At 33.5% G+C, this 135,060-nt stretch overlaps 11 protein-coding genes, 1 long non-coding RNA gene and 3 other non-coding genes across 18 annotated transcripts; 6 read left to right on the top strand and 9 right to left on the bottom strand.

Annotated features, from left to right (window-relative positions):
* The first annotated feature begins 8,334 nt into the window (after positions 1 to 8,334).
* TRNAV-CAC lies at positions 8,335 to 8,408 on the top strand. The gene has a single exon. It is a non-coding gene; the product is annotated as a tRNA-Val (tRNA).
* Positions 8,409 to 8,469: 61 nt separating this feature from the next.
* On the top strand, positions 8,470 to 13,926 carry LOC122588596. Of its 2 annotated transcripts, XM_043760744.1 has the most exons (9): positions 8,470 to 8,907; positions 9,115 to 9,399; positions 11,191 to 11,246; positions 11,346 to 11,428; positions 11,720 to 11,909; positions 12,482 to 12,591; positions 12,898 to 12,981; positions 13,064 to 13,101; positions 13,600 to 13,926. In XM_043760744.1, exons 1-9 carry the CDS (start codon positions 8,541 to 8,543, stop codon positions 13,668 to 13,670), a joined length of 1,284 nt encoding a protein of 427 aa, XP_043616679.1. In that variant the 5' UTR covers positions 8,470 to 8,540; the 3' UTR covers positions 13,671 to 13,926. The 2 variants fall into 2 exon arrangements, with proteins under 2 accessions (XP_043616679.1, XP_043616678.1); XM_043760743.1 differs by having other exon boundaries at positions 8,470 to 9,399.
* A 3,494-nt stretch (positions 13,927 to 17,420) lies between these two features.
* On the top strand, positions 17,421 to 20,851 carry LOC122589124 (serine/threonine-protein kinase STY13-like). The gene is made up of 6 exons (XM_043761369.1): positions 17,421 to 17,687; positions 18,148 to 18,280; positions 18,371 to 18,566; positions 18,815 to 18,939; positions 19,381 to 19,539; positions 20,343 to 20,851. The coding sequence occupies exons 1-6, from the start codon at positions 17,557 to 17,559 to the stop codon at positions 20,643 to 20,645; spliced, it is 1,047 nt and encodes a 348-aa protein (XP_043617304.1). The 5' UTR covers positions 17,421 to 17,556; the 3' UTR covers positions 20,646 to 20,851.
* A 6,679-nt stretch (positions 20,852 to 27,530) lies between these two features.
* Positions 27,531 to 29,304, top strand: LOC122587006 (chalcone isomerase-like protein 1). Its single transcript, XM_043759062.1, has 4 exons — positions 27,531 to 27,780; positions 27,924 to 28,161; positions 28,473 to 28,564; positions 29,098 to 29,304. The coding sequence occupies exons 1-4, from the start codon at positions 27,540 to 27,542 to the stop codon at positions 29,232 to 29,234; spliced, it is 708 nt and encodes a 235-aa protein (XP_043614997.1). The 5' UTR covers positions 27,531 to 27,539; the 3' UTR covers positions 29,235 to 29,304.
* LOC122587005 (putative glucose-6-phosphate 1-epimerase) lies at positions 29,295 to 32,993 on the bottom strand. Its single transcript, XM_043759061.1, has 8 exons — positions 32,804 to 32,993; positions 31,906 to 31,980; positions 30,935 to 30,991; positions 30,702 to 30,859; positions 30,460 to 30,591; positions 30,123 to 30,225; positions 29,922 to 30,021; positions 29,295 to 29,838 (listed from the first exon to the last, which is right to left on the bottom strand). Exons 1-8 carry the CDS (start codon positions 32,888 to 32,890, stop codon positions 29,621 to 29,623), a joined length of 930 nt encoding a protein of 309 aa, XP_043614996.1. The 5' UTR covers positions 32,891 to 32,993; the 3' UTR covers positions 29,295 to 29,620.
* Positions 32,994 to 53,445: 20,452 nt separating this feature from the next.
* On the top strand, positions 53,446 to 54,685 carry LOC122590103 (U-box domain-containing protein 3-like). Its single transcript, XM_043762438.1, has 2 exons — positions 53,446 to 53,682; positions 53,829 to 54,685. The coding sequence occupies exons 1-2, from the start codon at positions 53,462 to 53,464 to the stop codon at positions 54,580 to 54,582; spliced, it is 975 nt and encodes a 324-aa protein (XP_043618373.1). The 5' UTR covers positions 53,446 to 53,461; the 3' UTR covers positions 54,583 to 54,685.
* Positions 54,686 to 56,561: 1,876 nt separating this feature from the next.
* On the bottom strand, positions 56,562 to 61,131 carry LOC122587047 (altered inheritance of mitochondria protein 32-like). The gene is made up of 5 exons (XM_043759117.1): positions 60,768 to 61,131; positions 60,560 to 60,645; positions 58,629 to 58,934; positions 58,444 to 58,527; positions 56,562 to 57,318 (listed from the first exon to the last, which is right to left on the bottom strand). The coding sequence occupies exons 1-5, from the start codon at positions 61,032 to 61,034 to the stop codon at positions 56,985 to 56,987; spliced, it is 1,077 nt and encodes a 358-aa protein (XP_043615052.1). The 5' UTR covers positions 61,035 to 61,131; the 3' UTR covers positions 56,562 to 56,984.
* Positions 61,132 to 69,596: 8,465 nt separating this feature from the next.
* On the top strand, positions 69,597 to 74,757 carry LOC122588828 (alpha-1,3/1,6-mannosyltransferase ALG2-like). Its single transcript, XM_043761039.1, has 7 exons — positions 69,597 to 69,763; positions 71,067 to 71,183; positions 71,280 to 71,473; positions 71,555 to 71,808; positions 71,923 to 72,029; positions 73,266 to 73,432; positions 74,302 to 74,757. Exons 1-7 carry the CDS (start codon positions 69,697 to 69,699, stop codon positions 74,614 to 74,616), a joined length of 1,221 nt encoding a protein of 406 aa, XP_043616974.1. The 5' UTR covers positions 69,597 to 69,696; the 3' UTR covers positions 74,617 to 74,757.
* Positions 74,758 to 75,412: 655 nt separating this feature from the next.
* Positions 75,413 to 78,351, bottom strand: LOC122589037. Its single transcript, XM_043761274.1, has 3 exons — positions 78,185 to 78,351; positions 77,486 to 77,617; positions 75,413 to 75,743 (listed from the first exon to the last, which is right to left on the bottom strand). Exons 1-3 carry the CDS (start codon positions 78,248 to 78,250, stop codon positions 75,564 to 75,566), a joined length of 378 nt encoding a protein of 125 aa, XP_043617209.1. The 5' UTR covers positions 78,251 to 78,351; the 3' UTR covers positions 75,413 to 75,563.
* A 391-nt stretch (positions 78,352 to 78,742) lies between these two features.
* LOC122590342 lies at positions 78,743 to 78,845 on the bottom strand. The gene has a single exon (XR_006322481.1). It is a non-coding gene; the product is annotated as a U6 spliceosomal RNA (small nuclear RNA).
* Positions 78,846 to 79,894: 1,049 nt separating this feature from the next.
* LOC122586825 (NADH dehydrogenase [ubiquinone] flavoprotein 1, mitochondrial) lies at positions 79,895 to 84,110 on the bottom strand. The gene is made up of 3 exons (XM_043758818.1): positions 83,938 to 84,110; positions 81,675 to 83,137; positions 79,895 to 80,191 (listed from the first exon to the last, which is right to left on the bottom strand). The coding sequence occupies exons 1-2, from the start codon at positions 83,938 to 83,940 to the stop codon at positions 81,680 to 81,682; spliced, it is 1,461 nt and encodes a 486-aa protein (XP_043614753.1). The 5' UTR covers positions 83,941 to 84,110; the 3' UTR covers positions 79,895 to 80,191; positions 81,675 to 81,679.
* A 1,785-nt stretch (positions 84,111 to 85,895) lies between these two features.
* LOC122586826 lies at positions 85,896 to 87,451 on the bottom strand. 2 transcript variants are annotated; one of them, XR_006322080.1, is made up of 6 exons: positions 87,360 to 87,451; positions 87,189 to 87,253; positions 86,976 to 87,092; positions 86,822 to 86,871; positions 86,649 to 86,723; positions 85,896 to 86,544 (listed from the first exon to the last, which is right to left on the bottom strand). It is a non-coding gene; the product is annotated as an uncharacterized LOC122586826 (long non-coding RNA). The 2 variants fall into 2 exon arrangements; XR_006322079.1 differs by lacking the exon at positions 87,360 to 87,451 and having other exon boundaries at positions 87,189 to 87,304.
* Positions 87,452 to 89,476: 2,025 nt separating this feature from the next.
* LOC122587360 (signal recognition particle receptor subunit beta-like) lies at positions 89,477 to 93,799 on the bottom strand. The gene is made up of 7 exons (XM_043759507.1): positions 93,688 to 93,799; positions 93,373 to 93,580; positions 92,345 to 92,427; positions 92,160 to 92,246; positions 91,421 to 91,569; positions 91,179 to 91,310; positions 89,477 to 89,988 (listed from the first exon to the last, which is right to left on the bottom strand). Exons 2-7 carry the CDS (start codon positions 93,536 to 93,538, stop codon positions 89,799 to 89,801), a joined length of 807 nt encoding a protein of 268 aa, XP_043615442.1. The 5' UTR covers positions 93,539 to 93,580; positions 93,688 to 93,799; the 3' UTR covers positions 89,477 to 89,798.
* A 4,803-nt stretch (positions 93,800 to 98,602) lies between these two features.
* LOC122588916 (ABC transporter B family member 26, chloroplastic-like) lies at positions 98,603 to 106,979 on the bottom strand. 2 transcript variants are annotated; one of them, XR_006322200.1, is made up of 19 exons: positions 106,581 to 106,979; positions 106,272 to 106,399; positions 105,681 to 105,723; positions 105,522 to 105,566; positions 105,286 to 105,408; positions 105,101 to 105,204; positions 104,578 to 104,632; positions 104,400 to 104,470; positions 104,140 to 104,242; positions 103,814 to 104,024; positions 103,142 to 103,215; positions 102,390 to 102,446; positions 102,241 to 102,315; positions 101,782 to 101,856; positions 101,329 to 101,610; positions 100,761 to 100,825; positions 100,634 to 100,694; positions 99,283 to 99,623; positions 98,603 to 98,807 (listed from the first exon to the last, which is right to left on the bottom strand). XR_006322200.1 is itself a non-coding variant. In XM_043761134.1 (18 exons), the coding sequence occupies exons 1-18, from the start codon at positions 106,950 to 106,952 to the stop codon at positions 99,546 to 99,548; spliced, it is 2,022 nt and encodes a 673-aa protein (XP_043617069.1). In that variant the 5' UTR covers positions 106,953 to 106,979; the 3' UTR covers positions 98,603 to 99,545. The 2 variants fall into 2 exon arrangements, 1 of the variants encoding a protein (XP_043617069.1); XM_043761134.1 differs by having other exon boundaries at positions 98,603 to 99,623.
* A 55-nt stretch (positions 106,980 to 107,034) lies between these two features.
* TRNAQ-CUG lies at positions 107,035 to 107,106 on the bottom strand. The gene has a single exon. It is a non-coding gene; the product is annotated as a tRNA-Gln (tRNA).
* Between the last annotated feature and the right edge of the window lie 27,954 nt (positions 107,107 to 135,060).

The following is a 135,060-nucleotide window of genomic DNA, read 5'->3' as shown; positions in this document are numbered from 1 at the left end:
GTTTTCATAGCCCCATTTTGCTTATTTATTTTTGGGTGAAATGCATGCTCTTTACTTTTACGATGAATGCAAGTACTTTTAAAACCTTATACATAGATTGTACTAAGTTGCACTGTTCACTTAAGGCCTCACTATCATGAAACGATTAGTTATGGACTTAAACGTAGATATATTGAATAGTACTATTTGGGATTGACACTCCCCATCTGGGTTGGTAGCTCCAACTTGACCTGCATGGTCGAACGGATGTTATATATTTGGAAAACTTGAGTACTCTGAACAAGTACTTACTTGAGGCATACTACTCTTGAGTTCGTTTCGTGAGCTTAGTTCAATGTATATGTATTTTCCTTTAGCATTGTATTTAGACAATGGCTACGAAAATCCTTGTGGTTCATAATACTTATTTTTACATAAATACCTATGAAACTCACCAACTTTATGTTGACACTCTTTAGCATGTATTTGAGGTAATTAGACGATTTGCTATGACTTGGAAAGCTTTCTATTGCATGCACTATGGGAAGCTTGCCCCATATCTCAGACCTTAGGAATTGACTTATCAATATGCTAAAGTCTCTATCTCTATTATATTGTTTAATAATAATATGATGTTTTCAATAACGAATTTCGTTTCAAGTATTGTATTATCAACTCTGTCAAAACAATGATATTTCTAAATGTACTTCAAAAACGACATGTTTTGTGGCCGTTCACTATATCTTGTGTTGTGATCTCATGGACGTTGCGCCCCCGGATTTAGGGGTGTGACATAATACACATATCGTTTCATATCATCAATCATCTCATGTTGTATATTGTTGCATATCATCTATTAGGAATACATAGCATCTCATAGCAATACATATCATTGGGGTAGCATTATAGGCTTCTATATGCATTTACATAGCCCATATCACCTCCCGTGTAATCCCGAATACCCACAAGCAAACAAGATATTATTTGGGGAAGTTATTATATGAAAACTATGTTTTGTTGAACCCTCAGCATGTTAAAGTTGTGTATCTTACCTCAACGGAGTACTCAACAATCACAAATGTGTTTACCGTGCATGACAAGTGTTCCCAACAACCTATGGTACAAGAAAGATGGATATATAACTTAAACGCGCTTAGAACCTTTCTGCTGGCTGTTCTCGCCAAGCCCAGGGATGGTCTCGTCGATCTCAAGCTCCTAAATGCATCAAAAGTGAGACCTAACCACGATCTCGTCGAGCCCACTAGTGGTCTCGTCGAGATCAACTTCTAAACTCGCACCCTTCACTTTCAGGTGACTTTTCAGCCTCAAGAAGACCAAATGAGTCAAAACTTAGTTCTTAAGAAATGTAGGGAATTTAGAGACCTTTCTAGAAATATAAAGTTTAATTCTTGAAGTTATCTAATGAATGATTTATGATGTTTACAAGTTAGGCCTACAAAAATCGTCCAAAATTCGACCACTTTTGGAAATTGACATTTTTCGCCTATCTATGGGCAAAATCACCAGAAACTTTATTCATATTGATTCAAGAGGACATATATACCGTTTCAAAAATGTAAGATTCATCTCCTAACTGAAAGAGATATGATTTTTCCAATATTACGATTACTAAATTTTCAGATCTAGCAAACCCCTAGTTTTGTAAGCAATTTCCCCATCACACATCTTCCATGACCTCTACAGTTCATATACATCAAATTATTACTCAAATAACATTATGAAATCATCAATAGGTTCATGGATTCATTACACACATTATACAATTGATTTAACACTCGTAATGACCTAAATCGATTATAGACATAATGGAATCCAACCCAAACCCTAAGACCAGAAAATCAATGGGTTGAAAGGACTCATAAAACATGAAATCAATGTGTTAATCATCAATTACCTGGAGATAGAAAAAAGGGATGCAAAACTTGATCAAAACACTCTCGAATTACCCAGACAACGATCGAATAAGGAATTGATTGTAACAATGGGAGCGATTAGGGTTCAGAAAGAACTGACTATTTTTTTGATTTGAGGCTAATGACTGCTACCAAATCCTTAATCCCATTTTTAAAGTTTCACAATTGACAAGATTAGTCCATGGACTTCCAAATTACTCATATTAGGTTAAAATCACCTATTGGGAACACTTACAACACATTAAATACTTCAAGCACCTCTAAAGGCATTTAAAATATACCTTAAACACATTAGCACATCTATCATTAAGGCATTACAACCTTACACATATAACACATTAAACACATATAGTCATTAAATCATCTAAAGACTTAACGGACACGTGATGTTGACTTAACAACTCAAGTCAACCGTTAAATTAAAGTTCGGGATGTTACATCTAAGGTAGCTTGTTAAATCTCCCATGATAGTAAATTTATGTTAAGTTTTGAAACATCAACGGACATGGTACCCGAGCAATGCGGTGGTGGTGGTAGGGAAGATGGTCTAGTGGTGTCGGTGATAGTACTATTGGTGGTGGTGTCGGTGATAGTACTATTGGTGGTGGTGGAGGTGTCAAGTGGTGTAGGTTAATGTAATTGTGATAGTGAAAATTTTATAGAAGATAAATGCTTAAAGTGTTAATTATTAAAATAAAGGTTTAGAGTGTAAATTAATTTATTAAGGGCAAATTTGGTATTTTTAAAAACTATTTCCATAGTGGGTGTCTATTAAAGGTAATTTAATAATTTCGTATGTAACTATTTTTAAAAATTGGGGTTGAGTATTGTAAAACAAATATTAAAGTAAAACAAATAGGACATTGAAAGTCCCGTAGCCGCCGGATCTACGAGATTAGATAACTAACTATTGAGTGCGGAAATTCTCAATAGCTAGCAATTAACTATACAATAAACACGAACAATATATGATGAACAATATATGGATGGGATAATCAGAGCCTTGTATTACTTCAATAATAACGATTACAAATAAGACAAGAACTCTCCTAACTAGAGAAAACAAAAACAAAAGACTAGAGAGATTCACACGTTGCAACTAAAACCTCTACCCAAACCTATAACATATAATCTCTATATATAGGCATTGGACATGGTCAAACTCGACCACCCATGGTCGAACTAGACCACCTTTACCACATAAGGTCGAACTAGACCATCTTTGGTTGAACTAAACCACATAAGGTCGAACTAGACCACCTTTAGTCGAACTAGACCACATCTGGTCGAACTAGACCACATCTGGTCGAACTTGACCACACATGGTCGAACTCGACATGGTTGAGTTATACATGGTCCACCCTATAGTTGACTTGGTCGTGTTTGACCTTATTTCGTGCAAAAACAAATCGTATAATAAATTACATATACAAACGACTCAATACGAACTTCTATAATGATGTTGTCACCCGGAAATGCACCAACAAACTCCCCTTTGACACCAGCATTTAGAAGTTTTCTTCGATCTTCAAAGTCTTCACTTGTAATGCATAGTAATAGTAACGGAAATGCACAATCAAACACTTCTTAACAATTGCTGTCAATTCTGACAATCATTAGTTAAAAAAATCTGCATCAACAGACCTCCATTTAACCAATGATATCAGGTCTTCTTTCGGTAAGACTTTATCTTCATGCGTTGCACACTAAACTTTAAACTGTAAAATCTCTGTATCCTTCTGACAGCTAAGAGATCCAATACACAGATTGTAATTCTCCCCATCAACAGTATCCTCCTCCAAAGTAATATTATCATGCCAAACATCATAACTTCAAAGTAATCCATAAATCATTGCTTCCAAGCAATCCAGATATTATCGATTCTCCAGGTATAAAAGATATCATGCAAGACAACATAGCTAAATGCATTTGATTTTCATGCTTAACTGGCATATGATAATGAAGTTGAATCTCCAACAACCAGCATTGAATTTTATCAGCTTCCACAAAGATAAGAAATTATGTAATTTGAATTTCAGATCTGCAACACTCACAAGATCCATGTCTTCAACCACTAGCGTTTGACTTTGTCTTGAAACTTAACGAATTCACCAATCACCTGACGTCTTTTGTATCAAATCTCCCCCTTAAGGTAAGCATCTCCGAAATACATAAAGAACCACTTAATTTGCAACCCATTCACTAGGATTAATCATCTTTAAATCATTAGCATATAATAAAGGTTTGATCATCAACTACTTGGCTACAAATGATTAATTTCATCACAAAGGCTCTAATTCAAAATCCCAAACACATGCTTAGCAAAGATCATCTATAGTTTAATTGACTTTCAATCCTAGTCTTCAATCTTCATCTGATTCATTTGAATCATCTAACTTATAATTAGGCGCCTTTGACCCAAAAATTAGGTCAGGCACATGTCACACGGATTCAAAACCAGAAGGATACCATGATTGAACTCTGTCAAAATATCACGATCTACTTTATTCCAAGTAACAAGAATTTTGTATAGAAAACAAAGAAGGTTTTAAATTTTTATCCCCCCTTTTCTCTACAAAATTCTCAAAACAACCTATATGTTTGTTTTTGGTTACAACACATCTCTCATTCTCATCTTCATCTCACGACTCTTCACATATGCAATCAAGAGATAACCCGGTAGCTCCTTGCCAGAACAACATCATGACATAGTTGTTCATATATACAATGAAGAGATAACCTAGTCGCTCATTGTTAAAACAATATTTTTGGCCTGATCTTGAAACTCTAAAATTTCTCGGAATCTCATTGAATTATAATCATCTAAATTAAGAACCTAAACTCAAAGAGATTACATTCTCCAAATCTGAATGATATTTAGAACCCAAAATTGTTCAAGTCTACAAGTTCAAAAACTTGATTAACAGAGATCAGACTCAAAACCAAATTGAGTTACACGTTCAATCTCAAACAAGTTCAAACCAAAAGTTAAACAAATATAAGTTCTTTAGAGTGTATAAAAAGTTGTAAGAACTTTTGATTGTTCAAGTTAACAAGTTTAAAAACTCGAAATTCGCATCTCAAACCTTAACTCAAAAGAGTTTTTCGAGTTCAAAATCAAATTCGAAAGATTCAAAACTTAACTCAATAATGCAAAGAAAATTTTCTTTTTTAAAGAAAGTAAAAGCAGACGTATTTATAGCCAAGAGTCGAAAGTAAACTTGACCAGAGAGGTCGAACTAGACCAAAGTGGTTGAACTTGACCCGTTGAACTCGACCTCTTTGAAGCTATTAACTGCCAAAATGAATTGAAAACGACCTCTTTCAAGCAAGAAACTGTCGAGACGACTTGAAGATTGTTGAAATCTCTAACCCCGAACACGATCAATAGCTCTGATACCAATTGAAATCCCTTAGCCACCGGATCTACGAGATTACATAGCTAACTATTGAGTGCGGAAATTCTCAATAGCTAGCAGTCAACTATGCAATAAACACGAACAATATATGATGAACAATATATGGATGGGATAATCGGAGCCTTGTATTACTTCAATAATAACGATTACAAGTAAGACACGAGCTCTCCCAACTAGAGAAAACGAAAACAAAAGACTAGAGAGATTCACACGTTGCAACTAAAACCTCTACCCAAACCTATAACATATAATCTCTATATATAGGCATTGGACATGGTCAAACTCGACCACCCATGGTTGAACTATACCACCTTTGGTCGAACTAGACCACATAATGTCGAACTAGACCACCTTTGGTCAAACTAGACCACATAAGGTCGAACTAGACCACCTTTGGTCGAACTAGACCACATCTGGTCGAACTTGACCACACATGGTCGAACTCGACCTGGTTGAGTTATACCTGGTCCACCCTATAGTTGACTTGGTCGTGTTTGACCTTATTTCGTGTAAAACAAATCGTATAATAAATTACATATACAAACGACTCAGTACGAACTTCTATAATGGTGTTGTCACCTGGAAATGCACCAACAAACATGATCTTGACTCTTAAATCATGGTCAAATTGATGCACAAAGATTCACCAGGCAATTGATGCACTATGATTTTCCTGATGCTTGGTGATCTTTAGTGAAAAAAACTATTGTTTTATTTGTTTTACTTTAATACTTATTTTATTTTACCTAAACTTTTAAAAATGTGGGGTGTGATAATTTTCATAAAAGAGTATAGATAAATCTCGTATTTATTTGTATGATTAGTTATTTGTTTATAGAATTGGAAGGTACCATAAGTGACATAAACAAATGGTGACATTTTAAAGTTTAGTGTCTAATATAAGACCTTTTCAATTTTTAAAAATCCTTAAGAAGAATACAAATAATAAAATAGAGTAGTCTTTTAAGGTCGACTGATAATATATATGGAAGTTTTCTCTTTGATGTCTTATTTTGTGTTTTTGGAAAAACTTGTAACAAATGAAAACTTAGGCATAAATGTTTTCCTGTACTTGTACATTTTCTTTATATGGTGATTGGTGATCATATATGTATTGTTAGTTTCTAATATAGACATTTTCTTACATTGTGGAAGCTTATGCGTGTACAACTAGACCTTTATGGCTTTATAAAACAACATAGCTTCTTTTTTTTTTACTGTAAATTTGGTATGTTGTACTCGTACATGATATCTATAATAAGACAACATAAAAGGAAAATACTATAATCGAAAATGAAAAAAATGAGGGCAACTTATAAAATAGAAAGATAAAACTGGAAAAGTTGTTTCAAGTTTTATAAACAAATGTAAAAACTAATAAAATATCAAAAAGCTAAATTCAAATAAAAAATAACAAACATAAACTATAGTTTTGGGGCATCTTGCATCAAAACGAGGCATCTTGCACCAAAACGATACGAAACGGTATCAGTCTCATATCCATTCCTAATTACACAATCATAGCGGGTATCATTTTAGTAATAATAATAAAAATAATAAGGGAATAATCAATATGTTTAGGGAAGGAGTTTTTTCCCCCAAAATAATGTAGTGGAATAACTTATTTATCAAATTAGTATAGTTTTAAAAAAATTTACTAACTTAATACGGAGTATAACTTTTAAAATCATTAACTGTTGAATTGCCTCTTTATGTTTCTTTTCTTTCGATCGGAAGTTTGCAACAAATTATTTCAAAAATCATCATAAATAACTAGGGGCTAAAGTGAGGAGCATTGATTGGTTTGCACATACTAGGGGTGTTTGATATTGCGATTACAAAACAAAATCTGCGTTTTTTAAAATAAATTATGCGTTTTGAAAAAGCATGTAAGTACATGCTTATCAAAATCTGTGTTTTCATAGCCGATAATAACTTTTTCATACAAACACCTTTTTAGATTATTTGCGTTTTATAAACGTAATAATCAAGATAATCACTTTAAATGAGGTAACAATGTTGAAACTTGTTCACGGCTTTTATTGAAGAAGTTTTATAAGGTCTGTGTGGTTTTTTGTTTTTATATTAGGCTGGCCTCTTTGTTTTGGCTCGCCTGTTTTGTAGATAAATCACATTTTATTATTTTAAAGTCACTCATAAATTAAGATGTTAACTTGATATATTGAATTTTTAGGTTGGCAATGCATATGGTGCTGCATGAATCTATGAAACTTTTGTTATCTACGAAGACGTTTTTGCTTTATCATCGATATTTATGTTACTAGTAAACTATGGATAAAAATACACATTGCCCTGTACTACACTTTACGATGTGAACTCGATATCTATGTTACTAGCTAGCATAGGTTTATAGTTCATCTCTGCAAAGGAAATTCATAAGATGTACTTGCGAGATAGCGTAGATTTATAGGTTATCTCAGCAAAGAAAATTCATAAGGTGTACTTGTGAGAATGGAAAAAATCCCAGTATGTTAACTTGTCGCACTTTGCTTCCAAAGTAAATTTGTAAAACAAATTTATATTTCCGGACCTTCAGTTTTTCTGAAAACATACATATAACTCATTTTTTTACCTTTAGAAACACCTAAGTTAAGTGCTTCCAGGAACATATTAATTATCTATATTCTATACTACTATATAAAAATTATAACCATATGTTGAAACTTTAGAAAAAATAAGACATGCGAATTGACCAAAATACTTTTAATAAATTAAATCACCATCAACCCTTAATATTACTCGTAAATTACACCATTAGTTCATTATATTATAAAATATCTCTACTAACCCCATTTAAATCAAATACCTTTACCTACACCAATTGATGTCAACACTACTGTCACCATTAGTCACTGTCATCACACCACCATTATTGCCAGCTAGTCGTTGCATTGCGCGAGCATCATGTTTGTTCTAATACAGAGTAATAAAAACTCGATGGGTTTAATGTGTTTGTTAAGTGGATTTTGACGTTCAAACAAGTCTGGGTGGTGTAGTTGGTTATCACGCTAGTCTCACACACTAGTGGTCCCCGGTTCGAACCCGGGCTCAGACAAATTTTTAGTATTTTTTTTAAGCCCTCATTAATTTTTTTTGTTGACAGCGCCGTTCTTAAACCCCTCTTCATTCCATCTTCTTCTGCTTCTCCCCTGCAATCACTTCGACACAAAAAAATAAAAATAAAAAAATGGCGAAATTGAATTGCATAAGCCGTGCAACATCTCTAATCTTTTCAATTCACACAAAACCACTTTCAAATCCCTTCAAATCACACTCTTTTCTTTCATATTCCACCACCAAAACCCCATTCCCACTTCAATACGACATGATTATCACACGCCCACCACCACAACAACCGCATCACCACCGTAAACCACCGCCAAATGCCAAACCCCAGAACGATTCCCATCTGGGTTTTGAAGACTGGGTCGATATGAAGCTGCAAAATCAAGATCAAGAAAAACCCATGTCGGAAATTATGGATAAAAGTAAACGAAAGTATTACAATAAGCGCGAAAAGAGAATGTATGGTTCGGACTCCGAATTCGATAATGGTAAGAAAGTAGATGATGGTAATAAGTTTGTTGAATTGAAACAAGAAGTTGTAAAGTTAAAAACTTTGCATAAAAGAGAAGAAGAGTTGTATTTTTATGATGCATTTGCTTATCCATGGGAAAAAGATAAACATTATAAGATGGTTTATCAATTGGAGAAGAAGTTTTTTCCTGATCATTGTTTTGATAAGGCGTTTCTTGAACCAGGTCAAACGAATGTGAACGAGAACCAGAGTGCGGAAAAGGGCGGTGGAAAGAAGAAAGATGAGAAAAGTTTGGTGTTTTTTGAGGAAAAGGAGAGTGATGAAGAAGAAAAAGATGTGAAATTGGATGTGACTGAGAAGAAAGTTGAGGAATTTTTTAAGTGTTTGAAGAAAGTTCCGGGGAGTGAAGTTGATGAGACGTTGCCGTTCGTTTCAGGGAGGAGTTCCGGGCTTCCTCTTAAATGGGATGGTCCAACTGGTGCTGTTCTTTTGGTTAACAAACCTAAAGGTTAGTGCCAATTGTGTTTGATAGTAGGATTTTGAAATGTTTATTGGATTAGTATATGTCTAGTGGTAGTTGGAATGAACGATTTTTTAAACTGCAATAGTTCGTAGTGTGGATCGATTCTCTTATATGAATTCAAATACAATGTTAGTAAAGTAGATTCCGGGCTAGCAGTTGATCATGACACTTTGAATTGATAAATTATGACTCTGCACATTCCACTTAAATATTTAAAAGCTTGCTCTAGGTCCTTGAGCTTTAGCTCAATGGTTGAATGACCATCCCCACTTGCATGAGGTCTTGAGTTCAAGCCTTGGGGGACATAGGAATTAAGTCCCTTTATGAAGGCTTGGCTTGGGTATACTCAGGTTCAAGTCTGAGGGGGCAGGGTTTACCCCTATTAATTGTCGTGCCTTTGGGCGGATTAGTAAGGGGTTTTCCCCCATCGGGTTTATGAAATAGGCATTTCTACTTCGAGGGAGCTCTCTAGCGCGGACCCGGTTAAGACAATGTATGCTAGACCTCTCGCTTTCGAATCGCGACACGAAGTTTTCAGTGAAATTCACCTTTCAAAAAAAGATATCATACATCATCTGTCAATTTGGTTTTGTGTCTGCCAATTGTGCCCAAAAACTTGCAAGATGATGAAAATGTGTTCAAAGATTTAAAAAGGCATAAATGCATAATACCCTTGACAATGTTTCAACATTTTCGTGCCATATTGGTTTATAGTATATTTTAGTATTTATTTTAAAGTTCAGAGCAGTTTTATTGTTTTGCATTTTTCTGTTAGTTTTTGACTGGAATTGTCATAATACTTGGGTGGCCTGAAATATTGTTTTAAACTTGTGTGGCTTTTGTGTGACCATTTGTATACTTAATTTTTGATAGGCTAAAGAGGGTTGGAATGAACGATTTTCCAAATTGCAATAGTTAATAGTGTGGATTGATCTTTTATATGCATTCACATATAATGTTAACTAGTCATATGCCCGCGCGATGCAATGCTATAGTGGCGGCTGTGATGGTGGTGACGGTGACGGCGGAGGTAGCGGTGTGGTTATTAATGTAAAAGTAATTGATGTAAAAGGAGCAATAGAGTTATGTAAGAGTTAATGGTAGATGTTGTAAATTAAGTTTATTAAGGGTATTATAGGTATTTTTTAATAGACATTATAGATATTTTAAGTGAAGATCTTTAAAATAGTGAATAAAAAGGGAGGCACATTTTGGGTTTATAACAACTTAGTTGAAAAAATGGAAGGAATTTCTAATGTAGTATAGATAACATAGATTCCGGGTTAGGAGTTGATCATGACACTTGGAAAAATGTATGTACGTTCCACTTATATATTGGAAAGGTTTAAGGGCAGTTAATCATAGATCATCACAGACCCCCCTTGGTTATGTGTCTGCCAATTCTGTCAATCTGCCCAAAAAGTTGCCAGATGACAAATTTGTGCTGAAATATTCAAAAATACATAATACCCTTGACGAGGTTTCAACATTTTTGAGCCATATAGGTTAATAAAATATTTTAGTATTTATTTTAAAGTTAAGAGCAGTTTTATTGTTTTGCATTTTTTCTGTTGGTTTTTGACTGGAATTGTCATTATACTTGGGTAACCTGAAATATTTTTTTGAAATTTGGGTGTCTTTGACCACTTGTCCACTTCAATACTTGGCATATGCATAGTTGCATACATTGTTCCCTGGTTCAGTGATTTTTATTTTCTCTATCACTTGTTTACTGCCACATTATCTCAAATATGATGCTACAATGTCGTTCTACAGGATGGACTTCATTTACGGTTTGTGGAAAGTTGCGTCGCCTGGTCAATGTAAAAAAGGTACAGTACTAAATGTTTCGGCAGTTTCTTACTTGTAGCAAATAGCAACATATTGCAAGTGATATGGTTTGATCTTTGTGTAGTATGCTGTTGTTACAGGTAGGGCATGCAGGGACACTAGATCCAATGGCAACTGGTTTGCTTATCGTATGTATTGGCAAAGCAACAAAGTTGGTTGATCGGTAAGAGTTTTGTTATTTCTAATGAGCTTAATGTTTCAATACGTGTCTTGAGAGTGACTGTGTGATATTTAAAACTCAGCATTACATAATCAACTGTCAAGTAACAAGTTGTAGGAAATAATAGAAAAAATGATGATACATAAGTAGCATATCATACTAGCTTTTGATGATTAGCTTATCTGACTCACAAGTAAGCTGATGATCATAAGCAGAATCAGGGTAACAGAATACTATAAATTGATTATAGATAATCACTTATAAGATGCACATCAAAGGTTGTTTTTATGGCAGATTTCAGGGTATGGTTAAAGGCTATAGTGGAGTCCTTCGTTTAGGGGAAGCTACCTCAACCCTTGATGCTGACTCACCGGTAATACAACGTGAACAATGGGAGCACATCAAAGATGATGTAATAAAGAAAACCGCTGCATCATTTTGTGGGGAAATATGGCAAGTCCCCCCAATGTTCTCTGCCATAAAAGTGAGTCTTACTGCTATTTCTATTAGAAGCTTGTATATTAAACATGTAATTCTTGTTTGAGTTTCAGTCCATGTCAATATATCAAACTTTGTACATTCTGAGCTACATATTTTCCAAAGTGAACTGCTTGGACTGACATATATACCAATAATCAATAGCCTGAGTTCATTTGATTGCATGAATGATATTACTAGAGGTTGCAGTTTAGAACCAACCGTTCATAGAAAACAATGGGTTATGCTTTGCTTCTAATGAGTCACTGGGTAAGTTCAATGAATTCTCTCAAATGAAAACAGATTGAACAGTTCAATTAGGTCAAAAGGTTACTCAGAGTGATTCACAATGCACAAACCTTCTAAATCATTTTATTTTGTGATTTCATTATCTTTGTAATATAGTTTCATTAATCATAATTAATAGATTGACCATTTAAAACTCAATAAAAAAAAAAAACAAATAAAGTGTTTATGGATCTGTCCGACTCAGCCTATTCGACTCCTTACCCAAGCCTCCTGTCCTGTTCGTTTTGCCACATCTAATATTAATCCACTGATAAGTAGCGTTCACTATAGGTTGGTGGCGAAAGGCTATATGAGAAGGCAAGAAGAGGAGAAAGTATTGAACTTTCACCAAGACGGATATCAATCTTCCAATTTGATGTTGAGCGAAGTCTTGAAGACAGGTTAGTTGAAATGCTGGATATCCAGTTTTCTATCCAATGTCCTGTAACGTGCAACATCGATCTTAAATGATCAGTATTATCAGGTGTTTAGATTTTCATATTTTGAGTGGCAAATCAAATAAATATATCAAAATCAGATTAATCACCGTTGATTTTAATTAACATTGATTTCAACGATTTTTTTTTTTTTTTGGTAACCACTTAAGATTGATTTGAAGTTGCAAGTATCACTTCAAATGCACATTTAAACACCCCCTTGGTTACTTTACTACCATTATCTTATGACCTTCCTCTTTGTGGTTGCAGACAAAATGTGATTTTCAGAGTGACATGCTCAAAAGGGACATATATCCGATCCCTTTGTGCTGATTTTGCCAAGGCTCTCAACAGGTAGTCTAATGATACTTATACCACCTGGTTTTGGTAACTAAGATATTAGTCCTGAATCCTGATTATGTTATTTTTCTCGCAGTTGTGCTCATATGACAGCTCTTCGAAGAGATTCCATTGGTAATGCATAATTTAAGTTTAGTGATTCATTTATTTTTCCTAGATACAAGCGGCAATTAGAATTCATTTGTCATGTGGGTTATATTTCTTCTCTAATGACTCACGTTGGTAGATTAAACATATTTAGCAATACTGCAAATGGGTTGAGTGGGTAAAGGGGATCAAACTTCAACTAATGTGTATCGAAAATGCATAAAGCCATACTTAACCCGTACTAGCAAGCTGGGGCATTTAGACCTGGCCCAACTTAACCCGTACTAGAAAGCTGTGCATTTAGACCTGAACCCATGAAGGCATATCACCTAACCTGCCAAGCTGCCCGTTTTGCCACCTCTAAACTTCTGTGTACTGCTACCGCATACCCTTTATTTTGTGCCTTGTAGTTCATACTCGTTTGATGAAGTAACTCAAATTGCAATGTTCATATTTTCAAAGCGGATCATTTGTATCCATACTTTGTGCATTGAGATTTGAGGTGATATTGCAATGTCCTTACAGGTGAATACTCGGTGGATGATGCTTGGGATTTCAAGGAGTTGGAAGAAGAAATTCCCAAAAGCTATTTGTAGAATTGTAGATTCACATATCGAGATACATTTAGGCTATAGATTTACGTAGTGATTGAATCCCGGCCTAGCTATGCCATGTCTATGTTCATGTCTCTAGTGGCGCTCGGTAAATGTTGGGAAGGATATAGGCAAATGAAGTTGAGAGGACATTCATTCAGATTCAGGTAATGTAAAATCAGGGTTTCTCTGTAATATTGTTTTTGTAAGTTACCAGTATAATCGATGAGTTTATGGATGTCCGAGTGTATTTGTATAATCAAGGTTCATTTGTAGTATTAGTTTTCCCAGTTACTATGCACTAACATCATGGTAAATCAAGGACCACCAGCATTGTGTGGGTTTTATTTCAGTAATTAGTAAATCATTTTGTGGGAATTATTCGTGTGTATACATACATATGCCTATGATATCTTGTAGATGCTTATGCATCCTTAAATTTTAAACCTTCCATTTTCAATTGATATTTGATGGTAAAAAAATTGTTTGTATTAATATTCAAACTTTCATATAAATAGCAACAAAATATCATATTTGCTTAATAAAATCACCTTGAATCTTAAGACGCGTTTGGTTCATAAAATTTAAAGAAATTTGTTAAAATTGGAATCTAATTTCATTTCATGTTTGGTTACAATATTGAAAGGAATTCGATTCAAATGGAATATTGAAATTACCCCATTCATATTATAATATATATTAAAAATAAAGTTTCGTAATCCGTGTAAAGAATACTAACTTTTTTATTTTTTATTTATTTTCACCACATAAGTTTCAATCTTTACATTTTTAACACTAAACTATAATACTTTTTAGTAAACTTTTTGTTCTATTTATTTTCACCACAAAACTTTCAATCTTTACACTTTTAGCACTAAACTATAATATTTTTTAGTAATGGTATACTTTTTATTCTTTTTACTTTCATCACAGAAGTTTCAATCTTTACACTTTTAACACTAAATTATAATACTTTTATTAACCTTTTTAGCGTGTAAAGAATAGTATATTTTTTATTTTTTATTTTCACCAAATAAGTTTCAATATTTACATTTTTAGCACCAAATTATAATACTTTTTAGTAAACTTTTTGTTCTATTTATTTTAACCACAAAACTTTCTATCTTTACACTTTTAGCACTAAATTATAATATTTTTTAGTGATAGTATACTTTTTATTCTTTTTACTTTCACCACAGAAGTTTCAATCTTTACACTTTTAGCACTAAACTATAATACTTTTTAGCGTGTAAAGAATAGTATATTTTTTATTTTTTATTTTCACCAAATAAGTTTCAATCTTTACATTTTTAGCACCAAATTATAATACTTTTTAGTAAACTTTTTGTTTTATTTATTTTAACCACAAAACTTTCTATCTTTACACTTTTAGCACTAAATTATAATATTTTTTAGTGATAGTATACTTTTTATTCTTTTTACTTTCACCACAGAAGTTTCAATCTTTACACTTTTAGCACTAAACTATAATACTTTTTAACGTGTAAAGAATAGTATATTTTTTATTTCTTTTATTTTCACCACATAAGTTTCAATCTTTACATTTTTAACACTAAACTATAATTTTTAGTAAAATTTTTGTTCTATTTATTTTCACCACAAAACTTTTAATCTTTACACATTTAGCACTAAACTATAATATTTTTTAATAATAGTATATTTTTTATTCTTTTTACTTTCACCACAGAAGTTTCAATCTTTACACTTTTAGCACCAAACTATAATACTTTTTAGTAAACTTTTTATTCTTTTTATTTTCAACACAAAACTTTCAATCTTTACAATTTTAGCACTAAACTATAATATTTTTTAGTAAACTTTGTATTCTTTTTATTTTCACTACAATATTTTAACTTTTTACACTTTTAGCATTAAACTTTTATAGTTTTTTATTTTTTTTATTTTAAGGTACGTGAAAACGTGTATAGAATAACATACTTTTTATTTTATTTTTTATTTTTATCACAATAGTTTCACTCTTTACACTTTTAGAACAAAACTTTGATAATTCTTAGTAAACTTTTTAATCTTTTTATTTTCACCATAATATCTTAACCCCTTACACTTTTAACACTAAGTTTTTCTACTTTTTGATAATCTTTTATTTTAACTACAACATTTTAACCTCTTACACTTTACCAACAAACTTTTAACACATATATTAAAAAGAAATGTACGGGAAAACTTGTAAAGAATAATAAACTTTCTATTCATTTTATTTTCACCACAACATTTTAACCCCTTATACTTTTAGCACCAAATTTTTATACTTTTTGATTTTCTTTTATTTTCACCACAACATTTAAATCTATTACACTTTTAGCACTAAACTTTTATGTGAACGACTTTCACTTTCACACAAAACTTTTACAGTTCATTTTTTAATTGACAAATGTCAGTTTTAAATAATTTGAATAATACGTGTTTTTTTCAAAAAGTTTATGACACATTATCTCTTGAATAATATTTTTTATTAAATCATTAACAAATGTAATATGTCCCGGAGCAACGCCCGGGTGACATATCTCGTTATATAACTAAAATAAAACTTTAAAGTTGATGAGTGAGATTCAAGATGTAAACCGTAAAAAGCAAAGACAAAATGAGTTAATAAGATAAAATACAACGCCGTTGCTTTAATTGTTTTACCCGTGAGTCACTAAGAGGGGTGTTTGGTATTGCGTTATAAAGTGATTATTATTACGTTTGTAAAATGCAGATAATCTGAAAAAGTGTTTGTATGAAAAAGTGATTATCGGCTATGAAAACACAGTTTTATAGAAGCATGTACCTGCATGCTTTTTCAAAAACGCATAATTTATTTTAAAAAAGCACATTTTGTTTTATGATCACAATAACAAACACCCGTATTTAGTATGTTGTTACAACCATAACATTTTCTTTTTAAGTTTTCATTAATTACATTCATATTCATAAGTAGTTAATATGACAAGTAGCTTTAAAATAATAAAAGTTTTAATTTTAGTATAGACTAATTAAGATCTTTTTGACACTTAGATATATATATATATTTTTCTTTTCAAATCTTAACTTATTAACGTGCTTGATCCATTTTTTTTCTTTACAACTTTATAAATTTGACCTATATTCAATAAAATATGCTTAAATTTTATATAGTCAATTCAATTCCAATATTATCTCAATTAAATAAATGACAATATGTTAACACGTATCAAATTTGTAACATGTAACAATATTTAAATAGACTCCCACAATATTATAATCTTCAACTATAATATATGATTTTCCATCCACAATTACACAAATCAAATCTATATCACAATTTTTTAAATAAAAGTAAATAATAATCACCATCAGGACAAAATTGATATCTCTTAATTGTGACCAAGTGACAAGTCCATAAGAATCTATATATTGTCGTTATATACGAAAAAACTAATCAAAAATTTTTAGAATATATTATTTCTATTTTTAAAAGAATAATATAATTTCCTTATTTTCTCACCTAAATATATAATGACTTAAATAATACATTCACAGTTTTTTGTCAGAAAGACTTGCACTTGCTTTCCCTTATCTTTGCCGATCAAGAACACGCAACACAAACTCTCCAAAATAAAAAAAGCTTCAAACTTTTTAATATTTATCATTTCATATTTAATGGGGTTTATTTATTTAATTTAAATTTACTGTTTTTAGGGAAGTTTGGACTTTTTTGTGACTTTGTGTTGATGATCTTGAATTCTTTTTCTTTCTTATTTTAAGTTAAAAAATGTGGTTCTGAAATAGTGCATTTAAGGTGTTTTTTTTTTTTTTTATAAATATTTTTTTAACAAGCATTTAAGGTGTTTGTGAAAAGCCCTGAGTGAAGATTTGGAGGTAGAAAATGGGATCAGAAAATGGGTTTTACTCAGAAGGAGATTTTAGTTTGGAAGCAAGATGGCTGATTGATCCAAAACAACTTTTTGTTGGTCCAAAGATTGGTGAAGGTGGACATGCAAAAGTTTATGAGGGAAAGTAAGTTACAAAAGAAATCATGATTTTTTTTTAATTGTTGTTGATTATAATGTGATGTGATGTTATTTTTGTTGTTTGTGATAATTGCTAAGATGTGATCTCATTGATTGTTGATATTTGAAATATTATGTTGGCTATAATGTTGGACTTTATGGTAAATATATGGAGAGGGATCCGAATTTAGGCTAGTTGGACTTTGATGTATGCAGCCTAACCGGTATTTTTGTGGCCGTTTTTTAGACCTTTTTGGCTTTTCCCTAGAATTTTTCCATGGTGGTCCCAAGATGTTTACTTGGTGAGGTTCAAACTGGGGTATCATCTTAGACCCTCTGGGCTTGCCTTTAGGCCAAGTTATGGTTGTTTGTGGTTAATAGATCCTTTTGATAGTTAGTCTATAGTCATATTTAAACTCCCCTCAGGTTATGATTTTTTTCTTTTTCAACTGTACGTATTTCGCCAGGTATAAAAATCAGCATGTTGCTATTAAGATCATAAACAGAGGTGACACACCAGAAGAAATTGAAAAAATTGAAGGTCGTTTTGGGCGAGAAATTGCAATGTTGTCTAAAGTTCAACACAAGAATTTAGTAAAGGTAATGTTTTGATAATATGAAATACAAAATATAGAATTTTGATGGTACTTAAATAGCAGACACTAAAACACGAGTTACTTGTGATCACAGTTTATTGGAGCTTGCAAGGCACCAATCATGGTTATTGTAACCGAACTACTTACTGGTGGGACATTACGGAAGTACTTGGTGAATATGCGGCCAAGGGGGTTGGATACCCGTGTAGCTTTGGGATTTGCACTTGATATAGCTCGTGCAATAGAATGCTTACATGCACATGGGATCATTCATCGTGATTTAAAGCCTGGTAAGCTGCATTATTCTTTGTTTCATATTGCAATTATATATTATTGGATTGTTTAAAATTGGATACATGGATTCTATTCACAATTTAGAGTACAACTATCTAGTGAACTGGCTGAACTATATGTTTAATCTTTCCAATGGATCTTATTGATCAAAAACACCCCGTTCCAAAAAAAAAAACCAAATTCATGAGTCTTGTAGAAAATGGATCTATGATTTTCGTTCACATTAAAATTTGTTGTGTTTCAGAAAACTTGCTGCTGACAGCAGATCACAAATGTGTGAAACTTGCTGATTTTGGCTTGGCAAGAGAAGAATCATTAACAGAGATGATGACTGCAGAAACTGGAACTTATCGTTGGATGGCTCCAGAGGTAATCTATTTTGTTCGATAATTATTCACTTTGCTTTTTTGCTTATCCTTACCTGGGTTTTGCTCATCCTTATTTGGCTTTTTTGCTTATGATTTTGGCTCTCATAAAGAGAGCCTGTGTTTTTATACCCCACCAGTCAAACTGGTGAAAGTCAGAACTTAGTTTAAATAGAAACGGGTCAAACGGCTCGAAAGTGACTAGAAGTGTTTTTAAAAGTTTAAAACCTTCTGAACTGCTTTATTATATAAATTAGGTTTCTTCTTTCAACTATGCACTTTTTAACTTACAAAGTTCAAATAAATGGACTGAATTTTGTTGACAGACAAACCCAGCTGTGTATTAGAATTGCCCTTTCCCACCCCAGCCTGTATGTTCTGCCACTTCTACCTGTTGGTGACTGGTTCACGCATTTGATATTAATAACCCTTTATTTTTTACCAGCTCTACAGTACGGTAACACTGAGGCAGGGAGAGAAGAAACATTATAACCACAAGGTAGATGCCTATAGCTTTGCAATCGTCTTGTGGGAGCTCATACACAATAAGATGCCGTTTGAGGGCATGTCGAATCTCCAGGCTGCCTACGCAGCGGCTTTTAAGGTATATAAGCTTTCTACAGTGTGTATTTAATACAAAACTACTTTTTCAAAAAGAGTTTTGTTTAGATAGTTTGGAACTTAAGATCACATGCTTAAATCATGCCCATAAGCTTAGTAATTGCAGCAAATAAAATCAAGCATGATTTATTAACTTATTATGTAACATGGATAACAACCAACATCCAAATTCTTTTGGGGGATATCTGCATGTTTAATGGGTTCGGCAATTGATTCAGATTGAAATGGGCATTAAACTTTTTTGTCCAGTGTTTTTAATGTTATATAAAAAGTCATCTAAACATGAAACCAAAACTATAATAGTGAACAGTCATCTAAAATGTATTACGATGTTAAAAGTAGTTGGCAAATTTTGATATGTTCAACCCATTTACCTGTATCAACCATAACCATGCTTTTACTTTTATCTCTTTGACCCATTGGAGATAAAGTTAACCAAAGCCAACCCATTACTAGGAAAATGGAACAATTTTCACATTTAAACTGCAAGTAACACGGACATCAAGAGAACAGAACTATTTCATGATGATGATAAGATGAAAAAGACTTGAAAAGTTAGCATTTTTACTTTCCTATTCCTAACTGTTAACCACAAAGTCATGGTTTGATTTATATATTCAAGTTGGTGTATTATCCAAAACCGTGCAACAACGTCTTGACACCTTCTGTGAAGGCAATGCTTTTTGATGCCTTCAATTTAAAACATTTGACATGATCGAACGAATCTAAGCTATTGATTGTTGTACACCTTGTTTGTATGTGACATAACATCATCTTGTTTTGCAGAATGTGAGGCCGAGTGCTGACGACCTCCCTGAGGATTTGGCCTTAATTGTGACATCTTGTTGGAAAGAAGATCCGAATGCACGCCCAAATTTTAGTCAGATAATACAAATGCTTCTCCATTATCTATCAAACACCAACTCACCACCATCTGAAACCGCAACCATCCCGCCTCGGATGTTCAATGTCTTCATACCCGATTCTCCTGGTACAAGCACGTTAATCTCAAAAGAGGAGACGCCAAAAACACCCATGCAAAATAGCTCCGGAGGTCCATTCTCGTGTTTCTATCAGTGTTGCTGGTGACAACATAGAATATAACAGTAAATTAGGAATGCTGGCATTGCGAGTTATGGGTTTAATAGTTCTGATGTATTAGATATATAATGTAAATTATTATAAGGTGGCTTAGAGGAAAAAGGGTTGGTTTTGGTTGTAAAGTATAAGAACCATTGCAAAGTCCTTTTAGCAGTTTAGCCCACATAACCCAATAAAATTCCCATTTGTTGACATAGTGTCCGGAAGTCTCTTTTTTGGTTTTTTGAAATGAAGTTGGACTGTTTTGAAAAGATTGCCCACAAGTTTTTTATGCATTTGATGTGAAAAAGGTGTGAAAGGCTAGTTTTACCATTTGAGAACCTTATGTGACAACATGCCATATTAAGGTTATATATAGTTGTTTCGTATTCTGGACAAGTTACGGGTCCAGATCAAGGTGGAGAACTCTATAAGCCTCGATTTGAATGTAATGTCGGCTCGTAAGCATTGGTTTAAAAAGATTTTAGTCGCTTTTGTTGAAATAATGGAGTAAATAATCAGGTAGCCTCATTTAAGCCAATGCATATCAAATCTTTTATTAGCTTTCTCTCATGTCCTTTTGTGCAAGTTTTACTGGTGTTGTACACTAAAAAAAGTACTCGTAATTTGTTATGGATTTTAACTTGGAAGATTCCTACTTTAGGATATGGTCCGATGAGAATGGTCAAGTAACTGACGTTGTGATGCTTGTAAAACAAAATCTATTTGTCCATTTGAGGTTCATTAAGGATTGGTTCCTAGCTAGATGGCCAATATGTCAATACCACCCTAGTAAAGATAGGAATATTAATAAGCATGAGTATATTGTGGTAAAATTTATGATAGCTTATTGGTATCCATTATCTAAGCAAACCAAAATAACTAAATGTAAATATCTGTATTAATTTGAAAAAAAATATATAATAAAAAACAAGTAGCAAATAATTATTATATTGTGTTCTATGGTCTGTATGGCATGGTACAAATTGTTAATGAACACCTACTAAATGAATTACATGAACTAAAATAAATCATTTAGACTACTTAAATGAATGAATATGACTTAAAAAAAAAAAAGTAGAAAATTCATTTTTACTGCTTACGATTTTTTTTTCCATATATTTTCGTGAATGTTCGATAATTTGTTCATTAAAGTTCAAAAATTTGTTCAGAAGTATTTGTCCGTTTATGTTCATTTGTTTATATACATAAACAACCAAATACTTCGGATTAAATTTTTAACATAAACAGACAAATACTTCCCATATAAATTTTGAACATAAACGGAATATTTTATATATGTTATTTGTAAGTTACAAAATATTATATTTGCCCAATTAAATTTTAAAATATTATATATGTCACTTTCAATTTATCAATATATCATATTAGACTAATGTTTGCTTGGTTCAAAGTGAGAAATGAGAATGAGGATCCAATGAAATACCAAAGAATACTAACATTACATTGGTATTGCTTGGTTGACATAAAAGAATGCTAACAAGTATGAGAAAAATAGATTCATAATATACATAAAGCATATTAACAAGTAGTTTAATATTTTAATCTGGAATATACTATAAGTAGAGTCTATGATTTAGCCTTTAATTGGAATTAGGGATGACAAACATACCCGTACCCGATAGGGAATTTGAAGCCTGACATTTTTGGGTCGGGTTCGGGTCCGGGTAAGCAGGTTTAAGGCCGGGTATGGGGATTATTTTAATTTCTTTAGCGGGTTCGAGTCCAGGGATGGTTTTAAATGAAAACCCGTATACCCGAAACCCGTTCTAAATAAATATACCCGTCCCGAACCTGTATACCCAACACCGTATATATTATATCACATAAAAAATAATACTAATATGCATACATCTAAAGCATCTTCGAGTCCACCACTTTCACTGTGAATAAGTGCAGTTCATAAATGAATATATAGCTAATATATTTGTGTGTCTAAATTATATGAAATATGTTACCTTGCTATATGTGGAGTTTATAAATATGGCTATCTGTTTCTTTTTCTATCAGAATGCACAAATTCATAATATATATCATACTTATGGAGTGGTAAGATGTAAGGTTAATTTATTATGTTATGGTGAACAATCCAGATTTCAAAAAAATATTCTTCTAATGGATCCTCGATTACCCGTGGGAAAATAAACCCATTATCCAACGATTAGCAAGTAAACAAGTACCCGTCAGGTCCAAGTCCAGGTCCAGGTCCGGGTTTGCGATGGTGATTTTTATTCCAGTCCAGGATTAACTAAACTCGACCCATACTCGGCCCGTTGTCATCCCTAATTGGAATATATCCACATCCAATTATACTCTATATATAAATATATAAAATATACATATATGTGTGTGTATGTATTAAGAATCAAGAAAGATGAGACACCAATAACCTCAATCGTTGATATGTTGTTTTATATGTATATATATCATTGTAGTCATTACAATTCGTACCTTTCAAAGATGTATATTTTTTTTTCGTTCACTCAAGTCAAAAAGAAAAACTTGAAATTCGCATCAAAATTAGTTGCCGACATGGACCAAAAAAGCCTACTCGTCCCGAGCTATTCTTTTTCTTCTTTTCGTTTTTGTTGTCGTCCCACTTTTCAGATTTCAGAGTATGCTAAACCCTAATGTCATCGTACGACATGTTGTTGTTACCGCAGATAGCCGCCGCTCTCACCCCCATCGAAGCAGACAAAGCTTCTAGAGGCCACTACCATAAGTTGCTCTACAATAGTAGTGTCACCGTTGCTAGCAATAGTGGTATTATAGACCGTTCTGGCGACTTGCATACAGAATCCTAGTTATCGTCACAATGTACCACCATAGAAGAATAAGTATTAAAATCGATGAAGCACACAACTACTTCTATTAAACCAATTCAACAAATTCCCGCCATACAAAAGCGGCACCGCTCACACTAGCGGTTTACTTATCCTTTTCTGGCACAAATACAAGTCGGGGCGGCGGAAATGGGGAGAAAAGGTGTTCAACTACCAGACGCGACATCTGCCTTAAATCATAAAGGGATTGAATGTTTATAGAATATAAATTGTAGTGAAGTAGAAGATGAAGACATTACTTATAAATTTGAGTTTTTTAATGTTTATTGTTCTTATCTTTTTATATTCCAAGATAGAATTGCTCACACGCTTAGCATGCGGGTCTATATAAAAGGACTATTGATAACAGTGATAATAAAAGGACTAGATTGAAACATTGTGGGCTATATAAACCACTTCTACTATTACCCTAATCACATCACAAATATTATCACTATCTGTATTGATAATATTTTGTGATGTAATTAAGGTTACAGTAGGTGTGGTTTACCATAATGTTTCAATCTAGTCTCTGTATTATGAATAATATCAACGTAGTCTAATACTTCGCGTAAGCTAAGCGCTTGAGCGATGCTAGCTTGAAACATAAAAAGATAAGAATAATAAACAAAAACAAACATAAAAAACTCAAATCTACAAATAATGTCTTCATCTTCTACTTCACTTCAACTTTTGCTTTTTAAACATTCAATCCTTTTGTCCTAAGGCAGATGTCTTGTCCTGCTGGAAAAAGAGAAGTAAACCGTCGTTGTGAGCGGTGCCACTTCTGTATGGCGGCGCATTGTGGCAATGACTAGGTTTGATATGAAGATTCTTTGTACGAAGTGGATTAGAATGCCAGAACGGTCAATAATACAGCTATTGTATAGAGACATTGACACAACTATGGTATAGTGGCATTTGGTGGCAGCAACTAGAGTCTTTGTCTGCTTTGATGCTGATGACAACGGCGGTTTCTTGTAGACTTGTAGAAACAGCAGCATGCAGTACAATGGCGCCAAGATTTAGAATACTCTGAAATATGAAAAGTGGGACAACAAAGAAAATGAAAAGAAGAAAAAGAATACATTGGGACGACTAAGCTTTTTTTTCCTTGTCAAAAACTAACTTTGATGCGAATTTCAACTTTGTTTGTTGACTTGAGTTAAGAAAAACAACAAAAATAAACAATTCTAAAAACTGCAAATTGTTACAAATTTACTATTAAGGCTATTAATAAAACTCAAACTCAAACAAATATAATTATTTGAATATGATTTAGTTTTTTTAAACAAATTTACTATTAACAAGGATGTAAACCACGAAAATTTGAATAGATCCAAAAAAATTTGTACGAAAATCGTGCATCACAGGGATGGAACATGCAATAAATTTGCGTACTTAGGATCTATTCCACAAAATTTCTTGAGTAGGGATGTAAACCACTAAAATGGACAAACCATAGAGACGAATCGTGCAATTACAAAGTTGTTTGTGGGTGACAGATTACAAAACTGCACTCACATGAATCGACTTAATGGCCAAATAATAACGTCGTTAGCCACAAGGACGTAACTTGCCATGAATATGACAAGCTTGGACGATTTTGTTTAAAAAACTTAACAGAGATATAAACCACGAAAATAGGTAAACCACATACGAATCCTACAATTAACTCAAAAAATAATGTGAAAGTCATGCCAGACCAAAGATGTGAAATTCTAAAAACGAAGTTTATTTTGAGTTAGGTAAGAGAAGACTAAAAATGTATGGCTTTTTGAAGTACAATCATGCCAAACCCCCTTCAATAAATGAATTTGTGACAATATAATTATCACAAACTTTCTTTTAATTTTTTCTATAACTGAGACATTAGGAAAGGTTAGGGTTTTTTGTTCTTTTAGCTTAAAATCAGAATTGGTTTCATTTCTTATTTGCATTTTAGCGTTATATTTGTGTTGCTGATAATTATGGTAGCCACTGCTTTGCTTCATAAAGTGTGGATGATAAATTAATTTATGTCAGCTACTTATAATTTAATTGATACCTTACCTTAATATTTTTACTTTGTAAATTGTAGTGTTATAATTCATTTAATTCCTTTCAAGTATCCATAAAAATAAACAATACATTTACACTATGCTAACTAAACCAAATTTTATTTATTAATTTATTTTTTTAACTGCTAAACCAAATTTTATTTGATTATTATTGTTATTGTTAAAAGATTTGAAAAATCAATTCAACAGTACGCGGATAAAAAAAACTACTCATACGTTTAGTGTCTGTTTGGTAGAGGGCTTTTAGGGGCTTTTAGGAGCTTAAAAGCCCCGAGCTTTTAAAAAAAACTCCATAACCCTGTTTGGATATATATTTTAAATTAAAAGCGTCAGCCCAAAAAAACTCCTAAAAGCCTCGTAAGGTTTTTAAAATAAAAGCTTGTGAAAGAAGGGTTGAAATAGAAGCCCCAGCTCCTAGCCCCATGGCCGGCTCAATAGGTGTACTAAGCTAAGCAATGGCTTGAGGCCTCTATATTCTCATAGGCCCCCAAAATTTTTATTTTTTGGGCTTATGTAGTTTTAACTTATGTTTAGAGTTTTGGTTTATAAACCTTAAAATAAAGAGGTTTGTTACGATAATGATTTATAAAAGTGTCGATGTTGGTTTTAAAGTTATGAGACTTTTATATATAGTATGATGTGATTTATAAGCTATTTTTTTAGTATATCCCTTAAATTTCTAATTAATTTTTATTATTATTGCTTTCGTTTTTTTATTTTGTTGAAAAGTTTTTGATAAACATTTGTTTAATCTTGAAAAACTAGTTTGTAGAAGATTTAAGATATATAAAAAAAATTTGTTTGATTGTTAACGTTGAATTGAATCCGTAACTTTAAATCTAATCATTCAAAAAGGGTTAAAATTTAAGGCTTTTGGTTTAAATATAAGACAATCATGTTCTTTTTATAAACTAAAAAGGCCCCCAAAAAAATTTCATTTTAAGGTCACTAAAAACGTTAAGCCGGCACTGCCTAGTCCCATTTCTAAGCTCCAGCTCCAAGTCCCTGACCACAACCCCAGCTCCAAGCTTTTGTGCCAAACATACCCTTACATATGATAAAAATGATATCAGATTAGATTTATATATATATACCCAATTTATTTTGAAATATAATTGTACGTAGCCAGTAGCCACTCGATGTGTAACATATAAAATGACTGAATAGATGCAATTCTGAATACGTTTTTTACAAAATTCTGACATATCTATTCATTTTTTTCCTTTTAATTGGAACATTTTAGACAATCTAAATTAGTTAGAGGTTGTACACTTTAGATGTACCAAGTTGAGCGACTTTTACATCATCAGTTTGTTGTGATATAACGGTTCACATACGTACACGAAAGTGATCTGATTTCACTTGTTAAATTAAGTTGCTTCCTTGATATATTAAAAGTTTTTTAAAGTTCATTGGTTTAAGAAGGTAAAACAACACAAATGAACCATAACATATACGGACATGAATCATTAGATTGTCTAAAGCATAACAAATCTCCCCTTACGTTTATGTTTGTGTTTATTCACTCCAGTACTGTATTACATTACAATTACAATCAATATACTTATAATATTTAATATACACTCATGTGTATGTGTTTGTGAACGAACATAGATCGATGAGATTAGTATACACAAATCGAATGAGATGCATGTTTATATTCGTTACCAAAGCAGCTTGTGAATGTTTGATTAGTTCAACTACGAACATAATCGCAATAGTTCACGAATAATTATTACTGTATTATTATTTTTGGGCAAATGTTCGGCTAAAGTAGGGGTGTAGAAGAAATCGTATGCTAAAAAAATAAATGAATAAAATACAAGTCGCTAAAGTGTTATTTACATTCCCGTCTCATCACGTTAACTAAAGCCGGCCACTTTAACGGCTTCTAATATCCATCTTATTTCAAACTCCTAACTTACTCTTTTATATAACAATATAAACCAATAATAACAACATTTCACAATTCACTTTAACCTACTATCCCCAAATTAAACATGAATTCACACACATTGATGACACCCGGAGAGCAAGAGATCAAAGAAAACATAATAGTAGATGGTGAAGCTGAAATTCATGAAAATAACCTACACGAAAAGGATGAGGAGATGCCGGTTGAAGTCGAGACAATGATGGGCTATTCCTTTCCGGTTAAGCTAAGTGACGGGAAGGAGTTGAAAGCTATCGGTTTAAGGAAAAAAAGTGTGCTTGGGTTGTCATTCAGAATCTATAGTTTCGGTACTTATATATTATAGTGTACATAGAGATTCAAAATTTTAAAGTGATAGTAAGATGCGTTGGTGGGTTGTTTGATGCAACCAACAGATGCATTCAAGTACAAATCCTCTTTGAACCATTTCTAAGCAATCATTTTGTTGCAGGGATATACGTGGATAACCGGAAACTGATGGATGTTGTAAATTCAAAGACTCTGGAAAACCCAGCAAAGGCTACAAAAGAAATGTATAAAATGGTGATTGATGATCCAGCAGGAATCTCGGTCAAAATGATTATACTAATTTCAAATCTTACTATGAACATGGTAAGAAAGAACTTTAATGACGGTATAGGAGCAGCTATATGGAAACTTGGTGGGAAAAACAACGAGCTCACAAAAAGGTAAATTTGCTTATTGTCCATAAATCAAACCTTTACAAGCCGCCTGGTGTGATCTATAGTTCCTGGTAGATTCTAATTTTTACTGTATGCTAAATATTGTTTTGTTTGAAGAACGGTTCGCGTATAACTTTGTGTAAACTTTATGACTACAAATAACCCGAGAAAGATATGAACATACAAATACTCAAATGAATTGCACCTATATGAACCAGACCAGGGCTTGAGCTTTTGAATAAGCTGCTAGAGAAGTATGTGCTTGATTCAAATACACTTCTATTATTGAGGTTAATCCGTTATTTCTTTTCATGAAGGATTATGGGGGAAGCTACGAATGACGTCAAGTTGACTCCTGGTTCTGAAATTGAGGTTACATGCCTTCCTGGAAATGTCCTAGAGACAAAAGGTATGTATGAATATGTTTTTTGTTAACTAAAGGGATGGGTTTATTTAAGACCACTACAGAGCTCGAGACCGTTTAAATCACTTATGATTACATTGTTGATCGCATGTGATAAAAATATGTGAAATTTCAAAAACATGTGACTGAAGTATGTGAAATTTCATTATCGTGATTAAAATATATGGGATTCCATTTAAATGTCACATGAAGTGATTTTAACTATGCTTGAGGTCCTTGACCATATTTTTATTCGTTTTTTTTTATCCAAAAGACAGATTGTGACTTGAGTCTCAACTTTTGTAAGGGTCTCAAATGAACTCACTCCATCAAATGAAGGCATTATTTAAAGTTCTAAAACTAAAAAATGAACAAAAAACCGTTAGTGGGGCAAACGCATCCTTCTACAACAAGCAATCCGCATGACCCATTAGTCCATTACCCAATCCCATCTTCCCAACTTTCAGCACATTCACAACGGCCCAAGCTATTATATGCGGGGTAAACCTTTAACAAAAATGTGTTTTTGATGAGTGCAGTGCATGGCAAGGTGGTAAGCAAACTTGAAAGTGAAATTCTTTGCAGGGCTTTTGTTTATCTGTATTTGGGAGATGATCCTTTCGACAAGGTAGCCAAAGAAAAATTTGGGACGTGTCTTCTTCATTCCTCCAAGTGATAGATGCTAAGAAGCTTCAGATTTGTTGTAAGATACAAATACATCATAATTACAGTATTATCAAATTCAAACGAGTAACACAATTTGATTTCAAACCTCTGAATAGATACATATAGTTTATGTTGCTCGTGAATCCCATAATAAAAATTGAGAACAATTACACAATTATAAGAGTGGCAATTTGTTGACCTAATTGTACCAGGTATATTTGGTGGATCAGATCATAGCTAAATGCAACAGTCTCACTGATCAACTGGAATATTATGGTATATATAATCTAACGAACCCTACACACCAAATCAATGTAGAAGGTAGAAGCAACATTAATATTGCAGATTGTTAAAAAAAACCTGGAAATTAATGGAAGATCTGCATTTTGCTCGGCATCAGCGTAAGCCATTTATAACCTTCTGTGGATCTAACTGCCCACTGAAATAACTTGAGGACACTATAGATAGCTCTTGACGACCTTTCCATTCTTCACATGGTTTTAGGTTTATTGGGTTTTCGACAGCTGCAGCATCAAGACATAACATGGTTTTATAGTCCTCATCAGCCAAATCGGGAATTGCTTTTGCCTTTTTGTCCCAAGGATTCCACAAAACTGTAAATTGCACCAACAATGGCATAAATGTAGGATAAAATTAACAATACAGCTTGAAAAGTGAAATTCTATAGCAACAATACCTGCATCCACCATGCCTTCTTTACGTAGAACAATTGTTCTCTTCTTCTCATGGTCTATTATGGCAATTTTAGTAGGTGTACTCAAATACACACGATCAATCTAAAAAGTATAAACTATCAGACCCCAATATACGTAAAAACTTCAGATGTAATGTATTTGGAGTCTTGGAGCTAAATTAAAAGTAGACAACCATATCTTACCTCGCCGTCAAAAGTAATGGCATCTGCCTGCTCAGTGTACCGTTCTCTTTTTAACATATTATCGAAATAATCAAGTGTCTCTAAGCCCTCTACACGTACTTCACTGCATTTGAGTTATGCATGTTCAGTCCCATGCATTTCAGTCCTATATCTCATTACTCTAAAAGAATTACGGAAAGCATATTTCATGCTTAGCTATCGAAAATTAAGCTAATGTCTCATAGAGTGCAGTAGTGGGTTTTCAGTGAGTCTAATAATGACTAGCAGCTACAAATAATGCTGTACATTTGGATAAGCAGAGTGGCCCACTAACAATTACAAGATGGAGTAGGCAAACCTGACGTCAGATACAGAAAAATAATTACGCAGAGCAAGGGTAAACGAGAAGGCCTTGGTATCTACATTTCTCACGCGAGGGATCAATGTTAGCTTGCCAGCACTGACACAAATGCGAAGCCGCAACTCAAATCTGTTACATGCAAACAAGTAATTAGGTGAGATCTCGATTAAGCACCAAAACCCAATTGAACAATTAACAAAAACTAATCCAATCTTTGAAGACTAATATGTACGAAGTACCTATACGGCCATGTTTTCAGATCCTCTTCTGTTGATTTTAATAAAAGATCTGCACTGGATTGATTGTTAGCTGGAGATAATGGAGAAGGATCATCGTCTAACAACCATAATCTGTTCCTGGCAAATCCATGTTGCTCCAGTGTACCAAAATTTGCAAACTGCATATATACATTACATCTAACAATTATTATCAAGACAAAGAAAAGAAAAGAAAATGCCTGTTAGAATGAAACCTGTGGAAAGCAAATGGGTATGCCACCTCTGACGGGTTTAGGTGGTTTCCAAACTGCCTGCAGAGGAAATTCAGATGTTAGTTTATAGTAATGAATAAGTAGTATAAATCAAAACTGAATTAAAACATGACATGCTAAAGAGCAAGAAGTACAGATAGCTCTTTAACATAGATATAAGAACATGTCCTCCTACGTATGATCCTTCAACAAAAATAAGGACGAACAAATTTTAGATTAAGACAATGTGAAAAGGAGAGTTAATTGATATAATAGAATGCGGTAAGAACATTGGTTCCCACATAAGCACCCCGAAAGGCTGAAAAATTAAGAAGTACACAGTAAGTCAGTAACATTAGATAAAAGTACAAAATCCTTTCAGGCTTTCTACTATAAAGTCAAGCATGATGATGAAACCAAGTTGGAAAGGCATTATTATGTCGATGGTTCCACATGTAGATATCTTATCAAGCAACTGTATAAGTATACTCGACTAATTTAATCTAATTTGATATAATGCATTAAGGATAGTTATAAAATCAATGATTCAACTCCACTTTTTCAGCTTTTATGCCAATATGTTCACTAATTCACAAGCTACAATTGAATAGACATCATACATAAGTTTCATTGAAGCTAATTGGAACTATTTCTCTGAGCATATGCGATAATGAGAGTTAAATCAATAATGTACGATTTTAAATACATCTCTGAAATAATAGAGCATAGAACTATTGTCTTCCTTTTAATCATTATATCATTAATCCGGATACCATACCTTAAGTAGTTCAATGTTTTGGTCACAGTAAACGTTCAATAGATACACACAAAAGCTTAATATATCATACCAAGGTAAAGTAGTTGGACACTCATCAAATACATGTCAGCCATACATACATAAATCACCATTTATATGAATGGCCTATCAATTATTACAATATAAGCTTTCAGGATCCATAAACATCTAGATATACCTTGTTGCTCATGAAAAGTAGTTCTTCTCTCCGTTCATTCTTCCAAGAAATAACCTGAGCCCCATACAACATCACCTACATGTACAGTAGTATATACAAATCAGATTTTCCATAAAAACGCACCAATAGAATGTAAAAGATTGCCACATCAAAAGTTATACTTGGTATCCTAGAATGAATATATTACAAGCTCCTGAAGTAAAATTCAAAGCTTAAGACAATCATACCGTTAAAACATAAAGCATACAGCATATTGCTATAGAGTTTAGACAAAGTCTTAGAGCACCATGTCACGAACCACACCGTGGTTCCACATCATGGCCAGCGTGGTGCTGTCATGGTGGTCGTCAATTCGTCATACTAGTTTGTGTGTGTTAAATCGGTTTTTTATCATTACCGAAGTCCAAAGTAACAGTATCGTCCGCTACAGGCAAAAAGGGGGGTTTTAGTGTCATTGTCTGACATGACAAGCTTTTAGTGTGGCCGGTCTCTTACAATCGTTCAATTGATAATCTAAGAAATGCACTAACGAATTCGCTGTTTCTCAAGACAAAACAATATAATCTATATATATATATATATATATATCATCCACTCACATGTATATAACATAATCATAAATCATAATCATAAATAATTAATTCACGATATTCCTAATGATTCTCGATATTGACGGAATTATGGAAATTGAAAATGTGCCCTAAATAACGATCAAAATTACGTAATTATATTATACTAGAAGAAATATAAACACAAGCACACAGATTAGGTTCAAAATTGGATCAAAAAAATGTCGTATAATAACAATTATGGAATATCAAATAAACGAAATTAATTATAAATCATAAATATTATCAAAATTCTAAAAAAAATAAATTAAAAGAAGACAGAAATGGACCTCAACGGTTGATCCGGTAGGTTCATGTAATATAATACGAGGCGATCGATCGCCTTCTTTTATGATATTATTATTATTATTTGCCATGAATTAATTGATATATAGATAGATGTATAATAATTAGAGTAAGAAATTTTGCAGGAGGAATGGAAATGAGGAAGAAAGGGAATTTGAAAATCGAAGAGGAGGAAAGAGAGAAAATGACAAAAATAAGAATAAATAAAAAGCGTAAAAGTAGAATCAGGCTACCAACTCTTTCTTTCATCCATTCATCCCACCAATCAATATATAACACACTCACATACAAGTCATCAATTTATTTATTAAAATAAAAAAAAAAGTTTATTATAAAAGTTTATTATTGTTATACAGATATTTAACTCGATTTATACTGGCTAGTGGAGTTTTTTTCTAAATTAGTGTAGTGGGAAAAATTAATTACTAAATTAGTATAGTTTTAAAAATATTTAGGGTTAAAACATATTTTAACATGATTTTTATTAAAAACATTTACAATAAATAGATAGAAATTCATATAAGGATTAAATTATTAGCTTATTTTATTATACCATCATCTCAAGATTAAATATTACATGTTGATGCAAGCTTTTATAAACCTTGAAATAGTGATCAGATTTTTAGAAGTGGAAGCAAATCTTTTTTAAGCATGAAAAATTCAACTTAACTGGAATAAAGATAATATAGGTGAAACTTAGATAGGTTCAAAAATTGAATGACTGAATCTATTGATATCATAAAAGTTCGTCTTTTTATAAAAATTATTACTTGTTATCTCTCGTAAATATTGACATCAAAATAACAAAAATTATTATAAAAGAAGCCGATAATATCAAATAGCTTCATTGACTGATGATATAATTAACAGACCACAATCTGTTAAATGTTAAAAGCGGATGATATAATTAGAAAGCTTGAATTTACTTCCAACTTTTTGACCAAATGTTATAGATTTGTTAAAAGCTTAAGGTTATGCCCATATCGGAATAAATTTGTTTAGTTGAAGGTTTTGGTTAAGGATATAAAATTCAAATTTAACGGGATGAATATAATTTAGGTGAAATCAAATAGGTAGATATACATAAGACAGGTGTTGTATTGTAATTTAGATGGAAGATAATTTGGGTAGAATAAGTTCGTTTTTTTTTAAATCATATACTAATTTGGTAAATATTTTTGAAATTATACTAATTTGGTAAATAATTTTTCTCACTACACTAATTTGGAAAAAAAACTCCTGGCTAGTGGCTAATCAGAAAATCATATTTTCATTTCGGAGATTTTTTTTTGCCACCTAACATAAAACACGAATTGTCGCAGTTCCTGACACTAACAATCGTTAGTTTAAGACCGTTAGTAAAGGTATAATCATCCACTTAGATAAAAACACTCTTCTTCCTCCTTCCTTTTCCGACCACCACCATCACAAAGATGTGACCAAACATAAATTTGTTTCTAAATCTTTTAATCCTTATATTCTACTCCCTCCGTCCCATTTTAATTGTCCAATTTTGATTGGTCAAGTCTTTTTCTTCCGACTTTGACCTTAAATATCTTTGTTTGTTTTATACATTAGTTGATAAAAGTTATATCAATGAAAAGTACATGTAAAACTCAATCAATTCATATATGTTATATCAACTGTTATATAATACAAACAAAAATATTTACGGTCAAAGTTGAAAGAAAAAACCCAAAAAGTCAAAATAGGATACTTAATATGTGACGGAGAGAGTATTCATTCCTAATTTCACAAATCTTAAACAAAATATTCCCAAAATTTCTATTCTTTCCATTTCAATTTTATACCTATATTGTAACAACCACGATCCTTGACTCTTTGACTTGTGAACAGTTTAACTAACTATTGAGTTAACCAATATAGTTCATGTGCAATTTGAGGTTCAATTGGATGCAATGCGTTCATATGGGTCAATTTATTATTGAATTGGTGGTTTATGTGTTAGTCGAGGTCATTAGTGGTGCTAATCGATTTTCATTTGGATGACATTTAAATTAACTAGTAAAATGAATGTGGATCCTACCCATGGGTCTAACCCTAACCCGTGACCCAACTCTTATCCCCCCATTCCACCACCACCCACTCATTCTTCATCTCTTCTCTCTCTCTAAACTCTCAAGAACACAAACACTTACACTCATATCTCTCTCTAGAAATTCATCACCATTATTTTCTTGTAACATCCCAAACTTTTTAATTAACGGTTAACTTGAGTTGTTAAGTCAACACTGTGTGTCCGTTAAGTCTCTGGGAGATTTAATGCTTAAAAGTGTTTAATGTGCTATATGTCTAAGGCTTTAATGCCTTAGTGATTGATGTACTAATGTGTTTAAGGTGTATTTATATGCCTTTAGAGGTGCTTGAAGTGTTTAACGAATTGTAACTATTTCCCTATAAGTGTTTTGAGCTAAATATGAGTCGTTTGGAAGCTTAGGGACTAGTTTTGACATAGGGTTAAACTAAATAACGGGATTAGGGTGTAGGAGATGGTCATTAGCCTCTAACTACTGATATTATCACCTTCTCTTTGAACCCTAACCGCCCTCTTGTGCCACAATAAATTCCTTGTTCAATTCCATCGATTTCGGGTCGATTCGGAGAGATCTAGGGCTTATATTTCGACCTTCTAATCATCTTCAAGGTATAGATTGCAATCATTACTGATTTTTGATCATTTCCATCTATTCAATTTGTTCATACCTGGTCTTGATCGATTATATGCTTTTCGTTGCTAGAATCGTTGATTTCGGGTTACCCGGTAATCGTTATTGCAATCTATTGGTGTGTTGGAGATTCCGGAAGGTATAATCTTGTTGTTACTGATATTTTTATGATATAATGGAGTTATTATGGGTGTCATATCAGATCTGGACCATAGGGTGTGTTAATCTATTGAAAATCGTCCGTTTTGTCGATTCGGTAACCTAAAACGTTTGTTATTGTGATGTAAATCAAGTAGGAGTTAATCAATGATTTCGTTGCATCATTAGGCCTTAAAAGAGTCTTCTTTTTGGTGTAAAACCCGCTTTTGGGAAAAATGACAGAAAGAGACTAACTACCTGGGGTAATAGTCTAGAAATAGACAAAAGTTGAGAATAGACAAAAAGAGACTCACTACCTGGGGTAATAGTCTAGAAATAGACAAAAAGAGACTAACTACCTGGGATAATAGTCTCGAAGTAGACAAAAAGAGACAACTTACCAGGGGTAATAGTCAAAAAGGGACTATTATCTGGAGTGATGGTAATTACAGGGTATGTGACACGTATTTAGACTGTAGGTCAGTTTAGTCTCGTTATACTCATAAAACGGTCCTATGTTGATTATAGGTAGTCGAGAATACTTGCAAAGCTCAGTAACTTACGTTATCATTTGTTGTACGCTTCTACGAGGTAAGATACACTACTTTGACACGCTGAGGTTTCAACAAAAACATAGTTTTCATATAATAACTTCCCCTAATGATATCTTGTTTGCTTATGGGTACTCGGGATTATATGAGAGGTGATATGGGCTATGTAAATGTATATTGATGGCTGAAATGCTACCCTAATGATATGAGATAATATGTTCTTAGATGAGAGGCCATGAACTGCTATGCAATGCTTGAGGTGTTATGAAATACAATATGTGATTAAATATGTTATGCAATGATATGATATGTAATGATATGCTATGAAATGTTATGCAATGATATAAGATGTGATGATATGAAATGAAATGCTATGAAATGTGATGTATGATGATGATATGTGAAATGTGCATGATTACATGGCTTGTTCATCTAGTTCACTAGACTTATTAAGTTGCCATGACACGTGCACGTTTAAGGGCCCAAACGTAAAAGATGTATATGTGATGATTGTTTAGGTTGTGTAAACACCTAAACTATATGTGATGTGAAATCGAGCTCGTAAATTTGATGTGAAAGTGTTAAGCTTAACCCGTACTTGCCCTAGCCCGGTTAAGTTCGTTGATGTGGTTGCTCGGGTGGCTCCTTGCAACAAGGTACAACGTGAAGAGTAATATGGGAGGTCTTACCAGCCCCATTGTCCTTGAACATACGGATTACTCCTGGAATTGGCTTGCCATTCCTTAACGACATTGATGTACAACTGTAAGGTTGTTCATCTAGTCGGGTGTGACTTATGTCTCACTTATAATGATGTATATGTTATACGAGGTGCGTGACTTATGTCACAATTATAAAGATGTTCAGATGTGATATGTGATGATGCAAAAGATGACTAGGCACATTAGGATGACCCATCCTAATATGAATGATGTTGGTGTTATGATATGTATATGAGATGATATGTTCAATGATATGTGCCTTACCGACTTAATATGACTTTTATGTAATGTTTTAAATGGACAAACGTTTTATAAATTATGTGTTATCTTACTTAGCTAATTCGTTAGCTAACACTTGTTCTTTTAAAATGTGTTGTGCCCTCAGGTCCAACAATAGTGAGCAGGTAGATGTGAGAAGATGTAAGGCATGGGTAGATGATCTTGAAGCTGGCTATAGTTTATCCATAGTGGCTGCTCGCTTTAGACATTTGCTTATTGTTTAGATAATAATGACTTGTATTGATGATGTGCTCGGTTGTTATTATTGGGCAACCGATGGATTTCTATTTAGACTTATTTTGATGATATGGCTAGTAACACCATTTAATGAATAAACCAAACAGATTTTGCTGGTTTGGACTTTTAAAGTTTAATTCCGCTTTCTTTGACGCCATTAGGCAAAAGTTTTTGGAAATCCTTATTTTTAAACGACGGGTGTTACATTTCTTTTAAAGCAAGATTTATACAAAAAACATTAACATCTTCATTTTTATCTATAACATATCAAAAGTTTGGGTTTCAAAGTGTAAGAAAACACCACTTTCGGGTCAAATTCGGGTTTGAGCATTTGTGGAAGATTTGGTAAGTGAAACTCAACCTTTAATCATCATTTGATACTTATAAACATGTTTCTAGTTGTATCCAAGTCATTTCGGTTCAAAAATCGAGCAAAAAGTCAAATTAGGGTTTTGAAATGGGTTAAAATGGATTTGAGCAAAGATTTGATGTTATTGATTGGATTTATGAAGTGGGTTGTGTTTACTTATGTTCAAAGTACACCTAATTATGTTTAAAATGAGTTACAAACCTTGCTTGGTCGATTTGGGATGTCAAAAGTCGATTTGGATCATGTTTGGCTGCAGACCTGCAGCACCTCGTTCCGCTAGGAACCAGACTCGCGCCGCGAGTTTTGTGTATCGTCAATCAGAACTTTTTCTCATGCCATACCTCGCGCCGCGAGGAGTTGTACAGCTCGTGCCGCGAGTTTATGCAGTTTTCTTGACAGATTTTCAAACGTACATAACTTTTGATCCGTAAGTCCAATTGAGTCATATGACCTATCATTGGAATCGTGAGAGAGTCTACTTTCTCATGGTATAGTCATTTAGGTCTGAAACTTTGTACATTTCTAAAAATGTCAGGTCAAAGTGTCTCGTTCTAGGTTTTGAGTTGTCTTTGATGACCATATGTTATATATTGATAGGTTGTGGACGCGTGGCGATTGTTGGACATTTATAACTCGATATAAACTTGTTGTTTTTCTTGGAAGCTAAGGTGAGTTCGTAGCTCCCTACTCGTTTGAGATTCGAGCTGAAAAGTGTACAACCTTTGTGTGTTAACTTGTTTGATTGTGCAATTATGTGTTTGTCTTGATTGATGACATAGTTCAATTGTGCATACGTTTGATTTCCTTAATTGATGACATGACTTGATTGTGCATATGTTTGAGTGTCTTGAGTGATGACATTGTTTGATTGATGGATTGTTGACGTGCAAATACGTGGTTGTTATATGATTATTGTATGTGTATGTTTGGTTGATTATTAGGTTAGTTGTGTATATATGGAAGACGGTAATACCTTCGAAAGGTTGGAGATGTGGTGGGAAGGCTACGGGTGACCCTATATATAAGCATCAAAGGCCTTTCAAAAGTAGTATCGTACGAAGTATATACACATGGTGTTTTGTTTCTGGGTGGACATTGATGGTCATGGATGAAAAACTTACGTGCAATTGAGTACAATGAGGTACATTACGTGTAATTGGGTACAATGAGGTACATTACGTGCAATTGAGTACAATGAAGTACATTACGTACAATTGAGGGACATTGATAGACATGTTTGGCATTATAAAACTTGTTAGATACTTATTGATATCATTATTACTTGTTCTTGTTTACTATGTGTATTCTAAATACCTTGCGTAGTTCATTATGTGAGTACATGTGTGAGGGTCATTGATGGACATTGATTGATTATGGATTAATTTAGTATGATTGACTTATTTATGATTAGGATAGTTGTATTTACATGAAAGAAGATGATACATTTAATGAGTTGCAGATGTGGTGGGAAGGCTACGGGTGACCCTGTATACAAAAATCTAAGATTCCTTAAATGTAAAGTCGTATGAAATGTGTGTGCATTGTGTATGGTTGAGATGATGGACATGATGACATTAAACGGGTACTATATGTACTTGATGACATTAAATGGGTACTTATGTACTTGATGACATTATACGGGTACTTATGTACTTGATGACAATATGGATGACAATTGAGGGACAATGTGTGCAAGTGCAAATAAACGGGTACTATACGTACTTGATGACAATGAACGGGTACTATATGTACTTGATGACAATTGGATGACATGAGAACAATTGAGGGACATTGCATGAATATGTTTGATATTTTAGAACTTGATGTATACTTGTTGACATCGACATTCTATGCTCTTGTGCATTATATGTGTTCTAGCTATGGTATAGTTGTGTAATGGATACATGTGGGTCTAAGTTGCGCTACGAGCCAACCTAAATTGAATACTTGTGCCTTTTAAGGACTTACTGTAAGTGTGTTCCTTGTTCTTTCTCCTTGTTCATTTTGTGAATGGTTTTGGCATTAGATCTTTGTCATTCGCTCCTACGAACTCACCAACCTAGTGTTGACTTTGTTTAGTACACTTTTCAGGTATTCAAGAGAATCCAAGATGTGTCGGTTGATTGATGTTTGTGCTAAAGCTTGGGCTTGGACTTACATGGATCTAGGATTCATTTTCCCGTACTTTGCATTATGCATTATGTGCTTGTTTATTGATGTTGGATTCACCGAATCCCCTTTATTTCATATAGTTCATGTTCTACGATAATTTCATGCATACACTATATCTTTTTGATAGTATTTCGAGCCTAGCTCGGGGTGTTACATATATACTCATGGGCAAATTCACTATGGGGGCAGCGGGGTCAGCTGCCCCCACTCCAATTTTAGTATAGTGTAATTTTTTAGTATATAAATGGTATTTTGTAATTTTTTTCAAGTAAGAAAAAATAAATAAGAAATATATACAAATATCATATTTGTTGTCATAAACTTATTCTTTACAAATAATTGGTCATATAATTTTGAGATAGATCTCTCAATTGGGAGAATAAAAAACTTGAATTGTTTTAATTATTAATAGAAAGAATGAAGAAAGATTAAAGAAAAAATTTTATTTGTTTGGGTATGTAAATGATGTGATACATTAATAGTGTAGGTGTTTGTGACAAAATTATTTTATTTCAAATTATTATAGTTATGTAGGAAAGATATATATACAAGCTAATTATTTCATAAAAGATATATTTTTCGGGTTTTTTGCATTATGATTATATATGTTTTCATTTAAAAAGATCTTGCCCGACATGTGTGATTTTTATTTATAAAAAATGTAGGATTAAATATGAGTGTTACACCCGGTGTGGAGACAGAAATTCTTTTGAGGGTTCATTTTCTATTTCCGAGTTAGGGCCCAAATTTTTTTTACATTCTCGGATACTATAAGTATGACAAATATTCTTTAAATTTTGCCCCCTCACTAAATATTTTCTGGCTCCGTCTCTATATATACTCCATTTTTTTTCTTTTACTTTTATCTTCATCTTTATACAAACTTGATACTACATAATTTGATTACTTTAGCACTAATGTGTGTCACTATTTTTACAATATGTGTATAGTATTTGTATTTAGCGGTATTTAAGAGGAGACAAAATTCTAAATGTGCATGTATGGCGGATCAAGTTAAATTCTTTTTCAAGTAAAACCTTTCAAACTAACAAGCCTTGCTTAAAGAAAGAGGAACTCGATTCAAAAGACACTAGTTGATACATAACGAGTTTTCCCAAAATCATTGAATTATTACGTGTAGTCACTACTCATAGTAAACTTATAATAGGGTATAATTACTTTCAAGCTATAATCTGACTAAATACTTTCTATTTAAAAAAAATAGAATAAAAATTTTTAAAAATACAAACGCGTATAGAGTTTATCGAGTTCAAAGCCTTGAAATATAGTTGAATATTGAAAAATTATAAACGAGTATTTAGCTAGAGCTCAAACAATGACGAGTCGAGTCGAGCACAATTTTGAATAAATGAACAAAAAAGCCTAAAATTGATGAATCTCGGCTCGGCTCATTTTCACCCTTGGGTGAACTTCTGAAAATAGCAATATAAGTATCCGAAGAACATGTGTGCCGGGGTAACTCTTATATTGTATTGTAGAATAACTTAAAACACATTTGCTGATGTAGGGCATAAAAATAGTGCAATGGTCATCCTCCTTATGGGTTCTATCTCTAATTGTTTCGGTGATCGTAACTTATTAAGAATAGTTTAAAACGTTGGTTGTAAGTTTTAATCTAGATTACTCTTACAATATTGTTTAAAATACTCGCAAAATAGTGCAATAAACAACTGGAAGAAATTTGGCCCAAATTGGAATAAAGAATGCTTCAAGATTACATATTGCCATAAAGAATGCAATGAATTTAGCACGTATGAATTGAGAAAGGGAAAAAAGGCCAAAATAAGGTCTTTAGAGGGTGGGGTGCACCGAATTCTTTTTATTAATTACTTGCAACTTGCATTTGGAATTGAGTAAAAACATATACCACCCGCCGTATATCGGCAAAGGGCAAGCGTTTTTTTAATTAGATTAATATATAGGTAAAAGAATGACTAAATCTGTCCTTTATTTTCGATATTCCGATCCATATGTATCTACGCCAATATTTTAAAAACCGGGTTAAACCTTAAAACTATGTTTATGTTGAGTTGTAACTTTTATATAACATGTTATGTCACATTTTAGTTTATTTTTAATCGTTCTTTATAAGTGTAATAAGCTGTATTTAACAAACTAATGACATAATTTTAAAAAAAATGTTAATAATGACTATAAAACTGAATTAAAAGAATAAATTGGTTTGGAAAGGGAGATACTCAACCTCCTCCAAAAAAATTTTCAAATTAGACGACATGGTTAAGCTTTCATTTCCAGAACTCCAAATTTAGAGTAAAAGTGCATTTTGGAGTAAAGATTTGAGCCATCATCTGGCAACATGTAGTCATGTAGTATTAAAATACAATATCTTTATAAAATACTAGATTTTTATCCTGCGAAAAACGTGAGTAAGTTTAAAATCGTTAATTAAATAACCTCTATCATATGCAAAGGTAAGTATAGCAAAGTTGTAATCTATACACGATTAGTCTAGTTATATTATATATGTTACTAAATTTATAAAATAACAATGTTTGTGAGATCATGATCATCAACATGAAATAAATCTCCATCAACATGATCATATTAGCTTATTATTAGAACTTCACATTAAAGACACTTCCAAACCTTAACTTCTAGAGATACCACAAACAAATCCATATATCGTTCCAAAAATTGGTACCACAAAAAGAAAAGAATGCGTAATAACTTGAAGCCAAAGTTCAAACCTTTCATGCTCATATTTGATCAAATCTGTTTATCCTTTACTTCTGATGACACATATCCATAAGGTCAAAAATTAACCAATGCTCCTCATTACCTGGGAAATTTCAAAACGAAAACACGTATATACAAATTATATAGCTCTAGTTTAAATTGTACGCATTTCAAATCCAGTAGCTAATACCGTAACGGACAGACCCTGCAACTTGAATTGATAACTCTATACTTCCCAACCATAATACCCAACCCATAAGTAAATGTTGCTAGTAGGCAACTTAATCATCAGCATTGCAACACTCATGACCCATCAAATAGTTTCTTTAAATTCAAATTCAAAAACAACTTAGTAAGCCTAAAGTAATTTAATCCGTGCAGTAGCTTGTAAAAGTGCATAACTGAAAAAAATGATATTATAAAACTCAAAGGGAACCAAAAGTGTTGGCAGGTAAACGTAACCCGATCCACTTTGACCTACTTATAACCTGAATGCATTTTGACCTGTTACCCAACCATCCCGGCGTACCCATTTTTCAGTCTTTAGCACACTTCAAAATATAATATAAGAAAAGCTAAAAATTATATACAAGCAGAAATGTACAACCTACCAGGATAAGGAACATCCAGTTTCCAGAAGCAACAGCAGTTGCTTTGCTCAGTGCTTCAGCACACTAATGGAAATCGGAATGCATGATCAGACTCATAAACACTCTCGTCCACGATGTCAAAACTCAAAAACCGTGTTCTTTTCCTTTTCCTTTTTAGTTCTTCTGAACCCAGAGTGTGTTTGATTTCCCCTCCCATCAGGTTTTTCATTAGCCCAAGCAACTGACAGATTCGTTTTGATTGCCTTTGAAGACTTCAGAAAAAATTTGAGCCGACTACAACTTGGCTCAGCTTCTTTATCATAAATAGGAAACTTCACACTTTCCTTAGCACTAATTTCACTTGAAGGATATTCATGAACCTTTGACTTATAGTTGCTTTTCTCATTGAAAAGGTTTGATGTATCAGGTGCTTGAAGCCCGTGTAGAGTCCTCTGCGCATAAGCCCATAGAGCATCTCTCTCCCCTCTTCCGTATTTCTCCTTTGTTGTAAAAGCAGCCTGTAGTTACATACATGCGAAAAATGTTACCTTGTTGTAACCCGCCCAACCTGAAGATTTATTAATAAAAGTTACCTTGTTGTCAATCATTCTGAGCGAAGCCTTGCCACTAAGGATGTAACAAACAACAAACTTCATGATATCAAGAAGGAAATAAAACACGATACTTTAACGCAAGATGACACAAGCCCATTCCATCCAATCCCTTTAATTCTTGTAAAATTCCACTATGCATATACTGCTATCAGAATTGCTATATGAAACATACCATATACAAGTTTTAGCATATGCATAATTTCTGTAAGAAACTTTTAAGTTAAAGAAGCTGACACAACTGAAACTTAAAGGTCGGAATTTCTATCATTCTTTATACTGAAGACGGTAAAAAACATTTTGATGTAAGCAATTAGATAAAGACTCACTCAGACCCTATAGGGGCATGTTCAACTTTAGCATTCCTTAGTCCTTACTGCCATTGTTTTCTTAATGCTTAATTGCTTAATGCAATTAGAATGGTCTGAAAAAGCCTTGCACCAAGCTTCTCCAATTCCAATGGTCATAATGGCTACTTTTGTATCATATTAAACAAACTTATTATTAAATAATTAATAAATCTTCCACATGAAATGTTTTGGGTCAAATTGACCTGCAAGCAACCTACCCAACCCACCCATTATGCCACCTTTAATTTAGTATAAATCATCACACTTATCTGTTACAGATTGCTTTCCAACACTTCCCTGAGTATTTGGTGACATTTCCCCTAAAACAATAAATGAAAAATTATGTATACCTGGGAGGATTTATCTGAGAGCAATCCATATAGAAAATCTGAGAGCTATTCAAAGTTTCCAATGAACCTACATCAAAAGCATGACCAAATATTAATTTGCATTAAACCAGCATACTAACAATTGAAGGATCAAGAAAAATGTATACAATTACCTATACAAAAAGGCGCAAAGTCTAAAATTACCTCAGATAAAAGATGGTGTTTAGCTAGTTTATAGATGCTCTCAACATGATTCTTCACAACCATGTATTCATGATAGTCGATAAGTCCTGAATTATAACATCAGAATCGTAACCTCAAATTTTGGTTAGTTATTAGAGAAATAGATTGTTTACAAAGGATTTGTCACCTGATTACTTTGGTTGAGACAACTTTAGTTTAAGCTAAACTGAAAGATAAATGAAAAGTAATAATTACCTCAGGGATCTTTTTCTCTTATACAAAACCGATTGAAACCTTGGCATGACGCCATGACCTATGATGATTTCCACCACACCAGCACCTACACGTAACAAATCATGTGAAAAGTACATTACCTAGCTAATGTATCATATAACAGTATGCATTACCTTAAGAGAACAGATTATTAGGTTCATTGTTCATGTATTGGAACCTAAAATGACATTTGATATCAAAAACAGATTTATTGCTAATGTTACAATCTAACAAAAACAGATTTCACACAGCTGTCTATGTGAGAGTACAGTACTTAAAATTCAAACAAAAATTTAAAACCTTGAACACACTATCCACTAAAATACATATTAGTCACATTCACACCGATTGAATGTTAATGTAAAAGATGTACCCAAAATGCAGGCAATGCACATAAGCTCCTCCATGGCCCTCTATCAGTACCCTCATTTTTTGTAATGATGATTTAAGTTTAAATTTACAGAATTGAAGTTAAAAAAAACTCACCATATATGGTTCTTGGCAGGCTCATTACATACCAAATTTTTTCATTTGGATCAGCCATTTCAGAATCTGATTCGCTCATGTCATCATTCGCTCATGTCATCATCGAGTCAAACAACCTGAGCCTGAAAAACAGAATACTTATTTTCATCATCGCTCTGTCCACAATGACCTTTTATTTTACTTTTCTCCCTCCATTTTCCATCTCTCTCTTTCTTTTAAATTTCAAAATCAAAAGCCCGCCCAAACAACCTCCACACACATATATACTGCCCAAATACGCCCCATACACACACCAAATACACCATAAAATACATAGCACTTGACATCATACTTCGAATGTGGCAAGCCTATATGCTCGACAACACAACTTTGTGATGTCACTTTGGTGGTCTCCTTTAGTATGAAAAGGGAGATTATTTTTCAATGAATTCATTTCTAACTATTTTCAAAAAGCATATTCAAAAATTTTATTATACTATATAGTTCTTTTAGACAATCCAATAACTAAACTATATTTTTATTGTTACTTAATATAATTATAGGCCATTGAGATTGAAAATACAAAACTCAAAGTTTTTATAGGAACAAAAGTAAAGTTTAGAACATTTGACAAGGAGAGGCATATAACTTCACTATTCTATCAATATTTATTTAATTTAACTAGCACGGTACTTACGTCCGGCAATGATAACAATGACGGTCTGTTGGTGGCGGTTGCTGTTGGTGGTGGTTGCTGGTGGTGATGGCCGCAGTGATTGGTGGTGGTGACGGAGTTATTGAGTGGTGTAGATTGACGTAAATGTAATTCATGTTAATGTGGAAATGAATATATTTTAAAAGATAAGTGTTTAGGATTAAGTAATAAGATAACAGTTTAGAATTAAAGTTAAATCATTAAGGCAAAATAGTAATTTCCATTTAAGACATTTCAATATAAAAAAAAGTAAGTAACGCCCAATGTCGTTTTTCACGGGTTTTGCGTCCAAATATCTTGACGGTGTGTGGAGGAGGTTAAGATGTAGATAGTCTTACCCCTACCACGACAGTGTAAAGAGGCTGCTTCCAGGTTCTATCTAAAGATAGAAAAGGACTTCCAGCCTTGCAAGGGGTGAGGATAGAACCCATGAACCATGTCTCCAGAGACAAAGATGTTAACCACTTAATCCAACCTTTCTGCTTCAAGACATTTCAATATAATGTAGACAATATTTATATAGAAGTATAGATTAGGTTATAATATGTGATTAAATGAAACCTGCGTGCATGCTTGGTATTAAGAGTTTCCTCAAACTATATGTTGTTGTTTTTTTCCGTTTTTTTTAAGAGTCAGCATCAAAACAAGAATTTATGGCGAAATCATTCAAAGTCTAGCTAGTTAATGACGAAGTTGAGGATGATCCAATAATTTTACAAAAAAATATTGTAAATGACAAAAACTCTTCACAATTTTTTGTAGCAATACAAAAAAACAATGTCACAGCTCTTGAATACAATGAGAAGATTTAAAGATAAACTCAATATAGATTTGAAGTTTAAAAAAAAAAAGTAACTAAGCAATCTTAAAATTTAAAAGATCCTAATAATTATTAATTTATAGTTTCGTTGGGACCAATATAAATACATTGAGATTTCAAAAATGTTATTATCTTATTATTTTATTGATTGGGGTCCAATTTTGTACTAGTCCTAGACAAAGTTTTAGTTTTATCGGGTTATTAATTTATCAAGTATTAATTTATAGAGCTTCGACTATACTCGTAATATATATATATAGCAAGCGGTATTTGCTAATACCAAATGTTGGTATACTACTGGTATAGCAACATATATATGTAAATCATAGATAGATAAGATAGAATTAGAGTAAGAAAAGAAGCATGCATGTTCCACCAAAAATTAAAGAGAAAAAACAAAGGGTAAACCTTGGATTTATGAGTCCAAGTAAATTGGTCAGAGATCACACCGGGAATGAAGGTTTAGATAGATATGCATGTGCACTCCAAATTCCCAGTCTATTACAACCCACCGTCTTCAATCATCGCACTTTATTACAACCGTAGCCATAAATTCCTAAAACCATCACCATTTAGCCGTCGCAGCGCGCAGACATTCATCTAGTTTTTATTTAAAAGTTACCCCTCATGTTATTTTACAAAATAGTTCAGTACAAATAATATAAATGATTACCAAATTAGTTCATATATAATGTAATTTGATTGTTTTAGCATATAATGTAATTTAATTGTTTTAGCATACTCAGTATTGATTAGTTTTGGTTTTAGCATAATCAGTATTTGATTAGTTTCAATCTCTATTAAGAAGTATAATGGCCTTTCAATAATATTAAGTTTTTGATATTTGTCAATGGACAATAGGTTGACTCCACCACTGAGGGGTGTTCACCGGTTAGGTTTTCGGTTATTCGGTCTATTTGGTTCGAGTTTTTCGGTTTTTTTATTTTTATTTTTCAAAACCAAAACCGAACCAAAACCTAATTCAAAATTAAAAACCAAAACAAAATTAAATTAGAATTCAGTTCGGTTTTGGTTTAAAACCAAAAAAACCAAATATGAAAAACACAATTTCACCCTTTTTTTTGTCTAAGTTGTGTTCAATCAAAATAGGTTCATAATTTCAATTTTCACCAATGTGGTAATTTAGAATTCAAACACAATATGGATAAATAAGTAAACATAACTCAAACTGCTAAACTCTTTTTTGTCATCAATATTAAAAAAAAGTTCATCGAGTTCTTCATTGTTTGTCATTTGAATTTTTCTAATTTCGGGAAAAAGTTAACATAACAAATAGACATAAAAAGTAAAAAATACATAAATAATTATCCATACAAAAAATATATGCATTAAATATTTTTAATAATACATCATAGTAATATAAGTTATTCAGTTTTTTCGGTTTAACCAAATTCATTATCATATAACCATAACCAAACCAAAAACCACATATTTAATTCGGTTTTGGTTACAAACCCAACCCAAAACCAAATTCAAAAACGGTTTGGTTTTTTTTTTGTTTTTTAAATAGTTCGGTTTACAGTTTAACCGGGTAAAAACCAAACCGCGAACACCCCTACCACCACTTATAGTTAGGAACATATCCAAAGTATTAATCATGATAAGAACTTTTTAAAAATAATAATATAACTTATTAACACCATTAAAAAGAATAGATAAAAATTTTAACACAAGTTGTGGAAATTTGTTAGTTGACCCATTTTACAAGCAAGGTAACAAGAATTGACACCTTTTGTTAACCAAATGGTACAAAAATAAGTACATTTGGAAAGGAATCATATTCCCTCAAGTTTCCCCAACTTGACTAGTCAAGTTGGAGGGATCTTGACCCTTGATTCAATCAAGGGCTAAGATTAAATAAGTATCATTGAATAGGTGGTTGATTACCCGGATTTCCAGCCCCATTTTGGTTATTAGGAGCATTACTAGCGGTAGCTCCATCACGTTGACTAGTAGCACGAGTATTAACCATTTTGTCTGAATATAACGACGGCGATTAAAGACGAAATAAACGAGAACGAAAGAGAGGTTAGGGCCTACTTCATTAACATATCAAACATAATAAGGCCTCAAAACTACACTCACTTATCCCAACCCGTCCTATAGGCATTTCATCTTAAAGCTATTACATCACTACTTAAGCCTGTGATTTCCCATACGGTTTAAGTCCAAAATCCTAAGGTCTTGATAAAATTTTGGTTCACTTAAACCATTTCTCTGATACCACCATGTAACACCCGTCATTTAAAAGTCTAGATTTCAAAAAACTTTGCCAAACGGCGTTTAAAAAGTAGCAGAAAGGGATCACTTTAAAACTGCTCCATCTGTAACTGGATGGTACCTTTATAAAATGGTGTTACTAACGTGCATCATCAAAACAATATAAATTAAATCCAAGTTATGGCAACAACATAAATGCCATCATTATTACATGTTCATAAATCATAAATGAAAGTAGCCAAAACGTAAGGCTAAGGGAAGTCTAAGCATTCAACAATCTATGCTAGTCTTCTTTATTACTTCTACCCATCTCACCGAGCTAATCCTTTCCTAGCTCAAGCTTGCTTATCCTGAAGGCACAACATTTTCAAAGAACAAGTGTTAGCTAATAAATTAGCTAAGATAACATAATTTGAAAACATTTGCCGATTCATAATATATTAACAAAACATGTCATAAATGTTAATATCACATACATATCACATCACAAGATAAACATAACACAGTAGGATCATCATATTCCTAATGTGCCTAGCATTTCTTTCCTATCTTTCTTTCTTTACTTTGTTTCTTTGCCTAGACGTAGGCTAAGTGACTTACGCCTCTTACATAGGGATGTGGGGTTTGTGTGCAGGCGGTCGTAGACCATACATGGAGTCCTCACACCCGACATGATGGGTAAACCTTTCGGTGGTCCATCGACGTCGTTAAGGAATTGACAAAGTCATTTCCAATTGATAAAACCGTTTATGCCTTTGTGCAATGGTGGTTAGTTACTCCACCCGGAATACTCAAACTTAACTATGCCACGGGAGGTATCATGATTCCCAAACCACGTGACCACGTACGCCCTAGCTCCGAGAAACTAGTACGGGTTAAGCTTAACACAACATCTTGAATATGCTCGAGACTTCTTAATTATATTAGCTTAGGCTACACTTTCACCTAAACTAATCACATACATCATCTTTTACTTTAGGGTCCTTATTCGTGCACGTGTCATGACAATCCTATTCATATGTCTAGTGACTAGGTGTTCAAGTCATGCAAACATTCATAAAAACATTTCATCATTTCATTTCACATGCATAACATCATACCGTTAAATCATTCATATCTTACCATACATCATCAATGGTAATCATACATATCTCATAAAGCCTCCCATATAATCCCATAATCATACAAGTATACAATTATATTCATTTGGGGTTTTAACTTATAAAAACTATATTTTGTTGTATCCTCAGGTGACGAAAAATGTTATCTTACCTTAATAAGAATGCAATAACAAAGTGTCACACCAATTAAGACTCAACAGTGAATGCTCAAACCTTCAAAACCTACGATGTACAAAAGAGTCCAATTAATTGCTAATTTACTCACTATCATTGTCTTTTCTTGAGGACTCAACATCATGCTTTTATTAGTAAATACGTTTAATTTAAGGTGTTAAATATTCAATAACTTTTAGTTCAATAATGACAATTTCAATCTCGAACCACAAGATTCAAAAATGATAATTTCAATCTTGAACCATAAAGATCAACAATTACAATTTCAATCTCACAAGATTCAAAACACAATTTCAATCTTGCAAGGACCAAATATGTCAATTCGGAACTGCAAGGATCAAAACTGTCAATTTCAAAACTGTCACTTTTCAAACTATAGGGATCAAAATTGTCACTTTTAAAACTACAGGGATCAAAACTGTCTTTTTCGAAACTACAGGGACCGTTTATGTCAAATCAGAAACTTTAGGGACCAAAACCGTCATTTTCAAAACTACAGGGACCGTTTGTGTCAAATTAGAAACTTCAGGTACCAAAACTGTCATTTTCAAAACTACAGGGACCGTTTATGTCAAATCGGAAACTTCAGGGACTGAAAACAATAAGTCTGAAACTGCAGGGACCAAAACTGCAAAATCTGCTAACAGCGACGTTAGCGACATGACGTGCAGATTGATCGGGCTTGAGCTGCTGTTCTTCATTCTTTCTTATTTTTTTTTTCAATCAAATTGCTAAATGTATGAACCTTCAAAACAAGATATCTATTTCGTTATCAAACGGATTTAGACGATTCTTTTTGCAAAATCTTCGTTTTTCATTAAAGAATATAACTCCAGAAAATAATTCATTTTAATTTACTTTTTAGAGAATAAACAACAAAAACTTTACAACATCTTTATAAATCTTTAAAACAAGATTCTCGGTTCGTTATTCAACCAAATCAAGTGATTCTTTTTGCAAAACTCATGATTTTCAATAGAGAATCTAATTCCAGAAGAAAATCCATTTTAAAAGTTTCTTTCTTCAGATCTAATGAAAAAAGACGTTAAACACGTTTACAAATTGATTTGAAATCCATATGTATGAATCAAAATACTTTCAAATAACTACATAACATTGAAATACATCAAAAGAGAATGATTTTACTGTACTTAACCCTTCTTGTAAAACCGTTATCATTGAGATCCCAAAATAACCTCGAAAACATTACTTTTCGGTATGAAAATCTCTAGACACAAGCAAGGATCATTATAATGAACACATAATCAACAAGAATATGTTACCTACTGATTTCCAGGAAGTAACTCACGAAATTTGAGAGAAAAAGATGGAGAAAAGTGAGAGAATGGTAAAACTTAGTGATAATAGGTTATTAGATGATAATGATTATTTAAAAGGAGGTTATCATACTTGGTTTAACCTAATGGACCAAATTTTATCTTTAAATTTCGTGCATAAGGATTGGGCTTGGCTAAAGTCCACTACAACAAGTCCAAAAAGTCATTTTAGCATAAAAACTAAGGCCCGAAGTTAATACGTATACTAACGGACGACTAATTAACGTCTTAAGCACATAATGGTGGACCGACACACCATATTAGCATCACATAACTCAATAACTTATTCACATATAGGCACATTAATCATCGTTTATCATCAAATTAATCGCCTAGCAATTAACAAAACTAACGGCGTTAAAGATCAACTAACGATAAACCGATAGAAGTTGCCGACTGACTAACGACAAAGTCAAGGTCAAAGATCGAAAAGTTTAGGATGTTACAGAAACAGTTTTCGGTCTGTTCGAGTTCGAGCTAACTTCTGGACCTCCTTATCTGAATCTATGTCATCTGTCGACGAACTATTCTTGAACAGTCCAGATCCGGCCTATGAAACTCTCGTCTCGCTTTGAACATCCTTAAGATCTCCCTCCGGCTAAAACGAAGATGTTTTGACATCTAATTTTAGAAATTTTTAATCTCTAGATAGACAAAGAAGAGCTAGACGTATGTCTCCTTTAGGATCTTCATACACAGTTTTTCAGCTTTTCAATGCTTGAAATAGGAAGAGACTCAACTGAAATCAATAAAATCAAGCTGAAATTAGCTTCAGAAGGAAATAACGAGAAGAAATACCTTGTCAGAACCGAGACTGAAACTGAGCCATGTCATTTTTTGGGGGAAATGACACGGCTAATAAAATTTACATAATAAATAAATAAAAAATAATGTCATGTCATTAAAAAATGCTACGTAATAAAAAAATGTCTACGTCATCATGTACACATGTCAAATGTTACTATTTTCGAGAATAAATGAAAGTTCATTGCTAAAAAGTAAAACTTTTAAAGGTCACTGCTATTTTTGTGAATTGATCGAAAGGTGCTTTTTAATTTCTGCAGTTATCCCTTCTCTAAATCATAAAGGCTATGGTTAACCTTAAGTGAAATGCTGTGCATGAGTGTTGAAGATTATTTTTGGAGGACAGATACTTATATATACACACAAGTTGCGTTTTAGGCTGCAAATAGTAAAATCCAAAGTTTAAAGAATAGAAATGGCAAAAGAGGATGAATTTATACACATGGGGTAGTTTATTTATTTCCATGAAAGCTAGTGCAGTCTCTTCTATATAAAGAAAGTTTTAAAAGATCCCAATCCCCAACTCCAAACAGTCGCCGGAAAAAGTTGCCTAATTTAACATATGGTCCATAGGGAATAGTAGCCTTTGCTTCTCTTCCAAATTTACTCATTAAAGGAACAAAAAAAAAAAGCATATCAGACTACTTGCAACATCAAGTCAAGTAACTAATATATACTCTCTTATATATATTTTGCTTCATTTTGCGTACCATATCAAAAAAAAAAAAAAAAAAAAAACATACATACCCGAAATCATGGCTGAAGTTCAGGTCGTGCAAGCGCTTTTATTCGGTGATCAAGAAGCCAAGGTTGCGGCTGCTGAGACGGTTATACATCTCACGAACAAGCAGAGACAGAGATTGGTTGATATTGGAGCCATTCCTCCTATTGTCTCCATGCTTCATGCTTCTCGAGATTTAAAATCTGCAGAATCCGCGATTTTTGCTCTGCTCAGTCTTGCATATGGCAGTGAAAGGTTCGGCTTGTTTCTTGTGCTCTCATACAACATTACATGTAAACACTTATGATTAAGTTTGTACACTTGATCAATTTTTATGTATATTCTGACTCGGCTTATCCAACTCTGCTACTGTACTAATACTTTGTGTGTTACGTTTACAGAAACAAGATCCGGATTGCAAAGTCAGGAGCAATTCCTCTACTTTTAAACATCATACAATCCGAAATCCATCCATTGGTGGATCATGGAATAGCAGCCCTTTTGGTCTTATCATCATGCTCAGCAAACAAACCAGCAATGGCAGACTCGGGTGCCATTCAAATCCTAAACGAAACGCTTCTTAAAAACAATAACACCCAAGTAAACCTCGATATCATAGTCACTCTCCATAACCTATCACCGTGGATTCCCACCGCTCTCTTATCATATACATCATCTTGTTTAATTTGTCTCATTAACGAGTCTGAAAAATCATCAAAATTAGTTGAAAAATCAATGGGTTTACTTGAAAACATTGTTTCTGCATCGGATGTTGCCCTGAGAGAGATCGGTTTGACCAATGTCGGGATTCAGGAACTTGTCGAGACTATAGAAGAAGGTTCAAAGCAGTCTAAAGAGTCTGCAGTTGGGATACTGTTAATGATATGTGAGAGTGGTAAGGAAGTATACAGAGGGAGGATTTTAAGAGAAGGGGCGATTCCTGGATTACTACAGCTTAGTATTGATGGAACAAAACGAGCTAAAGGAAAAGCAAAATCACTGCTTCGGCTTTTGAGGGATTGTTCAAGTGACTGTAGAAGTGAAAGATCAAAGAATGTGGTTTTGGAACAGGTAATGGGGGAGATTGATAGAGGTGAAATGGGAGAAATGGAGCTTGGAATGATGGAGGAGATGATTGCTAGGCTTTCTACATGATGAATCTTCTTATGTAGGAAAAAACAAGTTCACGATGTTTGTGATTGTATATATATATATATCCATTTCATGTATGGAATTAAATTCCAGCTGATTATAGTTAGAAGAGTAATTTCAAGACAGCTTTTTAACGAGTTAAATAAATATATATGAAAAATTATAAGCCAAACAACGGTCGAAAGGGTTCAAACTGACTTGCTAAAGGTCTACAAACTTCTTATTTTCCGTTTTTTAATCATAATGGCGTTAAATCGTTTTTGTTAACATATTCGAGTGGTGCCTCTAGTAAACTAGGAGAAAAGAATATTAGAATATCGACCCAACCCACCCATGTTGTATCTTACCACAAGTTACTTGAAGTATCACAATTATACTTGAAATTTAAATCAACAATTACCTCATGGAAAGACCTTAACCCGAGTGGGTAACTTCAGTAACAAATTGTCCGATTTAGAAAGCAAATTGAGCCAAAACAATCACGATGCTATTCTTGAGCAATTTATATGACAAGTCAAAGACACAAATTGATTTCAGATTATTTTTTTAACTGCCTCATGGTCAGTTGGTCACTGTGTCATGGACTTTTAGGTTTCGATATTTATCTCACTATACACATCCGAGCATTCAGCCAACTCTAATGTTTAGCTTTCGCCGGCAACTGACACTATCATATCGAGCCGCTTTTGCAACTACTCTACTTCTGTAAATCTCTGTCTCAATATACTATTATTAAACTTTACCTGGTTTACAATTGTTTGGTATAAATCTACTTTCAATGCAGACCCTATTAAACAATCCAAGATGCAACTTCCAAGTTCAGCTGAGTAGCTGACATCCTTATATATTGTTACAATTTATAAACTTCCAAGGGTCCAATACAAATATATCCAAAAGGCCTGAGCACGAGATCTGACCAGGTCAAACCAAGACACATTTTTGTTTAGGACTGAGAATTGCCATTGGTCCTTAACTCCTTAGTCCCGACAGTTCTAGATATTGAAGGTCTTCTTTATAGTAATATTGAATGTCTCATTTTGATTTTAAACATTTTATATATGTATAAATATAGTATAATGGAACTGGTTCACTTAAGGCATACTGCCATGCCCAGATATCGATACATTTTGGAGCCTAGGCCCGTTTTTCTGCAACTCTGCTCCAACAAACCTGTAATCTAGCTGAAGCAATTTAAGGTTCCAAAGGGCCAAGTAGTTTTATATAGAAAAATAACTAGATTTTAGACACGTGTCCAACACTGGACACGGGATTTACGATATTAACAATATTAGATCTTTATACATTCAAGTCATAAAAGCTTACAATTTTAAAAAAACATGGTTTTAAGTGTTATATTTTACAAGTTGTAGTACAATAATCATAGGTTTCTTACTGTCATTATTAGCCTAGACATATTGATGGAATTGTTTGTCGTAGTCATTTCACAAGACACATGCTATATATAATAATTTATCCATTATAATATATTTTGAAACAGATGTACTCATAATGTGATATTATTAGAAAAAATAATTAAGAATTAAAATATAAACATATTTGTGATCCCGAACTTGACATTCAAGTATATGTATTTAATCATGATGCACGTTCATAACACGCATATGTTTATTTTCAATCACTTATTAATGATAATATGATAATAATTAGAATTGTTTTTATATTTTTTATAACAATTAGGACTCTTCTAATATTTGTTAATAAATCATTAGGTTTTCAAATAAATATTTTTTTGTAGAAAATATTTCATATGTTAAATTTTTTTTATTTAATTAAATGATTGTAAATTTTAAAAAATTCTGTCAAGTTGATGAGTAAAAATAAATATAAATTAAGTATCCAGTAACAAGAACTTCAAACCAACTATATCTCTCATCTACTAAACAATTTACTGGAAAACAGAACATCAAGATATCTATGACACCCAAGAATAGAGCCTCATATATCCACAATATAAGCAGTCATTCAAAAATAATAAAGCCTATTTCATTGCACATAATCAAATAATATCACATCATTTGTATTACAATATCAAATGATCTCGCAACATACTAATCAACACTGTATAAACCCCTTTAAGCTAATATCATATAACATTTGTTGATCACTTGTAACATGGTATCCTGAATTCAAAATGAAACAAGCATATAGGATCACCAATATACCAGATTGATGCTAATCAGTACCCTTACAAACAGGGTAATATACTGAATACTATTTTTGTAAACGTAGAAGAGCTAAGTGCCTAAGTAGATCAACTCATTTGTGTTTTTTGTAGTGATTACAATCTTGACACAACATAGAACTTTAAAATCTGTTATAGGGTCGTAAAACCATCCACCAAAAAAGCCAAGTGGCACAGAAGTGGTACTCCATGGGAGAAAAACTCACCGTGACCTTTTATACAGGCTATAGGCCACAGCTACAGTTGCCACCGCCCCGACAACAGCAGCAGCAGTAAAAATCTCATGTTGCTCCCATTTTCTTGTGAAGAAGTTCAGTTTATAGGTCACCTTCTTTCCCTCCTTTTTTGTTTCTGAACTTTCATTTTTGCAGCATGAGAATCCATTAGCACCTTGACAGCAGCCTCCAAAATTTTCCTTCTCATCAGTGATGCTGCTTATGTTATCGGTCTCACTGGCCTTGGTATCGTTTCCATTTGGAAGTGACTGTTCGACAACCTTTTCAGTTTTTTCAACAGGAGGAATCCCCATTTCGCCCCTGAAATCAATTGAATCCACTATGTCATGTATTTGAGTTAAGCGGAACTTTTAGTAAGAGAAACTAAAATAGACCCAAATGTTTACCAACGAATAGATTTGGGTTATCTCTTTAAAGCTAACGGGTCAAAACAGAATTTAAAAAAAGCAGCGCACAGCCAAACCCAGCTAACTCTCTGATGGAGGATTAAATGAAGTACTAATAATTTTGAAATCATTTAAACAGGAATAGGAAGTTAGTGACATGTGTAAAAGCACCCTATCTTGACCGTTAAACCAAACCCACCCAATTTGCCATTTATATTTTTACTATCTAAGCACAAGCCAGGTAGATGCATTATCAAGGTACAATTAATGAATTAATTGTACTCTTGTTACTGTCAAACTTCAACTACTATATCAATAGCATATCATGCGAAATAATTAATCCTCCTAAAATTTCCTCATAGAAACCCTCCTAATACCATAACATATAGCCATATAGGTCATGAGCTATGCATAAGATCCCAATAGCATATCTAGTTAACGAAAAGATATTAATACAGTAATAGGATTAAGGATCCCAATAGCATCTCCAATGAACGAACAGTATTAGCACGATCCCATAGCATCTCCAATACTCTTTAACATAAGATCAGCATTGAATGATCCATTTAGCAAGTTCAGATGAAGTATATTATATATAACTTATCTAAGATGGCATGTGCATCAAATCATATCATTACTAGTTGATTATCACTATTATTATCATCTTACCACAGTTGAGGAAGAAAAATGAAAATAATAAAAAGGCAGAGCCCCAAACTGAAATATAAATGGTTTAGACTATTGTTCTGCTTCATTCATGGTGAGGTTCCTAATAATGGTTATAAACTTATAATCAGATTATTATGCCAGGTTTAAACTCAAAAAAAATTGTTAAAAATAAGCGAAAGGTTTAAAATATAAACACCAATTGGCAAAAACATATGAATAATATTTAAAGACAAGAAACTACCAGAAATACCCATAAAACTGCTTCCAACAGGTGCTGACTGGTTATAGGACTAAATTCCCTAACCGATTCTATCATATATAAAATAATCGACAGTCAATGGAGCCAAGTAGATAACAGGGAAGAGGTTACCTCCAAATCCTTTCAATGATCTCACCCTTCTTGATATGTTGTTCAAGCAATTCAGGCACATCATTTGGGGTAACATAACCATACCTGTAATACAAGAACATAAACATATGAAAAAAAGCCTTAAGGAGGGCTGCAAACAAACAAGATATGTAAAAAATAAAAAGCATGTTAATGAACTGGTTTACCAATGCCCAGACACTTTCCCATCTTCAACTGCACTGTATATTATCAAATTCCCTGCATACTTGTGGCCCCCAATGTGTGAGCAAGGACTCACAAACACCTGATCCTTCAGTCCTTTCACTTCAATCTCCTCATTGAACTTCTCAATCAAGGCTGGTCCACAAACACCACACCTTTTATCTCGACTGTTATGAGCACACACAAATACGTATGAACCTGTCACAACCTCCGCTGTTGCAAAATTCCATGGTTTACTATTGACAAGAACTTCCTCCACAAAGCTATCAATGTTTGATTCTTCCAAACCCCTTTAATCACAAACAAAAAAAATCAATAACCTACCTAAGAATTTGAGAGTAAAAAACGACACTTTCTTAAGTAAAGGTGCATGATGGTAATGACCGATTATCTTATACACAAAACTGCCTATCCATAGTTAACTTAAGCAAGAAGGTAATGAAGTCCCTTCAAGGTAGGTGATACTGTAGCTTCATAGGCACAAATAAACCGGTTTCATTAGTTCATATATGCAAATATATACAGCCTAGAAATACAACAAAACAACAGCGAACTTCAAACTCAGGATTCAAGAGAAAATAATATGCTAACAGAAGTATTAGCAATCAAAACCACATAAGCCGGTATCACTCATTCATAAACAATCACCTAATTAAGCAAGTAAATAGTACTCATAAAGATTCACAAGGCTTGAAGTATAATTCCACTTTCAAATTGACAAAAGTAACACGTCAGATGTACATATAAACCGTCAAAACAGATCTGAAACTTATATCAGCAAACATGAACTTTCACAAGAACATGTACACAAAATTCTGAACCCTATCAAAGCTTACGATTCAATGATTCAAAACCTTCATCTTGTTAAACATATCAACTAAAATTATTATAATCGCTCGCAGATGACATAACTGAACTTTCACTTTCAAAATTAAAAGAAAAAAAAAAAGTTTTAGATAAAAAAAATACAACTGTAAAACAATATATGAAACCTAAATGCAATCTGGCATGAACTTATCAACAAATGTTAAACACAGTACCAAATAATATGCTAACTCAAATATCAGTGTAACAAACCTACATAAGCCGGGATATCTAGCTTCACATTTCACCGATTCAAAATTTCCATTTACTTAAGCATGTTTTGTGAATATCTCATAACGATTTGAAGAAGATATGGAGCACATAAAGCAATTTTAAAAATTGAGAGAGCAACAAGTCATATATACATACAGAATCGCTAAACAAGTCACGAAACATAAATCAAATCCAACATGAACTTCTACAAAAATATTATACGGAATATAAGGCCACAGCAAACCTTACATTCACTTGTTCAAAATCTTCACCTAACTAGGCATATTCGGAACATTTCTCACAACAATTTGCACATAACATCTTGCATGGTTTAACTTCAAATATGAAGGACAAAACAGGCTGCGGATACAAATGGAACCGCATAGAAAATCTGAAACCTTTAAACCGAATCTAACACGAGCTTATGCAAACACATATTCTGTAATCAGAACCCTGATAACGGATGAACCTTACAATTCACCGACGCAGCCAGTCATAGATACATATAGAATTCAGTCAAACTAAATCTGATATCTATATCTAATCCAACACCAGCTTGCACAATATATATATATACTGAATTTGAAACCCTAGCTGACATCATATTTCACTAAATCAAAATCTTCAACTAGTTAACCGTATCTAGCAAAATTCTCATAACAACCGGCAAAAGCATAAGCATAATTCCGCTTTCAATAACCATACCGCAGATATACATACATAACCGTTAAACAAAATCTCAAAACCTAAATCAAACCTACAAATAACTCACACAGATATATATATATATATATATATAATATTAAACCCTAGCTGGCTAAAATTATCAAAAACGTACCTGTACTTAATCATATCAGGAAAAATCAAAACATCTCCGTCAGTCAAACCATTAGCATCACCGCCTTCGCATATCGTCAACAAACCCTACAAAAGTCAAATATATACAAATCACTAATCGGAACTTAAGACTTTCAAAAAGCTAAACGAAGCAGCTAATATACATATATATATATATACACACACATATAGCGAAAGGGAGAAAGTACCTTAGCAGGCAGATCATCCTTACGAGCTCTAATAGCACCAGCGAGACGCTTAGGAAGCGGATCGGAGACAGAAGATTCAACGCGAGCAGGCCAGTCTTGATAAGTCTTGTAAACGAGAAAAACGTGACGTTCGTACGGATGAACGGATCCAGAGAGATTTTCGGAGAACATCTCTTGCCGTTGGAATCCGTATTTGATTTCGTCATCATCAACTAGAACGGAATCAGTAGAGATGTCAGTTGTAGCATTTTCAGGTGTGGCCGCCATGCCGGAAAAGGATTGACGTTAGTCGGAGTAGAAGGAAAAGAAAAAAAAAAGGGAGTCAAAATTGGACAGGCTAACTGTTGAAACTTGAAAAGAAATGGGTTTTTGGTTTATATAGGAAAAAAAAGAAAGATGAAAATAGATATTTGTTGGTGACGTGTACTGTAGGTGTAGGTTTTAGACTACAAAATCGGAATGGTACTCGAGCGGTAAAAATAAAAAACAAAAACCACAATAGTATTTAACGGATTAGGATTATCAGTACACGAAACTTGACCAAGCAACTTTCTTGTCTTACGATATTTATATCACCCATTATGGAAAGAGATGAAAATTGCATATCATATAAGAATTAACCGAATCAGATATAACTGAAACTTGTACTTTTTATTATAGCTCAGTGGTTGAACACTAGCTTCACATATTGAAGGTCTTGAGTTCGAGACATGGAAAAGTTATTTAAAAGAAGTTTCGCAAAAAGTCCTGCAGGTTTGAGTCCTGTAGAGTGGGCAGGGTTTTACCCAATGTCGTGTCTTCGGGCGGTTTAGTTGGGGGTTTCTCCTCCTACTAGGTCTTGAGGGTGAGGGGGCTCTCTGACGCGGACCCGGTTAAGACAACATAAGTTTGATCCCCTATTGCGAACAAATGATTTACCTTTCAAAAATGCCTTAGCCGTACGGGCTCTGCCCTCGGATTTAAAAGTTCGTCGAAAGTATATCGAATAACATAACTAATGAAAAAACATGAAATTTTAAGAACACCCATATAATTTTTATAATTTATCAATGTACGGTTTTTGAGATAAAAGATTTTAGATGAATTAGAGGAATAAAATTATTTATGGAATAGATGGAAAATGAGCGGTTGAGATTTGATGAGAGAGAGAACAATGAGTGGTTGAGATTTGTATTATGAATAAGTGACAGGAGTATTTTGGGGTTTTCAACTACTTAAAGTTGAATAAATGGAGAGAGCAAATGCTTTATAATAGATAGAGATAAAGATATATGTAAAATGATATGTAAAAGTATGAAAATTTTGATTATTAATGTATTTTATTTTTTTAAAAAAAACTGCTTGAGAGTCGTCTGAAGTTTGTCCTGCCATTCATACTTTACCTCGAAAACGCACTGAACTAATAATAAATAAACACAGTTTTTTAATAAAATCTAATGATAATAATTTATATATGATTATGTGCTATATACTGTAGTGATATATAAATTAATAATAATAATATTTCTTAAGAGATATATGTTCTATTGCATGTTGACATTTTGATATATACATACTAGTTAAATAAAGCACAAAAATTGTTATTTAGAATATAATACTTGATTAAACAGTTTGTTATTTGTCTATGTGTGCATACTTACGCAAACAATCACACAATTGAGAGCAAAACGTGGAAGCAACATGAATCATGCTCTATAAAATATTGTGATGCTGAGTTACTCATGTTATGTGGTGGTGATGTGACAGATGATGGTGATGTGACGGATGAAGACAGCGATAAATGGTAATGGTAAAGGCAGTGAGTATTAATGGTGGTGAGAATATTGATTATTGTACTTTGATGTAATGTAAACAATGTAAATGTGATAATATAAATATTTTAGAAAATAAAAGTTTATATTGTAAATTAATAAAATAAAAAAATATGATTTAAATTAGTTTAATAAAGATAAAATATGTAAATTTTAATAACTCTTTTAATATTGGGGAAAGCATGCGTACTGCGTGTGGTACCTAACTTAAGTACTACTACTCTTAGAGACAGAGGAGTTAATATGTACATTTCACAAATTTCAGGGGGCAAAATAAATTATCTTTTCTTTACCATGTTGTAGTACATATTACTCCCCCTTTATTTTTAGGAGGTTCATTAAGGCCGGAGCCAATGCATTGTCGATGGGCATGTCGACAAAGCCGTCGACGAGGACAAGGTTGGCAGCTGCTTCATCGGTGGGCAAGTCCTCAAGTTTCATCGATGCACCGAAGGTGTCGACGGAAGGGGGGAGCGTATGAGGGTCCGACAATACGAGTAAAACAAAAAAAAAAAAAAAAAAAACCTTTTTTCAAAAAATTTTGTATGTAACGGTTACATTCTTTTTTATATATATATTTTTTTTTCTCTTTTCAATCTTTATTTAAACAACCCTTTCACACTTTCAAACAACACACACACACAAACACATAAACTCTTGTTCACCTACAATCCTTTCATTTAAACAAAAACTCTTTCAAATCATTTCTCATTCTTCACCTAAATCATGTTTCGAAACAACGAAAACCTTAACCAAAACCAAAGCCAAACAAGCCAAAAATGTGGCGTTGAAGAAAGTTAGTCAACAGGGCCGGCAAAACGGGGTGGATGATAGACAGGTGTTCAACGCGCCCATAGCGTTGTATAAGAGAACGACAGGGGAGAAACATTGGCTTTACCAGAAGTGCTATGACCTTTTTCATGACGTGGTCACCTTTTGGAACGACAACACCTCGACGAGTAGGCAACCGACACCGGTGGTAGATTTGACTACCAACGAGTAGGTAACCAGCTGCAAATGAAATGGGTCCCTTATTTGAAGGGTTATTTGGCGACGGCCCGATTAGGCGACACCGGGTCACAACGTAAGCTGTAGGTTGTCTAGTTCATCTGATGCAACATCTAACTTGCCATCGGGTTCCGAAGCGGCCCAAAGTATTACTGCGTATGTTCGAATGCAACAAGAAGCTTTGGAACATGCCCAGATTAGGGATGCCATGAAGTTTTGGCAAAACCGATTCCAACGTGTCTGATGTGTAATTTCGAGTCTTAAAATTTATAACACGAATCACCTAGCGACTGACTACTACACACTTGCAGGCAGTGGACCCGTTCGTATGCAGTATAGTTAACTTGGTAAATCCGAGGTCGAACACAAGGACTTTGAAAGCAGTTGTTAAAATAAAGTAATTCAAATTAAAAAGAGGTTTTGTGGCCGAATTGCCACTTTGCAAATAATTAGTAGAAAAAGGTTAGTAATTCCATAGGATTAATCGCAAAGAGAATTTTGATGTTGAATCTTAACAAGAATTATTGGTTGAACGACTCAAAAGGTAGATAAGATGAACTCCCGTTATACTTGAAACTTTAACTGCTCGAAATATAATTATTGCTACCGCACTTAAAAAATTACTCAAAACAGTCAAGCATTAAGAACCTAAGTTGATTTTATGATTTAATCTTAAAAAGCTTTCTCCCGAACTGCTTATTCGCCTAATCAGATCCTTCTATCATAAGCGTTTACACACTCAAAATGGATTTAATTGTTTAAAATCTTTATCATTGGTTTCTCCCGAACTCCACCGATTTTAGGTTAATTATAGACCGATCAACCGTTTCATAAACCAATTGACAATGACATAGATTTCTCTTGAGCTTCTAATTACAATTATCAATCAATTAATATAAAAGATAAAAACTATATTTAAACCCAAATAAATGTGGATCTATGATTAAACATAAAAATCTTGTTCAACACTTGCAAGCAACATTAAATCGACCCTATGACATGCTTACTGCCCAAGCGGGTGCAAGAGATTTAGCTACTCATATTAAAAAGACAAGAACAAACAAATAAAGAAGAAATCATATTATACCAAATGATTGAAGATAATCCGGTAGCAATGATGATTATAATCCAAAGCTGAAAAGATGTAAAACCCTAACAACTCTTTTGCTCCAAAGTGTTATTAACTATGAGAATACTAGAGAAAAATATGCTAAAATTCGACACTTAAATGCAGAACCCTAATCGTGCTTATATAGAAAAACCCCGTGTAACGCCCTTTATGTCACTAACGGCCGTTAGCATTGCACTAGAGCCCTAACGGGCGTTACCCACTTAACGAGCGTTACACGCCTCCATGAACTTCACAGCCATTATGTAACAAAACGCCCAGTTACAGGGAAAACACAAAATTCACTATGTAACGGTCGTGACATAGATAACGGGAGTTACACACTCCAGAATTCGTTTTCTTCGTCTTTCACTTGATTTCGACCGAATTCTTCTCCCGTTTCTTCCATATGTCATCAAAATCAACCAATTCATTCGTCTAATCAATTTCCAACCTGAAAACACTTAACACAAACTTAAAGCATCGAAAGTTGGATATAAAACTATAAAAATAACGAATAATTGGTCCTAAAGTCACGTGGGAAATGGTATAAATTATGGAACATCAGTGTCTGTCGAGGAAAGACTTGAATGCTCACATGTCATATCGAAAATACTTGCAAGAAAAGTTTGGGAGCAGGTTTTGTGCCTAAGCCGACGATGACAAGGAGGCCGACGACGACGATGAGTAGTTTTAATAATGTAGTTTAATTTTATCTAGTTTTAATTATGTAGTTTGTTTGAACTTAGTTGTAATGTGTTTACTTTTATTAATGTAATGTTTTTTTTAAAATAAAATTAAGTTTATGTATTTTATTTTTAAATATAAATTATAAATAAAAAGTTGTGGAAGAGATGAGGAAGAAGTGAGGAAGATGTAAGGTTGGTAGTAAGTGAGTAATAGATGATTTAGGAGAGAGAAAAACTGATGTAACAGTAAGAAATATGAAGAATGGTGTCTTGGGTTGGCTGAGGTCTAAAAGCAATAGGGTTATGTCCAAACTAACTTTAAGGGAAGACAACAAATTTTATAAAGAAGTTATATATAGTAAAAGGCTACCCATGTGATATGTAGTCATGACGATAAGACTACCAACCAATTCAACCCAATCTTTAATTAAAAAGTAATTTCTTACTCTTTCACATATACAATCCTACCTATCTCAAATTTTCATTTTTATTCACAACCCAACATAAACTATTTTTTTATTATATTATAATTATATAATATAATATATAATTATCTATAACATACTAAAAGAAATTATTATATTTCAAATTAATAAATAATTTATAAAATAATCTTATAAATATAAAAATAATAAAAAGGAAATAAAAATTAGTAAAATATTAAAAAATACATTTTTTAAAATAGTTTCATTTTTAATAAAACTTATGTGAAAATGTTCGTTATAAAAAAATAAAAAATATCATGAATTTGTATTTTTATAAAAGTCTATAGAATGTAAGATATTAAAGAAATACTAAAATGGGTTATTATTGATTATGTACAACAAAATATTAAAATGTATCTTCAAATCATATGAAGACATGTGGTGTGAACTTTGTAACAATGTAGATTGAATAAGAGGACAGTTCGTTGAAGATTGAAGTACAATTTTTTTATTTTTTTTAATATAATATTCACAAATCGAGGTAAGACCATCTTTATTGGTAAGCGGTTACCACATTTTGCAAATATTATATTAAAAAAAAACAATTGTACTTTAATCTTCAACAAACCGTCATCTTATTCAATCTATATTGTTACAAAGTTCACGCCACATGTCTTCGTATGATTTGAAGATACCTTTTAATATTTTTATTATACACAATCAATAATAACCCATATTAGTATTTTCTTTGATATCTTACAAATTCATGATATTTTATCATAATGAACATTTTGACATAAGTTTTATTAAAAATGGAACTATTTAAAAAAATGTATTTTTTAAAACATTTTACTAATTTTTATTTCCTTTTTATTATTTTTATATTTATAAGATTATTTTACAAATTATTTATTTATTTTAAATATAATAATTTCTTTTAGTATGTTATAGATAATTATATATTATATTATATAATTATAATATAATTAAAAAATAGTTTATGTTGGGTTGTGAATAAAAATGAAAATTTGAGATAGGTAGAATTGTATAGGTGAAAGAGTGAGAAATTATTTTTTAATTAAAGATTGGGTTGGATTAATTTACTGATGTGGTTAATCTAACAGCTCACAAATAAAGATGATCTAACATGTAACATGGATCGATTATGACATTATGTAACTAATTTACAATTCAGGTTAGCATCAAAGGAACGTAAAATCACAAAAAAGGAGCTTATGAATGAAAGACACATTCAGAAAAGCTATTATTTTCATGTCATATTTTACAACGTACCAATAAAATTTGGCAAATAAAATGTTAGCTCATTGCATTGTACACTAATAGTTGTAGAATAAATATATACATATACATATTAGATTAGATAAACCAAACCCAAACACTCAACAAAGTCGGTAGTTCGCTGGGTGTTTGATAGGCTGGAATGAGAAGGGGAAAGAAAATGAGAAAGTCTTTTTTTATTTAGTTGCATTAGAAAATGAGAATCGAGATTTTCATTTTCTTCATTTTCTCTGTCGAATGAATGAGAATAATTTATATATATATATATATCTTGTAAAAATGTTGATGGGGTCTAGGTATAAATTTAATTATTATTCATTGGTAAGGTGTTTGACTTTGGATTAATCAATCAAGGTTCGAGTCTCTTAGTAAAGGCAAATTGTTGGGGGTTGGGGGTAGGGAGGGGGGTCGATTGGTACGAGTTTTGTCCCTAAACATATGTGTATAGAGTAGTAGGAGTAAATTAACTTATCGTTAATATAATAATAACTAGGAATTACATGTCGCCCGATGGGCGACGTAAGTTTTTCAAAACGTTTACGTTTATGAGTGGGGTTAAGAAAAACCACAAATTTATAGGCGACAAAAAGTATTGAAAACCAAAAGTTTAAAAATACAAAATGAATGTATTAAACCCAAAAATAATAATAAAAAAAAGAATACGAAAACCAAATGAAAAAGTTAAAAAAAACAAATGTTACATGTAAAAAAGGTATAAAAGCCAAATGTTTAAAAGAATATAAAAGATATATAATGAAAAAAAAAACCAAAAAAACTAAAAAATAAGAAAACTAAAAAATATATAGCTTTTAAAAAAATTTATAACATTAAAAGTTATAAAAAATGGTGAATGTAATAAAGGTAAAAAAAATTTGTTACAAAAGATTTAAAAATATATATATATAAAGTTAGGGGATTGAAGTAATAAAAGAGAAACAAGAAGGACAGAAAAAAAAAAGGAAAGTGTAAATACTTTATTACTAAATAAATAAATAAAAAATAAAAAAATGAGGGGGGGAGGGGGGGGGGTTGTTGTTTTGAACCCACCCCCATAAACATAAACACCAACCACTCAGCTAAATCCATATTTTGTTTCATAATTGTTAATTCTGATATTTATATTTAAACGTCAGATAAAGACAAAAAGTACTGTTCGCATCTACTTCCTTTATTATAGTAAGTAATAATAATAATAATAATAATAATAGCAAAAGATCAAAATGTATGAGTGTTTGAAAAAAATAATAGAAATTGGAGGACTAAAATCGTCTTTGACTAAAAGTCCGGTCAAAGATGATGTAAGCATTTTAATCATAGGGTGAAAAATAAAAGATGAATTTTAATGTAAGGTCCAGATTTTTTATTTTTCTAATTTAGGGATCTCTTTTAATATATATAAAAGATAATAATAATATCTTATATAAATAAAAAAAAAATTATGACATCATTATTTTTTAAGCAATGCTTACTTGTCATTATTAGACTTTTCTATATCATTTATTTCTTTTTTATTATTTTCATTTATGACATCATCTTTATTTAAAGTTTAAATTATATTTATGGTTTTGTTTAATCACACTAAGTATATTTAATATAAAAACTTAAAGGTAGTTATATGCATTTTATTTATCAAAACTAAAAAATGTTGGGTTGAACCCGGATAATTAGCTAGTGGGTAAAGTTATTTTGAAAACCTTTTTTTTTTGCGAGAACCTTTGAGAACTCTTCAAATAAAGCTTAACCGATGATTGTTCTTTTCATTAAAATTGTTTTTTGATTATTTTCCGAATAACTTATGTGTAATTTTGAATTTTATAATTGTGTGGAGCATGGATTATCATCCGTTATACAATTATGTGAAGATTTGGATTCTTGATCACATGTGCACGAATATTGCTATGATCACATATATGCAAGTCGATCACATGTAATCAAAGCAATATTTGTGCACATGTGATCAAGAATCCAAATCTCCACATAATTGTATAACGGATGATAATCCATGCCTCCAAACAATTAGAAACTTCAAAATTACACATAAGTTATTCAGAAAACAATCAAAAAACAATTTTCATGTAAAGAATAATCATCGGTTGGGCTTGATCTAAAATGATCTATAATAATAATAATAATAATAATAATAATAATAATAATAATAATAATAATAATAATTACATAAATGATATCTGGACTATCCACCATATTACTGGTTTCATACCTAAAACTTTAAAATTTACGATAGTCATACCCCAATTTAACGGCCAAATAGACGCCCGTCAAGTCAGGTATCGTCCGAGTGGAAAATTGATAAGTTGGGGTATGATAAGAGTAATTTTAAAGTTATAAGTATGAAATCAGTAATATGATGAATAGTCCAAATACCGTTTCAGTAAATAACCCTATATATAATGTTGTCATTTCACCTAAATTACTTTTCCTTAAACATAGTGACTACTGACTTGTTTAAAAAAAAAACAAAGTTTTTACAAAAGAAATGTAAAGAAAGCACAAGGCTTTGATTTGGAATAATTCATCACAGGGGCGTTCATGTAATTAACTCTTTCTTCTGGTCTCTCCATTTGTAAACAGATGGAGAATAAAGAAGACTCTTGTTCAAAGATGAACATCGCTATTATTCATCCTGATTTAGGAATTGGTTTGTACTTTTACACTCTTACAAAATTCACAATTATTTTTTTAATTCTACTAATTCCTACTTTATTAACGAATACCAATGATTTAATAATGATTTTTTAGAAGTATGATCTGCTAGGTTTATATCTGTTACAGATTTTAGATACTGTACTGTGCACCAAAATTTAATTCAGTTCATTGCTATTGTGTATCCGATTAATTAGTAATAACATGTTTTTTCATTGTTTATTTATTTATTTTTATTTATTTATGATGTGGTAGCCATCTAAGTTGCTATATTATATTAAAATTTTTGCCATGCCATTAAAGCGTTTCCGGTTTACAAGTTACGAGAGATAGTGCCCGCGCGTTGCAACGGTAAGATGGTGGGTGGCAGGTAATAGGAGGTGATAAGACATAGAGTGTGATAGCCAAATGCATTAGCCGTACGCCCTCAAATTTGAAAATTCGTCGAAAGTATATCGAATGACATCTCTAAGGAATGAGTACGAAATTTTAAGAACACCCATACAATTTTTATAATTTATCGATATACGGTTTTTGAGATAAAAGATCTTGAATAAATTAGAGGAATAAAATGATTTATGGAAGAGAGAGAAAAAATGAGTGGTTGAGATTTGAGAAGAGAGAGAAGAATGAGTAGTTGAGATTTAAGGGTATTTAGGTATATTAGTTGGAGATGTTTAAATTAGTGAATAAAAAAGAGGGGAAATTTAGGTACTTCAATTCATCTTTTGAGAATTTCAAAAAAAGGGGTCCTCCTTTATAATATAGTATTAGATAAGAGGTCGGATACATACAATAGCAAAACATAACAAGTTTAATACATTTCGGTGCATTTATCTGATGTAACTAACTAGCTATGATAAGAGATTTTAGTTATAATTGAAGCTCTCGTGTAAATATATGCAGGCAATGGCAACGTGTTGTTATTAATTAAGTACCTGCGACTACTATTTTGTGATTTCGTTTAAATCTATATGACTTTATACGCATAGTTTTTCTTAAACTTTATTGCTTTTCCTATTATTTAGGATAAGATAGTATTAGATAAGAGGTCAGATACATACAATAGCAAAACATAACAAGTTTAACACATTTTGGTGCATTTATCCGATGTAACTAACTAACTATAATAAGAGATTTTAGTTATAATTGAAGCTCTCGTGTAAATATATGCAGGCAATGGCAACGTGTTGTTATTAATTAAGTACCTGCGACTACTATTTTGTGATTTCGTGTAAATCTATATGACTTTATACGCATAATTTTTCTTAAACTTTATTGCTTTTCCTATTATTTAGGAGGAGCGGAAAGGTTAATAGTTGACGCAGCAGTTGAACTTGCTTCACATGGTCATAATGTTCACATTTTCACGTCTCACCATGACACCAGTCGCTGTTTTGAGGAGACCCTTGCTGGTATGGAAAAAATTTTTTGGCTCAACTTTGATAAGCTTTTGATTAATTTTAATTACTTCATTTGTATATAACATGTGTGTTGTTTTGTATATCTAGGGACATTTGCAGTTACTGTATATGGATCGTTCCTACCCAGACATATTTTATATCGTTTTCATGCAGTATGTGCGTATCTGCGTTGCATTTTTGTCGCTCTTTGTGTGTTGTTCAAGTGGCCTTTTTTTGATGTTGTACTTGCCGATCAAGTATCCGTTGTCATTCCAATTTTGAAGTTAAAAAAGTCTACAAAGGTTGCTAAAGCTGTGTTTCTTATTTATATTTGTGTTTATGTGTTATGTATGAAATGTTTATAGTTGTTGCTTTCAATGTAGGTTGTTTTCTATTGTCATTTCCCGGATTTGTTGCTCGCTAAACACAATTCTCTTCTTAGAAGGATTTACCGGATGCCCATAAATTTTTTAGAACAATTAACAACAGGAATGGCGGATCTGATTCTTGTCAACAGCAAATTTACAGCATCCACTTTTGCTGCAACTTTCAAGCGTCTTGATTCTCAGGGTATAAGACCAGCCGTGCTTTATCCAGCAGTAAATGTGGCCCAGTTCAACAAGCCAAATGCTTATAAGTAAGCATAACTCTCTTTCTATTGGTAGCTTTCTATTTTGGGGTTCACCAACCTATATTTGAAATTTTGGCTTCTCTGGTTTTTGGGTCTTACTTCAGATTTTCATCTTTGCAGGTTGAATTTTCTATCAATCAACCGGTTTGAAAGAAAAAAGAACATAGACTTGGCAATATCAGCATTTGCGATGCTTGGCTCTCTTGATGCAACATTGACTATTGCAGGCAAGTGTCTTTGACTACATGCCATTTCATCGTATTAGATGTTTTAAGTTGCATTAAACATAGTAAGTATAATACTTTCACCTTGGAAAATGTCCCGGCTTTGCCTTGCATATTTATTCTTCTTAAATTACAAATATGTGCTGCACTCGTTTTTAATATGAGGCTAAATCAACAACACCAAGATACTTTTTTTTTTTTGGAAATTGGTTATAGCATAAGGATAGGAGTCTTGGTTTCAGGTTTCTGCTGAACTCTCTTTACATGCTGTGCTAACCTTATTATTAGAGCGGTAGTTGGCTGGTGACTTTTTTGCTCTTCTATTATGCACACAACTTAGTATGGACCTGTTAAAGATAATACCTTGATGATAAATACGTGATAGGTCCCTTCATCTGTAAGATAACTTTGATGATTCAAATAGGAATATTTTTAGCACTTTGCTAAAGAGGAAATACGCGATATTCTGTAGTTTGTATGGAACTTTTGTATCTGTACTTTTTTTCTTATGAGCAATACTCATGCAGTACTGATGATAATCAGAGTGTTCTAAGTTTAAATGCTGCACTTTGTATTGTCTGACTTATAATAAAAAGCACTAATGGACGGTAAGTAGAGCATTAGCCGATATGGTACATCAATACATGTTCTTATGCCCATTCCCATCTTGAGGTGTCAACTTTGATAATTTACTTATGAACGTGTTATTTGGGTTATGTTTCCCTGGTCAAATGGGCTAAATCCATAAATTCAGTTACGCTCTGGTCGAACAGGTTATCCATTGCACAAAGTGTTATTTTTATGCAACCATTTACATCGATTTCTGCAAGATATAAATTATTATTTTTATAATATGTTTTTGTAACCATATGTAACACTTATCTTTTATGAAAAGTTGGAAAAAAATGTTCCTGGTCAACCTAGACTACTGTGAGAATTAAAAGTTTCAAGTTCAGGTGTGGTTTTTGGGTCAAGAAACCTTAGAATATGTATCCATGTAATCTTATGCTACATGTTTTGTCATTTGGAGGTGCTTTCACCACATTCCATCTAATTTAATGATAATTTGAAATAATTAATACAAAACCATGCACAGATTGTCTGCTCTGAGCGCAAGAACCTGATTACACTATTCCATACATGCTAACTAATAAAGATTCATGTCAGTTTTATCACTGAGCACCCATATACGTACCGTACCATGTTTTCTTTCTTTCTATTCATTTCATTTCTCTTCAGGTGGATTCGATCAGCGGTTGAGAGAGAATGTTGACTATTTAGAGCAGCTTAAATTCTTGGCAGAAATTAAAGGGGTTTCAAATCAGGTCAAATTCATCACATCTTGTCCCACTGCCGAAAGAAATGCCCTTCTTTCTGATTGCCTATGTGTTATATACACACCAAAGGTACTTAAAAACCTCTATATATTCAAATGTCACTAGTATCTGAAATGATTTATTTTCCCACTTTTGCCGTTTTGCACAGTCGCACTATGAAAGTCTTGGATGCTAATTGTGTAAATCAAACACCGCTATTTCTCATTTGCTTATATGGGTTCGGTTGAGAAAAATCTATACTAGACCCACATGGACAACTCAAAATGAATGTTAATGCTGTGAACCATTAGCATTTTAAGTTTTTTGGTCCAAAAACCCTCAACTAGTGTAGGTGGTGATTCTGACCCATTTACTTATGAATCAAATGGGTAAAATAGATAAATGGGTCAAAAGCTTGTAAATTGCCCTATGTATGTTTTCTGTTAATCCAACCTAATAAAATAACTCTATATTAAAATTAGAGAGCATATTTAGATAATATATTCTTTGGAATCATATTTAAAATATGCAGTTATTATTTTATGACAGAAAGTGTTCCAGGTCAGCACAATCAAGGGTGAACCCACATATATGTGATGGTGGTAAAAACCCCAGTTTCAAGAATAAAAAATAGTCTATATACACAATTCTAGTTGGATCCTTGCTGCTAATTATCTTAAGTGTTCTCATTGGTATGAAAACTAAAAAGGAAGTGTTAAACGTGTGTATATGTATCAAATATATGTGTATTGTATCTGTATCATTTGTGTATAAGTATGGATCCTGTTATCAAAAATCCTGGATCCACCACTGATACCCAACCCGACCCATATCAAAAGCTATTGTTTTCCCAGTTCTAGCTCAACCTAGTATAACTGACATGATCTACTAAACATTTTGAAGCTGTTTCTAATTGGACTCTTGATATAACCTAGGATTTGTGTGATTGTTTATTTCAGGATGAACATTTTGGCATTGTTCCCTTGGAGGCAATGGCTGCACATAAGCCTGTAATCGCATGCAATAGTGGTGGACCTGTCGAGACAGTGAAAGATGGCGAGACAGGGTTTTTGTGTGACCCAACCCCACAAAGCTTCTCGTTGGCCATGGCCAAATTTCTTAAGGACCCCTCTTTGGCAGAAACAATGGGTTCCAAAGCACGAACCCATGTTTCCACAACATTTTCTACAAAGACCTTTGGAGACCAATTGAATCAATATCTCACCAGTGTAGTAGCAAAGAGCAAACAAGATAAAAGATCTAAAGCAGAATGAAGAATGACATTCTGCATCGTTGACAGACAAAGTTATATCTTCCTATTGACCGTTTGAATTTACATTTACATTTACTTACAGAAACTTTTATGATATATACCTATTAATCTATTACATATGTAGGCATGTAGCTTTAACCAAGTATTTTTGTAAGATAGTTTCTGGGAATGGGTACTATAGTTTTCACTAGAATTTTTATTACCTAAAGGTTTTCATGTTGAACTAACAATTAGTTATTAAGGTAACTAATTTTGCATGTCCAATAATACAGGCAACTGATTTGTTTGTACACCATGATCTACTTTAGTTAAAATTATAATTATAATCGTTTTTCTGATCTAGCGAGTGAGAGTATGATTTGGAATTTTATGGCAGATATTATAAGGTATCTCAGATTGGATATTGGTACTTGGTACAACCTAAATTAAATTTTAAAAAGACAAGCATCAACACTTTATATATCAACTTCTGAAACAAAAACACCACCTTAATAAAGAAAACAAAACCATGCATTATTGCATATAGGCTATAGTGAAAGAACTTGTATTATCAACAATTCACATAAACCTTTTGGAAGTGAAGTATACCAAATTTAATCCTTTATAGAGTTACATTTAAGTCTAGAATAAAATCTTAAGATGGGCTAAACATAATTACTTAAAAAAAATACGACCCTGCAATGCATTATTAATCAAAAGGAAAATAAGTACAATCTATTTGTGATTTACTGGTAGCCAGTATTACGAAAAAGAATTTTCGTTTGCAACTCAACTAAACCAACTTCCAAAAGCAAAAGTGATCAAACTTGTAGCGATAATATTATACCATCGTACACATGGAAAGTTGTACATTGCTGTCCAATTTTCACATTACAGTAACTTGAAATTCACATCTTTTTGTAAGAGCACTTGCAACTAATTTTGAATCTAAAATACAACTTCATAGCTTCAAGACTGTTCTAATAGGCTTTCCAAATATAAATTCACTATGTATCGTCCAGTTGAAAGGACATCAAGCCTTTTCTCGCTAGGTTCATATTTACCTTTCCGAAGCTGGTACCTGTGTGTCACCGATGAGATCGTGTAATTATGGCCTTCGATTGTCACACCATCTCCACATTGCAAGTTCTGCCATGAAAAGAAAGTCATCTTACGAAATCATACACAGAAATACATTATATAATACATGTCCCTGTTTTAGAATTGTGTTTTGCCAGGAATAACCTGGGTGTAGACAACCACCTTGCCCTGATCCATTTAAACGAACCAACAAATTATCAAAAGTGACCTGCTAACCAAATAAATAACCATTTATGATAGCTCAAAAGTTCAGAGCTAGAAAATAAATGGTCAAATGATGAACGGGTCAAAGAACAACCCAGATTGACTCAAATATGCATAAAACCTTCTAAAGTCATACTAACCTTATTGAATTCAAAATTATAGTAACTATGATAATACTATAATTTTGTTGACCATCTTTGGCACATTATATAAAAAAATGTTGCCTGACCCATTTCAGTCATTATAAATCAACCAATCCTTGTTGCCACCTCTAAGGATATCATAGACATGTGGTCATGTATGGAGCTATTAAACTATCCCCTTCTGACCACTTCTGCAAAAACCATCATCAACAGGCTCTGCAACTTGGATGTCAGTCATATTATAGCCATCTCTTTGTGGCTCTATTTTGTTAACCTCATACTTAAATATTGTTTCTTCTAAAACGTGGATCAATTAGAAGATTATCAAGAAGATTTATAGGATAAGAGCATTAACAACTCAATATCGATTTTCAGAGATTATTGTAGGCAATAAGCAGATCAAAAAAAAAAAAAAAAATTCCAAAAAATACTTGGTTGAAACAACACTTCAAATATAGAACAGAATATACTACAGATCAAATAAAAAAAATATATACTAATATATGAAAGTTATTTTGGGAAGCAAAGCATATGTCTAGCCTAAGGTGGCCTTTGGTTTGTAAAGTTGGTCATCCAATAGATAATAACACAAGGATATGAAATCTGGTGACACCATATTCGTGACTCCGTTCCACCAAATTCCCTTAGATTTGCGGAGAAATCAAAGGATATAGGACTCAGACTTCAAAATGGTAGGTCAAAGTTGTTATATAAATGACACACACATGAGCCCCATAGGATATCGCAATTCACAAAGAATGTGACTAATTACTACTATGATTCTTAGCAATATGATAGAAATCAGACTTATAGCAAACAACTAGAACAACTTAAGAACAAATATAACAACAGAGCATAGTGATAGGACAGATAGTTAACCAAAAGCACAACGCTTAAAACATACGTGCCTAATGGAGAAAACCATTCGTTGAAGGCCATCCTGTCCCGGCCATGAGAACAGGGATATGGTGGTGGCCAATGTTCTCCATTGCAACTACGAGGCTGTTAACCATAATGTCATAACACTTCACGCCATTTTCAGGTCTTTAGTGAAGTCGTGTTGATAATGTTGAACCAATCTAAACGAAGTTAAGTAAGCATATAAGATTTGAAACCCACAAAAGAAAGAATTTGGTTTCTTTTAAGATCAAAGAGGGGTTTTGACAAAAAAAAAACCAACTTCAGGTTTAAATTTTGCTTAAGACGGATAGTTGGAAATTAACTCGGTATACAAGATGTAGTTGATACCAATATGTCATATACACTCAAACCTATAACAACAAATTTGGCAAAAAACACGTCCTTTACGTTATGAGACGTAATGACCTAAAAAAAACAACTTATTCATCCAACTAGCACATATATGTATAATCTACAAAGGGAACTCCAATGGTGGCAGTCAGGTATGATTAATTGATAGATAGATGGAAGACGAATGCTTACGATAGGGAAACAACGAGTGCCAAGGTGTCTAGGAGGAGGCGTTATTTCAATAACTTTATACGGATAGTTTTGATCTCTTCCCCCTTTTTCCTTCTTTCTACACACTATCCTCGTCCTCATCATCTGTGATGGCTGGTTTTATACCCACATAAATAAAAATAAAAATTCAATCATCAAACTAAATTATCTATACTATATTATAAAGCAAATTAACTTTCAACATTCAATTTCAACAATATACACATATTAATGCATGATGTACCATACTTCAATGCATACAACTTTTTCTCTCCTCCATAAATCATTTTACTCTTCTAATTCTTTCAAAATCTTTTATTTCAAAAACCATACATCGATAAGTTATAAAAATTATATGGGTGTTCTTAAAATTTCATGCTCTTTATGTCATTCGATATACTTTCGACGAATTTTTAAATCCGAGGGTGGAGCCCGTACGACTGAGGCATTTGGCTATGACTATATAACCTCCTATGAACTATCATACTTTATGACCTATCACCCTCATCATTTTACCGCCGCAACGCACGGATACTTGCTGTCGTGTAAATAAAAAAGAAACTTACTTTACTTAGCAAATTTTGAACATTTTGTATTAAGATATATAACTGTATGGATATAGATATATTAATTATAAACTGTGAAATTATTAATGCAAGTGAAATTGGTGGGGAAAGGAACCTTATGAAATGTGGTGAAATTGGATGAAGTAGAAGATGACGATGATGAAGATGCGGCCATTGCCATCAGGTGATGGGGCTACTGTCGCGCACACTGATACACAGATATAGTCTCTGGCTAATTTTCGGCCAGAAAAAAAGTGAAATGAATGATGAATGTGAAATTAAGGCCAGTCGTTTTATGTTTTTATTTCACTTTTTTTCTTTTTCAATCATTAAGATTAAGATTTAAAATAAAATGAGAAATGATAGAAATCTTCCCTAAAATAATAGCTTAAAAAACAACGAGAAATAATCAAAGCAACATGAGAAAAGAAAATGATTGGAATCCATTTGATAGTTTTATAAATCATTTTCCATAAAAAATTTATATACTAATTTAACCAGACTTTTAACCTCTCTAATATGGGGCTCAAAACCCGCGAAAGGTGACATTGAGCAGTTTTTTTCTTTTTTTTTTTCAAAAATACATTTAATTAGTATTTCAATCCCGGTATTGATCTCATTGGTTTTATTTAGAAGAACTCTTTAAGAAAAGAAAAAAAACCATTAGTGATTTTATTTGTTGGATCATTTCTCGATTTATACATAGTCATCTTTACGCTGGGGTCATGCCACTCTTCCCTGTACTATTCCAGTTATCGGATGTCTCCAAAGGGGACTCTCGTTGTTCTTGATAACCTAGATGAAGAGAATCAAAGAGACCACATTGAAAGTTCAATGCGACAAAGAGGACCTAGAATATGGTTATGTAGAGATCGTCTTGGTGCCACAAACCATGATTACTTTGCGGAATTACTAGTTTTCTCCCGGATTACTTAAGAAAAAGATATCAAATATGTAAAGAATTATTAATCTGTGTATGGTAAAAGTATAAATCTGTACGCAACACACGTTGCCTCCATACTTTACTTATATGCACGAGTCTACCTCGACATCACAATGCTTTAACCAAATACACATTACCTTCATACTTTACTTATTTACATCAAAGAGATAACTCATGAGTCTACCTCGACATTATAATGCTTTAACCACATACATTTCAAGCCTCCATTAAGCTACCGTCAACGTTTATGTAATCGATTTTTTTCTTTAGTAAATCGTTTATGTATTTATAAAATAATTAATTTGTTTTTTAATAATTGTGTTTAATTGTAAATAAAAAAAAAGTAATAAAGCGCCACTATTGGTAGGGGTTTTGTTAGTCTGGAAATTGCCAGTTTAGAAGTGCAGACGTAGGACTCAACAGGTACGACCAGCAAAGAAATAGTGTCAATCACAGAGATTGTTTGCCTACATCATTCTTTTCATGAGACCAATTATGTGCATGAATGCATCTACGGTTTTGACAATGCAAGTCAAATTCCTCATCTATCATCATGGTCATATAACAACCCACTTCAAAAGGTTATGGAAACAGCTTTCTCCCGTTATGTTTGATGACACTAGTGAATTTGATATATTTCATGTCGATGATTTAACTCTTAAAAGTTTGCAATCCTCTGCTATCTAACCTAATGACAATTCATACATGAGATACGATTGTAAGATCAAGTGACCACTATCTGGTAAATCATAAAAAGAGATTGGATTTTTCTCCAAAACCTTACTCTGACTTATCTGTAGAAGCAATGAAAAAGGACAAAATATGCACAAAGCTTGCACTTGTAAACAGTTTATATGATTGTAGTAAGTCAGAAAAATGAGCTTTTGAATTATAACATTACAACATTGCATTCGGCTTTATTAACATAATAAACATGTCCAAAAACATGGCCAGCTGGAATTTAATAATAAAGATCAGATGTCTTTGTATCCTTAAACATACAGAAACAACAGAAGTTGCCCCAGTTCTATGAGGAGGGTACTATTTTCAATCTCTTGTAGTTCAATACAAACCTTAAAACTGTTAACATGATGCTCATAAGGCCTCACTGTTTTCCTCCAGGTATTGGAGTACTTCTGCATATTTATTCCACATAATGCATGGAAAGATACTTTCGGCCTACATAACAAATATGAAGTCAATAAAATGGTGATATAAAGATCATATTCTCTCTAAGAAGGGATATACTCGAAAAGCAAGTAAACAAATAATTATCCAAAAGAATTGGACATATGCATGAGATAACTTCTCAAGTAAATACAATCCACTGGACAAGTATCCTGATCTAACTCATAATATTTATAGTACAGCGTTTCAGCGTGTTTATGTAAAAACTTTCGAATTGAGTTGTACTTAAATGGTAACACGTCAAAAGAGTAAAAATGAAAGCAATTCAAACTGTATTACCGGTTTTTTTAGCTTATCTTCCTTAATGGACACATTTGATAATGTGATATCAATTTCAACATAATAAAAGCCAATTGACCCATTTTCACATAAAACAGGTTTTAAAACCGCCCTTTTGAATTGTTATGAACGATCAGTGTTATGATCCTTTTTAGTTCACGAGAAGATGCATCAACCGAAGATTTAGTTTACTTTCTTTTGAAGTTGGGTTATATATTGAATATAGCCTGCTCTAGGATTGTAATTTTACTTGATTCATGTTTGGTTCATTAATGAGATTGATAATGGTTTTTAGGACAAGTATATTACTCGTATTTTTGTTTCTAGCTTGTCTATATTCTCAAGAGTGGCTAAAACTGGATCGATTTTCATTGAGACAGCAACAATAGACTACCCTAGAAGTATAAAAGTTAGCTATTTTTTCTTCTTTCTCCACAATCTTATGCTATCACTAGCCTCTACCTACATCTTATGCTACTTAGTACTTACCGAGAAAATCTTCTATTTAAATTTCAGATTCAGTTATTTATTATCTATTGGGATTGGGTTATCACATCAGCTACAGTTTTGTCAAGCTGAATATCTACTGAAACTTCTTAAGCTTGACACCATTCTTATTGGAACAGAATGTTGAACTTATTTACCTTGAACTTGGCAAATAGTCTTATCTATCTGTTCTTTGATCTACACTCAGAAGGAAAGACATATATATATATATATATATATATATGAAAGTATTAAACTGATTAAAAAAAAAAAGCCTCAATACATGGCTGCATATAACCAATTCAGTTATTGACGTCATAAATTATTCGAGCAAAATCCATGTGATACTAGTAGAAGATAACCTCAATGATGAAATGCATAAGAATAGGAATATAGGTATTATGGTACTTCAAACTGATGTCTGGTTCTATGATATGAGAAATGATCAGATGTGGCAAAGGTTGTTGACATATAATGGTGGTTTTTGATAAAACTTGGGTTGCTAAAAAGAAAATACTTTTAGCTCAGTGTGTTCATGTGATACAGGTGTCAAAATGGGCAGGTCCAACCATAGCTTAAGTAATTTGATTAACAAAATCCAAATTTTAAACACTTAGAGCATATGCTTTAGACGGCATAACGAAAAAATGATCCAATCATTGTAAACATATAGTAAAACATTACAGTCACAAAGGCTGCAAATGCTAACCTTGTTCAAGCAGCAGCCTGAAGCAACTCTCGATCAGCTCGCTCCTTGATCCTCCTCTCCATCTCCGGCCTAAAATGCCTGATAAGACCTTGAACAGGCCAAGCAGCAGCATCACCGAGGGCACAAATTGTGTGTCCTTCAATCTGCTTTGTCACTTCTTGGAGCATATCAATCTCCTCCAACTTTGCGTTTCCAACCTTCATCCGTTCCATGATCATCCAAAGCCATCCAGTACCCTCCCTGCAAGGAGTGCACTGACCACAACTCTCATGCTTGTAGAAGTAAGAAAGCCTTGCAATAGCATCCACGACATCAGTCGACTTATCCATTACAATAACAGCTGCAGTTCCTAGTCCAGACTGAACAGCTTTAAGTGCATCAAAATCCATCAGCACATCCTCACATACGTCCTTTGGAAGCAATGGTACAGACGAACCTCCGGGAATTACTGCTAGCAAATTGTCCCATCCACCTCTAACACCACCACAATGTCTCTCTAACAGCTCCTTCAATGGTATACTCATCTCCTCTTCTACTGTGCATGGCTTATTAACATGACCAGATATGCAAAATAGTTTCGTCCCGGAATTGTTCTTTCTCCCAAAACTAGAGAACCATTCAGGGCCACGCCTTAAAATAGTAGGTGACACCGCTACTGTTTCCACATTTGTAACAGTTGTGGGACATCCATACAGACCCGCATTAGCTGGGAAAGGAGGCTTCAATCTAGGTTTTCCTTGCTTACCCTCGAGGCTCTCCAACAGCGCCGTCTCCTCACCACAAATGTAAGCACCAGCACCAAAGTGAATATGTACATCAAAATCGTATCCCGAACCACAAGCATTTTTCCCAAGTAAACCAGCAGCATAGGCTTCTTTCCTAGCCTTTTCAAGGTTAAGGCGTTCATTCACATATTCACCTCTAATGTAGATATAAGCAGCAGTCGCTCTCATACCTACTCCAGCAATCAGGCACCCTTCTAACAGTTTGTGTGGATCATTACGCATGATTTCACGATCCTTGCAGGTTCCAGGTTCACTTTCATCTGCGTTAACAACAAGATACGATGGACGACCATCGGATACCTTAGGCATAAACGACCATTTAAGACCAGATGGAAACCCAGCACCACCACGTCCACGTAGGCCTGACCTTTTCATTTCACTTACAATCCAATCAGTACCCTTGAGCACCAAGTCTTTCGTTCTATGCCAATCACCACGTTTCATGGCCCCTTTAAGAAATGGGTCATGAATACCATACAGGTTGGTAAAAATACGATCTTCATCTTTCAAGCCACCAAAGTGAGTTTTCTCGGGAGGCGGGGGAGGTGGTGGTGGTTGAGCAGTATTACCAGTAGTTGCAGACTGAGTGCTGAACAATCTAGCACCTATTCCCCAATTCCCATTTTGACGCCTCAATAGAGCAGCCCGTTGCAGATAAAGAATGCCCTTCATGGGTGCCTATCACAAAGTTGCAGAGTAATTTTAACGGCAATAATAAAATTTAAAACTCAAAATCTAAGAATCAATGCCCAACATTCATAATATTAAACTTTATAGTATTTTCAGTGATCTAAGCTTGAAACACAAACCTATGGGGAGCAATACATACACATGTTATAACACTTAACGGGTATATAGCTTTGCTACCAGTTTATCCTTCGAAAAACAACACGTTATAACCAAGAAAAGTTCCGTTTATAGACAAACAACAGACTTCTACTTAGTTTCTCAAAACACTTTTAACTAAATAGTAAATACAAGACTGAAGCTTTATCTCACTCTCCCATCAGCTCTAAAAACTAACTCGTCTCAAATACAAACAACACTAAAAGCGGAAGACTTGGTCTAGTTTTGTCAAAGCTAAACATGTATGTATAAATAAAAATAGAAATCCACTTTCAAAGTCTCACGAATTTTACAATCACATATACCAAATAAAACATAACCAAGAATATTGATATATAGATATAGATATAGATATAAATTTTTACATCAATATAATCACACACTATATATTCACATAATAATGAACTCATTTCTATAGGAAATCCAAATTTGATCAGTGATTTATTTCCCCCAACTTTATTCTAACTTTATCCTTGTTAGATTAAATATATATACATCAATCTCACATCCAATCAATAATAATAATAAAGTAAAGTGAAATTAGATCTATATAACAAGCTCAAAAAAAAAAGACTAAATCAATCAAAACCCTAGAAATGAAATTGAAAAAATAATATAAAATAATAACATACCATAAAAATACAGCAGGAACTATAAAATGTAAGATTTTAGAAATGAGAAATTTAGTGGGTTTTTTATATGGAAGGGTGAGCCGGGACTGGGCGGTTCGATATGAAATAGGAATGACCCGGATTAGTGACCCGGTTATAAGATTTCGGGGTGGTTGATGGGAACGCGTGGATACTATATGGACTCTGTGTTTTTATGGTTCATATATGTTAGGCCCAATTGAAGTGTCATGCAAGTAAAATAAGATTGTCAAATTTAATTCCTTAATGACACTCACATACAAAGTTTTATGGCATCAAAGAAATTTAAGTTTCTATCTCTAATTCAACTTCTTCTTTTCTTTTCTTTTTTTTTTTCTTTAAAAAAAGTGTGAATCATTTGCTCGCAACAGGGAATATAGCTTACGTTGTCCGAGTCCACGCTAGAGAGCCCTCACCCTCAATACCTAGAAGGAGCAGAAACTCCCAACTAAACCGCCTGAGTGCACGACATTTAATTGGGATAAAACTCTGTCCCCTCTGCAGGACTCAAATCTGCTTCACTGGAGGACTTTATTATGAAATTCCTTCAAATGTCTTCCCATGTCTTGAACTCAAGACCTCCAGCATGTAAAACTGATACTCAACCACTGAGCAATAATGGAATTACTCTAGTTCAACTATCTCACAATAATGATATGGATAGCAACATTGAGTATAACATAATTATTATTTTGATTTCTTTTTAACGACAATTTTCAAATAGAATATGTTTGTATCATTTTAATATAAAGACTCATTCAATTATGAGGTAAACAAGGTTCAAAAACAAGTAAAAAAAACTTCCATTTGGTAACTTTACTAAATAAGAATGGAGGTCCTCTTTTTTTCTTCACTAATCGGACCTGCTACATCTAACTATTTTGTAAAAAAAAACATGAATGTCTCACTAATTTATTCATAGATCATGAAAATACGTGATTATTATTTAGTGAGTATGAGTTAGGAAAACAATTAGTGAGTATGCATACTAACGTCATGATGCCAAGATACATGAATGTAGATTTTAAACGTCTTGGTTTTTCCATACAAAAGGGGTTAGGGACGTAGCTTATTTCCCGTTTGGCTTCTATTCCTATGCAAAAATTTTAAGTGGAATGAAAAGTATGATCCATAATTAGTTGTACTAATAACATCGATGGTCTAAACTTAATTATAATTATAATCTAATAGTGTATCATATATTACAATAGTTATGGTCATAGGTATAAAAACACATACACACCCTAGGATTTGTCATTTATATCATTGTGTAATTGCCTCAACATTAGTACACCTTAATTGTACAATAATGGCAGGAATCTACACTTTGTGACTTCAAACGGGTAATTTTTCTTCAAATGATGCACCACTTGAAACTTTCGTCAAAGATTTATAAAGCTGAACGTTCAAACGAATATTTCGTAAAACAAGTAAAGTTGGAGGTTCGACTCCACCCATTGCCACTGGGATCAAAGCCGGATGTTCTACCTCTGCTCATTGATAAACTGGCGCGCCAGTTGACGTAGATAGTCTGAACCCCTCTAGGCCCATTACCTAACCTATCCGATCACCGTTGGCTCTTTGTCAATTCTAAATATTGGTAACATAAAAAGAAGCTAAGCCATTCCATTGTTCCTTTATCAGGCTGCAACCACAAGAATGGCACATCTCATGTTATGGCATATCTCATGTTAAAGATATATACTGGAAATCAGGAGCCGTTTGGTTCAACGATTTAATTGGAGTTCGATAGAATGGAATTTGGATTTTCTTCTTTGTCTTGTTATAGGTTAAGAAGAGAAATCCCAAATTATTATCAAATTTCATTGAAATCTTTAAAGTAAACGACTCCTAAGAATCTACCACCATATGGATTGTTGTTACTTGAATCAATCATACTGACATGTATCTACACACAAATCCAACACCAAAAACATCTTTACCAGAGTCTAACTACAGATGTTTTGACATGGTTACTAGAGTATGCAGTTAACACAATTCTTACTGTGTGAGACTGAGAGTAGTGCTAACAAGTGCGACAAGAAAGGTTTTAGTAAATAAATGAGCTAAAATTTAAATTAAATGTACAACAAGAAAGGTTTTAGTAAATCAAATTAATTGCAACTAATTTGATTTAGTGAAACCTTTCCTCGGAGACTAATGTTGTTTCCTATGTTAACCACAACATTTAACGGCCACACATGTTAGCAATACTAATAGCTCTTGATGCCATTGCCCTCTGAAGCCGTTGCAACAGACCGCAGTCTCCTCAAGCCCGCACTACTACTACCCCCCGCTTCTTTGTTGTTTAGTATCACAACAGAAGCAGGACGTGAACTCCTCTGTCTCGGACCTATTAAATGATTACTAGTCCTTTGCCTCCTTTCCATACTTAACTGTTCTGCTTGAGGACTATAAAACGCTTCAATACTGAATTGGTTTCTACTCCTTGGTGGCGGGCGTTGAATGTCGCCGGATTCTAAGATGTTTGAACCTCGACCCAATGCTTTTCTTGCCTCTATTTCTTGTGGAAACAAAAGTTGTATCGTGTTCCATAAACCTGTATTAATGGTGCAAGATCTTCCATTGCTGAAACAAATCAAAGAATCTCAATATCAATACATACATCCTTCCTGATCATATTTTTACATTTAATTATTATATATATAGGCTGCAATGTACTAGTTTTGTACCTGATAAGTTGCCTGCACTTTGGGCAACGGTTCCCACATTTATCCGCGGCAAATCTCAAACAGTTCTTACAAAAGCTACAAAAATTTCAAAAACCAAACTCAAATTAAACCCAACTTAAACTCATCATCATATTTTATCAATCGACACAACAATTACGATATGTATGACATACTTATGCCCACAAGAAGTGGTGCTCGGTTCAAAACATATCTCTAAACAAATCTGTCAAAACACCAAAAAAAACACATACACAAAGTTAGACATATGAAAAAGAAAAAAAACCCGATTGCAAATCCAAAGATCGGAAAGCAAAGAATAAGACTTACTGCACAAGACTCGAAGCTGATCAATGCAAGGAATCACAGCGTTTCTCGAATTCGACCCATTTGATTTCTCAACTTTCTTGCCATTAACATCCACATCATTCTTCTCTTCTAAAATTTCTGTTAGTCAGTTTTATCCATATTATTACTTTTCCGGATTTCATAAAAAAAAAAAAAGAAAACCAACAATTTAATCACTAAAAAGAATCGAAAAACCTTTTTTCGAAGATTGGTCTTCAAGATTCAAAACATCCGGACTGGTTCTCTGATCTCGGCGTTTTCTGTATAGGTTATAAGAATTTAAATAGTATTTAACTACACGAGTTCGTATAAACAGGAAGAAAGAATGGAATTATATATATGAATAGGGGTTAATTTGGTACGTACCTTTGAGTAGTAGGCCAGGGGAAAAGTTATCGTCAGGAAAAGACGCCGCTAAAAGTGATTCTTGGTCCCAACCGGCCAATACGGGTCTACCATTCTACTGTCAGATATAATCAATTAGTTATGGATGTTGGAATTTTAATTAGACCTTCCAACACACCCTTACTACATTCGAAAAACCACAACCCTTTGCTGTTCGACAGCAGCGGCTTAAGGTTTTTTTAGGCTTCAAACGGTATCAATTTTTGAGGCCTAGTTCATTACTATATAAATTAGAGTAAAAGAGAAAAACAACAAAAAAAAAGTAACTCGATTTTTATTATAAACTACTAGTAATATAAAAGATATGGATGTTGATACCAAAACCAATAAAGGCGTTTACTATAATGCAAATTATATATCGTAATTAGTCCAAAATCCAAACATTAAGTCGAATATTCAAAATATTGAGGTCTCAAAAATTTGGAGGCCTAAAACGACCGCCTAGTTCCATAGTACTGTTGAGTCACCTCTGCTGTTCGATCGAAGATAAATAAGAAACCAAACACCTTAATAAATAAATAAATAAATATATATATATATATATATATATATATAGCTAATCAAACACTGCTCTCTGTGTTGTTCAGTATATATGCCACCGTACGTAAAATAAAGATACCAAGGAATTTCTATTGGTTAGTCAACAATTGTACGTGAGCTACAAAACTTAGCTTTAACCAATCTAATCACCACCAATCACCTTGCTTGTTTACTTTTATGGCCGACTAGCTAGAAAAAAACCCAAAATACAATCTCTTATGTTTTGCTTTAATTCGACAAACATGAACCCATAAAAGACAAACAACCGAAAAGCTCAAGAGATTAGATACACGAATTAAAACCCTTAACTAATTCAAATTATTACCTAAAACTAGACATTTCATATTAATTAGTTACTTGACTCGCACTCCAAGTAAAACCCGACTTTACATATTTAATTATAGTCTAACTCGAATTAACATTTAACCTACCTGTCTAAATTAACTACTTGTAATATATTTTACAATGGAGTTATTAAAGCTTTTCTATTTTTCTGTTTTTAAGGCAAAAGACTTCTTTTTTAAAGGTTTTATAGTTAATATAGTTATATATATATATACGAAGTTTCACACGTTTAAATTATCATCATGATATATACTTGCATCATTTATCATTTCTTAAGATACATACACTATTCCGTTAACATTAATTATCTACAACACTTGACTACACTATTCCGTTAACATTAATTATCTACGACACTTGACTTGTACATTGCACAACATTGAACCATAAAATAACCTCAAATTATCATTAACTAAAATTCGTTAGTCAAAAGGTACAATAGTCAACGGGTTAAAATTACAAATGTTACAAATATAGGTATTCTAAATATAATAAGTGAAAGATGTTTAAAACTGTTAATAATGTTGAAGGGCATTTTATAAACCTCGACTATATAATTTGAGAAATGGGAAAGAGATATATTTTTTATAATGTATTGGATACCCGCACGATGCGATGACGATGGTGGTAATGACGACGGGTGGTGTTGGTGGCGGCGGCAAATAGCGTATGCTATAGAAGTAAAGGTTATTGATGTGAAAAATGATTGATGTAAAAATGGATAGTTTGTTATTTCAAGTACATATTTTAACATAATGAAAGAAAAGAATGGGCAATTAGATACTTTAATTGTTTTTTTCAGAAAGGGAAGAGAAAGGCATTATAATATACTAAAGTAAATAATGCGACGGTAAAGGTAACGGTGATGTGAAGGGGGCGATTGGACCCGCTAACGACTTTCAGTCTTATGGGTGATATATACGCCCACAGTCAACAGGATGATTCCAATCCACCAGGATGTCCATTTTCAAAGCATGTGACTATCAAAATACTGAAATAGCCATAGTTGAACTACACAGTAATTAAATAGTTTGTTAAATATTACAGTCAAACTTCATACACAGACCCTATAGCATACTTTTTAAACACTCATTCGTTCACGATGGTATTTGAACCGCCAATCACAAAGTTTATAACATACCTTGATACGTTGATAGGTTATACAAAAATATAGCATTATCTAGGTATAAAAATAACAGAAATTCAAGATATCATATACTAGAAACTGAGAAGCAACTTCAATTCACAATAATTTTTTTTGGCATCACTTCTAAGAAGTAAAAAAGCACTCCCCAAGTCAAGATATGTAAAGTAGGAGCATGCAATAGTTCAAACTGGTTTCGAATATTAACATGTTTTCCTACATAACATCTGCTGCTAGTTAGAAATAAAAAAAGGAAAAAACAATCTCTCCAAATCCAAATTCCAGTACTATATCCCGCGACTTCAATTGGTGAACTTCCCACAAAGAAGAAAGCACAGCTTTATAAGAGTGCGCATTACACAGACTAGACATCAAGGCTTCACACGTTCCCTGATGAACTGCTCTAACGGTAGTATCTCTCCAGTTAATGCAGAAACCTCGGCAACAGTCACTTTGTTTATGCACTGAGAAAAAGAGAATGCTTCTCCAGGTACTCCAAGTGTGAACTCACTAGATATATCCGCATCTGATACAGCTGTTCTTGATGTCCGGAGTTTATCTCTGTCAATCATTAATAAGCAAAAAGAATTACTAATTTGTCGATTGGCACATTCACACAACATGACAAAAAATGATAATCAAGGCACAAATATTTCTTACGACGATTCCAAATACACGAGCCAATTTCCCAGAATCGGCCCGTGTATCGGCCAGGTGACGATCCGAGTTTCCCATACTCGGACTAAAAATCGGCCAGCATACAGACTCGGGTCAACTTGGTCAAGACTCAGGTGTATCGGTCAAAAATCGAGTGTATCAGATCGGGTCAACAAAAAGACAAATTTTTTTTATTTTTCAAACTTTGATGAATTATTTTATTGTATTAATGTATCTAGACAATTATGTTTAAGTTGAAGAATTATGTTATGTTTAAGTTTGTAGTCTTATATATTTTTAACTTTCTATTACATATAATTTCAAATATTATTATTTTATACATAAAAACCCCAACCCGATTTTTTCCCCGATCCGACCCACTTCTTACAACATCCTGACTTTCCACCTCGCCGATCCGATCTTGATTCCCGAGTCCCACAACCTTGATTGAAGGTGTAAGTAAACCTTCATTGGAGCACCTACAACAAACGAATAGTTGCCTAACGACAGGTTGATCTGGGTGGGAGTATATTTGGCTTTAATAGCAAACAACTCAATTGGAGGACAACTACGACTACCAAATACTGGGTTCTTCGGGTTATTATTCATCTCCAATATGTAAAATGAGTAAACTTAAACTAAGTTAAAGAGCAAACAAGGAAGTGGGTAGAAGGAGTGACGGATCATTTAAAGTGTGCATCTTACAACCTCATAGATGACGTATTCAGAAAAAATAGATTCTACAGTTTATATCAAACTGACACAAGAATGTTACCAGCTACCTATTTATAACTACCTTGTCTAAAATGTTATCCCTCCCAAATCCCAACCCACCCATTTTGCCATTTAGTACTTGACAAAAACAAGTCATTTCAAGGAGTATCTTATATCTACTTCAATTCCCTTTATAGGCATTAATGTTTAATACTTGCATCTACAATTTCTATTTGGACTATTTAGTAATTACATGAGCTATGGTTACTAGCAGGAAGGAACCATAAAAGATGATCAAAAGTACACTGCTGCAAAATAAGCAGATAAAGACATGAAATTTGACCTAAAATGAGAAAAAAATATTGAAAGTAGCAACATACATTTCCTTCTCAAGCTGTTTTCTAATAAACTCTTTTGTATGTGCAGTAACCTTATCCACCTTGTTGCAAAGGATAAGAAGTGGAATTTTCCTCTTCACAACATTAGCTTTCGTCAAAATGTCATACAGATACCTTTTAAAAACAAAACCAAAAATGTTAGATGCACTTAGTGTGACTTTCGTTCCACGATGAACTTAGCATATGTAAGCTTGCATTTTAAAGCCTTATAAAATTTATATTACTCTGAAGCAGCACGACAGTTAGGCAAAAATTCAACCGCATCCACAACAAATACTATGCCAGCTGCTCTAGGCAAGTATTCATCCAGTTTAGGGCGCAGACGGGAGTGACCAGGAACATCAACAAGGTGAACTGCCTTAATCTTGCCTTTCTGCAAAATTGCATTCAAAAGTGATGAAAATGAAAATAATTATAAAAAAATTTGTAATCATTGTATAATAGTGACAATTAAAAACTAGTATTTAAGAACTTCAAATTCAAACTACTAGATAATGCATAAGTATCAGATTGACTCTGTAACTGCACTAAAGTATGTATCAGCCTAAACATGGCAAAATGAGAATGATACATACTTTCTGTTGTTCTATAAGGGTCGACACAGACTCCTGTTGTTCTATAAAGGTCAACACAGACTCCTGTTGGAATAGTCTGTTTTTAGCAAGAACCAGCTCGGGATGGGCTGACCAGCAACCACTTTCTGTCTATTCTAAATATTACTAAATGCATTAAAAATACAAAGACTACTTCACATCACAATTTTTGCAGATAGCAAACTAGGTATTAAACAAAGATACACTTTAGACGACTTTCTCCCATTTAAACCTATTGACCAATTTCCGTTTTAGTTGCAATTAGTTAACGTGACCAATGAGAAACCATAACTTTAATCAACCAAATCTTAAGTAGATACATAGAAAAAATACAGCCTTTACATCAGCCTGTGACGGTAGAGTGGTTTACCTTGGAAGTCTCTGAGTTCAATACAAAAAGCCCCTCATTGGGTTCCATTGAGGTGACAGTACCTTGGTGGGAAGATCCATCACGTAGCTGCCACACACATTAAACTATGCTAAGTATAAACTTGATAAGATATAAATGCTGACAAATTGAATTTCAAGGCGAGCATAATTTTCTCCGACATTTACCTTGTAAAAAAGAACAGTTTTCCCACCACCACTAAGCCCGCTGAGCACAATGGTGTTGGAAACTGTACGCTTGAGAACACGTACTGCAAAGGGATTAAAAGAAACGATTACAAGAATTGCAGAAGGGAGCAACCTTTCTGAAGAAAATTACAGGCATGTATGTAGAATTATAGATGCAAGTGTGTCACTGTTCACAAAAATACGGATCATCTTTCGGAAATAAAGTACTTGTGACCCATAGTTACACAGAAAGAAAATAAAGAATTGTGCTCTTGGTCAACATGGTTCACACAAAGGGTAATAAGCATCCATATACACTTAGTGAGGTAAATTAAGTATAAATCACGGTATAGGATTATTGGGCAAACCTTAGCACCTGGACGCAGAACATAAAAGCTTATTGCTAACGTTGTCATGGCAGCTCATATATTAATGGCGATTTATTATTTACTAGTATCAGAGCTCATATATTATCCAATCCGTAAAAAGATCTGAATTTCAGTTTATCTCTTCTTCATATATAATAGTATAAAGATGCAACATCGGATTCAGGGGTCACAAACTATAGAACGACCAATCAGCGTCTTATGAATGACACGAGGGAACAACCTCATAGACCCAGACCTAATATCCAATACTATATCAATTATGCACTAGCTTTAATATGAAAATTTTTCAAAAAATGAGAACAGCCTGACAATAAACCAAGAAAGTAATGCAATGAAAATCATAAACGACCAATTATCTCTTAGCTTTAGGGACTAAACTAAAACCTTACAAAACTAGGTCGTTAGCTAGTCGTATCTTTACAGAACAGCAACATAATCTATAACCAGGTACATGCAAAGCTCTCTTTAAGTTTCTTACTTAGCAAAAAAGTTGTCAAAAGTCAAAACACATAATTAGTTCCACGAGCAGTATCGGATAATTAAGCTACTAAACACTATCCTAAAGCTACCAAGATGCATACTTTCCGTTAATTCACAAACTAAAGAAAACAGGTATGCAAATAAGAATGAGAAAATTACATAACAAGATGAAAAAGGTGGAAATCAAAACAGCTGCCAAAGCAATATAGATCTGAGTTGGTGGGATCTGTCGAACAAAATCTTCGGCCCGACGAGCGTATTCTTCGGCTTGAAGCAAATACGGTTGCAATTGTGCTTTTACAACTTCTATTCTATCCACATCCATTTATTCTCTCTTCTTTTTTTTTTTTACACTCTCAACAGCAAACTGAATGAAAATTTTACAAAATCATCAGTTAAAAAACATGATTAAAAATAGACATAAAAAACGATATTATGAATTTAATTCGTAGTAATTTAGTAAAGATTTTGTACCTGTAATTTGACTCTTTTTTTTTCCCAAAACCCTAGAATTGTCGTGACGAGTGAAGCCGTGAAAGGAGGGTGAGTGTCTGGAAGTGGATGCTAATTTGGAAGAAAAAAAATTAATTAGGGTTTTATGTTTTTAATAAGGTATATATATTGAAAAACGAATATAAATTGGATTTTATTATTTCTTTTTTTAATCAATAAATTCATGGGTCTCATGAATTTTATGGATTAAAAAAACAATATGTAAGCGTTCACTTAGATACCCAACAGCCTTATATTCTCATCCCCATATATATGAGAAGATAATATGAGGTTGTTAGACACCTAAGTTGGGTGAAAAACCTCTCACAAACTTTTTTTTAAACTATAAAAATCACGGGGCCAAGCATTTATTCAAAATTTTTAAATATTGATATGTTAAAGGTTTTTCACCCAAATTGAATGCATAAGTGCATAACAGCCCCAAACTCACTTTCCTTATATATATATAAGTGAGTATGGGCCGAGTGAAAAATCTCTCACATACCAATATTTTAATATTTTAAATAAATGTTTGACCCCCATGATTTTTATGGTTTAAAAAAATGTATGTGAAAATTCACCCAACTTAGGTGTGTAACATACACATATACCCTTCCCCATATATATATATATATATATATATATATACAAATTAACATGTATCTCGACACACGAAAACATGTTAAGATGCGAAACTTGTTAAACCCGAGCATAAAACATCTTAAGAACAGACCGTGTCCTGTTGTGTTAACAGATTTCGTGTCAAAATTGTAAGCCTTAAAGTAGAGTAATATGTCATCTTTTTTTTAGATCGGTAAAGATTTTTTTTTTCTATGTTACTTTGAGTTCTTTAAGTTTTAAATTGTGATACGGATAAACGAAAGGGATTTTCAAATAGTTAGCAAAGTCGGGTTCATATCTCTATTTTTTTTTAATAGAAATTCTAGTTCCTCTTATTTTAAAAAATGCTTTAAAAAAATTACATTGAAAATGACTCAATTATTTTTAATTAAACCATTTAATGGAAAGAGTTAATAGAAACTATATAATTTGCCTTTAATAAACTAACTAGCTAATCAATCCGGGTTAAACCTGGGTTAACTGATAGGACGCTCTGCAAATAAATCGAATGATACCTGGGTAGCTTTATAATATGTTGTCAAATTAAAATGTATAATAACAACGTTAAATAAGTTGGAAAGTTGTGATAAATTATTATGTAAAAAACAAAACTAAATGAAAACAAAAAGTTTTGTAGTTGTGGACACACGTTAAAACACATTCGGTTGACAAAAAAAAAAAACATTATCTGGAAGGAAAAAAAATCATAGATTTCGGCTTATTATAACAAAAAAAAAGGTGATTAAAATCTTACATAATAATTTGGACATTTAATAAAAATTTATATTAATGATACATATTAAAATAAAGATATTTTGAATTTTAAATAAAAAGTATGATGATGTCATAATAAAATAAAGTTTTAAATGTTATAATCTTGTTCTTATTATAAAATAATGATACATAAATAAACTAAAAAAGATAGTAATTTTAAAAAGATAATAAATAAACAATTTGTTTTTATAATTCTATAAAACAAAATTTAGTGGCGTTAAAAGCCAATAAACAAAAATATATCAATACCTAAATTAAAAAATGAAAAATTAATTATGATGTCATCTTTTGTAAAACATGGTGTAGGAAAAGATCTCATGTTGCCATATAGGAATCTTTTTAAAAAAAAACCTTCTAGAAATAATTTTGTTTTATTAAGTATAGAGATTTACAACATAAACATTTATCTTACTAATTTACATTTTAAGCGTTTATCTTCTAAAATTACACTGCCACCACCACCAATAGTCACCGCCATCAATAACCGTGGTCGTCACCACCAGCACTATCGTGCGCGGGTACCGTGCTAGTGATTTAAATGTACGTGACTTAACTGGGAGAACCTATAATCGAATCTAAAAATTTTTTTTTGACCGTTTTTAAAATTATAACTAACGAGATTTAATCTAGAAGATAACCAGTAGATCACTTTAAAAATGATAAACTTTTCAAAACGTTGACCTATAACTATACATTGTTAATTTTAACTCTTTTTCTTATTTGGAAAGGAGGTTAATTTACTAGATTCACATCTTATTATTGATGGTGTGATATATCATTACTTTACCTATTATTTGGACTAACTATTCGATAACATGGGTATGTTCATCATTGGAACAAAATCAATTTTTTTAGAATGACGGAATTATATTAAAACACAAAGGCCACTTGCAAGGTACTAGAGGTCAAAATACAAATTGATTGATCGCAAAATGGTTGAAAAATAAAAACATATGCCAATTACAGAAACCAAAATTTTACAGTAAAGGCAACAACAAAATTTTTTTTTTTTTCCTACTAAACTCAAAATTTTACATGTAAGGCAACTAAAAAAAAGGTATGTTCATTTGTATTTTGAATTATCACCATGGTTACTAATCAAAAGCTTTATGTAGAATTGAAAATAAGTTCATTCTTCCATTATGGAAACCAAATTAATAGGTTCGAGTACTAGTTATGTGTAGAACCACATCGTTCATATACCTTTTGAAAAGTAGATTACAGGATCACGTACGAGCTGTATCGAAATTGAAATGACCTAACCAAAAATCGATACGGAAACCAAATCAACATTGGTACTAGTTTTCAAATTTGATACGAGTTTAGTTTCAATAATTCGGTAATCTTACTATTTCGTACACTCGATTCAAGCATCCAAAACAGACTTGCGGCCCTTCCACAAAGCATAAATGACTCGAGCTTTTAGTCAAACTCATTATTAGCCCCCATTCGGTTGTCTTATGCAAGCTTGACCCATTCATATATCCGGATCTGGATAAACTTCATTCTCTTTTTCATTACAGATTACACAACACATAAGTTACACTCAGTCAAATTCTTTATGGAAGTCATCTAACACATTCTCTAAAACCCTAAAAGGTTTCAATAAAGCCTAGTTTTTAAATCATAAAACAAGCTATGTTTCATATTAAAACAACCAAATATCTCTTAGGTTTAGGGACTAAACTAAAATCTTACAAAACTAGATTGTTAGCTAGTCGTCTCTTTACAACACAACGAGTCAGCGGCATAAGCTATAAGCAAGTACCTGCAAGTTCTCTTTAAGTTTCTTAACTATAGTGCTTAGCAAAAGAGTTCTCAAGACACATAACTAGTTCAATGAGCAGTATCGGATATCTAAGCTACTAAACACAACCCTAAAGTAACCAACAAACATACTTTTCAATAATTAAACTCAAACAACTTCACAAACTAAACGAAACGAATGCAGATAAGAATGAGATAATTACATAACAAGATGAAAAAGGTGAAAATCAAAACGGCAGCCAAAGCATATAGATCTGAGTTTGTGGGATATGTCTAACAAAATCTTAGGCCCGACGAGCGTATTGTTGGGCCTGAAGCAAATACGGTTGCAATAGTGCTTTTAATACTTCTATCCACATCCATTTATTCTCTTTTGTTTTTACACTCATAGCGCAAACTGGTTGAAAATTCAACAAATTGATAATTAGTTAATGAAACTGATTAAAATGTATAAACTCAAAAATCAGTAGTTTTGAATTTAATGAGTAGTAATTTAGTAAAAGTTGTCACGACAATTCGACTCATATAACGTCTTTCGCCAGACACCAAACCCTAAAGTTTTGACTCAAGTAGAGTTGTATTTTATGAAATTCTTTGTATCTTGGCAATGAAAGAAGGTTTTTTTTTTTTTTTTTTTTTTTTTTTTTTTGTGTTACTTTGAGTCCATGAAGTTTTAGAAATGGTGAAAATAGGTAAACAAATGAGGACTTTTTAGTTATTTGAAAATCTAGATCGTTTTGTCTCAGATATATCATGTATAGTCTAACCACGATATCTTGTGACAAATTTTTCTTTGCCTATCTTCAAAATTATGGATGATAACCAATAGATCACTTCGAAAACTATAGCTTTTCAAAATGATGAAGTATACATAAATTTCAACTTTTTTTCCTTATTTAAAAAGGAGGTCGGTTTACTAGATTTAACACCCCAACAAAAAAATGCAATTAAAAAAGGAGGTCGGTTTACTAGATTTAACAACCCAACGGATCTTTTTATCTCATATGTATAATGTATGATATTTTGTGACAACAACTAACTAATATTATTTTTGTCAAACATACTTTTAGGCTAACATTGTAAAGATTAAATTCGATGAGACATTTAAAAGAAAAAAAATTATAAAATAAATAATTACACGATATATATAGTCATCCTTATATCATATGACTTTGATACAAGTTATTAATATGATAGTGTGGTAAATGTATTAAAAAATGATATTAACATCGCCTCTTATAAAATTTTTTTTTTTAAATATCACCTCATATATATATAAATATATATATATATATACATACATACAGGGTAAAGTTAACGTGAGAACAATAAATATGAAGAGAACCGTGAGAACCACTAGTTTCTCCTCGTTTTTTACTTTTTGGTGTGGTTTTTTATTTTTTTAACTTTTAATATTTATTTTTTGAACTTTTTTTCGCCTTATATATATTTTTTTAACAAAAACTCATTCCAAAAATATATATATATATATATATATATATATATATATATATATATATATATGGGTTACATGTTGAAAACGTATAGATACGCTACGGGCCTCATCCGTTCTAAAGGGGTTGTCACCCAACACATATGAGAATGATATGAATTTGATGGGTGGCGATCCAATAGATGATAATGGTTTGATATGGTACAGGCGTAGCCCTTAACTTTAAGGGTAAAGCCCTGCTGAGAAATAGTTTTATAGTAGTTCTCACGGTATATATGTTGATTCTGATTTGATCCTTTTAGTATACATATATACCAAATGAATTTAGATATACATAATTATAACACATATACATGTAAAATATCAGTTGTATGTAAATGTCTATGTGGAGAAAACACTTTCTCCATGAATGAGACACGTATGTATTGTCCAAATCCAACCCATGCAATTGACTTCAATTCATTCTAGTCTCATCTCATTAAAAAGCCTAAACCCAGCCAACAAAAGTAAGCATCAGAAGGATATAATGGACGTCAAAAATAGCAACAACTCATCATCAGGGTCCTTTCCCAAAGATCTCCCATGGCAAGAACTTAAAGCTAAAGTCCATGTTGATGAAGCCATTTTTAAAAACAAACCCATTAATGAACATCCTGCCAAGGGTCATGATATCGAAACTGGACCTTCGGCTAATCGTAATCAATCAACTGGGAATGCTCAAATGAAAGAGCCTCGGCCTCTGCCGCATCAACAAGTTCCTCAGCCTGATGATTTCTCAACACAAGCTCTTGAGCAACTTTAGGTGTTTTTATGATGTTACTTTACTACTAATATAGTACTCGTTATGTATATTTGTTTGATCCTATGATATTTGTTTAAGAAAAGAATGTAACGAGGATATATATATATATATATATAATATATATATATATATATAATAAATAAGGAAAACACTTGCTTACATGTTTTAAGTTTTCTCCAATTTATGCATAATTGGTTTGCAAAGGGCCTAGATGGCCTAGCAATCGGACATCTAATATTCTGACAAGATGTTTCAGTTCCACCGCCCTGTAAACATCTTTGGAGTCGGTCACGGAGATATCCCAGTTAGACCACATACATCAACATTAGGGCTCGTCCTCTCAAGTAACCCGAACAAGGAAAACCCCATTCCTTTGGTTTCAAAAGGGATATGTGAATTGATGTTGTAGAACTTGGTGAAAATTTAAAGTCCTTCCCTTTGAAGTTGATGTAATCGTGTATATAATCCATTTTGCTGCAAAAGTGTCTCGTGATCACCCATCTGCATCATTTGTCCACAAATGACAAATCCAACCCTTTCAGCCATTGTAGCATATAAAGAATTTGTTTTATATTTCATTTTTACCAATCTAATAATAGAAGTATTCATACATCATTCACAAAAGTACCCATTTACTTTTATCCTCGTGAGTCTTGACAACAAGATCATTTACACATGACACTTTGATTAGTAAACGAGATTATTAATTTTTATAATATATTGTACAGTGTTGGAGGTAACGATATTGCAAAGAAAGTTACCCTTACTAGCTGTTTAACCGAAAGATTTGTTTGTTTTTAACTTCAACATTGTCGCGTTAGTTAAATAGTTATCTTAAATCACTAATTGAAGCCATGATAATCAGAGATTTTACGATGTCAAGATTGGAACTTTATGCCATACTTGCAGAGATCATATGCAGGATTAACAAGTTTTTGCTGAACAGTAGTTTTATCTGAGAATCAAGATCAGGATTTTAACAATGGTGGTCTGTATGCAAAGCATCACCTATAAAGATCGCTACCGTCACTTAATCTTCCAGTTTTGGATCAATTAGATCCGGATCCATTTTAATACCTAACCCATTAGCTATAGAACCTAAATCTGATTTAGCTTATTACCTAGCTAGATCAACTCACATTATACTTCATAATTGTGTCTCTTGGTCATTAATCTTATTCAAATTCAACTAACCAGCAAGGTTGGATAAGTGGTCAACACCCTTGCCGAGACCGAGGTCAAGGGTTTTATCCTCATGCCTTGCAAGGCTGGAGGTCCTATTCTATCTTAGATAGAAACTGGAAGCAACCTCTCTACACCATCGTGGTAGGGGTAAGGTTGTCTACATCTTAACCTTCCCCATACACCGTAGAGGTATTGGGATCCAAAACCCGTGGAAGACGGCATTGGGTGCTTACTTACAAATTCAAGTAAATATCTATACAGAAAGTCAAAAAACACTAGAATTGTGTCCATTCACATATACATGAAATACAAAACTGAAATCATACCTCAGAAACTCGGCCTCTATCCATGACCACGATTCTGTTTGCAGCTCTTGCTGTTGACAGCCTGAAAACGGATTCATCATTGAATTACAAATCTTCGGAACATGTATAAAAGAAAAGTAAAACCCACCTGTGCGCTATGAAAAGGATCGATTTTTTCGCCTTTGTGTCATTTTTTAATCTAACCATCAGCTCCTATATGCAAAAATAAGATGTCATTATTAATGATTGCAACATATGACATAAAATAACTTAAGATAAAATAGCCGTGACATCAAATTAGATTCAAGATTGCTATTAAGAAATACACCATCTTCAACCAGCAGATGCAACAAAAGGTTTTGAAAGAATGAGTAGCAAAATGGGTCAGACAAGTTGTGTATCAACTCCTGGACTCAAAACTACAGGTCAAGACAGGTTGGCGGTTTGGCCGAGTAACAAATAACCATATATTAATATACTACTAGAAGGATTTTCCAAAAACTAGAAAATTCAATATATGAACGCTTTAGTACACTATACACAGCTGAAAAAAGGGTCAAATCATTACCACAATCCATATTGACCCATTTTATATACACGGGTTACATTTTTTCCTATAGGCTATTGTGATTTGAAGTGCAATAGTTAGTTTTAATTACTCACTTGTTTCGGTTAACTCTGCGTATACCTAACTTGAGAAATCAGAAACCACTAACCTGAATGTAGTATTCACTTTCTGCATCGAGTGCACTTGTGGGTTCATCAAGGATCAGAATAACAGGGTCCCTAACAATGGCCCTAGCAATTGCAATTCTTTGCTTCTGCCCCCCACTTAGAAGCTGATCATCAACTATTGTTTCATAGCCATCAGGAAGGGAGCAAATAAACTCATGAGCATATGCTTGTTTTGCAGACCATTCAATATCTTCCTGCTTTATGTCCCGAGAACATCCATATCTTATGTTTGACTTAATATCCATCCGAAATAGATGTGGTTCCTGTAAAACAATTTTTAAAACCTTAGCCTCTTCTATTATCTAGAACGGCAAAAAGCAGAACAATTAAATTTTTTTTTGCATGAAGTGCAAGGCGGTATAGCAGGGTTGTTTTGGGATCAACAATTCAAGCTCATGAAAAATGGATTCACCACAAATAGAGGATTGCCAAACCTGTCCAACGTAACCAATATTCTTTCTCAGCCACCTGATGTCTAAGTCTTGAAGTGGATGACCATCAATTAGTATCTGCACCAAATGAATGTTTATCAATCTGACAATATAGTTAACACAATACACAGGTCACATGGGTTGACATCGGGAAGGGCTGATCTGCCTACACACTTTTTGTCATTTTTGATATGTTCAATATGCTTACAAAATCTACTGTGATTACTGTTATAATAAACACAGTGATCCAATTGTTTTTTCTACTAAAATTATTTAGGAGGTTGTCTGCAATACGTTTTGGGAAACTTTTCTCAGCTTTTCAGTATTTATGCATGGAACCATGGTTAGAGATATATCCAAAACTGACCCGTTTTTAAATGGACTGAGATTGTCTCTGTACATTATCTTTAGTCTTTAAATAGCTGGCTCAAAATAAACATGCTACTCGAAACAGATCCATACCTGACCCTGTGTTGGTTTGTAGAGACCAAGTAATAGATGGATTAATGTGCTTTTCCCACTACCACTGAGACCAACCTGAAGAAGAAAATCTATGGGTTACTATCACATCATGTGAAACGAGAAAAACGACCAGGAATAGAAACTCTCACAATTGCAATCACTTCATTCGGTTGTATAGATATGTTAACTTCTTCTAAAGTGGGCATCTGCAGGAATGCACAAATAGGTTACAGGTTTTCTTAAAAACACAAAGAAATGAAGAAAATACTAAGTATTCTAAACATTGACATAGCATCGGATATAGTAATGAAGTAGAGCAGCTATGAGGTTGTATACATACTATTCATCTCATAAACTGATAATATGACTATATATGTGGCTGTCTCTGCAAAGTTTTTCGAAATCTCATGTCATCTGTGTAAAAATAGTTAAACTTTGGCATATATTCTTACTGATAATGAGCTAAATGAGTTAAGTCAAAAAGTAGAGCTAGAAAAGACATGGGTCAAAAGATATAGATGTCTTGCAAGACTAGCATCTACAACCTCTTATGTTATTTCATTCAACTATCTCAGATCAATATTTTACTAGTAGTTACTGTAATCAGATCTAATTTATATTACTAATAAGAAATCAGAACAAAGTGTTGGTGGATAATTTGGGTAAACCAATCCTTTGTGACTCTCCCTAAAACTTTATCCGCTGTAACCTGCAATGCAACTTGCCTGATCCTCATTTTGCACACATACGTACATTATAGAGCATTGAAAAAAGAGATAAGCCTAGTTAAGGAGGTTTTTTTTAAAAGAATAGACTAAGGAATTTTATTAACTTGCATTAGAAAAGAGAAAAAGAAAACATGTTTATAAAGCAATTCTACTTTTAAGAGAAGTAAATGTACAATTGTCCGTGTAGGATAGTGAAAGGACACGTTTCTGAACTCTAATTGGGCGCCTAGCTTCTCCAGCTTCACTCCTGTACAAGAAAAGGACAATTAGATTTGAAAATAAGACAATGAGAAAAAAAGTTATTAAAAGAACAGTAGATCTCAAACCATTAAACTGTCAGCTTGAAGACCTTCCTTTTACTTATAGTTTGAAAGGCTTAAATCAGGTACCCATAGAGGGGTCCCTGTTCAGCCTACCCAGATAGAGTGGAGTCTGTAGGTTCTGATGTACTCGACCTAACCAGTAAATTATCTTTTATTGACAATGGATCAAACAGATTATAAGTACCTAAAGTACTGTTTACATTCTATAAGTTGCTTTACTCATATATATCGAATCATAATTCAACTGATAGTTTTTGATCATGTTTTATACATTAAATAATACATAAACTCAATATATTGAAATTTCTACAATATCGTGTATGTTGATGGGACAAACCAATCCTGTTTTAACCTGTTAACATTTCCACATGAACCTGTTTTGACCCATTACTTCCACCCCACCCCTCCACAATTTGCTAGTATTTTTCATCAGCAGTAGGTTATCCTCTCATTAATGATCCATTCTTAGAAGAAGAAAAAAAGGAACAGGGGAGCTTTACAGAAAAAATAGAGTTTCCATGCCTTTCGCTAAAAACTGCTCACTAGGCAAGACGTCAATTAGCTGAAAGACCTTTTCACTAGCTCCAACGCACTGAAGTAAAGACGAAAAATTGTCTGCCAACCTCCAAGCTGCGTATATTAACCACTCACAGTACAATACATACTTGGTAAGTTGCTCAGCGGATGCATGACCAGTAAGGATGGACATTCCTCCCAGGATGATCGCAACAAGCTAAAAAGTGTAGAATTTAAATTGCATGTTACCATCTTTTCTATAACACAAGTAATCACATTTGCATAAAGAGTAATTACATTCATATAAACGGCTTCACAAGTGTCCAATTAACCTGTGTTAAGCGGTAGAGACTGCTGAAACTAAAATTCCAAAGTCCATAGGCAGTACTTTCTCGTACACTTACATAAGCCAATTTCTCCAGCCACTGCTTATACCTAGAAGCATAAAATATACACTATGTGACTAATTTTATGCATTATCGGCATTAATATACCTAGAAGGCTTGAGCTTTGTGTACCAACTACTAAGAACAACAATAAGTTTTTTCTTATCCCGAACTAATATAACAAGATTTCTGGTAAACATACTTACCTTTCGTCTTCTTTTGATTCTGTTCCATTAACCCGTATCGTTCTCATCAAAGAAAGAGTTTCTTGAGAGACCTACATTTTAGGACATTGAAAAAAATATATTCATGATTATGTAAGTCAAGAGGAGTGCACATACATCATATAACGTTCGAGAAAAAAAATATCAGTTTAGTCTTTACTTCATTGGCATTAGCAGCATAATCTTGAATAAGCTTTGCTGCTTTCTTCTGGTACCTTTCAGATAGATAAAACCGTAACCACCTTTAGTAGTGTGGATATCCAGCCTTAAATTTTAAAATCCATAAAAGGTGCACGCAAGACATTGTAAATAAAATGTATTACGCAAAGTGAATTACTGATGCCTCCCACAACCAGATGTATAAGCCAGAAAACGAAAGAAAGAAAAACTTGTTTGAGAACTTTGCCAGTGTAGATTTGTTCCCTTAATGAAAGTTAGATCAAGGAATCTTATTTCTACTTTTATCCATAGAAAGGACAGTCAAAATACCTGGATGATTACTTCTGTAACTACATATAACAATGGCAATTTATATGAAATCTTAATAATTCAGTACTTTAACGTAAATAGAAACTCAAAGAGCTCAGATCTAGTCTGAAAAATCAACATATATAATAAACCACCAGTCATATTGTCTATAAGAAAGACTGTAGATTTCTAAATATAAAAACTTGGATACTCACCTCCCATAAACCAGAAAGATCATACAAAGAAGAATGCATATAAAGCAAGCTGACAGCGCAAGAGGCCAACTTAATGTCAACAGATTGATCAATGCTCCTAATCCCTGATAACTTTGCTTTCAAGTTAAACTATATAGATAAAACTAAAAAGCTTATAAGCATGAAAACAAAAGACAGATATGAACCTGAAGAGAGTTCCGTGCTATCAAATGTAAATTGTTTGAAATGATATTTGACAATCTTTGACAATCTGCCCCAAGCCTGCTGGTTAAATTTCCAACTGATTCTCTATCAAAGAAGGATATATCCTGAAAAAGTTATGACTCCTTTAAACAATCATATTATAAATGTATTTAGATTGATAACACACTATGGTGCGTTCAAATTGTCATGTATATGATTATCATGACACTGGAAGTACCTGAAATATTAGACTCTTGTATAAAGTTCCCCTGAGACGCTTAACCTGTGAAATCGTATGGAGATCGTTTCATATTCTACCCGCCTTTGAATAGTCAAATTAAGAACTGAACAGAGTATATTACCCTTCACGTTCCAACTTGCAAGAAGACTCACTCACCAGAACCATGTTTGTGACTCCAAAACAACCACTTCGTAATCCACTGAAATCCACAAGTAGCAACTCAGCAAGTTGGCTTGCAAAAGCTTTACTTCAAGTGCCGTTTAAGGAAAAACTGGAACTACTGATAAGTAAATTTTACAAAACGACCCCTCGCAATAGTCAAGTAGAAGAGCCTATTCCCTTCTGAATAATAATCATAAGTCATTACCCCCTAGACTTCTCTTTTAAAAGGCCAAACTATTCCAGTTTTGCAACTAATTGATCACTTCATCCCATTTCACTTTTTCTTTCCCAATCTCTCACACTCGGTAAGTGCATTGTACTACTTAATCTTTGACTTTTATACATAATTGATGCTAGTTTTTTGGATTTTAATATCGTGGTGTTTAACAGAAATAATTTATATTTACTTTTTTACTATTGTTCTCCAACTCTAGCTCTTTTTGGCAAACATTGTCTAGTGTCTACATATATGCTCAATCCGCAAGCCTAAATTATCCGAGCTTATCATTTCTTACATATTTTAACATTATATGTCTACACAACCGTCGCAAAACAATATAAATCATAAATATTACTACTTGTTACCTGCATATACCGGAAACGAAACACAAAAACACCAAAATCTTCAAGTTTCTATAAAACACTAAAACTTGTGCATTTTGTGCTGCAAAGATTGATGCAGCCAATAAACCTGGCATTGATATCTCTGAAACCTGTACATAACAAACATTTTTTTTTTTATAAATTCCAAACCCATATATATCATCATTAATAATAATATACGAGTATATAACTATCAACCGCTATGTACAACATTTTATAACGTGTTATATAGTCAAAACAGTCGAATACAAATAAATAAATAAAAAGATTAAAAAATAAATAAATAAATACCGCAGCAAGAATTAAAGAAAATAAGCCAATGTAAATAACTCTTTTATCATCAGTAGCCACTAATCCCCAAATTCTACAAACAACATACCAAACACTAATTGGTTTGACTTTGACCAAATGATTTTCATTATCTTGTTTTAAGTGCCACCATCGTTGTCCAGGAAAATAGTCAAGCACAGAAGTAGTGTTGTTGTTGTTGTTGTTGTTGTTGGTGTAATGGAGTTTATGTTTGAATTTGGAATGATGAAAAAGGAGGATGTTTGGAAATGGAAATGCGGGTGTGAGACAATTAAGGATGAGATTTTGGTTGCTTTTAAGGTTTTTTTGATGGGTGAATAATGTGAGTTTTTGAGATATGGCGGCTGCTGCCATTGATGATTATGAGTTTGATTTTTTGAGTTGTGTTTTTGTTGGAATGATGAAAAAGAAAAAAAAAATAATAATAAAACAGAATAGGTCCTACCGAGATTTGAACTCGGGTTACTGGATTCAGAGTCCAATGTCCTAACCACTAGACCATAGGACCATTTTGTTTCTTTTTTTCTAGTAATATGATATTTATTGATTATCTCAAAAAATTAAACATATCTTATCTCGACTGTTACATTTGAAGTTAAAATTCAAACGGAAATAAAATAAAAAAATCCCACTAAACTAATTATTTAATTATCTCTTTCTTGAAAAATATTGGAACAACAATTCAATATCAAGTGAAGTAAAAAACTTTTTATTTTCATTCATATGATATGAAGACACCGATTGACACTTTTTTTTTATGGCGGTGGGGAACAAAACAAGTCCTTCAGTATCCTCGACTGAGTCGATGTTCGTGTCGTGGAACCGGACCTCGAGTTTTCATCATCATCTTGGTCAACATTGTTCGATACAACCATCTTTGTCGATACATATTTTAAAGGTGACGTAATATTATTCTAGCAATCATCATAGTATTCTTGAGTTGCTTATATTGTTGGTTTTTGCAAGATTTCTTAGTTATGAAGTTATTATTTGAATAAATGTAGCTTTTAGACACACAAAATTGACACCTTTTAGAGAAGTTTAAAATGTATGCGGCAAATATGAAAGATATAATAATAATAATAATAATAATAATAATAATAAAATAATAATAATAATAATAATAATAATAATAATAATAATAATAATAATAATAATAACTAGTATGGGATTACATCAAAAACACCTAAAGAGTGAAAACCGGTGACATGACCTTTTTAGGTGAAGATTTTTCTTATGTCCATTTTAACGTATCTAGTATGTGTTTTTTCATCCCTTTGTAGTCTTCGCAGTTAGGGACAGGGCAAAGATTTTCAATTAACAGAGGCCAAATGATTTAAGATACAAGGTCAGCCTTGAGTTTATCTAAGACCTCAAGCGAAATAACTAAAATATGCCCCAAGTAAACAAACAACCTAAGGGTTTGTAATATTGTAAAACTAATGGCTCATTTATACACCAATTCAAATTATATAAATTAATAGTTATAAAACTTACAATTCTTTATTTGGTGCAAAAAGATCAAACATCAAATTCATCCCTGGTAAACAACCAAACTCTCATTGTATACTAATAATAAATAAAATTACATTTATGTCGTTTGATGTTCATTAAGATCTATAATCTAAAGATTTTATACTCCACTATTTAAACATTATGATTATTGTAATATTATGTACTAAATTTCTAATAGTTTGGCATTAGAAAGAAAAAAAACCAATAGAATGCACTTTTATACGCAATATTAGCATTTGGTTTCCAGTTAAATTTTGGTTACGAATAAACGACACAAATCCTTTAAGCATCTGCATCATACCCACAATCATACGCCACAAGTCCAATTAAACCCTCTTCCCACCTATGTATCTAACTATCTAGCATCTACAATTCAAATCCATATAAATGTTTACAAGTCCATCCAGGGGCTAAAATGAAATATGCTTGTAAGAATAAGATTTGAAAAAAGACTTGATAATAATTTAGGAGTTATAAGTGAAAATTGTAATATAATATCTAAAAAGCAAAATGCACTTTCATCTTTCTCAGCACACCTACAAATACGACAACATCAAAAAAGCTTTTACATCTATGTGATTTCAATCTCATTTCCAGAACATATAAAAATATTGATGCTGAAAAGTTTGGTTGCTAATTACTTAGTTAGGAGTGGCTTGACAGTTGACAACCCATAAATCTCTCTATCATACCTATAACTTCCGGCGAAATATATGGTTATTAGGGGGGGGGGGACCAAACACCCCCTAGCCCCCCTCTCCCTCCGCCTCTGAATCGCAGTCATAGTCTCAGAACAATTTTAGTTTGTGAAATTTGTTGTATTGATAGAATTTGTTTCTTTTTGTACTTGTAATTTCACGTCTAGTAACTTGCTAGTTGTGTGTTTTATAATATAATTTCATTCTGTCGTTCGAAAAAAAAAATGCATAGGATGTTTTTTTTTTATTTTATTATTATTATTTTTTTATAAATGAGAAGACATTGGGCAGTAAATGTAGTATGAATGGAATTTTTTATTTTTTTGGAACGCAAATATGAATGAAATTCTCAAGTCAAATTTTGGAGGGGTTTTGGCCCGATAATTTTGAAGTTTTGGTTTATTTCGTTGGGCTGGGCTAGGCTGGGATGATAATATAAATATTTTATGGGAAAGTGGCCCATTAGAGCTCTTTGCAATTTCTCATTTTATTTTTTCTCATTAAAAACGAAAGAAATTTATGAAGTTTGTATGTAAGAGTTACTAGTGATGATATCAGATCACTCATGTTAGTACCACTAGTTTGATTAGTATTACATCAGAAAATCAATCCTCCCAAGTGTGTATCAATTACTAATCTTACACAACATCCTCGACTCATTACTAACCAACCACTAGTCTAAAACTCTTCATTTTTTATTATATTATATGTGTTAGATTGTTAACAATTAAAAAAAAAAACAAAATGACTCGTGATGACAACCAAGAATTATCTATCACCAACCACTACCGGTCTGACCACGTGTCTCACACAATGGTATGGGCTTGTGGTCAACTTCATGATCACTAATCCACCGCAAGCTAATAACCATCCCATTGTGGCCCTCTTAGAGCTATCATTATTAACAACTTAACACCTAGTTATATTAATTAGGAAAAAACAGTAGTCGTGTTGAATAGAAAAAAGAAGTCGCTCCGTGAATCATTTTTATCAATTCGTGTAAACATGTAGAAAAATATAATCCAACATGTTATCAATTTAGAGTTTCATAGTTCTCTGTATGTATGTGTTCGACTTTTGTTTTTGTATATAACGATTTAAGATGTCGATTGTAACCATCTGAAGATACGTTCGACACTCATTTGATCGATTAAGGCAGCTAAAGTATAATCGAACTCACCCCATTTATAACGAACTCTTCAAAGTTTAATTGGCACTTTCTTTTAACTAACTTTTAAAATATTCTTAAATCGATGATCTTGTCATTTTTTAATTATAAAAGACCGATCTATTGGTCAAGACCAGACACTTTTTCAAATGAGAGACATGTAACATGTAGACTGGTTTATTTATTTGTTTAAGCCAAAGAATATGGACACCCCATCATATCCTCGTGGGTTGTTAGCCTCCAAAATGGCAACATTAGCCTGTACATGAATCTGCCCATCATATATTCACATGCATAATTGTGTCTTCTAAACTAGTAACATTTTATTGCGGGATGTTACATAACATAGTTTACCCTTTAGTGGTGTTGCATTTTTGATATATATGGCCATATGGGGTCAAAGTATCATATTGATTTTGGTTGGCATTTATATTAGGGTTAAGTACGTCGGAATGCAGTCAACTAATCACTAAAAGTTATTGTGTGCACAAACTCTAGATTGACTTTATTGTATTCAGGAAATTTGAAATTATGTTTATTGTGAACATAAAACGGATGTGGGACCGGTTACTTCACATAAAACTTGTTTATTTTCATATATTTTTTTATTGTGTGCATAAATTAATCCCAAAAGTTATTGTGAGCATGCCACGTAAGCAGTCAACGGGTCAACGTGAAAGTGGTGACCGGCTAACTTCTTATCCCGTAACTTTTGTTTACTATGGGACTCTTGAACAAGTTTCCTGAATACAATAGAGCCGACCTAAAGTTCGTGCACACAATAACTTTTCAGGATTAGTTAACTGCATTCCGGCGCACTTAGCCCTTTATATTATGAGTTAAGTAATTTTTTCGTCCATGTGGTTTATCGCTTTATCACTTTTTGTCATCGCCGTTAACTTTTGGCTAAAATCATTCCCGTGGTTTGCATTTCGTTCTTGGATCCGTTAACCCCTCACGTGCGTTGCACGCGAGGGGCCTTAATTTATGTCTTTTCACTGGTTTGTCCCTATGGTTACGTGCAAAATTCGTCTTTATGGTTTGTCGTTTTTGCATTTTTCATCATTGTCTTTAACAAACCTCCAAACAAGATTTTAATCAAAAACCAAAACAAACTCAAATCAAAAACCTATATATACTTACATATGAAGATCTAATTTAATACTGGCCGATACCGCTAATTTATTTTATTTTATAAAAATGTTATAAAACTTACTATAATTTAACGTAAATAATCAAGATATAATTACTGTACACTCAAAAATAATACCAAATAAGTAACTTATAGGAAGATATAAGTTTCGAGGTTCACAAATTACAAAAAAAAAATAACATTAAAATATTATAGAAATAGTTTTTTTAAAAAATTCAAAAAATAAAAATGAAAATACCGGAACGGTACCAAAAAATGTCGAAAATAGTTGTACCGTAGTACACCCGATACCAGTATTATTGGTAACACCGATTGGTATATATATATGTCTTTAAAACATTGTATGTACGTGTTTGAATTTCGATTAGATCCTCAAATATCGGTATATATAGGTTTTTGCTTTGTTTGGATTTAACTTTTTACCGATAATTTTTGGTTGTTAACGTCAAGGATGAAAAATGCGAAAACGAGAAACCACAGGGACGATTTTTGCACTTAAATGGGTGAAAAGACAAAAATGCCCCTCACGTGACTTGCATGTGAGGGGGGTTAACGAGAAACTTATAACAGCAAGGACGAAATGCAAACCACGGAGATGCTTTTAGCCAAAAGTTAACGACGAAGACGAAAAGTGATAAAACGATAAACCACAGGGACGAAAAATATACTTAACTCTTATATTATTGTGCATGTAGGTAATGCTAGTGTCATTTATGTTAGACTTTTAGTCAATGAACGTGTTATTTTATGTTCTAATCTTGGTTTTATATATAGTATGACGATGCAAACTCTAACGTCTTGTTAGTTACATTGAAGTAAGGGAAAATGATCTGTACTGCAAACTTTATTTAAGCTTATGTACTGTCACTTTAAAAAAAAGTTACAAATTAAACTTTGAATTTGATAAACATACATACTAAGGCTGGCAATTTTGACACAGAACCTGTTAACACGACACGAGACGACCTATTCTTAACAGGTTTCGTGTGTTAACAGGTCCAGACCTGTTAGGACCTGTTAAGACATGTGAAAATTATACATATATATAAAATACCAAGAATCGATATTATGATTTGATATATGATTTTTATAAGGTAAGATGTTTATGAACTTTTGTAATGTAAGGATTATTGTCGCTATATAATAGTTGGAATTTGTAAGAATTTTTGTATCCTTAAGGGTTTTTTTTTCAATATTAGTCAATTCTATAATATACATGTTAACAGGTTCCTTAACAGGTGCACCTGTTAATTTTCGTGTCGTGTTCGTGTTTGAAAAAAATGACACGATTAGTTAACAGGTCGTGTTCGTGTTTGACCTTAACAGGTTCGTGTCTTAACAGGTTTCATGTGACTTGTTATGTCAACCTTAATACATACCCCCTAAATTTTACATAATCCCCCTCGCTTTACCTAACCTTTCCCGTTGAAATAAACATTATTATTATTTTTTTTAAGTTGTTTTTTTTTTTTTTTTTTGTCTTTATATGTTCTTTTTTAATGAAATATGAATGAAGTTGATTTTGTAAGATACGGTAATACCTAAATGGTTTAGTTGGAAATGATTGTTGCTTATTTCCTTTGGCACTCGATTAAATGGGGGGTTTGAATTCCAATTCTTACCAACTTTTTGAAAAGGAAAAAAAAAACATAGTGTGCTCTTCATACATGTTGGTTGTAGATTAGTTGACGCGGTCTGTTAGAGTATCAATTACGAATTACCTTAATAATTTATTTAATTAATTTGAAGTGTTTTTGTATTTATGATTTGTAGATACTAGACCAAACTTCTTGCCAAACAATAATGTGACATCAGAAACCATTTTCAGGTACTTTGGTTTTGAAAGGGTACAAATTAATGGTCAGAAAACCATAATACTGTTGAAAATACAACATCAAGTCCAAGTCATCAGTCTAGTTAGCAAGTTGAAGGTTATTTTAAGGTGACTAAGTCTATGCAAAATTAGTCTTCTGTACGTTGGAATTCTTGTAGTTCATGTCCTGATTTTCAGCTTTTGTTTGTTAGTAGTTAATGGGTCACTTAGTGGGTTAGTGTTTCCTATTTCTTAGCTAGTTTTCAGGTTACTTTTGCTTATATATTCGCCTTTATAATTTCAGTTTTAACTAATCAGAAACATTGAGTGAAATCTATCGTGTGAGTGTGTGATTTATATATTAATTCTGATTCAACAATTGGTATCAGAGCAAGTGCGATTAAAGGCCGGTTTGAGAGTCGTTTATAGAGAAAGGGTGTAGCCCTTGGCTGCGGGGCAAAATGCAACAGCAAGAAGAACCTAGTTCTGGTTCATAGGGGCTGTGATGAATTAATCACAGGTCTTATCAGCAAAAGATGGTAACCAGAAGCAAAGAAAGGAAACCTGGTCTAGAATGGTTGTCGAAGAAGAAAACGGTGGTGAACAAACCAACGGAAGAAGAGATGAAACCCACTACAGTTGAAGAATCGATACCGCAATCTGGTGTTGTTGACATGTTGTCTGATTGTGTGAAAGGAAGGCTATCATGAGCACCACCGAGGACGGTGGTCAGCCTATCCTAGCAGCGATGATGAAGAGAGCAACCTCCGCTTGTGATCATTGACATAGTGGGTGATGTATGACGTGTTTTAACAAAGAAGACAAAGACGAGGACCGATGGAAGATGTTAGAGATTCCTATTGAAGTCAAATGGACAGTGACCCGGTGAAGGAGAAGACCCTACAAAGAAGAAGAGTACAGTCACTGGAATATTGTGTGTGCCGGCAGGAAGGTGTGCCCGAGAAAGTGGCATCACCGGGAGTAGAGGTCCACTGTTTGAAAAGTCTTGTGTCTTCTCGTTGAAAAAGAAAATGGAAGTGAGAGAGAAGGTTGTAGTGTGAAAGCAAAAGATCAAAAGTCTTTTCCAAAATGTGGCATGTTGAGTCTGCAAAAGAAAGATGGAAAGAAAAGTAAACTAATTTACCTTTATTGTGAAATGTGAGTATGTACAGGACATGGGAGATGGCAGGAGGTAGCCACGTGAATTACAACAAAATGAGGAAGACTCTCACAAGGAATACATCGCAGTATCACACCATGAGGAGGATCCAATACTAACAACTTTTTGTTTGTATTTTATTAATTTATTTTGTGCAGGAAACTCCTTTAAGTCCAAAGTTTGAATGTGATTGTGTATCACAGTGTCATCTCACCATCGAGTAGAAATCCAGTCAATGTTGACATTCCATCATCGTGTGTGTCGAGATAGCTTTGAGTTATTGGAGAGCTATCACCATGTGTAATCGAGATGGTTATGAATCTTTGTGTGTCGGAGAGCTACCACTTGTGTCGTGATAGTTTGGTAAGTTGATCGATGAGTGCGTGTCGGGATGGCTATGATCTCCGTGTGCCGGGAACTATCACCATTTGTCGGGATAGTCTAGTAGGTGTTCAAAAGAAGGAAAACTCGTTCAAAGGCAGTGGTAACGGATGTGACAAGACCTTGGTAACCCTTTGAAAAATTTGGGTATTGAGTTTCCGTGTAGCTTGAGGATCACTTGAAGGACAGTTCGAGGGTCACTTGAAAGGTAGTTCGAAAACCATCTATCAGCCATATGTGAAAGATACTGAATGATGGGAGTGATGACTATGGTATTTAGAAGGAGCGTTGTCCCATTGCAAATGAACCTCTGTGCTTCCAATCTAGTATTTGGAAGAATTGGAAATTGGATGTTGAACGGGAGTGTTGAAATCGTTGAAACATGTCAAGAAGATGGGAATGGTGGATTATGACACTTAGAGAGGGTGTTAAAATAGGGATAAGTATCCTGGAATGTAACAAACTTTGGACGAATGTCTATAGTAGGAAATAACTAAAGTTTTGTGTATTGTATGTAAAAAACTTTAAAAAAATGTTTATTGTATGTAAGAAAACATACGTGGCAACCATATAGAGGTGCCACTTGTCTGATTTTAATTGGTTGAATACATTTTCTTACATACAATAAACATTATTTTCGAGTTGTTTACATACAATACACACAACTTTAGTTATTTTCTACTATAGACATTTGTTCAAAGTTTGTTACATCACAAGATACTTATCCCTATTAATATAAATGTCATACTTTATGGTTTTATGTTATGTTACATTTGTTATTTAATTTAGTAACATTAGGCAGGTTATTTTTGGCTTACTCTTGATTAGTTGGTAATCAAAAAATGGTCTTGCTTTGACCTAGTTTTTAGGAAGTGGTGGACTAGTGGAGTCTTAATAGGAGTAGCACTATATGCACATTTAAGTGCCTATATATGTAACTTATTTTTATCACTATTAATGTAATCAGAAAGTTACATATAAATTGAGTGTATTGTGAGTTTCTCTGATTCAACAATTGGTATCAGAGCGGGTAACGAAACAGGGCTGTTTTGAGAGTCGTTTTAGAGAACGAGTGTAGCCCTTGGCTGCGGGCGAAGGCAGCAGCAAGTAGAGCCCGATTTTGGTTCGTGGGGCTGTGATATATTGATCACAGATTGAAAACAGCAGGATTGGTGACCTAAAGCGGAGAAGAAAACCCGGGTGAAGACGAAGACCCGACAAAGAGTACCCAGTTGAAAATTAAAAAGAAGACGGTGAAGGCAAAGCAACCGGCGGAGGAAGAGAAGAATCCCGCCAAAGTTGAAGCATCGATCAAAGTAAAAAAAAAGACCAGAAATCCGATCGCAGTTGTGGAAAAATTCCGATCGAAGAAACAGGTTCAAAAACCTGATCGAAGAAGAAAAGCCTAACTTGGTTTAGAGTGGTGTTATGTGACTGCCCTGAAAGTTGCGCCACCGTGAATAAATGGAAAATGGTGGCTGGAAAAGAAGGTGGGGAAGATGAAAACTGTTTTCGATAGTTGTTCGCTGGAGATGAAGGAGCATTGATACAATAGCATGTGTTATCATGGTAGGATGTATGCATTATGCAATCAGAAAAGAGCAACCAATTTATTTTTGGCTTCATGTTGGAGGACCAAAACTTGCTGTGTCTTTTGAATGCTCATGTGTAGGTGAAAGTATTGTCACGTGAATGTATGTGGGACAAATAGTGAAAGGTTCTCACAATGTAACTTTCATTGTAGGAGGTGGTCACGTGAAGGGTAAAAGAGAAATCATGTCGGAGCATTTAATAACAATCTTATTTGTTAAGGTTTCCTTTATATTTTGTGCAGAAAGCTAGAAACCCCCTAAGTTCTTTTGTGATTTGGTATCACTATGAGGTATGAAAAACATTAGTGTAGAAGACAATGTAGCTATTCGGGTCTAGTGTTGTTATGGGAGAGACAACGTGTACCATTCAAGATGACGGGGGAGACTGTTACGAACAAAGGAGGTTGTCTCAGGGTTGTTTTGGGACTGGTCTGTGGCTGTGTTTACAACGGTTAAGCCTCTCTAAATGAGTCGTTCAAAACAGGAGATGAGATGAACACCTGTAGTTCAGAATCAGGTTTGAAGTTCATACATATGTTGTGTACTCCGTTTTGTGAAGATCGTTATTCACTCATCCATGTGTGATTGTGTATCACATTATTATTTGTGTGTGTGTGTCGGGATGGCTATGATCTCCGTGTGTCGTGGAGCTATCACCGTGTGTCGGGATAGTCTAGTAGGTTGTTCGAAGGAAGGAAAAGTCGTTCAAAGGAGGTGGTAAGGATCTGTCAAGATCTTGGTAAACCCTTAGAAATATTTGGGTGTTGAGTTTCCGTGTAGCTCGAGGATCACCTGAAGGATAGTTCGAGGGTCACTTGAAAGATAGTTTGAAAACCAATGTGATTGAGCCATATGTGAAAGACACTAAATGATGGGAGTGATGACTATGGTACTTAGAGGGAGCATTGAAGAATTGGAATTATGATAATGAGGGGGAGTGTTGGCCATTTGAAGTCCAGTAGAAGAATGAACAAGTATGGGAATGAAGAAAACTATGTTCATAAGGGAACTTAATCCAAAGCTACCGAAGTTATATAGTGGTTGATTTGAACCCATAGTGAAGACTGAGATGGATCGAGATTGAACCCAATATGTGGTTTTGCAATGAGATGAAGTTAGAGAAGCTGCACATCAAGAGAAACTATGGGCCAGATTGATTTGAATGAGTCGGTTGATCAAGTAGTCGTGCGCTGTAGCGGAATCCAGAATTTGTTGAAAGCTTGGGATTGTTCAAAGTGAAAGAAGCTTGATGTTGAGATAGAGTGTTGAAAATAAAACATCAAGTCCAAGTCATCAGTCTAGTTAGCAAGTTGAAAGTTATTTTAAGGTGACTAAGTGTGACACCCTGCAAATTTCAGGTCGGTCAAACTTAGAACATTGACTATTACATGTGACATTTTACAATGATATGAGTATATGTAACAATATGTGCATATATTATATATGAATATGTATAGGCTTGACTTATATGATATTAGAACTTATTACGTATTTAGAAATCATTTATATAACTAAACTTGCACATACATTAGTTGCATTACTACACATACATAGAAAATAACTATAAGCACTTAGGTAAAGATAGATTATAGTTATGTTAAGTATTCTATATTTAAAGACAACTATGAGCATTTATAAAAGTCCAGACATAACTAAATACACATGTATAAACAAACTATTAAAATAATAAGGTACAACTACTTACATCATAAAACACTTACAAATAAAATAACTAAATAAATAAAGGCACTGGGTAACACCACCAGGTCAACGGTCAACCACACTAGGGTATTAGCGGCGACGTCGCCGCTAATAGTGGGACTCCGACAACCTGCAACGATGACTGACAAACGACTAGAAACGAATGCCACGTCACCACTATTGGCGGCGACGTCGCCGCGAATAGTGGCCCCCCCACCGACTGACATCTCGGGAATGGTTATTTGCCATACTGATAAAATGTGCCATACTTCGATAGGATAAAATGATGACAGCCCATCGTTTTCAAACACTATATGTAGTCGTCGTTTTCATAATGAATCAATGTATCTCTCAAAAAAATTTTCAAACATTTGAATCATCGTTTTCATAACTAATCATCGTTTTCAAACACTATTTGTAGTCGTCGTTTTCATAACGCAAATTGTATCTTTCCTTTTCAAGCTTATTGTGTCTTTCGTTTTCAGACATTACTTTTTCGTTTTCATAGCTGCTGGTATATTGGCGTTTGTTTATATATATATATATATATTATGAATATAGATATAGATATTATACATATGTGTAAATATATATATATATATATATAGTATGGACACCATCAATAGTTAATGAACTAGATGTTTACTTGAATTGTTTCAGATGGATAGTTTGGAGGATATTTGGGCAGACCCAGAAAACGTACGTATTGAAGTGTCGGATAATGTGTTTGAGCAACCTGATGCAGACGGTGAATTTGAATACGAAGCTGGGGACTTTGAAACTGATGAGGTGTTCAGTTCCCTTGAAGAATTGATGGAATGGGCTCAAAGAACAACAATGGATTTGGGTTATGTTCTAGTCATATGGCGGACGTACAAAAACTCAAAAGAGGTGGTCAATGTGACACTTATATGTCACCACGGTGGAGCGCGCGATGCAAGGTTAATTGGCCCACCCAAACGGTCCAGTAAGATAGGTTGTCCCTTCACTTTAATAGGCCGCCCTGGGCGTGATGGTGGTCGGAGGTTAACCGTCAAGGATTGGAGACACAATCATGATCCAACTACCGATCTGCAAGGGAATGCGTACGCGAGACGGATGACGGATGAAGAAAAGGAATATATGAGGAACCAATCGGATCGTGGTTTGGACCCACATCAGATCTTGGTAAACCTCAAACTTGAATTTTCGGGAAACCTGACTCGGAAAGGAGACATTACCAACTTCTTGAAATCGAGACGGAGGTCGGGCCAAGCAGGGCGTACTCCAATGCAGGTACAAAGATCAAATATTATCTTGTACTACGTTGTTGGAAGTGACTTATTTACTATATCTTGGTTACTTTTCGCAGGTTATGTTCTCACTGTTGCCGGAGAAAAGGTACCTTTACCAGTTCACCACAAATAACAAAAATGGACGCTTGGAGAACCTGTTTTTCATTCATCCAACATCAATGACCTTATGGCGCGCATTTCCCTGGGTTATTGAAATAGACTCCACGTACAAAACCAATATCTACAACATGCCGCTAGTTGAGATCGTCGGCGTGACTTCAACGGGGAAGACCTTCAGTTTAGTGTATGCGTTTATTGTAAACGAGTGGGAGGCGAATTATCAATGGGTGTTACGATGTCTCAAGTCCACCCTTGCTGAAAGCTTTGTCGTTCGTGTCGTTCTTACTGACAGGGAGCTGGCCCTGATGAAAGCTTTGAAGGTTGTTATGCCAGAAGCGAAACAACTGTTGTGTAGGTACCACATATGGCAAAACATAATCAAGCACTGCGAACCGACATTGCGGATGAAGAAAGATGTTAACATTGACAGGCTTAACGACTGGTGGAAAAAAGTCTATCAATCTCGGACTTTTGACGAGTTTAAGTAACACGAGAAGGAGTTAAAGAATAAATTTGCAGCTTTCCCAGGCGTCTACAAGTACCTGGCCGATAATTGGTTGTCCCCGTACCGAGAGCAGTTTGTGTCCTGTTGGGTCGATGAACACCTCAACCACCAAAACCACACCACAAACAGAGTCGAGGCCGAGCACCACCTACTAAAGGAAGAATTGAGGGGGAAATGCACATTTACTAGAATCCTGCAATGTGTTGATTTTGTCCTGATCGGTCAAGAGACAGAAATAAGGGGCCAACTGGGGTACAGCAACGGGACTCGGAAGGGGAGTCATAATTAAAACTGTATGAAGGACCTGTTGGGAAAGGTTTCACATAAAGCTTTGGACATCATGGCTGGTGATATCGTACGCTTAGAAAAAGTCCTTAAAAGACACGTAAAAAAATGCGGGTGCAAGGTTCATTGAAGTTGCGGGCTACCATGTGCCTGCAAGATTGTTGAGTACATGCAGCGCGGTTAGTATGGTTTATTACTTTTTTTTCCATCAGAAGGACATAATTTCGTATACTTATTGATATCAAAAAAATGCAGGGACTCGTATTCAGCCTCATGTGATAGACCCGTTTTGGAGAAAGCTTGACTTAACACCGTGGACATGCGTAGAAGACGAAGACGATGTCCATAAAGTCGTCGATGGTCTTACGAATTTCTTGGATCAGCAACCCAAGGCCCAAAAGAAACATTGGTTGTCAAAGATTAAAGACATGTTTAAGCCCGGTAAGACATAAGTGAAAGATCCTCTTGTTCAAAAGACCACACGCGGAAGACCAGTCGGGTCGAAACAAATGCCGCCAAAGGTATACAAAATACATCATAAATTTTTCTATCTGATTCAATAAATACATCATATATAACTACCTCAGTTTAGGTAATTGTTTCTTACTAATGGTGTAGGTGCCGGATCTCAACAAAAACCCACATGGGCTTCAAAAATCCAAGTCCAGTCGACCGAGGGAATACAAGGTGCCAAATTTGAACAAACCCCCACCTACGTAGCCCGCCAGACAAAGTGAGTACGCCCCCACGACATCACGGTTCAACAGCACACATGATTAATTTGATGACCTAAAGGGTGCGCGACATAGTATGTATGAGCCGTCCCAGTCCTGTCGTTATCCCGAGAAACGAAACTTGTTCGAGGAGCAATCCCACCCCGAAGCAGAGTGGGTCAAAGATAATCCTGACTTTTTCGGAAACCTGCACCCATATCCAGGTCTTGATGATATATATACATTCGGGGAGCCGTCCCAATCCTACGGGGTCGGGGAAACACCATATGTGACACAAAAATTATATGGCTTCGGGGAAACGTCCCAATCCCATTGGCTCAACTATGACCAACCATATTCCAACTTAGTTGATGACTTCTTTGGGGCACCACCGACACAACCTAACTATGCACCCATATATGAAACAACGTAGGAGCAGGTGTCAGATCCAGAGTCAGAGGCACAGTCCTCGGCCAGTTGGGTTGGTTATGTTGCGGAACTGTATAACGCCAATCTTTCCAAAAATTACGATTGGGTACTAGATGACCTACCATCGTACTTACGCCCGTACGTTGTAGGCGCACAGAATGTCAAAGGAGATGGTAATTGTGGATTTCGAGCTACCGCTGTTGCTTTGGGGCTAGACGAGGAGATGGGTGCAGAGTGGGTTTGTACGCAGATGCTCACGGAGTATGAATCTGACCTCGATGGGTATATGCAACTGTTTGGGCAAACAGAGGGCACCCGCATGTTGTCGGCGCTGCGAACATCTTATTATGGAAGAAGCCGGCCCAGAGATCATTGGATGAGTAAAGTGTGGTTCCATATCCTCCTGGCTAATAAGCTGGGTATAATAATCAACTGCGTAAGCCTATGTGACCTCCACACAGTATTCCCGATGCATCACGGCTTGGATCAACTGTTATTCCAGCAACCGATAAGTACTGCTCTCATAAATGGCGAAACCCATTTTGTTGCAGTGCAATTAGTAGGTGACTACCCAATGGCTTACAAGAATCCAGAGTGGGATTTCCACGCAACCGGTCCTGCACGTCGCCTAGCATCAATGTACGCGAATCAAGAACAAGCGTATCAAAATTGGATGTATGCAAACATACCAAGAGTACCACCTGGGCCTCCTATTGTAATAAATGATTAAATTCGTTCGATGTTGTATATAGGTTGTATGTTTCTGTATTTTTTTATTGTATATATTTTTTATGTTCGAGTTTTTGTTGTTCCAAAACAAGTTTACAATCATTAATTTTTTTATAATTTTTTATTGTACATATATTTATTTTATAATATTTTTTTTTGTATAGTTGATACCCATCGTATTTTTATAAGGCGATTTCGGATCATACTTTTATAATTCTTGTTATAATATATTTTTTTTATCAACAAAGGTATACAAACATAAAAAATACAAATGATCAGATCACGCAAATCAAGATTACAAAAGGAAATCGAACTTCAGTTAAACCATGAATACAAATGTAACACCCCACCGTTGGCGGAAACATGAGGTGTCATGAAAAGTACAGCACGACATGGAATTACATAGATACTTCTAAATGAAATAGAATATAATAAATATATTCCTAAAAGTATGAGTTCAAGTCATGACAGTGCTACAATAGCTTATTACAATCAAGTCCATAAAGAAATAATCCAAGGCATGTAGCCTCAAAGTCTGACAATTATTAAGGAGTACTAATCTCCGAAGTCCAGCCTAGCATAGCAGCCTTTATCCCTGATTAGCCTGAGCACCTGAAAAGTATACTAAAACGTGTCAACACAAAGGTTGGTGAGTTCGTAGGTTTTATGTCAAAAGTCTAATAAAAGAAATAAGTCTTTTGTCGATTCTTTTAAGTCTAAACAAGTAATAGTTCAATATATAACGAGCAGAGTTACGCCATAATAAGTCCAAATGTCTCAATGTCTCAAAGTCCGGCCTTACGGTACCTGCCTTAGTCCAAAGTCTCAAGTCTCAACTCATACAATAAGTACGTCCAAAGCACAACAAACAAACACATAATCACACACAAACAATAAGATCAACGCACGTCAAATGGAACAAGTAACTCTATACGCACAGGCTCAATATTGAACATAAAACAGAAACCGACAAAACTGTTTGAAAATAAGTATACTTTCCACCCCAAAACTTGTAAAAAGAGGGGCTACGAAACTCACCTGAAAGGTGTTATGAAAGTATAACGAACGAGCACGACAAGCACAATCAAAGTCCACGACAATCAACACATATCAATAGTAAATGGCAAGTCACAATGAAAGTCTTTTGTCTTAAGTCTTAGCCTATTAGGAATGCCTTTAAGTCCATATGTCTTTATTTAACTTTTAAAACGACGTTTGTTAAAATTTACGAGACTCGAATAAACCTAACAAGAGTCTGGGTTTGGCACCAATGACCTTTCTTAAGTTTAAAATATATTATTTTATCAATACAACCTGATTTAAAATCATTACATAGCCCAAAATAAGTTTCACTCGAATTTAATCAAAATTAGACGAAACCGGAGATTTTAACCGAAAAGCTTACGAAACCGAAACGAGTTGAGGTTGAGCTCAACCTTATGGTTGAACTCGACCAACTACAGCCCAAAAGTATTATTGTGAAACCATTTAATCATACGTTAATCAATTGGACCAAAACTACACTTTTTGAGATAACTAGTCAAGTTTAAGAACTGATTAAGCGCGTATGGACACGAAGGGCCAAAGAAATCGATTATATGAGTAGGGAAGTGGTTGAACTTGACCATGACAGGTCTAGTTAGACCTGGAAAGAGGTCAAAATGAGTTCTCCCCAATACTTAAGGGTCCGAGAGTTAAAACAAGTCATTTCGGGTCAAGCTAGTAACTTTACGAGACGTTTAAGCAACAAAACCTATGAGAGGTTGAACTAGACCAGAAGAGGTCGACCTAGACCTGATTTAGGTCGAGCTAGACCTGCCTAAGTCGAGCTAGACCAGGTAGAGGTCTAGCTAGACCTGTTCGGGGTCGGATTTGGACGCATTTTGATCAAAAACGACGATTTCGATGCGATTTTTGTTAAAACGACGTAGATTATGGCTAGCCAATTCATACCCGTGGATCTTGGATGCACAAAAGTTACACGACTCAGTACAAAAAGGGTGATGTTCGACCTATTTCATACGCATGTGATTGACACTTGCACAAATCTTGATCTAGCATACGAAATCGACTAGTTTTTGAGTCATTTAGCCAAGTAAAGGATATCTTCAATTTGTAGTTGCACAAAACCGATTACATGAGTGCATAATGAGTCGAATCAAACCTTAATCAAGGTTCAATTTCAGTTCTTACACACAAATGTAACCAAAGATGCACAAATAATAATCAAAGACATGATTTGCTTAGCTTTTGATAAGAACCGAAAAGTAAACATATATATATACATATAGAACGAATTAAATAGATGAAGAACAGCCTTACCCACGTTTTTTGATGATGATTATGATAATACACACTTGTTTCTTGATCGATGATTGAAGCCTTGATTGATTTACACGCGTTTAGAACCGAAATCAAGCGATTTTTGCAAGATAGAATTTGAAAGCAAAATTCTATGTGTGTGAGGTGATATGGACGACCAAAACAAGAAAAGACAAGCAAAAGGCTTGGCCTTGTATTTATAGGCAAGGTCAAGGGAGGGGGGGGGTCCGTCAGACTAACGAAACGTCTGACAGTTTTAGTCCTTTTTGCTTACCGGGCGAACACCGAATGTCATAGAAATGATTTGACCATATTTTATGATATATTTTTGAATTACGAACCCAACGACTAGTCACATGACCATATTTGACTCACGAAAGTATTTTAAGTCTTTATTTAGGCATTTCTATTAAACAACTAGTCTTCCTCAAACATTCGCACCAAGTCTTAAAAAGTCTAAAACACTAGTATACAATAAAATGACATGTCTTAATCATACTTTAATCCATAAAAACTCAAGTCTTTAGACTTATGTTTGACGGTTACTAACCTTATTCGAACGGAAAAGTACAGTCAGAAGAACGCTCAGGTGACGGTTGTTACATCATTACCCCGTTAAAAGAATTTCGTCCCGAAACTCAACTCGAACTAGTCCCATTAAACAATTTGGGGTATTTTGTCTTCAAATGATCTTCCTGTTCCCATGTATACTCAGGCCCTCGCTTTGAATTCCATCGAACTTTGACAAGTGTATACTTGGTTTTCTTTAGTTTCCGCACCTTGCGATCCACAATCTCTAAAGGCTCTTCAATAAAATTCAACTTATCGTCAATCCGGATTTCGTCCATAGGCACATGACGATCTTCTTCAGCTAGACATTTTCGAAGATGCGACACATGAAATACGTCGTGAACTCCCTTAAGTTCTTCCGAAAGTCTCAATCGATAAGCTACCTCGCCAATTCTTTCTAATATCTCAAAAGGTCCAATAAATCTTGGTCCGAGTTTTCCACTCTTGACGAATCTAACCACTCCTTTCCACGGGGAAACCTTAAGAAGTACACGGTCCCCGACACTGAATTCCAAGGGTCTACGTCTGACGTCAGCTTACTCCTTTTGACGTTCACGTGCTAATCTAAGCCTCTCTTTAATCTGAATTATTTTCTCGGCAGTCTCTTCAATAAGCTCAGGTCCAACCAACTGGCTATCACCAAAGTCAGACCATGCGATAGGTGATCTACACTTCCGTCCATACAATGCCTTGAAAGGACGGTGGGGGCCCGTGACGTGCTAGGCCCAACCGCTGTGTGGGGGCCGTGACGTGCTAGGCCAAGCCTGGGATGATGACGTGCTAGGCCCGGGCTGGAATGATGCGTGGCTCCAAGGGCTACCCTGGGCAAACATATCACTCACGTTAAAGGACGGTGACTGCTGGGCTGGGAAAGGTTGCTCTATATCTCCTGGGAGGGGGACATTCAATCCACGTGTTCCCCTAACGACACGCCCAACCACACGAGTATGTCCTGATCGGGTCCCTAAAGCGTCCACAATGTCTGCGTAGGCAGGGTATTGGGCACTTGGGAAAGTCTATGGTGGGTATCAACAAGCCGCTCCTGTACCACATGAACAAAAAATTACAAAAAACTACCAATTAGTTATACTTAATAGAAAATTACAAAAAATTATCTTTTTTAAGTGTTGTGCAAGAACTTACATAAATGGGCATAGCTGCGTTCTGCACCGCCCCATCTCGTCTCGTGTGGGCCCGCAAATAGAACTCAGGCGGCTCCTCACGTCGCCCATCATTATCTTCCTGTATATACATTAATCAAAGTTATATATTTGTATGTGTATCTCTCTATAGATATATGTATACATATGTGGATATAAATATTTACGTATAACTTACAGCGTAATGCCAGTCACGCTGAGCGTATAACTGCCGACCGTGAGTACTGACAATATTTTCTTGTTGCTGCCTGTTAGTCGTGTTTCTTTGGGCAACAATCATCTGGGGCTCGCTGGTCCAGTAACGCAGTATATAACTCCAGACCTGTGGAGGCATTCCATACGGCGGTTAACCCTCCAATTCTGCCGGCCTCTGTGACCCACCCTTGTCGGTGAACCAAGTCTTCTTGAATTTTGATTTTTTGTCCCTGTAGATCTTTAGGGCATCCTGACGAATCATCTTGGTCACGGCCTCTCGTAAGGGGTGAGTTTCTGGGTGATCTAGATAGGGTTCCAAGTAGACCCGTCTCTGCAATTTTGTAGTAATAGTTAGCATCTACCATATTTTTTTAATGACGTATTTAAATTGTAAAAAAAAATGTTTTATACCATAAGCCAGTCAGTAAGTCCATCCTTGATGGGCTGGGGCACCTGATCCCACGACTCGTAATTATGTGGGACGGTAGCGACATAGGTCCCCAAATAGCTCTTGTACCATTTGGCGTGGTCCCCGATGGCCTGCCACCTACTTAGATCGTTATTCAGCATAAGAGAGATACGACGTCCCGAATTCTGAAACTCCCGCTCTAAATCATTGTTAACAGCAGCAACTCTCCCTGTGCTAATACCTGCAAAACAAAATAAAATAACAAATATATATATACATATACCATATATTTATATGCTTAATACATCAATATATACTTACCACCCGCACGCCTACAACCCCATTCGGGATTCCACCCCCAATTTGGAGGGTCATTGCCACCATCTCCGCCGTGAAGGGCAACCATTTTAATCTACATCAGTTATACACAACTTATAAAATAATATAAACAATAATAAATGTCAAAAAAAAGGCGCAAATTAAATTAACATATTTTAGACACAAAATTGTTTTTCAAACTTATTATACCTAAAATGACCACATTTTTGCAACTTATTTTTCAAACCTACTTTTCTAACATTAATACTAACCTAATAACAACTATATTAACAATTACAATCATACTAACAAGTGTTTTCTAAGATAATACTAACAATCATATTAACAATAACCATAATTTTTCTAACAATCATCTAATTTTTAACTATAATAATATAACATTTTAAACAATAATTCTAACTACAAATGTTTTCCTAAAAATCAATTAATTTCTAAAAATCATATCATTCCTAACTATAATAACATAATCTTTCTAACAATCATATTCTACAAAGTTTTTACAATCAAACAAACAAACATATATTTCCTAACTATAATACTATAACATTTCTATAACTAATATTTTCTAACACTTGTTTTTTAACATATATTTCCTAACATATATTTTCTATAACAAACATATATTTTATAACATTAAACTATAACATTTCTATAACTAATATTTTCTAACATTTTTTTTCAACATATATTTTCTAACAAACATATATAACATTTATTTTCTATAACTAATAATTTCTATAACAAACAAATATTTGATAACATTATTATATATTAAAATAAAAACAACAATTTAAAAGGTAAATGAGTGTTACCTCGTCTGAAAACTGGTTCACCGGAAAAATGAGTAGAACAAAAACCGGACAAACTAGGTCGCCGGAAAAAAATTAGATCGCCGGAAAACTGGTTCGCCGGATTTCGCCAAAACCGGTTCGCCGTATATCACCGGAAAAAACGTTCCCCGCAAAACTGGTTGGCCGGATAACTTATTCGCCGGAAAAAAGTCGCCTCTAAAACCGCGTCTAAAAATGGAGTCCGGGACGCTAGAAAACGTGGGACAAACAAATAGAATTGTTGATAACGAGGATGAGGGAATAGATGGCCGGATTTTGTAAATAAAAAGGATAATATGGAGAAGAAAGAAAAATATGGAGGAAGAAAGGCCGGAGTTCTTACGGATAAGGAAGAATAATATGGAGGAAAAAGGAGAGAGTGCGCGTTTAAAACGATGTATCTGCAGTGGGGGGCCCACTATTTGCAGCGACGTCGCCGCTAATAGTGGGGTCCACTGCACGTGAATCGGTTGCTTTTAATGGTGCAGTCTGACTGAGGGACCCACTATTTGCGGCGACGTCGCCGATAATAGTGGGTGGTGGGGGACCCCTTTTTGGCCTGGTCGGGTTACGCGCTTCGTAAATAAAACTACACTTACAAGAATAATAGCTCAAGACTTACGGCCCTTTTCCCCTCCCCATTTAATATTCATTTCACTCAAGTAAATTTCTTATAAAGTTAATGGTCCCCTCCACATTTCACTATCAAATACATACAAACAAAACACTTTACAAACAAACAAAACCCTCTCTCTCCTCCATCCTTTAGACTTCCGGCCAGCCACCCCACTGCCGTCGCCGGACCGCCGCCACCCGTCACCGGAAAATCGACCAACCATCTCAAAGCCATCTATAACACCATCTCTACCCTTTTAACTCAAAACCTATCACTTTACTCTTATCATTTGCAAGTATATTCAAGACCCACCAAAAATACCATTTTCTTCAAGCATATCTTAATCATCTTCTTTGTTGTTGTTTAGTTAATTGGGTGTTTAACTTTTGGTTTTAAACACTCAAATCTTGGTAAGGATGAACACACTATGTTTTTATATTGTCTTCCTCTTGCAAAAATTTTCATTTTAAATATATTATGGGTTATCACCACCCAAAAATAATTTATAAAAAAATATTTCTAGTAGAGGTTTTATTATAAGTACATGATTGATGATGTTAATGAATTGTACAATAGTCATATTACTTATTTTCTTACTTATATGTATACGTATATATAGTTGTCCATTTATTTGTTTGTATGATCATAAAAATGTGGGATATAAAGGAATGCTAAATGAAAGTTTCTTCCTTTCTAAACTGACTCCTTCGAGTCAACCATGGGTAAAATAGATGTGTATAAAAAAAATCAGATTTTGTCTACTATATATATATATACTAGGTTTGTTACCCACGCGATGCGCAGTTGTTGAAAAAATCATTTAGTAAAAGTTTGATACAAACATTTTAAATTGCAATTCGTTATATATATATATATATATTTTAACAGCAAGTTAGTTGTTAGCAGTTAGCTGTTTTTCTAATTACATAAAAAAAAAAGTGAAATAAAGATAAAATATCTGATGTATTGATCGATCTAGTAACATTTATATGAGAAAATAAAGTTAACACTTACATAATAGGAGAAACAACAATTTGGTTAAAGAAAGGATGTCAGAATTATTTTTATGGATGATTAAATCAAAAACTTAATAGAAAAAAAAAAGACAACAAAGTATTATTTCATACTAATTAATGAACCGTTGAAGACTATAAATCTTAATGCGTGGGCTTAAAATCCTCAACATAGAGTAACATAAAAAAACTTGTATTCATAATGAAAAAAAATACATAAAATATGAAAAAAATATATAATCACAATTTTGTATTAATGGTTGTAATCAAAATTATTCTAAAACAAAAGAGGACATCAAGTTAATAAAAAACACATAAAAAGCAAAATATCAAAACACAAAGAATAAAAAGTAATGAACATGTTTGGTATTTATACATGTAAAAAATTTTTTTAAATAGATATATAGATAAATATTTTGTGAATAAATAAGAGTAACTCTTTTTAAAATAATGGAGACTTAAAAGTTCAAGTTTTGAAAAGATTGATGTTGTCGAGATTTCCTACTTTTAGGAATAATATTAAGAAGATTATGGAATCATATTTTCATTTTAATCTCTTATAAAATGCTTATTAATTTTAATAAATTTTATATATTTTTGTATAAAGTAAGATAAATATTGTTTAAAAAGTTATGGAGATGCCACATAGGATGAATCCTACATGCCAATTTTTTTAGAATAGTTTTAAGTTTGAAGAATGCTTTAAAAGACTTGTTTAACTACTCTTTTAATATTTATATAGATATATAGATAGATAGATATTTTATTCACTCATGACATATGCATAAGGATGGAAATGGAATGTCATATAAAGATTCCTCCTGATAGTTTTGGTTAGTATTTTTTTTTAAAATCAAAGAGTTGCTAGAAAAATAATAATAAGGTAAGAATCTTGCTCCATGTTGTACTCTTCATATCCTACTACATTGAAGTAAATGGAAACTTTTTAAAGTGAAATTATTTTATTACGGTTACATCTAGGTCATATTTGTACATAAATATAATATATCTATACTCCTATATAAAGATTATTATCCCTTCCATTTTTAGAAATAGTTACTCAAATATCACAGGGGAATTTATCAAATTGCCCCTTAATAAAAACCCAATATAGAAAGTGTTTTATAAATTACCAACTTTGCCCTTAATTAATTAATTTACACCATAAACCCTTATTTTAATACTTAACACTTTAAACCCTTATCTTCTAAAACTTTTCACTATCACAATTACATCAACCTACACCACTTGACACCGCCACCACTACCAACAGTACCATCACCGCCACACTAGACCGTCTTCTACACCACCGCCGCCGCATTGCGCGGGTACCATGCTCGTATGTATTATCTATTTTGAGGTGATATGCAAAGAGGATTGAAACAAATGACATAATGAGTCTTTTGTTTAAAAGCGCGTTATATTTTTGGTTGGGTATCTCAATGGGTTTTGTACAACTTTTTATGCATTCTGACAGAAAGGAGAGTAGAATCAGAAAGTTTACTCATATCACTCTTTTGGAAAACAATGATTTATTAAATTCGTATATTAAATACTTGGGTGATATATGAACCACTAGTTCATTAAATTACTTTTCTTTTGGAAATCTAAACTTTTTAGGTATTTGTTATCTAGTTATACATGTACGTAAATATTTTTAATAACAAAATTATTATTCTATTACAACTTTTGAAATCTGATTTTTGGAATATTAATGTTTGTATATATATATATATATATGTATCACAACAATACACTAATGCATTGGAGATATATCCGGCAACAAACCACTCGTTCGGTTCCACATGCATTAGAATGCTTACTTATGGATATGTATATGTGTGTACAAATGATTAACTCCTAAAAAATCTTATTTTATAAAGTTGTACAAGTTTAATTTTTCATCACTTTTTTTTATGTGCAATTTCTAATAAAAGTGTTTTTATTATTATTATTTTTATTATTAATATTATTAATTTACTAAACCCAACAAAGTGTCATAAAAAAAAACTAGATTTATTTGTGTATCTATTTGTTTATTTTATTTACATCCTTTTAGTTAACTTTATTTTATTGTTATTTTATTGAAAAAAGAATATTTATTCTAATAATTTTAATAAAATATAAGAGACATTCACTAGCAAAAATATTTATATATTTATATACTTATGATTTAATACACTTATGATTTACAAAGTATAATATTTGGGTGGTGAAAACTTTTAAAATATAAATAATATTTACCTAGTTATTTATTTAAGTATGATCACTTAAGCACTATAATAAAGGAGCTATACATATTTTTCATGCACTAGGTTGATATCACTTGGAGATTATTTACATCACTACTTTCTCGTACCCACTACTAAGGTGAGTCTTCATAGCCCCACTTTGTTTTATATATTTTTGGGGTGAGATACATGCTCTATGTTTTACGTGTGAACGCAAGTACTTAAATCTAGTATACAATATTTGTCTAAGTTATATTGCTCATCTATAAGCGCTCCTAATCGTGAAACGTTAGTTATGGTTTTAAGTGTGAGTATGTTGGATAGTACTATTTGGATTGACACCCCCGTCCGGGTTGGTAGCGCCAACTTGACCCGTGGTGGTCGAACGGATGCATGCATACTTGTAAACTATTAAGTATTCTGAGCAAGGTACTTGTTGAGGCAAACTATATTAACTTGTCGAGCTTCGTTTCATGAGCTTAGTACAAAATTGTATACATTATTTCTATAGCATTGTTGTAGGACAATGGCTACTTAAATCTTGTGGTTCACGGAAACGATTTATTATTAAACCTGTGAAGCTCACCAACTTTATGTTGACAAGTTTTAGCATGTATTCTCAGGTAATTAGATGCTTTGCTTTGGACTACTTGATGACGTAGGAAATCTGATGGCCTTGCCCTACTACCTTGACTTTAGGAATGACTCGTCGATTTGCTAAAGTCTTTATCTTTAATTATGTCTTTTAAATAAATGTCTAATATTTTACATGTAACACCCCAAATATTTTAAGGTAAAAGAAATTAACCCATTTTTATAGTTTTGACATTAAATTAATTTCCTAGTATTTTATTTTTGGATATGGGGTTAATTTAGTTGGAACTTTAACGGATAGCGGGTAAAATACCCACCAATTTGAGAAGTGGGTCGTGGCACCCATAGGAAGTGCCAGACACTTATTTGTTTATGAATCATAATTCCACTTCTATTCTTTTTCCTCCCATGCATTCCTTCTCATTTTCTTTTAAAATCAAAGAATAATTCATCCAAGTAAAAGATAAAAATCATCCATAATAATCATCATCATCAATTAATCTTCATTCAAGAATTCAAAAGTTAGGGTTTGTGGGTTTTGCGGTGGTGGCTGAAAATTGAGAGAAAAAGAGGAAGGAATTGTGAATTGAAAACCCTAATCTATTGTCTTTCATTATTGAGGTATTGATTTCCCCTAGTTTAGCTTTCATATTTCTTTTGAAATTAGGGTTCATGGAGTGACCCAATTTTGGGAATTTTTGGTAGAATATGAATTATGGTTAATTTTTCCAAATTCCTTAGTTAACCTAGTTGTCATTGAGCAATGTGATGTGTTTGATTATAAAATTTATAAGTTCATGTGAAAATCTTAGTTAATGAGAAAAGGTGAATTTTTACTAGTTATCGAAATGTGGATGAAAATGGTAGGTTGAACTACCCAATGTTGTTGTTAAAGGTGAAAGTAGCTCAATGACAAATGGGTTGGGTTTTGGATTTAGAAAAGGCTAGTGATTGGGAATGGCTAGGTTAAACTAGTCAAGTTTTGAATGTAAGCCTATGCATTTTATGATATGATTATAGGTTGAAGCTTGCTTGTGCTTATTCGTTTTAGCATTGTTGTCCTTTTTGCGGAGGAGGTGAGTATATTTGCATACCTTTATGTTTATGTTGGATCAATTGACCACATCATGTTAAAGCCTTTTGTCCATGGTGGTTTTGACCATTTCATGTTGAAGTTTGTAAATCCATGTGTGGTAATTGATGTGGCATAAGTCCATGTGGGGCATTGTGATTATGAGGCCTAAGAACCTCCGGGGCCTAAGAATCCCGATAGTTGATATGATATGAGGCCTAAGAACCTCCGGGGCCTAAGAATCCTGATAGATATGATTGTTTAGCTTATATGGATCCATATATGTGTTGTTAGTGTACAAGGTGAATATGTAAATGTGACATGACGATGCCATAGGTTACATGTAACAGTCCTTGTACTTTGCCCTCCTTCGTATCCGTAAATGTATGCAAGTATATTCACTAAGCCTTTGCTTATATTTTTAGTTGTTTACCCTTTTATAGGTAGTTCCGGAAGAAGGAACTAGTGTGTTGATTTGAAAGAGTTGACTAGAGCTCGAAGTGACTTTGCAAGATTTGAAGGTATTAGGTCATTCTTAGAGGAATGACAAACTTTTGGTTAGAGGCCTAGAAATCCCTCTCTACTTTGGCTCATGGTACAAATTTGGTTGTTTATGGTCATGTTTTGGTACATTTGTTTATGGATATGCTTGGTCAATTGCTTTTCGAATTCTGGTCGTTGTTGGATTAGTTGTATTGTGGTATGTTTTAACAAGTTTGTAAATGTGTTTGTGATTAGTATTACTAGTTGTTAATATGTGGAAATGAATTTTTGGGTCGAAATGGGTTTGTGCAGAAGTTTGTGGAGTATTAGTCTGTTGTAGACTAGTTTGTGGAGTATTAGTCTGTTGTAGACTAGTTTGTGGAGTATTAGTCTGTTGTAAACTAGTTTGTGAAATATTAGTCTGTTGTAGACTAGTTTATGGAGTATTAGTCTGTTGTAGACTAGTTTGTGGAGTATTAGTCTATTGTAGACTAGTTTGTGGAGTATTAGTCTGTGTGTAAAAAAAATATCATTTCCAACTTTTCCGTTTTAATTGGTTTTCGAGTCTTGTTCGTTCCATTACAACAATCTACTCTTTCAAGTATTGTATTTGAATTTGGAAAACAACGTTACTTTTAATAAATTTCTAAAACGACAACGTTTAGTAGTCATTCATTTAATCTTGTGTTATGATATTATTGAAGTCACACCCATGTGCTAGCCCCTATTTTCGAGGGTGTGACACTAAGTCTATGCAGAATTAGTCTTTTGTACGTTGGAATTCTTGTAGTTCATGTCTTGATTTTCAGCTTTTGTTTGTTAGTAGTTAGTGGGTCACTTAGTGGGTTAGTGTTTCCTATTTCTTAGCTAGTTTTCAGGTTACTTTTGCTTATATATTTGCCTTTGTAATTTCAGTTTTAACTAATAAGAAACATTGAGTGAAATCCATCGTGTGAGTGTGTGATTTATATATTAATTCTGATTCAACAAATACCATATCAAATGAGGTTGGGGGTGTGACATACGACTTAGGAACTGGTCTAATAACAACCAACACATCACAAACAATTATTACCAGGCGGGTTGCATCAAATAGTTAGAATCAGTTCTACCTATTTTTATAATTTATTTGAATGTTGAAAATATTAATCTTCGTATTATATTACTAGTCTTGTACCTGCGCGATGCAACGGGGCATAGAAAAAAAAACGATTGTTAAGTACCGGTACCGTGTTATTACATGAATGTATGATTCGGCTGAAAGTGCAAACGGACGTTGTTGTTTTAGAGTGAGCGTTTTTTATGCTGATTGATTATTAAATTCGGTAACGCATGTGTGTTTTTTTGGTATACTATGTGAGCAACTTCAGGTCAGGGAAGGGACATGCGTAAG

Source organism: Erigeron canadensis, chromosome 2 (assembly GCF_010389155.1).
Source record: "Erigeron canadensis isolate Cc75 chromosome 2, C_canadensis_v1, whole genome shotgun sequence".
NCBI classification, from domain to species: Eukaryota; Viridiplantae; Streptophyta; class Magnoliopsida; order Asterales; family Asteraceae; genus Erigeron; species Erigeron canadensis.
Note: the sequence above shows the minus strand (reverse complement) of the source record. Positions and strands in the feature narration are given on the sequence as shown.

Excerpts from the sequence above, each read along its gene's own strand:
- LOC122588596 (XM_043760743.1), top strand. The coding sequence starts at position 8,541 with ATGGCGAAATTGAATTGCATAAGCCGTGCAACATCTCTAATCTTTTCA. Across the intron at positions 11,910-12,481 it reads CAATGTTCTCTGCCATAAAA|GTTGGTGGCGAAAGGCTATA; the intron begins GTGAGTCTTACT and ends CGTTCACTATAG. Across the intron at positions 12,592-12,897 it reads GAGCGAAGTCTTGAAGACAG|ACAAAATGTGATTTTCAGAG; the intron begins GTTAGTTGAAAT and ends TTGTGGTTGCAG.
- LOC122589124 (XM_043761369.1), top strand. The coding sequence starts at position 17,557 with ATGGGATCAGAAAATGGGTTTTACTCAGAAGGAGATTTTAGTTTGGAA. Across the intron at positions 18,567-18,814 it reads TCATCGTGATTTAAAGCCTG|AAAACTTGCTGCTGACAGCA; the intron begins GTAAGCTGCATT and ends GTTGTGTTTCAG. Across the intron at positions 18,940-19,380 it reads ATCGTTGGATGGCTCCAGAG|CTCTACAGTACGGTAACACT; the intron begins GTAATCTATTTT and ends ATTTTTTACCAG.
- LOC122587006 (XM_043759062.1), top strand. The coding sequence starts at position 27,540 with ATGAATTCACACACATTGATGACACCCGGAGAGCAAGAGATCAAAGAA. Across the intron at positions 27,781-27,923 it reads ATTCAGAATCTATAGTTTCG|GGATATACGTGGATAACCGG; the intron begins GTACTTATATAT and ends ATTTTGTTGCAG. Across the intron at positions 28,162-28,472 it reads AACAACGAGCTCACAAAAAG|GATTATGGGGGAAGCTACGA; the intron begins GTAAATTTGCTT and ends CTTTTCATGAAG.
- LOC122587005 (XM_043759061.1), bottom strand. The coding sequence starts at position 32,890 with ATGGCAAATAATAATAATAATATCATAAAAGAAGGCGATCGATCGCCT. Across the intron at positions 30,022-30,122 it reads CCATTACTTTTGACGGCGAG|ATTGATCGTGTGTATTTGAG; the intron begins GTAAGATATGGT and ends TATACTTTTTAG. Across the intron at positions 29,839-29,921 it reads AGAAGGCATGGTGGATGCAG|TTTTGTGGAATCCTTGGGAC; the intron begins GTATTGTTGCTA and ends TGCAATTTACAG.
- LOC122590103 (XM_043762438.1), top strand. The coding sequence starts at position 53,462 with ATGGCTGAAGTTCAGGTCGTGCAAGCGCTTTTATTCGGTGATCAAGAA. Across the intron at positions 53,683-53,828 it reads CTTGCATATGGCAGTGAAAG|AAACAAGATCCGGATTGCAA; the intron begins GTTCGGCTTGTT and ends TTACGTTTACAG.
- LOC122587047 (XM_043759117.1), bottom strand. The coding sequence starts at position 61,034 with ATGGCGGCCACACCTGAAAATGCTACAACTGACATCTCTACTGATTCC. Across the intron at positions 60,646-60,767 it reads AGGATGATCTGCCTGCTAAG|GGTTTGTTGACGATATGCGA; the intron begins GTACTTTCTCCC and ends TGACTTTTGTAG. Across the intron at positions 57,319-58,443 it reads ATCATTGAAAGGATTTGGAG|GGGCGAAATGGGGATTCCTC; the intron begins GTAACCTCTTCC and ends AATTGATTTCAG.
- LOC122588828 (XM_043761039.1), top strand. The coding sequence starts at position 69,697 with ATGGAGAATAAAGAAGACTCTTGTTCAAAGATGAACATCGCTATTATT. Across the intron at positions 69,764-71,066 it reads TCATCCTGATTTAGGAATTG|GAGGAGCGGAAAGGTTAATA; the intron begins GTTTGTACTTTT and ends CCTATTATTTAG. Across the intron at positions 71,474-71,554 it reads AGTTAAAAAAGTCTACAAAG|GTTGTTTTCTATTGTCATTT; the intron begins GTTGCTAAAGCT and ends CTTTCAATGTAG.
- LOC122589037 (XM_043761274.1), bottom strand. The coding sequence starts at position 78,250 with ATGGCAATGGCCGCATCTTCATCATCGTCATCTTCTACTTCATCCAAT. Across the intron at positions 77,618-78,184 it reads ATTTCACCACATTTCATAAG|CCATCACAGATGATGAGGAC; the intron begins GTTCCTTTCCCC and ends GTATAAAACCAG. Across the intron at positions 75,744-77,485 it reads GCACTCGTTGTTTCCCTATC|AACTTGCAATGTGGAGATGG; the intron begins GTAAGCATTCGT and ends TTTTCATGGCAG.
- LOC122587360 (XM_043759507.1), bottom strand. The coding sequence starts at position 93,538 with ATGGATGTGGATAGAATAGAAGTTGTAAAAGCACAATTGCAACCGTAT. Across the intron at positions 91,311-91,420 it reads AACTGTCGTGCTGCTTCAGA|GTATCTGTATGACATTTTGA; the intron begins GTAATATAAATT and ends TGTTTTTAAAAG. Across the intron at positions 89,989-91,178 it reads AAACAGCTTGAGAAGGAAAT|AGATAAACTCCGGACATCAA; the intron begins GTATGTTGCTAC and ends AATGATTGACAG.
- LOC122588916 (XM_043761134.1), bottom strand. The coding sequence starts at position 106,952 with ATGGCAGCAGCCGCCATATCTCAAAAACTCACATTATTCACCCATCAA. Across the intron at positions 100,826-101,328 it reads AAAGTGAATACTACATTCAG|GAGCTGATGGTTAGATTAAA; the intron begins GTTAGTGGTTTC and ends TTTTGCATATAG. Across the intron at positions 100,695-100,760 it reads ATCCTTTTCATAGCGCACAG|GCTGTCAACAGCAAGAGCTG; the intron begins GTGGGTTTTACT and ends ATCCGTTTTCAG.